Source organism: Lethenteron reissneri, chromosome 14, assembly GCF_015708825.2.
Source record: "Lethenteron reissneri isolate LAM-NWPU_2019-01 chromosome 14, ASM1570882v1, whole genome shotgun sequence".
Classification (NCBI taxonomy): domain Eukaryota; kingdom Metazoa; phylum Chordata; class Hyperoartia; order Petromyzontiformes; family Petromyzontidae; genus Lethenteron; species Lethenteron reissneri.
In genome coordinates this window covers 2,860,322-3,004,500 of record NC_083792.1, presented here as the reverse complement: position 1 = coordinate 3,004,500, position 144,179 = coordinate 2,860,322, and the positions used below count along the sequence as shown (strand labels likewise).

General features: G+C 46.3%; 4 protein-coding genes across 6 annotated transcripts; 2 read left to right on the top strand and 2 right to left on the bottom strand.

Moving 5' to 3' along the window:
- Window positions 1–25,806: 25,806 nt before the first annotated feature.
- LOC133342252 (prostaglandin E2 receptor EP2 subtype-like) lies at window positions 25,807–40,636 on the bottom strand. The gene is made up of 2 exons (XM_061551289.1): window positions 39,036–40,636; window positions 25,807–29,577 (listed from the first exon to the last, which is right to left on the bottom strand). Exons 1-2 carry the CDS (start codon window positions 39,894–39,896, stop codon window positions 28,861–28,863), a joined length of 1,578 nt encoding a protein of 525 aa, XP_061407273.1. The 5' UTR covers window positions 39,897–40,636; the 3' UTR covers window positions 25,807–28,860.
- A 12,460-nt stretch (window positions 40,637–53,096) lies between these two features.
- LOC133342250 (myc box-dependent-interacting protein 1-like) lies at window positions 53,097–85,008 on the top strand. 2 transcript variants are annotated; one of them, XM_061551286.1, is made up of 17 exons: window positions 53,097–53,224; window positions 55,226–55,306; window positions 61,931–61,985; window positions 65,142–65,236; window positions 65,999–66,094; window positions 66,828–66,935; window positions 67,214–67,306; window positions 68,534–68,619; window positions 70,109–70,184; window positions 71,477–71,559; window positions 73,210–73,324; window positions 75,075–75,200; window positions 76,003–76,116; window positions 76,826–76,849; window positions 78,681–78,800; window positions 82,520–82,621; window positions 84,288–85,008. In XM_061551286.1, the coding sequence occupies exons 1-17, from the start codon at window positions 53,147–53,149 to the stop codon at window positions 84,393–84,395; spliced, it is 1,560 nt and encodes a 519-aa protein (XP_061407270.1). In that variant the 5' UTR covers window positions 53,097–53,146; the 3' UTR covers window positions 84,396–85,008. The 2 variants fall into 2 exon arrangements, with proteins under 2 accessions (XP_061407270.1, XP_061407269.1); XM_061551285.1 differs by having other exon boundaries at window positions 78,678–78,800.
- Window positions 85,009–96,829: 11,821 nt separating this feature from the next.
- Window positions 96,830–128,348, top strand: LOC133342251 (zinc transporter ZIP13-like). 2 transcript variants are annotated; one of them, XM_061551288.1, is made up of 10 exons: window positions 96,830–96,959; window positions 107,845–108,641; window positions 110,972–111,079; window positions 112,305–112,396; window positions 116,688–116,837; window positions 120,144–120,233; window positions 121,632–121,682; window positions 123,688–123,820; window positions 124,137–124,236; window positions 125,502–128,348. In XM_061551288.1, the coding sequence occupies exons 2-10, from the start codon at window positions 108,020–108,022 to the stop codon at window positions 125,575–125,577; spliced, it is 1,422 nt and encodes a 473-aa protein (XP_061407272.1). In that variant the 5' UTR covers window positions 96,830–96,959; window positions 107,845–108,019; the 3' UTR covers window positions 125,578–128,348. The 2 variants fall into 2 exon arrangements, with proteins under 2 accessions (XP_061407272.1, XP_061407271.1); XM_061551287.1 differs by lacking the exon at window positions 96,830–96,959 and adding an exon at window positions 102,183–102,332.
- A 3,769-nt stretch (window positions 128,349–132,117) lies between these two features.
- LOC133342249 (tripartite motif-containing protein 14-like) lies at window positions 132,118–142,067 on the bottom strand. The gene is made up of 3 exons (XM_061551284.1): window positions 141,779–142,067; window positions 136,267–136,551; window positions 132,118–135,064 (listed from the first exon to the last, which is right to left on the bottom strand). The coding sequence occupies exons 2-3, from the start codon at window positions 136,532–136,534 to the stop codon at window positions 134,535–134,537; spliced, it is 798 nt and encodes a 265-aa protein (XP_061407268.1). The 5' UTR covers window positions 136,535–136,551; window positions 141,779–142,067; the 3' UTR covers window positions 132,118–134,534.
- Window positions 142,068–144,179: the final 2,112 nt, after the last annotated feature.

Below are 144,179 nucleotides of genomic sequence, written 5' to 3'. Positions count from 1 at the left end.
TCAAAACCATCAAATCTGTGAAGACCAAGATATACCAATCACAACAGAAATATAGAGCGGACTGGAACACCACGAGTTTCAAACAACGCACTGTTTTGTGTGTTGTTTGAAATTTATCGGAGGAAATCGAAGCTATGGGAGGAAACCCCACGTCGAACAGGGGAACAACGTGCAAACGGGGCGCCACAGTGGCAATATGTTAAACTATCTCGCCTGCTGTACAGGAGGTCGTAGGTTCGATCCCGACCCTGAGGCCTGCATATTTGGAGTTTGCGCGTCTCTCTCATTCTCCCCGTGGTCGCGTGGATTTGTCTCAGGGTCCTCCGTTTTTTCCTTTCACATTTAAAATCAATGTGCTTTTTAGAGTATTTGGCTGCTATAAATGTCCACGCGGTAAGCCACTTTGTTGAGTTATCATTTGTGGCCAGATCGCTTCTGAAAAAGAGCTACAGCATAGCCCAGTGGGCCTTTCCTGGTCCACACAGAGAAGTGTTCAAGTCCAGAATCGAACCCAGGCCATTCTTGCTCTGAGGCGCCAGTGTTAACACTGCACCAGCACCCTCATCAGGACGTCTGTGCACACGTCCTGCGATGCGGTTGCATTGAGACGCTACATGCAGTACTGCATTGTACATCTGAATAGCATTGTGAGTGCGTGGGAGTGCGGAATTGTTGGTACCATGGTGGTTCACGCACTGCGCTATGAACCCAGACACCCGAGTTCGATTCTCGACCATAGCTCACATTAGTAGCGAGTGGTGTCTGTACATGTTTTGGGCTCTCCCGTAGGTCAACTCAGCCCTATATGAGTGCCTAAATACATCAGTTTGTGTACATCAGCCCTGGGGAGATGAGTACGGCTGGGCGTGGGGCTGTCCACACCACTGCCACCTCCCCAATCATGCGCCACGCCAGCCCGAAATCCGCGCTCTACAGCCACTTGTCGAGCAGCACTTCACCCGTGAGGTCGCACTCATTACACACAAAGTGCTTGCCACAAAATGAACCACAAAACCTTGCTGGTCTCGTCAAGGAAGATCAACCACCATCACGCGAACTGCGGTCATCCTCGCGGCAGCGAATTCTGGCTGGCCATCAAACAAAGACGGTCTCACCGCATCGCGCGCTTTCGGATGTGCTTCTGCCACAGCCTGGAACGCTCTTGCTTCCGATATTAGCAAGCCACGGGAGCTATCCACTCTGAAATAATCTGGAGTGACAAAATCATTTCTTTAAAAGTGCTTTTTGTGTTTAGTTTGTTGTCCTTATAACGGTCTGTAAGGTTAACTGGGAGATCAAGATTTTGCCTTTGGGACCGTCCATAAATGACGTCACGTGATATTGGACAATTTTTGACCCCCCCCCCCCCCTTCGTCACACGGCGTCACAAAAAGTCAGACCCCCCCTCAAATATGACGTCACAAAGCTCTGCCCCCCCCCCCCAAAAAAAATAAAACATTCTTCAAATCGCTTTAAACTATTGTCATTGTAGTGCGTATTTAATGTGGCGCTGCACTCTGATCTTGTAGGAGAAAACATTTATTAAAAAGCCTATTTTATTAAGTAGAACGTGTTGACTATATTTATTTAAAGTTGCGCATTTTGATGTGACGTCACATTTCTCAAACGCATCGTTACAAATGTCTGACCCCCCCCCTCCCAGGTGCGTGACGTCATTTATGGACGTTCCCTTTGTCTGTCAGCGATGAGACATAATTAATGCAAGGACCTGCGCCTTGACTCCTTGCTGTATTTAGCGCGGCTCCTTGGACATATCTGCGGGAGGGAGGCTCTCTGTCTGCTCTCTCTGGCTGTGTCCTTTGGGGGGGGGGGCTGTGTCTTGATTGGCATTGCCCCACCGCGCGGCTTTACTGATCTCCACCTTAATTAGAGAGCAATTAGTTACCGAGGCGAGCACGAGGGACCCGTGGCCAAAGAGCCAAGAACCCCGCCGGGTATTGGTGAACGGCGAACTTCCACGGGGGATCGTCTCGAAATAAAACTCCTTGAAAAATAAATAAAAAAGTATCAAAACTCACCTAAAGGTGCAGCCCTGCGATTTCCTACACGTGCCGCTGCTGCTGGACGTAGCGGCGCCTCCGCTAGAGGGAGTTCTATAAAGAGCACCCCCCCCCCCCCCCCCGCTGGGGGTTATTTTGGTCTACTCTTCCACGCGTGTAGGAAGAGGTGTTGAGGACCCACACTTTACTACCCCAGGTGAGGGGGGGGGCGTGATTTATAAAACCTGCGCCGTTGTGTCAACTGCCGCGTCGGGAGATCGAATCGGCGACCCCCTGGATTTCCAGTCCTCTGCGACGCACCATTCATCGCACCGCAGAAGCTTTAAAAAAAAAAACAACGTTCATCGTGGAGTCCGGCATGAATCTCTGTGTTGCGTTTGTTATGGTGGAGCCGATGTTACGTTACATGGATATTTTAGCTCGCTCCTTGTATTTCGAACGGGCATTTCGGATATCTATCAAACGAATGCTACTGCGGAGGTGTTTGCGGTTGTGCAGCATGGCTCTCCGGTGACGACGTACCCCAGTTAGTTAGGGATACTGCTCAGTGACGGACTCGGACTAAGAATCAGCCTGGGCATTTGTCAACACATTGGTCCGAAATTCGGGCGATGGGCAATTATTGTTTCTCACGACGTTTCGGCCACAACGCAAGCAGCCGTCCTCAGGTGGAGAGCAAGTCTGTCGAGTAGACAGAGTCTGAATGACAAACTCCAGGCTTGGAGCGACTATTTGAGCTGGGATGGAGGGGGGAAGGGCGCCTTGACAAAATAATTTGCATCTCAAGAGGAATTAAGCATATTTATGGTAAATGCTAAATTTCTCTTGAGATGCAGATTATTTTGTCAAGGCGCCTTTCCCCCCTCCATCCCAGCTTAAACAGTTGCTCCAAGCCTGGAGTGTGTCATTCAGACTCTGTCTACTCGACAGACCTGCTCTCCACCTGAGGACGGCTGCTTGCGTTGTGGCCGAAACGTCGTGAGAATTATTTTATTATGTTTTATTTTTATTATTTTATTATTTCCATTCTACGTGACTTTACCAAAAGAACCAAGAAGATGAATCCCTGCAGTCACGAAAGCTTTAAATCGAAATAAAATTATTGTTTCATTTAATTAAATTGGTTGTGCGATGACAAACCGTGTACTGGTCGCTAGATGTTGCGATGTAGCGACGTACGAGCGAGATGTTGCCGTGCAACCCTCATCGCCCCATTTGGGGCTGGGTCCAAAAAAACGAATGGGGGTCGGCGAGGAAGAATCTTTGGGCTGCCGAATATGGGGACTTAATGGCAACTGAGAGCGTAAATAAGCAATGTAGCGTACAAATTAGAGGCAATAAAATATTGGGGGAAATGAATTTTTTCTTTACCTGATCACATTTGCAATTTACCCATACAGATCAGCAGCCCACCGGCCCTCATGATGGACCGGCCCTGGTGGTGGACCGGCCCTCGGAATGGACCGTTCCTCAGAATGGACCAGCCCTCGTGATGGACCGGCCCTCATGATGGACCGGTCCTGGTGGTGGACCGGCCCTCGGAATGGACCGTTCCTCAGAATGGACCAGCCCTCGTGATGGACCGGCCCTCATGATGGACCGGCCCTGGTGGTGGACCGGCCCTCGAAATGGACCGTTCCTCGGAATGGACCAGCCCTCGTGATGGACCGGCCCTGGTGGTGGACCAGCCCTCTGGATAGACCAGCCCTCGGGATGGACCGGCCCTCGGGATGGACCGGCCCACTCGGCATTTTCCCCATGCACTGCTACCCTATGGCCAGCCCTGGGCCTGATGACTGCTGCTGCATTGCCAGTGGGGTGCAATCACAATTGACACACACAAACCTCGTAACATTCGTCAGCAACACTCTGACCTTCAAAGAAAACTCAATATAAAATGGTCCTTCTTAGCACACAAATTATGCACTATGCAGAAGAGCCATTGCCCGTAATGTCGCCTACCACATTTGAGTTTCTTTTGAGGTCACAGTGTTGTTGATGAAGGTGTTGAGTTTTCTCGTCAAGAGGCAATGTTTCACGCATCTCAATGCACCTGTAATTGTCATCTCCTGCTTAAGTAAAGGACACATTTTATTTATATGTTCCAGTGTTAGTGTGTGTCACAGTGTTAGGTTGTACCCTAAAAAACAACCCCCTACCTCCTTGTTGGTGCCGGACGGCAACGCTGTGCTGAGCAGTGCCGTGGGGGGAAAGCCAATTTAGATTGGCCACTCCCCTCATGGCGTTTGTAACCACCACAGCGGCCAAATGGGGGCTCTGGACAGGTGCGAGGGCCTGGTAACCCCTCCACCTTCAATAAATTACCACTAAACCACGATTTAAAACTTTAATTAAGCTTGTGCAGGAGGCCCCAGGGTGACAAGAGTCTATGACGTCTCTTGGCCAAACCCCATTTGGGAGAGCCAGGAGACTAAATCCTTTCCCTCGGGGCTCCTCCAAAAACAATAAAAAGCCACTTCGGATGGCCACGTGGAATATTCGAGCGCTCACTCCAGAGGAGATGCTGCCACTCCTCTGTCGGGAGCTGGATCAGTACCACCTGGATCTCTGTGGTATTCAGGAGGTCTGGTGGACCGGCTTTGGCTCCTGCCACCATGAGGGGTGGACAGTCCTCTACTCGGGGCAGGAGACTGCCAAACAACAGGGAGTGGCTCTTCTTCTGAACAAAATAATGAAAGAGGACGTGGGAGTGTGGCGGTGATGTGTGGGAAGCTGTAAGCCCCAGGCTACTTTTGGCTCGCCTTCCCATCAACCAGAGGCGAGGAGTGCTGGTCGTGGTTACTTATGCCCCCACCGCAGACAAACATCTGCGGAGAGATGCAGGCAAGGCCGATGAATCAAATGCCTTCTATGACCTCCTGTCGCAGCTGCTAGCTAAAGTGGCCTCTTGGGATAGAGTAATCATGTTGGGTGACTTTAACGCCCGAGTTGGTCATGATGCCAGCACCTTGTCTGGAGTGATTGGAATATATGGGCCAGATCGGCTCAATTAGAACGGTAGGAGGCTGCTAGATTTTTGTGCAGCCCATGGGATTGTAATTATCAACACGCTGTTCCGGCATTGGCGCATCCACACAACATCATGGATGCATGCCGGGTCCAAGCAATAACATCTGCTGGACTACATAGTGACGGAACAGCAGATGCAGGCCCATGTCCTTGACACCAGGACCTACCGTGGAGCTGATCTGCCAACTGACCATCGACTTGTCATCTGTAAGATGCGCCTGCCATTCTTCCACTCCAGTGGTGGGTGTACACCCAGGACCCAATTCAAACCCATAGTGGCAAGGTCTCATCTAGCTGATGAAAGTTGCAAGCAAGAATTTCATCATCGCTTGCAGCTGGGGTTGGCATCGTCCCCCACTCCTCCTGATGTCGAGGGGAAATGGGCGAAGCTTAGGGCTATGTCTCATGCAGCTGCAATGGCTGCTTTGGGTACACAGTCCAGACCTCCTTCAGAGACCCTGGCTGACAGAGGAGGTGTTCAGGCTGGCTGAGAAAAAGCGACAAACCCACTCTCATCGTCTACAGCATCCCACTGTCAGAGAATGAGGAGGCTCACCGCAGCCTTTGCTCGGAGGTTTGGAGAGCCGTGAGGCGCTGCAAGGATGTTTGGTGGTCGCGGGTTGCTGAGGAGATGGAGTCTGCCTAATGGCCCGCGATCACAAATCGCTCTTTAATTCCATCAAAAAAGTAACCTGCAGCGCCACACCTATTACCATCATTAGGGGAAAGAATGGTGATCCAATCTCCGACCCCCAGGAACAGGTTTGCAGATTTGCTAAGCATTTCTGTGAGGCCCTGGGGGAGGAGAAATCCCTCAGCCTGGAAAACATCGTGGGACAACGTGGGGATGACCCTGCTGAGGTTGCAGTGCCTCAAATATCGGAAGAAGTCATCCCCTGTGAGTGGCTGGCTGAGGTGCCATCTGTTGAAGAAGTACTGAAGGCGATCCAGAACCTGAGACCAGTAAAGGCACCAGGCAGAGATGATATCCCAATATAAATGCTGAGGGAGGGTGGCGTGTGTGCACAAACTGCCCTATATTATATCATAACAACAGTCTGGACCACTGGACGGGTTCCACAGCTTTGGAAGGGTGACCACTCAAACTGTAACAACTAGAGAGGCATCTCACTCCTCAGTATGCAGGGAAAGGTCCTGACAAGGATTATTCAACATTGCCTTTCCAGGCACACTGAGGAGAGGCTTGTGGAGCACCAATATGGTTTCAGGAAAGGGCGGTCCTGTACAGCAGAGGTGTAGGGGATTCCAACAAGACCGACATCTCTGCTTTATTGACCTGATCAAAGCCTATGATACCATCAGTAGGCCTGGGCTCTGGGTTGTTCTTCGTGTTTTCGGAGTCCCTGACCCACTGCTCATGATCATGAAGGACCTTCATGATGGTGAGCGGGCCCGAGTAAAACTACGTGGCTGGGAGTTGGAGCCATTCCCTGTTCACTTTGGGGTGCGACAGGGATGTCCTCTGGCTCCCATATTATTTAACATCTATTTCGACCACGCAGTTCGTGAAGCCTTCAATAGCTGTACCGGAGGAATTTCCATCTGGTACAGATACAATGGGAGGCTGATCGATGCCCGGGTGCGGTCAAGGGATGGCTTCCTAATGCTCAACCACGTTATATATGCCGATGATCTGGTAATTGCTGCTCACTCAGAGGAGGAGTTGGAGGCACTGCTGCTGAACCTGGAGCTTGCCACCAACATTTAAGCTGGCCTGCCTACGATCCATCTTGGGTTTAACCAGGCTGGATTGTGTGAGGAGCTCATATATCCTTGAAAGATCTAGACAAAGCACAATCGGTGAGCTCCTTCGGCAGGCAAGGCTGCGTTGGCTGGGCCATGTAGCCCGCATGCCCAACCATCGCATGCCTAAACAGCTTTTGTTCGGCCAGATCGAGGGGAATAAACGGGCGCGGCCCAGGCTAGAGATGAGATGGAGTGATGTGGTACAGGAGGCGGTGTCAAAATCGGCCTCTGTGGAGGAGTCTCGTGAAGGACAGCTACCAGGCAGTTGGAGGCAGTCGCCCAGCAACAACAGGAGGGGGGAGGAGCGACGCTCTCAACGAGCAGAGCGCCGGGTGGCTAAAGCACAGCAAGTTGGCACAATAGGGTGCACAGGTGGTGCATCAGCCAGTCATCTCGGTCATCTCAGTCAGTCGACCCGCGGCACCTGGGTCTGCCCCGTGACCTCCTGCCAGCGGGCGTTCGACACTCCACGTGGCCTCAACGTACACATAGCCTGGCACAAGCGTCGTAGTAACGTCACCGCCACTTCGTGGCGAATGCAGTCGGTGTTGTTGTTGTGTAAAAGTTAGCACGTTGCACTGCGACCCGAGTTCATGGCCAACATCAGTGACGATTATTTGAACCCGTCTTGGGCCTCCCCTAAGTTCACTCAGTCTAAAGTGAGTACCTTGTGCGGCGTGCAAACGTCGCCACGAGGTAGACAAAGGCGGCCGGGCGTGGTGTTGGCCACCCACCCCCTCGTGTGCCACAGTGCTTGCTAGCTTTCATCTGCACTTGCCCCAACAGTATGTTAAGGCTATACGGGGGGTCTTTGTCTTTGTATGTTCCAGTGCCAGTGTATGAACTGCTGTAGCAAGCACGTCGTGCCGAACAGAACGCGGTGAGACCTCCGAACGAATCAAGCGAGCCAACAAACTCACCTTCAAGCCAGTCACACGCTTTATTATTTATATACGGAAGTTTGCAATTTTGTTTGTTTTATTGAAACGTGATGCGAGTGATTCCTGCGCAGTAACCCTTGAAGGTATGTAATGAAAAAGGAAAAAAAGCATTGGACTTGTATTTAATATTTCAGAGATGTTATCTGCAGAAAGAGTTTGACATTTCACGCTATGGTGACTCGGGTCTAGAGCAGTGGTTCTTAACCTTTAGTGCAGCCTGCATCGCTTCAGGTTCTCAAACGTAAAAAAAAATGTATAATGTTCATAAATACCGAAGTCTGATTGAACAAAGTAGTTGTACTTACGTGTCCGTGCTTAATTTGTGTTTTAGATTATTTCCCTTTAAAAAAAAAATGTGGCCATGTCTCACCCCCCCCCCCCCCCGAATGGGCATCTAGCACCCACAGGGGGTGCGTGTACCCCAGGTTAAGAACCACGGCTCGAGAGCGTAATAGGCCCTGTCAGTACAGATTGTGGTGATTATACCGCTGTCGCTGCGCTGACATCGGCACACAAAAACCAACAACCAAAACACTTAATACTGCTGCGCGGCCTTAAAAGGGAATATATAATAATAGGCAACGTTTCAGGCAATTGCCCTTCTTCACGGCATAAGAACGGCCATTGCCCCAAATGCCTCGTATCATATATACTGTGGCTTTGAAAGGAAAAACATGTAATCGCTAACTTTTTTAGCAATTGCCCTCTTTGTGCTATGAAGAAGCACCGATGGTCGAAACGTCACCTGTGATTACATTGCTTTTTCTTCCCTTCCCATTACAGGCCGCACAGTCTTCTTGGTTCTTCTCTAGTGAGAATTATTTTATTATGTTTTATTTTTATTGTTTTATTTTTATTATTTTATTTTTCCCCTTCTACGTGACTTTACCGAAAGAACCAAGAAGATGAATCCCTGCAGTCACGAAAGCTTTAAATCGAAATTTAGGCTGCACAGTGTTATTGACGAACGTGTCGAGTTTCCTGTCAATCCACGGCGGGAGGGTGGCCTTCTCCCTGCCGTGCCGACCACGTGATGGACCGGGACTAAAAATCAGTCCAGGCATTTTGTAAACACACCGGGCCCAAATTGGGTGTAAGGAGTAGCTGGATGTTGCAACGTGACGACGTGTCAGCGCAAGATGTTGCCGTGCCATCCTCATTGGTCCATTGGGGGCCTCGGTCCAAAATACAAATGGGCCGGTGAGGAAGAATCTTTGGGCTTGCCGAATATGGGAACTAAGGGCGTAAATAAGCAATGAACGTACACATTGGAGGTAATTACATATTTTATTTAAAATATATTTTAAATAAAATATTTTAGTTAAAATATATATTTAAAATTTTTACTCTGACCACATTTGCAATTTCGCCACACAGAACAGCCCACCAGCCTTCGGAATGGACCGGCCCACTGAACATTTGTCCCCGTGGACTGCTGCCCTGTTGCCAGTCCCGAGCCTGGAGTCGACCGTGCCTCGCCGCGCCGTTCAGTGTGGGTTGGTGAAGGCGGGGAAGAGGGAAACTGAAGTCGGCTGTCCGGGTCCAAAGCGCAGCCATCCAATGACCGCGCCACCGCTCTCTGCGCCAGAGGTTAGTGTCTGTTCATGCCTCTACGACAGCCCACACTAATCAGTTTGACATAAGCAAGACATGCTTAAAATTATACAACATAAACCATGCACATGGTACTCGCATATATTTAGGTCTGTAATCATAAAACAACGTAGGCGTATGAAGAGATGGCCAGTGTGCTCAACTCACAAGCGAGTACTAGTTTGGGGTCGAAGCAGCCGTCTGAGGTCAATAACATAAGGGACAATTTTGTGGTAAGTCTACAATGGGTTTATGGAAAGCCTGGCCTCCGCCATAGAAATTAGGAATTTCCACCGCTGACTAAATGAAATTTAGACAACCAACGATGACTTCCCACAAATTGGTACTGATTTTATTGACCCCCTTCCCCAAAAAGATGATCGGATGAGTCGATCTCCAACCGGAACATGAACCTGCAAGCTTCTGGTTGTCAGTCGAGATCCCTAATCATGGCGCCACCCAAAAAATAACCGCAACACAAGCCCACGTGTAAGACACGAGAGAGGTACAAAGGGCAGTGCCCTAGCGTGGTTGACAAGGGTCCTGGTGCGTGTCTCTGTGCAATTCCACCCCGGCGCAGTCGCACCGCCTGCACACTCGCCACTGACAATGAAAAAAGGAATTATCATCGCAGCAGTAATGGCCCCGTGAACTCGGTGCACAGCCTACACACTTGGCGTTGCTGTCCAGAGGGCGCCAGTCCTATTTTATCTCCCGGCGCGGCAGTTGAAACGATGGCCATGTTTCTTAAACCCCACAGCTTCCGCCTGTGTCCACCCAGCGGCATAAATGGGTTCAAATCATTTGACCGGCAGGTTGCGTGTGGTGGGGCTAAGGTGTGGGTAATCCCACTTCCTAGTGTGGAAGAGTAGGCAAAAATCCACAAGAGATCGCTCGGGAGCTCTCTCGCTGCAAGCAATTATCGGGCTGCATCTTTACCCGCTCAGTAATTGATCCACGGGTAAGAGACAGTGGTCTGAGTACTACGTGGGCCGTCAGGAACACGAGAACACATTTGGCGCAATAATTGCCCCGTTAATTAGGATACAATTAGCGTGGTGGAAAAAAACTATAAACGACCGAGACGTTTTTTTCGGGGCAGGCAAGGGGCGGGCGTGGGGGGGGGGGTTCTCAAGACTCCTGGGGCCGTGCGGAGGAGTGGGAGGGAGCCCTGCCGGGCATCGGGGACGCTACGGGGGATTTCAACTGGAAACTGTCGTCACGTGGAGCAATCTCGTACAAATCGAGCGCTGTGGCCAGGAAAACTTTGATGAAAACAGCACCCCTGAGAAATCAGGCGCCGCGCAGCGAACAAGTCAACGCCGTGGGAGTCGCCCCCCCCCCCTCTCTCTCTCTGCGGAGTTACGAGCAAAGTTCCCGATTTCAGCCGGAACAGTCCAGATCGCGGTTTTGCAATATTGTATTTTTTGCCACACGCCACATCGTTATTTTGTCTTCGTGGCACTGCGGTGGTGTGCATTGGGTACACCGACAACCACAATAATAATAATAATACTCGTGTGCAACAGCAGAGTGTTATGATAGGTAGGGGGGACCTTGCATTGCGTTTCCGTAAAAAAAATATCGAGAGAGAAACTATAGGCCCTAGTCAAATGTGAACGCCGCAATGTCACTTAATCTTACATTCCAGAACCATACTCGACGGTAGGAAACAGAACTTGGGTCAGTCATCGTCATCGTCGTGATCATCATGAGCCACGGTCAATGCACTGCTGGATGCCTATGTCTGGATTAGTGGATCGTGACAGGGTCGCCAAGGATCGCGTGGGGCACAAGGAACGCGATGCTGAACACGCGCCGGCTTTCCCACGCTCGCAGCGTAGCGGCCTGATTGGCCAGAAACGTGACTCACAGTGGAGAAAATGTTCCCCTTACTCGTTCTCAGCAGCCACTCACTGATGGTGCCGCTATGAGGGTAACATTCACCCGGCGTGCGTCGCTTGGAACACTGCGGCCGAAGGCATTGGACAGGAGAAGGCGGCCGTCACGCGTTGTGATTTTCTATACCTGAGCTGCACTTTTCCACAACGTCAGCTGGAACATATTTGGTCAAAACAAAGTCCCATTTTTTACATCAACTATGTGGAAAAGTGCACCGTTTTGTGGGAAGTTAAAAGTGGTTATTCTATGGAAAGACTGGCCTCGGCCATGGAAATGTGGACTTGTTCGCCACTCACTACAGACCCACCAAGGGAGATGTAGGATGTAGACAACCACCGATGACTTCCCACAAAGTGGTACTGATTTTATTCACCCCCCCCGCAAAGGATGATAGGATGAGTCGACCCCGAAAGGAGATTTGAACCTGCGACCTTCTAGATGTCAGTTGAGCACCTCCAATCATTGCGTCACCCAACCAAATAGGATAGAATGTGGCCCACGAGCAGTAACTGGTAACTTTAAGGATAAAGAATCAGGATGTGCACGTACACTAGAGTGGCGCTCGCTTAAATGCCCCGGCATCTCAGGGTACCTTACACCCCGTGCCAACTTCAGGTTTTCTCTCTCTCTCTTTACCCCCCCATCCCCCCCCCCCGTGCAAGGCGACTCAGCAGCGGCCTGCAAGTGGGCGTTTAGTTCGCCAGCAGTGAAGGGGGGGGGGATGCCAGATTGCTACCGGTTATTCTAGTTCACTCATTTGTGAGTAATGTTTTCGTTAAAAGTGGGAAAATTTGGACCGCCGACGTCAGCACCACACGTGACCGACTACTTTATCGAGCAACGTCGCGCGGCTCTTGAATGCCCTGCCGCGTTTGCGCATTAACCATGGCGGCCTCTGGCCTTGAACCGCGAACCTCTGAAACAAGTGGCAATGTCAAGACCCGCTCTCGGCCGCGTTCTATTCTATTTAGAGTTTATTTAAACGCCCCTTTGCAGGACACGGCATCGACAAAACTGGACCGAGGACTGAAAAGTGACAGTCAAAAATGACAAAGATCCCCCGTATAGCCTCAACAGGCTGTTGGGGCAAGTGCTGTTAGCGAGCACCCATGAAAGTCGGTACGGCACACGAGGGGGTGGGTGGCCAGTACCACGCCTGGCAACCTCTTTCTCCCCAGCGGCGGTGTTTACACATCTGCACCAGGTACTCATTTGAGGCTGAGTCGACCTCGGGGAGGCCCAGGTTCAGATAATCGTCACTGGTCTTGGTCGTGAGCGTGAATGAACTTTGGTAGACGGGTTCGTAGCGCAGCGCGCTAACCCCAACCCCCCCACCACAGACACGCACACGTGTTGTTGTCGATTGTTCAATATCTGAGCTGCCTACTACTACCACCCGCAGCTGGCAAACATTTGTCACAAAAATTTAACTTTTGGGTATCGAACATGAAAAGTCGCTATGGCTACGGTGATTGCTGTTTTCACCGACACAGATGGACACGCGCGCGGGTCCGCATGAGTGGTCGTGCACACGCGGTAGTGCAGCGGTTTTCTGTAGTGCAGCGGTTAGCGCGCTACGCTACGAACCCGGCCACCCGAGTTCGATTTCAGCTCACGGACATCGACCGGTGACGATTATCTGAACCGGTCCTGGGCATCCCATAGGTCAACTCAGCCTCAAATGAGTACCTGGTTGTGCGGTGCTTAAACATCGGAGCATCGGGCGTGGTGCTGGCCACCCACCGTGCCGGCCTTCATAGGTGCCACTCGCGAACTGCACTTGCCCCGCAAGGCTATACGGGGGGGGGGGAATTTTGTCTTTGTGCACATGCGTTGAGCACCGCAGGCACGACGCTGTTTTTTGCATTCGTCCGACTCACGCGCAGCGTCACGAGGACACTGCGCGTTGCCGCCGTGGCTTTTGCGTTGCTCGATCATTGTCCATTGAGCGCGCGCCGTCATCATCGCCTTCAATGGTGTCGTTTGTTGTTGGCCGCGTGGCGTTTTGGGCTCCCCTCCCACCTTTTTTTTGCTCAGCAACCGTGATTTAAAATAATGATTATTAAAAAAAAAAATTCACCGTGATTTTAAATATTAACCGCGATTTTAAATCACGTCTATCCACTGCGAGATGAAGACCTCCCCAAGTGGTCGACATCCCGTACTGAAGTCTCATGATGTCACCATTCCGCTCACGAAGCGATATTGTCGCTCCGTCTCTGGGGTGGTTGTCCTCTCCGGAGCGCTTCCTCTCTTGGCTCCCGCTCGGTTGACACCAGCCTCATCCATCATACGCCTTCCGTCCGTGATGTTGTCCTGCCCAAGGCCACTTACTTTCCTTCACGGCCTTCACGATGTCCCTCATTTCCGTTCGTTCCACCGATGCGCGTGCTCTCCTCCCATCGCCACGGCGTCGTATTTGTGCACTATTCAGCTTTTAAAAATATTTTATTTGTCAATGTCCATGAGCCTAACCCGTAAGCCACAGCAGGTAATATTCACTGATCAAGCGCATCCTGTGATATTCAATATGTTTCATGCAGCACAGATATCGAAATCACACGATCTTAAAAGAAACACACGTGCAGGGATAAAGACAAAGATCCTACCTATAGCCTTAAACTTTTGCTGCAAGTGTTGTTAGCGAGCAGCTGTATTTACACTTGCATGCAGGACCACACAGAGGTTCACACACACTTCCGCACCTCCGATTAGCACGGTAGGCTACGTACGGTGCGAAAGAAGTTCAACATACATGCTTACACACATGGACGCAAATGCAAATATGCCCGTCTATACACATAGACAATCGGGTGTAAACATTTCTAATTATCGACAGAATTACGGCTTAGAGGAAGGCTGCAAGACAAGATGCATCATGTCTAAGATGTCAAAGACTGCATGTACTGTTGATCTTCTTTCACACCGTACACACGCCTACCGTGCTAATTTAAAGTTGCTGTTGTCCTTATCCACTGCTGGATGAGGGTCACCCCAAGCCGTACGGGTCATGGGTTTTTGAAACCACACTTTGATGAATGCAGGGCCCTTTATAGAAGGCTTGACATGTTGGGACTGCCCCCCTCCCCACTTGGGAAGTTTATCGATCTGCCTCTGGTGGTGGATCTCCCATTTCATTCCTTGCAGCAGGGCCCATGGCTGCTGGCGCTACGGTTAGGGTGCAATGGGGGCAGGCGGTGGGGCATTTGTGAAGCCGATGAGTCAGAATTCCTGCATGTTTTGCGATTGTTCCCCTATAAAATATGCGCCGTCTGCCACGGTTGGCTTGACACGCGATTTGGGATTCTGTCGCTGCCACGGTCTTACTGGTTCGCACGCTGGACTTGCAACCCAGGGGTCGACTCGGTTCGATTTGGGGCGAGTTTCTTAAATCTGTACCGGCGTAAGTAGCGCAGGAGACGTCGACGGAGGCAACACGTATTTATTAACAATTGCTACTAGACAGCACGTAGCGCACCCTAACACTGGAAGGGTAGCGGCCCCTTCACCCGGTTCTATCCGAGGCAGTGTCCCTCGGCTAACGTTTCCCCGCTAGCTCCTACACCCCTCTAACCCAGACCATCCTAGTGGAGGCTAACTGACCTGGCCCAGCTTCGGCTCAGGTCCGACCCTCAGCCACACGAGCCTGGCCCTCACAAGGACACAGACCTCGCTGCTCTGAGGTCGCCCCTGGCTTGCCCTGCTCGGCTCTTACAAGAGCAGCGAGACAGGGCAGTCCCAGGGCTAGCTAGCTGGTACTCTTAGTAGGTGAGTGAGTGGGTGAGTGAGTGGTGAGTGACTGAGTGAGTGAGTGGTGAGTGACTGAGTGAGTGAGTGAGTGACTGACTGAGTGAGTGACTGAGTGAGTGACTGAGTGAGCTAGCTGGTCTTCAGTCTTCACTGGCTCTTCTGCTCCAACGACTCCCTCGAGCCGCGCACCGCCTTATATACCCAACTGCCCCCCCCCCCCCGAGGGGCGGGGCTGTATGCGGACGTTGATGTAGACACCCCACGTACGGACGTTGATGTAGACACCCCAACGTAACGGCTTGCTACACCCCGGTACGTAATACCTCTACAAATCCACACCCCACGCGCGTGGTGGGGCAAAGTGTAGGTATCCCCACCTCTTAGAAGACACCTGACCAGGGTGCCACAGCTTTGCTAAAGCACCCCCTTGGAGAACTTTCTCGAGCGCCGTGCACATTGCAGGGATTGCCCCTTCACGCCCCCCCCCCCCCCCCCCACCGTTGCTAGAACCTTGTTGGATCCGAGAGGCTGTGGATCATAGCGTGCACAACGCGAACTCTCTGTTTCTCCTACACGTAGCCATCGTGTTGCGTGGGTCAAAGTAATGACTCTGGGGGGGGGGGAGGGGGGGCTGTGGGGGGCACTGTCAAATGTTACAGAGCCAGGCACCTGAGCGCCCCTCTGGCTCATGGTTTTAGAAACGTGCATTGAAATTATTTAGATGATTTTGCTGCTTATACATGTCCCACGTGATAAGTCGCTTTTTTGTATGCTATCATTTGTGGACAGGTCGCATTTGAAAGATAAGTTAATACCTCAGTGGGCTTTAGCTGGTAAGATACAAAAACATTCATTCTAGATTTGAAGCTTTCGTGACTGCAAGGATTCATATTCTTAGGTTTTGTCGGTAAAGTCACGAAGGTAAAACATTAAAATTAATAAAAGTAAAATAAAATAAAAATCACGACGTTTCGGAGGCAACACAAGCTTCCGTCTTCAGGTGGAACCGTCACAGCCACGACAGCTGTATCAAGTAAATGAGAGATTGCAGGAGCTACCAACCATTATATAAACGGAGTGGTAGCTCCTGCAATCTCTCATTTACTTGATACAGCTGTCGTGGCTGTGACGGTTCCACCTGAAGACGGAAGCTTGTGTTGCCTCCGAAACGTCGTGATTTTTATTTTATTTTACTTTTATTAATTTCAATGTTTTACCTGCGTGACTTTACCAAAAAAAACTAAGAATATACAATAACATGCTGTTTATTTTATTTGTATGTTTGTCAGTGATTTGTTTACCTTTCCTATTCCTTTCACTCCTATCGTGTCTTCTGTATTGTTTGCTGTTATGACGTTTTGACCCGTCCCTACTGGACATCTGCGAAAAAGAGCTTTATAGCTCATCGGATTTTTCCTCCAGTATTAATATTATGAGTCTGATGGTCCCTGTTTGCAGTCGTTACCACCTGTCCTGGTTTTCCTCAGATCATCCTCTCTCTTTTTATTTATTTATTAAGGGGAAATCTACAAGTCTTCCCGGGACATTAAAAGTCCCAGTTTATTTAAGTTGTGTAACAATAATAAACGGCTCAATACGGCGCATTCACATGCAGCCCTCCCCTCTCCCGGTCTCGTGAGATTTTAGTTTTCCCATGAAAAGTCCGAAAAAAAAACGTTTTTGTCCCCATCAGAGGTGGCAACTACTAGGCCCTGGCGCGCAGTTGCACCGCCTGCACACTCGATGGCTCCTCCACTGATTGCATTGCCCGGGTCTGTTCTATCTTTGCAAGTGGGTGAGGCAGCTTCCCTTCAAAGACACACCCAGCGCTCGAATTCAGCACCAAATCCCCTTCCACCCACGAAGCCCTCTGATCCCAACCCTCCGCTGTCAGTGACGCCGACTTTCCTTCCGCCGTGCCCCAGGCTGAGCCCTCAACCCCGTGGCTGTTTTCGTTCCACGTGCCGCCCTCAAGAGGGTGGTCGGGACGACTTTTTTTCGTCAGACACAGGAGAAGGAAATCGAGTGGGGCTTATACCCGCGGGACGGCGGCTGTAAATGGTGGTTAAAGTTGCGAACGGAATTTTGTCTGGGTCGCTTTCATAAAAAATATATATAATCTCGGATTTTTGCTTGTGGAGTACGAAGATAGGGTGATTTACTTGTGCACTGTTACGGAAACCAACTCTTTCAAAGACAAAGATCCCCCGTACAGCCTTCACAGACTACTGGGGCAAGTGCTGTTAGCTTATGTGGAGCTATGCACTTTTAAATCCGATTGAAAACTCATTCTTTAAAACTGCTTTTTTTCTGTTTGGTTTGTTGTCCTTCCCCGCAACATCCCATTAGCACGGTTGGCTACGTACGGTGCGAAAGAGGTTCAACATACATACATGTTGACATACATGTTGAACTTATTTCGCACCGTACATAGCCGACCGTGTTAATCGGCGGTAAGGGAGCACCTGTGAATTATTATTTGGTTCTTTCGGTTAAGTCACGTCTAAAGATAAAATAATAAATTAAATAATAGCATAAGATAGCACCTATGAAGGCTGGCACAGAACACTATGGGGTGGGTGGCCAGCACCACGGCCGGCCGCCTTTGTCTCCTCGGTGTGAATGTTTGCACACCCTACCAGGTACTCATTTGAGGCTGAATCGACCTAGGGGAGGCCCAGGACCGGTCCAGATAATCGTCACTGGTGTTGGCCGTGAGCGGGGATCAAACTCTGGTCGCCGGGTTCATATCGCAGCGCGCTAACCGCTGCGCCACCGCTCCTCCTGACACGCACACACACGTACAAACACACACACACGTACAAATACACACACACGTACAAATACACACACACACGTACAAATACACACACACACGTACAAACACACACACACGTACAAATACACACACACGTACAAATACACACACACACGTACAAACACACACACACGTACAAACACACACACACACGTACAAATACACACACACGTACAAATACACACACACACGTACAAACACACACACACGTACAAACACACACACACACGTACAAATACACACACACGTACAAATACACACACATACAAATACACACACACACGTACAAACACACACACACGTACAAACACACACACACGTACAAACACACACACGTACAAACACACACACGTACAAACACACACACGTACAAACACACACACATACAAACACACACACACGTACAAACACACACACGTACAAACACACACACATACAAACACACACACACGTACAAACACACACACATACAAACACACACACGTACACAGGTTCTAGCCACCGCCCTTAGAAAGCCGGTAGGACCCCAGGAGTTCCATTGTCTCGCGGTCGTCCCACCTCGGTGAGAACGCTTCTCTGTATAAACCCTGGAGCTGTAATTGTTCAGAGGCCCCCAGAGTGCCCTGCCTGATTTCATATCATGGTAAAGGTGCAGCCCTGAAATTGCTTGTTCACCCCCCTGGTGGTTGGAAAGTCTCCACTGGCGGGTACTCTAAAGATTCTCTCCTATCTTACAGTTACATGCTTATCCCTCACATTAACATCACTAGCCCCGGCCACTTCTTTATGACCCTTGAGCTACACCCATTTCAAACTTTTTAAAACAGTCTGCCTCAGCAGCAGACCATGCTTTCCCACCTGATGATGGACGCTTGTGTTGCGCCCGAAACGTCGTGATTTATTTAATTCATACTTACGTAACGTTACCGAAAGAACCAAAGAGTATGGATTCCTACAGTCACGAAAACTTCAAATCTAGATTCACGTGACAACTTTATTTATTTGGCTCTGTCGGATGGCAGAGTGTAGAAATGAGGCAGTATGCCCACACGGTCTAACCGAACAGAAACTTATTATGAAGTGAGCATATTTATTGTATGCAGAGAGAGGCAGTCAGCCACAGGCAGAGGAGAAGAGGACGTTCTTGAGCCTGTACATGGAGGGGCGGGGAGCCGAGAGCACAGCTGTTTGGGGGAGTATGGATTCCTGCAGTCACGAAAGCTTCAAATCAAGATTGATCCAGAGGGTAAGTGTATCCTGCTTTTCCACCATGGCCAGATGTCGACGACACATGCGTGATCTGCCGGCCGATCTACGATCTGATTTGTACGTAGCTGCTAACAAGGCCGTAGCCATGGAGTCAACATTGGGGGGACTAGATCTTCCAGGGGGTCTGGAGGTCCCGCCCCAGGAAAAATATATCTAAATTTGAAAACGAGTTTCGTGCCATTTCCTGCCTAAAATATTTTAAAAATTCACTAACACATGAGATCGACTTTTTATTTATTTTTTACAATAATGTCTAAGAGTGTATTGTATTACATTGCTCTGTCTGTTTCTTTTTTACCTTTTCTTGTTTCATTGTATGTAATGGCAGAGATTAGGGATTAATAAAGTACAGCCATAACCACAATAATATTAACAGAAATCTCTTTTATAGCAATATATTGGGGGGGGGGGGACATTTTGAGCATATTTGAATATTGGGGGGGGGATGTTTCCCCCCAATATATATTATAATTACGGTCCTTGGCTGCTGCTCCAAAACTTTTGGAACCAACTGGTCTCTTCTCTAGGGATCGCCACTCTGCCATCTCTGTACTTGTTTAATACAGACGTTATTGAAGTCGAAATAATACAAATGCGAGCGTGCGTAATTGTTTTGTAAGATCACTTGGTTTTAATTAGTTTATTTATATGTTTTTATATTGAATGTCTTGTTTATTAACTATTGCTGTCGTGTCTGTCTGCTAGCCGAGTCGCCCTTAAACATGAGCCGTGTAGCTCAGTGGATAATTTACTCCGATTATAAACATCTGATCTGACCTGTTTGAGTACTTTTCTCAAGCGGCAAACTCACTCTTCTTCAGTTCGACAGAAACGTTTATTTGCACATGAAATTCTGAATTCACTTGATCGCGAGTCATATATCAACTCATCGCTGTAACTCCACTCACGCAAAATAAAAACATATCGAGTGACCCACTGCTCCAACGAGCATGGGACGGTGCTGACCTCGGGTTAGGACCCCGAAGCTGTTGGTGGAAATATCCCACGGCCATGGTGGTGCCACGCACTGCACGGGACCGGGGATTCGTTGCACGTGACTATGCTGGGGTCAGTGACCCTGAAGGTATTTCTGCACCGATCACAACACATCCAGTATCCCTCCAGCTGTGGCTCTGGCTAAAAGTCCAGTGACACCGACTCCAGTCTACCAGCGACCCAGACAATATTTGGTGAGAAATAAAGCCGCTTCAAAATGACCCTTGATGATGTTCTACATACATAGTAATCAATTAAGTAACCTGGAAGGAATGATGTGCCAAGTCGATGTGTGTACTGTATGTATAGTGAACTTATTTTGCACCGTGCGAAGCCAACCGTGCTGCATGGGAATACAAATCGCAGCCCACTGCTCGTGAGCCAAGGTGCTGTCGTCACGATGCCACTCGGCCACCTCCAACGAAGAGAGACGCTCAAATACGAGCGAAGTTTTCGCGGAAACCCCAACGTTTACGCATCCGCCTTAAGGTGTCTAAACTAAACTACAAACTAGGCTCTAAAGCAAGCCGTCTCGGGTGTGGACCAATCAACTTCAAGGGCAGTGCATATTATTATCATTATCAGAGTTGCTTCTTTTTGTTTGCTTTTTTGACTACTTGTGTTGTGGTTATTGCAAACATGATGCCTTGAATAAAGGTATCAGTTTTGTACCAGTTTAAAAGATTAAAAACCTACTACTAAACTACAAACTATTTTTATTATTTTACCAGTTAAGGCCCACTGAGCTATGTAGCTCTTTTTCAGAAGCGACCTGGCCACAAGTGATAGCTCAACGAGGTGGCTTACCGTGTGAGCATTTAAATCGGCCACATACTCTAAACGCTCGTTTCTAAATATCGAGTGAAGAAGCGGAGGACCCGGAGAAAAATCCACGCGACCACGGGGAGAGAGACACGCAAACTCCAAAATATACAGCAGACATCAGGGTCGAAATCGAACCCACAATCTCCTGCATACCAGACGAGGTAGTTAACATATAGCCAACCGCAGCTAGAAACCACTCGCTGAGTTCAACCTACGCTTGGTAAATGCCACGGAACGGATCATTTTAATTCTAAATATTTTTTTACCAACACAATTTTCCACCCCTGAGGTCCCTTCAAGTGACGTCTGGTCGACACATTAGGGGGCAGCGCTTTCCCATCCACCCTGCCGAGCAGAGTAACGTCTGTCGGATGAGAATAAAACAAATAATATCATTCTCAGCTGCGATTTTGCAGGATCAACCTTAATGTGATTAAGTGCAGGATCAACCTTAATGTGATAGCTTTATGCTTTATCTGTGTGCAGTCATTGGGCGAATCGGCTGAGACCATCAACTCGCTACACTTGAGAAGCCGGTTTCCTCACAGACGGCTGCCTGGATGAAACCCCAGGATCTCAGTGGCCCCAGCTAAGCTCTCTGACCTCTGAGCCAGCCATACACCTCCAAAGACAATATTTTTGCACAAGAACATGCTAGAAACTGGCCTGAACGGAAATACCTTGATTTTTTTACGATAATTAAAAAACGTATATAAAACAAAGAGCAACATTCTCTTTACAGCCTTAACAGACTTTTGGGGCAAGTTTTGTTAGCGAGCACCAACAAAGGTCAGCACGGTACACGAGGAGGTGGGTAGCCAGTACCACGGCCAACTGCATTTGTCTCCTCAGTGGTAATGTTTGACACCACCGGACCAGGTACTCTTTAGAGGCCCAGGACTGGTCCAAATATTCGTGACTGGTTTTAGCCGTGAGCGGGAATCAAACTCGGGTCGCCGGGTTCGCAGCGCTGCGCGCTAACCGCCGCTACACTACCACTCCCCACACACATTTAAATAAATATAAACACTTTGTGACGAGCACTTGCCAACTTCTTCGCCAAAGTAGATTTCTGATCACAGCCTGGGCTTATTTCCTGTGTGAAAACGCAGTTTGCACTTTGCTGTGCAGATGTGGAGGCTGAGGGGAAGTGAGCGGTCAGTAGGAGGAGAAGGATATGGGATCGCAGGGAGTATATGTGTGGGAGCGAGCGGAGAGCGAGCAAGGGATGTGACGTTTCACAGCTTTAGCTCATTACATTTTAACTGCTGCACAGTGTTTTTGCCTGGCCAAGGGATAATCGGTCTGTAACGGTTCCGTGATGCGTCACCTTATGGTTCATCCATCAATGTGTCGTTTCGAATGTTCCTCCAGGTGTTGCGTGATCCATCACCCCTCGCCATATGGGGTCCCAAATAAATTCACCAATTGACGACCTTCTTTTGCTATTGTCGTGTAAGCCTATGGCATCTGCCACGGAGTGGTGATGTAAACAGATGTGCGTCAACAATGATAACCTTCTGACGTTCGCTATTTAACTGCAGGGCATATCATTGGTGTCGTCTGAAGCGCATTCCCTTCCTTTGGCTGCCACCGTTAGCCTCCAGTCGCTTTCCGTGCTTCCTTCCACCGACGAGTCCTGCCCAAGCTCACTCCAGAATCAGCATATTTATTGACGCTGGAGGAATCTGAAGAGCTATAAAGATATTTTTTCACAGATGTCCAGTCGGGGCGGGTAAGAACGTTACGACAACAAACAGTGCACAACACGACAGAAGTGCAAAGTACAACGAAGGTAAACAAACCACCCAAACACACGCAAACAAAACTAAACTATTCCCATCCTAGCAGACAAAGCCCCACTGAGGTGTTAACTTCATCTTTCAAAAGCGACGTTGCTCAACGGTCGATGTGACGTCTCCGATTTGTGTTTGCTCGCCGAACCGCGTCTTTCTCTTCTCGTCTCTCAGTGCGATTCCGAGCGTGCACCTCCTGCACGCTTCGTCGGGCACTTTCAAAGCTCTCGCTCCAGTCTCTTCGTCGAGCAGATCGGCGCCTGCGGTGCGGCAGGCGCAGATCTGGGTCGTTGCCGAGAGCGACAGAGGTGGGAAACGGCCAGGGAAAGGCCTCGTCCAACAGCACATACATCACGGCTCGACGTGATCGCGCATTCTTTGATCGTCTGATTACGACGGTGGGTGCAACAATCCAGTGTTATTCATCAATTGCAATGGCTCTATACAATGAGGCAGATACGCCAGGTTAGCGGTGGCTACGCACGTGGCCTGTAATCCAGCACTGTGGAGGCACCTCACGGGTGTTTGTGAAGCTCCCATCACGTGGGTGTCTATGAAGTGCCCTACCCTGGCTCGCCAGAAGGCAGGGCAGCAAAAATGCTGACTCCGCCTGTTTCATACTCCTTGGTTCTTTCGGGAAAGTCACGTAGGTGAAAATAATAATAAAATAAAATAGTGAAAACAACTAAATTAAATGACGTTTCGGGCGCAACACAAGCGTCCTTCATCAGGTGGGGACCACCACAGCGAAATCAGTTGCTGAGGTATGCCGAAGAGATGGCTTTGACCAAAGAGTATGGATCCTTGCAGTCACGAAAATTTCTAATCTAGAATCCACCTGTTTCGTCTGTATAGCATTGAGTGTTGCCCCCTCGCGCACATGGGTTTCCTCCGGGCGCTCCAGTTTTCTCCACATGTGAATACTCGTTGATTGGTCGATATCACCTTAATGTCTAGAGGAGCACAGAGCTTGGGGCGGGGGTGGTGGGGGCGGGATTTGTTGCCAGCTCATGGCCTGGCTGCTGCTGCCCTTCCCGCTTGTCTGTGATTCCGTCTTGCGCCTCTGAGTCGTCCTCTCTCTCTTCGAGAGCGAGCGAGTTGTTACAATGTGATGCTGGCACAGATGCTGGCAGACATCAGTGCGTCTGTGTGAGGCAAGGATTTGGCATCGAGGGCAATTTCAAAATATTTTCACCGCTTCTCTAAAACGACTTCAGCACAGGCGGTGGCATTTTAATATTTGGAGACGATCCACAGCGAACCTTACAAATCTGTCCGTCGCTCCCGCCGCAACGCGGCACAGCAGCGTCACACAAAGCGATCACAGGGTCCACGGAAGCAGAACATTATTGGTACATTACTGAGTTGGGTAAAACCACATGGCAACATCGCCCCCTTACTGTCAAACTACTGAAAGATCTTCTGGCCTCAATCTTAATTTTGGAGCTTTCGTGACTGCAGGAATTATTCTTTGGTTTTTTCGGTAAAGTCACGTATAAAAATAAAATAATAAATTAAATAATAGCATACGACGTTTCGATTGCAACACAAGCAATCATCATCAGGTATAATGAAATAGCGACATAGAATATAACCAGAAAACTATAGACAGACATATAAGCAGACAGATATCACCAAGATACATAGAGAGAGCAACCCAGGTACAGAGAGAGGTGATCGTCTCTGTGGGGTGGCCTTACCCCCTCCCTCTCTCTGCCTCCGCCCCCCTCTGTCTATTTAAGGCCACCCCACAGAGACGATCACCTCTCTCTGTACCTGGGTTGCTCTCTCTATGTATCTTGGTGATATCTGTCTGCTTATATGTCTGTCTATAGTTTTCTGGTTATATTCTATGTCGCTATTTCATTATACCTGATGATGATTGCTTGTGTTGCAATCGAAACGTCGTATGCTATTATTTAATTTATTATTTTATTTTTATACGTGACTTTACCGAAAAAACCAAAGAATAATTCCTGCAGTCACGAAAGCTCCAAAATTAAGATTGAACCACTTCTACGGGGAAGTTCCAAGTTTACCTTTTTCTCTCTCTCTGGGTTTCTTGTTCTCTCTCTCTGCCTGTATATTTAGTGTAATTTTCTCTGTCTACACTCGTTTTGTATCGTTCTTAGGTTCTGCTCTGTCTGTGTGTCTCCGTTCCTCTTTTTTTATGTTTTGTCTTTCTTTGGAATTTTCACACTTAAATTCTAACTTAGCAATCTTTGAAATACGTAATCGACCAGGCAATGCGTTAATTGTGTGTTGACCGACTCTCTGTGTCGTTTTACATAACATTTCGATACTTTGCTAGGTTATTTAATTTAGTGTGTTCTGTCTCCCTCTAAGCCTGCTTACCTTACTCCCCTCCCTTCGTACTCATTGACATGTAAATGTTTTCCCTACCCCCTCCCTCTCTCTGCCTCCGCCCCCCTCTGTCTATTTAAGGCCACCCCACAGAGACGATCACCTCTCTCTGTACCTGGGTTGCTCTCTCTATGTATCTTGGTGATATCTGTCTGCTTATATGTCTGTCTATAGTTTTCTGGTTATATTCTATGTCGCTATTGCATTATACCTGATGATGATTGCTTGTGTTGCAATCTAAACGTCGTATGCTATTATTTAATTTATTATTTTATTTTTATACGTGACTTTACCGAAAAAACCAAAGAATGAATCTTCTGGCCTCTGAACTCAGCACCTTCGTGATAGCTGGGCGCTATGTGGCATGAATACTAAAAGTACTAAATGATTGATAATTATTTAACACTCTTCGAGGCCTCATTTTAGATAGATGCGAATTTCATCGACATCACACTAATTCCTAGGGGCCCCCTTAGCCCCCTAGAATTTAGTAGGAAGGTTGAGAATATGCGGTGGTTGTTTGTATAGCTCTGCAAAACACTTGGAATGAACACGACAAAGCTGTAGCTTACAAAAGCTTACGACAGCACCACCAAAGTATGTAAAGTTTTTTTTAAACCAAAAATAACATTTAATTTGAAAATTCAAGGAAACACACGACTCTGGGTGTGTTATTTAACTTTGTTTATTTGTACACAGATAACAAATACTGGAATGCTGCTGCATTGGTGTAATGGTTAGCAGGAGCACAGAACTCACAAACCAGAGGTCGCCGGTTGCTTCTCCCGGCGCGGCAGTTAAAAGACGGTGAAAGCTCCTCAAAACTATCGGGCCTCTGCCCATCCGACAATACAAATGGATCCCACGGCAGTTACACGATTGATCAGCACAAATGCAGTTCAGTAAACTGTGGGTCCTCCCACGTCTTCCGAGACATCTGGTCAGTGTCTAACCACAGGCCAAATATCCACTCCACTGCTGAAAAATGCACGATTTGAGAAACTATTCAATTTGCTTGCAAAACAGAGCGAATTTTCCGTGTATTCATAACTCACGTTCCACTCCGCTGTAAGCGTTACATAATACGTAGATTTATAAATGGTATTTTCCATTTTAATGATACACTTAGAGGAATAAAACACTTACCCTTAGGAATGTCTTTGTGGCTTCATGGACATTATTCAAGTGTTGGCCGACCTTCCGATGGTACCAGTACCAACGTTGCGCCAAATCACCAAGGCTATGTTATTCATACAATTTTTAAAAAAAATGAACCTGGCCCCTGATATCTGTTAAATGCTATTTGTTTTTTTATTATTATGTTTTGTCTTCTTTCCAATCAGTGTCTAATACTCGCTCCGACACGTGGTTCAGACACGCGGTCATTAACGACGACGGCAACAACAACAACAACAAAAAGAGCTAAAACGGTAAAGAGTTTCGATGACATTGAGAGAAAGTCAGCGGGCTTGGGCAGGACACGTCGCGAGAGGAGGCGATGGTCGATGCTCAAGCGTGGTGGCGGAGTGGTGGCAGCCAGCCAACGGAACGCGTCCGAGAGGACGTCCACAGACGGAGGCGATGAAATCTGCTCACGTGATGCAGCCGCTGCGTGGATCGCGGCCTTCTGCCAGACGTGGCTCCATCACGGTTGACGATGATTGCGATGATGCGCGTACGTATGCTGCACTTCTTTCGCGCCGTACGTAGCCAACCCTGCTAATGGGAGGTGCGACTTGTTTCAAGGGACGCGATATTAAGCCCAAAGGTGGACTTCCACACGCGGGGTTAAATGAAGGTCACACCCATCTCAGGCACTCGTGATTTTAGAGAGGTGGAATTTCGGAAGCGTCCGTTTCTTATCAGTCTCTGCGCCAAGCTAATAAAACCACCACATGGTCTCAAGTGGGGCCGTTGTTTTGAAGTCGAAATGCCTCGTGTGTGCATCAGCAGAGCGCGCACGTTCGTCACCATTTATGAAGTCATAAAAAAATACGCGGGTTTTATTCTGGGCATTTTGAAGGCTTTCAATGGAATCCTGATTTGAAGCTTTCGTGACTGCGGGAATCGATACTTTTTGGTTCTTTCGGTAAAGTCACGTAAATAGAAAAAAATATATAATACATCATGCGTGGAAACCCTCCCTGTAGAAGCGGTGCAATCTTTATTAGAAGCTTTCGTGACTGCAGGAATCCATAGGGAAGGGTTTCCACACGTGATATATTATTTTAGTATTTTATTTAACTTTTCTACCTACGTGACCTTACCGAATGAACCATAGAGTATGCTTTTAATGGCGAATAAGCTTTTATCATGTCTTCCAAAAAGACCAGCAAGACATTTAAGAGCGCACCCAGTAAAACATGCGCTGCCGCGTCTGGCAATGCAATCACCGTCTAAGGGTGTTTTTTTCTTTGACCGCTGCTCGGGGGGTAAATATCGCCTTGTTCACGAATGCACTCGCCACAGTTTTGTTATTTAAGAGCGCTGATGTAACGTCTGGCAACCCGTGTAGTTCCAACCCCGTTTTAATAGGCCAGTGGTGCGGGGTGTACAAAGCCCAGTTGAGGGGGGGGGGGGGCACACGACATGGTCAACGACGAAGCAAACGCTAAAACGCTGCACGGAGCGAGGAACGATGCGAGATCGTGCATTCTGATGTGGCTCTCACCTCCCTTCCCCCATGTGCACAAGAATAAATATTGCACCAACACGACTAGACTGCAGTATAGGAACTTAGACGGGGGGGGGGGGGCACTTCGAGCCTTCCACCCTCTCCATCTCCCCCCACCACTCTGCTGGGCTTTGTATGATAAGCAGTGTGGGTGGTTTCTGAAGAGCGTTTATTTGGACGTTATCCTTAAACCGAGGGGCAAAGAGTATTCGGGATCCGACCGTCTAAGGCGACGCGTTTCTTTCGAGGCCGCAATGTGGCGAGACGTTATCTCCCTCGCCTCGTACGCAGGAGCTCGTGGGTTCGATCACAACCTTGTTGACGCCTGTCGCATAGTTGGCGTTTGCGTGTTCTCTTTCCCCATGGTCACGTGGCACTTTCTGCTGGTCTACCAGAGTTGCCCCCCCGCCCCTTCCCTCCACGTTGAGAAACATGCGTTCAGATTATTTGGCTGCTGCTATAAACTGCCACGTATGATGATGATGATGATAATATGAGCCATTTTGATGAGATATTACATGTGGTCGGGTTGCCTTTATAAAAGAGCTAAAGGCTCAGTGGGCTTTAGCTGGTAAATAAGAAACTAGTATCGTAATAGTCTTATGGAAATAGCAAAATTCTAAGTGTAACTATACACTCCAATGGTAATATAATGTTCAGTGGGACAAGATTTGTACGTTTAGCAATTCAAAAGAAGCAACAGTTTGGCACGTAGTTTAACTTCCTCATTTAACTATGCTGTAGCAACACATGTTATCATGTATTTCCTGACATAAAGGATTTTACGCTCATACACAACATCGTGAATTGCAGTCACGTTTCACCATTAATCAAAATTGTTCCGCACACATGCCGAATAAACCAGCCCGCGATTACAGCTGCTGATGCCTTCACCAACGCAAGCAACGCGGACATCTGTACAGGCGACCTTTGAAGTGGATTAAAAACCGTCACGATGCGATACTCGTTTGCGAGTTTCACCAAATAAGTTTTCCAAAACACACACCGCGTAGGAAGTTTTTTTCCAGTGTCAATTTAAACGTTTCCAGTCAGGACGCCGGGAAGGGTGCGCACTGGTCGCGGGTTCACGACCGTGAGCCACGTTCCCATGCCCTCACGGCAGGGACATCTGCACGTCCGCGACGTCCCCTTCGCAGGCTTCCCCAGCCGCCAGGACGGCAGCGCCGACCGTCGATTTCGGCAGCCCGCTCGGGCCACCCGCGGCGTCCGTGCACACGCAATCGCCGAAGAGACCCGAGTCCGCCCGCCAAGGTTGAGGTTGGCGGTCCAACGTTGGGCCGTCCGCTGCGCTTGTACACGCGCAAGCGCCAGGACAGGGATCCACGTGCCAAGGCTGGCTGCTCAACGCGGGCTCGCCCGCGATACGTGTGCACTCGCAATCGTGGGAAACTGTGTTCACCTGCCGAGTTCGCGGGTCACACGGGTCGCTCGTGTACACGTGAGCGCCTGGACCAGGGTCGGCCTGCCAGGGCTGCCCGTTTGACGCGTCGCCCGCACAATTGCTCGCGCACGAATCCGACCGCCAGGGCTGAAAGTGGCAGCTCGACTCAGGGTCATGGGCAGCGCCGGGCGGCAGTGACGACGGCGGCTCGGAGTGGAGGTGAAGGCTGGCGGAGGCCACGTTGCGCTTGTGCCGCGGCAGCACGAGGCAGTAGCAGAGCAAAGAGCGCAGGCGCTCGAACACCGACCGGCGGAAGATGATAAAGATCCATGGGTCGAGGATGGGGTTGAATGAGGCGAAGCGTAGGCCGGTCAGGTCCCTCCCAAAGTTGTTGTTGCCTGGGTCGATCGCATTGATGAACGCGCTCACCTGGCACACAGAGAGGTTTGGTTATAACGCATGCAACAACCTTGCACCCTCCCCCCCCCGCCCTCCCGATTTGATGAATTGTAGTGTAAGGGTTGCGATGAACGTGACGCCTCTAGCGATTGCACGGTTGACATGTAGCTATCCGAACTGTTTTCGCGTCGTATGGAAACAAGTTGTTCGGTATGATGGCCAATGTTTTGTTCCGCGTCCTGGAAGCTTCTTCGGGAATTTATTTGAGCAGAACTGAGTTGAGCAGATGAAGCGAACCGCTCAATGCAGCTCCCGAAGAAGCCCCCAGCATATGGCGCAAAACGTCGGACACCATGTCGAACAACACGCAGTACGACCTGAAAACACATCAGCGATCTCGACAGCACAACTGTGAAAACCTACGCGTTTGGGTATACGCGACCCATTTACATACAATACAGCATATATCGATTCTTCTGCGAGTATGAGAATATATTTTAATGAATGCATCATTACATGTTTGTGGTATCGTGTTTGGAATGATGTCGCTTATTTGTTCCATGAGGCTGAATACTTTTTTTCTGGAGGGTCCTGCGTGTGCCCTTGTGGATCGTTGCGCTAATTCTTTAATGAGTGTCTTGCATGTTGGAAGAAACCGGAGGACATAAAGAATATCCATGCATACAGGGGAATAACCCTCACGTAACCATACAGATAGTTAATCAATGAATATGATATTATGATCATCATCATCCTTATCAGCTATGCACAATCCATTGCTGTGGATAATGAATTCCCCAAGTCATCACCATCCCTCACGAGAAGTTAACTACATCGCCTGGTGTGCAGAAAGCGGAGGGTTCGATCACCGACCCTGACGCCTGCATATTTAGAGTTTGCGTGTCTCTCTCTTCCTGCTGTTACATGAATTTTTCTACGAGTCTTCCAGAATCAACGTGTGTTTAGAGCGTTTAGCTGCTGTACATTTCAAACATGATACGCCACTTCTTTGAACTATCACTTGTGGCCAGCTCGCACCTGAAGAAGAGCTATAGAGCTCATTGGGTCTTACCTGGTACAATAAATAGTTCGTGATTTGAAGCTTTTGTGACTGCAGGAATTACTCTTTGGTTCTTTCGGTAAAGTCACGTAGAAAGAAAAATTAAATTAAATAATAGAACACGACGTTTCGATTGCAACACAAGCAATCGTCATCAGGTAAGAATGAATGAGAAAACAAACCTAGTAAACTTAGAAATGTAATGCAATACAACACAGAGAGTCAGCTAATACAACAGTCAACACCCTACCTGGTTGATTACTAATTTTGAGGCTGAGTCGACCAACGGGAGGCCCCAGAACGGTTCAGATAATTGTCACCGAAAGTGGCCAGTGAGCGGGAATCGAACCCGGGTCGCCTGGTTCGCAGCGCAGCGCGGTGCGCCAACCGCCACACGACCTCTCCCCGTAACGGGCACATATTCACCGACGCCACAGAAGAATGGGCCGGTTTCAATTCACTCCGTCAAACAATGGCTCTCCATCGAGCCCTATCAGCACATCGTGCGGCAGGCGAGGCCGTATCAATCTAAAGTCTAAACCAATGGACAGTTGATAATAGCCCCCCTCGTGCGACGACGACGACGACCGCGGTCACGGATGCAAATCACTCAACGCGTTATTCAGCTGCAGTTGGCGCCACAACCGTAAGCCTGCCATAGATCTCTCTCAATCACTTACGAAAGCTATAACGCTGATACGGTTACACGAGTGCAACAACGAAATTAACTACGTCGCCGCATAACAGCTCCTTGCCATTCAATAGTCTGAAAATCGTGTGAGAAAGAATGTAGTGGACAGCAGATATTTTTTTTACTTCATAAATATTTTGTCAGAAAATTTGGAGGGGAAAAACCGGAGGACCGGGAGAAAAATCCATGCGACCACAGGGAGAGACACGCAAACTCCAAATATACAGCAGGCATCAGGTTCGAAATCGAATCCACGACCTCCTGTATACCAGATGAGGTCATTAACATCTCGCCATCGCGAAATGTTAATTACCTCATCTGCTAATTAACATCGTGTTGGAATCCACGACAATAATAACAACTATTATTATTTACAACTTGTTATTGACCCACTGCTGGATGAAGGCCTCCCTACGCTGTTTCAGTCATGGGGGTTGTTTTCATCACACTTCACCGCATTGGTCAGTGCGGGTTGGTGAAGTTTGGTGGCTGGGGTGGGGGCATCCAGGACCAGTTTCGATGTCACTCACCACTGATGTTAGGCGTGGCCAGGAATTAAACTCATGTGCCCTGATGAATAGCAACAGTGCGCTCTCCCCTGCTCCACCCTACCAGTGTACAATTCGTGTGGAGTTACAGAGAACTGAAAAAGTGCTGAGCATGATCATTCGAGCCTGAAGGCAGTTGTGCACTGTGCACTATATATAGGTGGTGGGAAGTGCATGGAGATTTTATCAGGCATCTGTGAGAATGTTTGACGGCTACACCACTTGGTCAACATTACTGTGGATGCGTTTCATGCGTGAGCCTTTTGACAATACAGTATGTGCGTACAACATTGTTGAAAGGCTATAGAAATGCGTTGACGGTTGATAAACGTTGACAATTTTGTGAGACGATGCTTTTTCAACGGGGTTGTAATGGGCCACAGGCTGTTTGTTTAAACAAATGCCACCGATGCAAGCGGTTGGCGAACCTGTCCTCTGGTTTTCCCAGGATCGTCCTCTTTTTGAGGGAGCTGTCCTAGCATATCTGCAAGTCTTCCCGCAACAAAAAAAGTCATGGGTTTCGTCAGTTACAAGCAGTTCTCCCATCTTCCGGTATTGTAAGATTATTATACTCTTTGGTTATTTCGGTAAAGTCACGTAGGTATATATAAAAAAAGGGTTTTTTTTCCGGTAAAGTCACGTAGGTATAATTTTAATTTTTTATATACCTACGTGACTTTACCGAAAGAACCAAAGAGTATGGATTCCTGCAGTCACGAAAGCTTCAAATCAAGATTGTAAGATTATTCTTTCCATGATATATCTCGGCTTTTTTAAATCTCAGAGGTGGCTACCCCTGTTGCAACCCGGCTTTGAACCCAGGATCTTGATGGTGCCACCTCAGTACTCTGACGTGGCATTAGTCTCCTGAAATAATTTAAATACATGCTATTGGTAAATATTGCTCTGTTGAGCTATAAACGGCGTAAATGCGAACAAAGATGGTTACCGCATCGCACGCTTTCAGATGCGCGTTTTCTTCCGTCTGGAACGCTCTTCATTCCGATATTAGGAAGCCACTAAAGCAATGCACTTTTAAATATAGGATTGAAAACGCATTGCTTTAGAACTGATTTGCGTGTTCGGTTTGTTCTCCTTCCCCCGCACCTACAATTTTCATGGTTGGCCATGTACGGTGCGAAAAAAAGTTCAACATACCGACATATTGTTACATAAAACAATGTTGTTGTCGCCCGATTGCTCTGTTTAACTGTGGCTGGAACACAGAGACCATAACGTTGCCTGTGGCCCTGAACATTTTCAACTTTTAATCGAAACTGCCTTCATGCACAAAGTGATTGCGTGGCCGTCAAAGTGATCCGGCCCAATATGGCTGAATGTTTTATACAAATGGAGATATTTTACAAGAAATATTTATCAAAGCTAAATAACACACATTAGTTATTTTTGACGTTTTTTTCCGTTTATTTCGCCTAATTTATCTAACATTTCTGAATATTTGTTTTGTTTGTTTGTTTTACTCATAGGCCACGCAGGCTCCTTTTCTTGCCTAGATCGGCCTGCCAGGGCTTGCCGGGCCAAGCCACTCAGGCGAAAGGGCACGGTAGGGGTCAGGCCATCCAACGTCCACTTTATTCATGATCGTGTGCGCTCTCGTTGAGTTGACTATCTCATGATGTGCAATTGTGTTGGAGAGGCAACAGAGTTGCTTCAACATAGGATGCTTCATAATATTTGAATAATGCAAACAAAGTTATACTGTGGATAGTTTTTTTTGGTTAGGTGGCATAAATATAAATGTGTTGTTAAACCCGCCGCCACCCGACACAGCCAATTAGTAAGGTTTGTCGCGTACACTACCATCATCAGGTGCCATCCAAATTTGTGGAGAAAACAGGAGCATTTCTCCACAAATCTGGCTGTCGCCTGACGATGCCTATTGTAACTACTGGCAAAACGTCGTACTCAAATTTTAAATGGTGTGGGTTTACTCTCCAACACACCAGTGTGCTGCACTAGTAACGAATTGGCATGTTTCGTTTACGCGACAAACCTTACTAATTGGCTGTGTCAAGTGGCGGCGGGTTTAACGACAGATATTTACGCGATCTCACCAAAAAAAATATCTCTATTATGGACAATATTGGTTGCGAAAGTCTAAGTGTTAAACATACTGTGGAGAGTTGCATCGTTTAACTTTAACTCAATTCCCATTACCCCGAGGACGTAGATGTTATTTATATAAAATGCATCTTCAGCAGTTGATTTCCTTCCTTGTTAATCCACTGAGACAGCACAATATGATTGTCAGTTTGAGTCTATAAAGCACTCTAATGCCATACTGTCATGTCTATATGATGTACTGTAATGTTTGTATAGATTATTGTTGTTCTAAAATTAGACATGATACAATTCAATGGGCTGTTGGTGTACTTTACTGTACAGGCCAATTTAAGTTTCCCCAGCATGCCAACATTATCAACACAGCCCTCATCAACTTCCCCATTCCCTGCAGCACACTCAAAAGCCCCAAATGCCCCAGTATCCTGTCCTGCCTGCCCCGAGTGGCATGCCCACCCTCCCCCATCCTGCCATCAGCAAGGCCCGTGCTGGAACCAACGTGAAGGCCTGTTCCTCCTGTCCTGTTACCAGCTGCTAAGGCCTCCTCCCTCCTGTTGTACAGCCTCTCTTAACAAATAGGTGTACAGCGGGATAAACGCACGTGCTAAACATTCTCCCAACGTCCTATCGTGGATCAGAGAAGAAATTCCTGCATTTCCGGACATTAAGCAACTTCCATCAAATGCGGAATACGCTTGACATGCAATGTAATGTAGCCCCCAGAGCCTCCGGACAGCTGAATTGCACATGAATGTTTTCAGCAAACTATATGTATAATGGAGGGGAGGGGTGGTGGTGTAGCTATTGAGCTTGCAGGAGATGCAACTGCGCCAGGGCCCACCGGCTGGAGGGGCCCAAGTGTCGGAACATGTAGTGGAAGGGAAATTGCTTACACTAAGGCCCATGCCAACCACGCTAGGCCACAAAACAATGGGGCAGTGGATTTTTCTCGGGGTCCTGCGGTTTTCCCCTCCACATTTCGAAACATGCGTTTCGAGTATTTGGCTGCTATACATTTCTACATGATAAGCTACTGCGTTGAGCTATCATTTGTGGCCAGGTCAATTCTGAAAAAGAGCTACGTAACTCGGTGGGTTTTACCTGGTAAAATAAAAGTTAAAATAGTTTCCTTGCATTTGATCTATTAATACATTACTCATAGTCCACCACAACAGCGCATAATATAGTTCATACTTGGGGTGTGTTCAATAGGAAAAGCTCGCTGCCGTGGCGCGCTACGAAATTGAATTATAATTTTTATTGAGCAGTGTGTTCGGATGTCGAGAGCCATCGCATCAGCGCTGTGACGTCACGACTCACTCGCTCTGCCAATGAACGCGCGCGCATGGCACGTGTTGTGTGTCCACGAAACCGAGAGTTCGCAGGGTGAGGTAGGGCGGCACCTCCGATTGGTTGGATTTTGACACGCTCGCCAAACGCTCAGGCTGAGGCAGCTCTCTCAGACCTTTCGCTTCGTGTCGCGATGCGCGCTGGGCTGCTCACAAGGTCATCGTTCAAAAGGAAAGCAGCTCCAAAGTAACTCTGGAGGCGCTCTCGACCATTGGACGCACCACCGATGTTGCAAAACGTCCGATTGCTGAGCCTGCTTATGCAATTAAACGCTCTCTGATGCATGGAAACCATGTATTGCTGCAAATCACACATTCTCTAATTGTCCCGCACCACCGATTGGAACGGTTGGCTACGTTTCAGTGCGAAATAAGTTCAACATACATACAGTTCAACACACGTATATGCCAATACAGAAATAACAATGCCCCTTAAATATCCTGGAAAGGATGACGAAGTCTCAATGCTTTTCTCGGGAGGGTCCTGCATTTGGAGGTTTGGCGAATTCTATGAATGAGTGTTTCACACCGTGACGGCTTGCAGGTCACAAATGACGTCTGAAAGTGTCATCATATCTTGTATAATGAAACCGTGGAGAATGTTCAACACTTTTACTGTTCAAACGATTTTTGTAGTTTACCAGGTAAGGCCCACTGAGCTATATAGCTCTTTTTCAGAAGCGATTTGGCCACAAATGAAAGCTCAACGAAGTGGCTTATCATGTGGAAATGTATAGCAGCCAAATACTCTAAACCACATGTTTCGAAATGTGGAGGGGAAATCCGGAGGACCCGGAGAAAAATCCATGCGACCACGGGGAGAACATGCAAACTCTAAATATAGAGCAGGCGTCAGGGTCGAGATCGAACCCACGAACTCCTGCATACCAGACGAGGCAGATAACATCTCGCCACAGAGGCACCCTTGCTTCGTCTACCGCACCTATCTCCTCAGCAAACGGAATAGCAAATTGCTTCTGGCTGAATCTTCTTCTGAGCTCTATTTGACCGACGCAATTATCTTCTCAACGACAGGGGAGATCCTATTGGCGAAGAGCGTGAGTGAACATTTCCGAAGCTGCAAACCTTCTTGATCATCATTACTATCATTGTCATCTTCTTCAATCAGCAACAAGCCACTGCTGGATGAAAGCCTCCCTAGGTCATTACTATCTTTCACGGTGTGTCTTGCAATGTAATGATCCATCTAGCACCGTCATGTAAACTAATTTCATAGATCCATCTCCACAGCGGACTTACTCGGATGCACGAATTATCTCATTTAGTTGCCACTCCGTCGTTAGTCTCGACCATCAGCCATCACCTCTTAGCGACACGTCGTGCCAAAGCCCACTTGCTGTCTTCTTAACAGTCAATATGATGTCTCTAACATGCTGAAGGTCTCCAATCCTTGTGTTCCCCTGTCTCTTAATGTAATGCTAAGCGTACATCTCTCCACGCTTCTCTGTGCACTTTAAAGTTTTTGATCCGTACCCTCAGTTGCTATGTTGATCCGTACATAATATGAGGTAATCCACATTCATGAAATTCCTTTTTTTCTTTCAATACCTCCGAGGTTAACGCATGCGCAAAAGCATCAGAGAAAAACAAGCATATATGCACGTGTTTGTTATTCTTGTTTGCATTACAGTCTTAAGTCCTCTGCAGATAACGCAGAGGATACGTTCCACACATCTCAATTGTCCATTTCCCATAACTATCTGAGGGATGCAGCCGGTATTGCCGACCCTAGTCTCCAACATAACTCACTGAGCAAAGTTTGCTGATAGGGGGGGGGGCCCAACTCAATTACCCGCTATCGCCTCTCCAGACTCCCCAGCGGATTTAGTAGAAGCAGAATTCGACTCAAGCGCAAACGCCACTGCCAGCAAAGAGGGTCTTTGTGTAACAGGATCAGTCTCTCCAATCTTCAAAGCGCAGCCGGAGCAGCCTGAGCCCCCAAACGATTTCTCGCACGGGTCCACAGAGAGAGAGAGACAGGGAGAGTAATAAATTGTGACTCTCAAAGGAATCCTTCAAGAAAGGAACAATCAGTAATAAATAAAAAGACGCTATTCGTGCATACTCATGGATTGTGTAACGCTTTCTCGAATGCCTTCTTTGTATTTGGTGATCGGCGAGGAAGTCGATAGCTACTCGGGGCGTGCAGCATCCGTTTGCAGCATGCACAGTTTGAGTCTCCAAGATTTGGGCACTGTGCTAATCGGAAGTGCGGGGGAAGGACTTTGTGGAAAATCAATCAACAGCTCTCACTGACCCCAGATTAAAGCCGCTAAAACAACTTAAAATCCCGTTAGGCAGAATCCACCCAGCACATCACCCCTGAAGGACTGTGTTGATGGGAAGTCAACGGTGATCATTTCTAGAATAAGAAAAAACGTTGATTCACGAAACCCCTTCAATACCTGGAGAGTAAACCCATAACATTTACAATTGGAGTACGACGTTTCTCCAGTAATTACAACTAGCAACATCAGGGGGCAGCCAGATTTGTGGAGAAAAGAGGAGCAGAAAGTAGGAGCCCGATAAACTATTTCGGGTTTACTCTCTGACACACCAGTGTGCTGTACTAGTAACGAATTGGCATGTTTTGTTTACGTTACGATGTAACCAAAAAACCTCTATTATGGATTCTTCAATAACATTCCGCTAGATTACCTTATGTTATTTCCAAAGACGGTTAGTGCATCGCACGCTTTCACATGCGCTTCTGTGGCTATCTGGAACGCTCTTTCATCCGATATTAGGAAGCCACTGGTGCTGTGCACGTTTAAATCATCTAGATTGAAAACTAATTTATTTAGAAGTGCTCTTTGTATTGAGTTTGTTCTCTCTCCGTGGCGGTCGCGTGGATTGTTCTCCGGGTTTCTCCGTTTTTTTCTCCTCCACATTTATAAATATGCGTTTAGATTATTTGGCTACTCTCAATTTTCACATTGATGGTGATATAATGTACTTCAATGAGCTATTATGTGTGGTCAGTACATCTCGAAAAAAAAGCTAATATCACAGTGGGCTTTACTTGGCAAATACAAGTTTAGTTAACATCAATAGCGGTCATCCTACGCATACTGTTTAAATATACAGTACAAGATGGTCCAAGAGTCAAGACATAAAATGATGAAATTTATTTTAACAAATCACATCGGGTTATTTAATTTATTTTACCAAATGTTCAAACTTCAATGCACATTCATGCATGCAATGAATAATTTAGAAATTAATTTTGAACTATTTTTTGGTTTGTTTAGGATTAAAGGAGTAATCTTTGAACATTCAGAAATACGTTTTGTCTCAATTCTTTCGGGGTTCCTGGGTCGAGTTATGTAAATGACGGATTTGAGGTGGCCTCACACAGGAAAAAACATATTCGTAATGATAACAGATAACATATTAACTTAATGAAGAAACAATTAAAATGTTTTAATATCAGTGTAAACATACATGAAATAGTCATGTATCCTGACTTTTTGGCCACCCTATACTGTGTGTATATACCCAGCGGCCACGGCCGTCCATAGGGGGGTGCAGGCCAAATCACACTGTGGGTCACTGGACGCTTTCAAACTAAACCGTAAGTGTATTACATCTGACACCGTGACGCCGAAGCGCGTGCCCTCCCCCCCCAAGCGCGGGGCCCAGGGCGGCCGCCCAGATTTGCCATATACCCTAGGGGGACAGGCTCGTCTGCCAAGAGCAACCCCCCGCCCCCCACACGTGCACCGCCGCGCGATTACCGTGAGGGGCAGCGAGCAGATGAGGAAGATGAGCGTCATGACCACGAGCAGCACGAGGTTGTCCACCTCGACCCCGCGCGCGTGCTTCATCCGGCGGTGCAGGGACAACTTGCGGCGCAGGGACAACGTGCGGGGCTGCTGCTGCTGCTGCTTATGCTGCTGCTGCTTATGCTGCTGCTGCTGTTGCTGACAGCCCCGGCAAGCTGCGGGGGGTGCCGACAGCAGCAGCCGCCGTCGCATGGCGCGCAGGGACAGCATGACGGACGCGTTGCATGCGAGCACGGCCACGATGAGTGCCGAGAGGAAGAGCGCGTAGAGCACGGAGTAGCCCGGCTCGTGGCGCATCTCCACGTAGCACCACGTGCACGGCTTGTACATGCGCGAGCGGCCAAAGCGCATCACGGGCATGAGCGCGGCGAGCAGACTGAGCAGGTAGATGCCGGCCAGCACCCCGAATGCTCCGGCTCGCCGCACGAGCCTCCTGTACGCGTACGGGTGGCTCAGCGAGAGGCAGCGCTCGAACGCCATGGCGAATAGGATGCCCATCGTGGCCGCGCCGAAGAAGAGCATGCAGCAGGTGAAGTAGAGGCACAGGGAGTCGCCGCCCAGCTCACGCAGGGTGCTGTTGCGGCTGTAGGCGGTGAGCACGACTGGGCTTGAGAGCAGGGTGCTGAACAGGTCGGTGGCGGTGAGCGCGCACACGAGGGTGAAGAAGACGCTGCGCTTGCTATCGGGTCGCGAGCACCAGAGGATGGAGGCGGCGGCGACGTTTCCGACCACGCCGACGCAGAACATGAGCGCGGCGGGGGTGGCCGAACTGCCGGCGGGGATGCTCGCGCATTGCTCCTGCGACTCGTTCATCGGGAGATGTTGCTCCAGCAGGACGGAAGGGTCTTGTCTCGGCGGGTTCCAAGGACTTGCTCCGATAGGTTGTAGGGTTTGTCCAGCAGATGAAGAAAGTTAGCCGGTAGATGAAGAAGTTAGCCGGCAAAACTAAGGTCTGGCAAGTGTGTAACTTGTTCAAGAAATAAAACAATTTAACTGAACAAAAAATAAGTTTGCCCAAGGGGGAGATACCTGGTTCAGCATATGATGTACCCACGAGATCAACAGCTACATTTCTCGAATAGAGGACACAGTGATGATTCTTTGCAGGAGACGCAGCGATGATCTCGAAGGGAACGGACGTCTCCGGGAGACAAAGGCGTGCGATGATCCCCGCAGAGACGAGTGGAGTGCAGGCCGACAGTTGAGTGGGACAGACAGTGGAGTTGAGTGGGAGAATATACGAGAGCCGAGTGCAGAGTTTAGTGCTGAGTATAGACTTGAGTTGAGTGCGGAGTTGAGTGTAGCGAAATTAGTTAAATATAGTGTCGTGTAGAGTTCAATTAATTATACAGCAAAGCGCATCGCAGAGTGTAGAGCGATGTGTGTGCTTGGTACGTGTTGGTATTGTTGTTGTGATTGTTGTTTTCTCACAGGGCGACCGCGGTTCACAACATTGGAGTCTAGTGCCTGCTAGGCACGCGTTACAACACCGCGCTGGACATTGCGACACCCCGAATCGGACGCACGTGGTCGCGACAGCCGTTCTTGCCCACGCCGAGTTGACCACACCAGCCGGGCCTCCCAGTGACGCCCTGCACCCTCATCCCCTCCCCTCCCTTCTTGCCCTGCACCCTCTCCCTCTCCTTCACCGTGGGGGTGCCGCGGGCAGTAGTGTGGTCGCAAGAAGGGGAGGGGGTGAGCCATTCACAACGCCTCCCCTCCCCTATATCGCTTCGTCACCCCCCTTATCTTAAGAGAGGGAGCGTCTTTGCCTTTAATATCTGGACAGTTCAGCAGCATTGATTCAAGCAAGCCTGGCCGCGCTGATGAGACACTGAATTTCGAAGTTGGTCCACGGGTTTGCTTGTGCTGATTGTATCAATGCTGCTGAAAGTATGCACTCGCGAAAGGCAGTGGAGCCGATTGGGCTCTGTAAGAACTACATTCATGAAAAAAAGTTACGTGGACAGATATACGAAAGAGAGAGAGAGACAAAGTCTTCTTATGTATTTTGGTATTTACATTCTGTTTGAATTTATGCCATGGCTCCGTGAAGGGAAAAAATATAAGTGTTTACGTGTTAACATCATGGTGAATGTAGCGTGAACGGATTACATAAGAATTAATTATCAGCCCTATGTCAAATCACGTCTTCCTCTTTCTGTTTCTCAATGCAAATCGCAATCATCCGTGTCTTTGAGCGCTTACATTTTTTTATTAACTTAATCCACTGTTTGACGAACGTCTCACCACGTCGTACCGTTCAAGGGGGTTTGTGACCATACTTCACCGCGCTGGTCAGTGCGGGTTGTTGGCGAGGATGGAGTTGGGGAGGGGGTGGGTTGAGAATACTCACCACTGAAAGTTATGCGTGGCCCCGAACCGAACTCGCCTTGTTTATAGTGCAGTGCACGGACCATTGCTCCACTGCCCAAATGCTATGTGGCGTAGGGGCTGCTTGGCAAGGGCCCTCGTGTAAGGAATGAAATGGAGCCCCCGGTCCAATTTCCCATCCTCTTCGTAGCCCGGCGCCTCTGGGCTCCTCTGACCAGTTAAAACCCCCACGTTTACGCGACCGCCTTCAGGTTTCTAAACTAAACTAGGTTTTACTAGTATTAAATACTCCCAAATACAACTGTCGGCAGTGGCAGAACACGCGTGCCAAAAAGGACACTTAATTGATTTTGATAATGTTGAAGTTCTATACAAAACTAGTTCGTACATACTCTTAGGTTTTTTCGGTAAAGTCACGTAGGTATTTTTTTAATAATAAAAGAAAATAATAATAAATGAAAATAACTAAATTAAATCACGTTTTGGAAGCAACACAAGCCTCCGTCATCAGTTAGTAAAATTACTGGAGCAATTACACCTGATGACGGAGGCTTGTGTTGCTTCCGAAACGTCGTAATTTAATTTAGTTATTTCATTTATTATTATTTTTAAAAAATACCTACGTGACTTTACCTACAAAACCTAAGAGTATGAATCCTTGCAGTCACGAAAGCTTCAAATCTAGTTCGTGCATACCAAGACTAATCAGAGAATCTATCGAAATTGAGAGAAATACAAATTATTTTAACCATTCAGATAGGAACACACTTGTAGTGCTGCTTGGAAGCGAATCATCAAACAATATATTGATTAAATGCATGCCTATACGTCAATGGGGATTACCTGTTCGCAGACAATAACAGATACTGCTATTTTAGTGCACACAAACGACAACAGGTACAGAAACAATGTGTAGGCATCATGTTAGAGGCCGAACGAAATTCGGTTTCGGCGCCGAAACTTGGCAAATGTCCTCTTTGGGTTTACTTTCGGTTTCGGCCGAAAGTAATTTTTTTTTACTTTCGGTCTAGTTTCGGTTTCGGCCGAAACTAGAAATTCAGATTCGGTCGGCCTCTACATAATGTGCGTGCATAATGTAAGGTGATTACCATATACAAAACCCAAACCCGGAATGGTTACCCATTGTAATTCATATGCATTCATTAATCTCCACCCCCCCCCACCCTTCGCACGTGAATGGCTCACAAGTGACATCATCATAAGTATCCCTCTATTTAAGGAACGAAACAGGAGGATTTTTCAAAAAAATCTGGCTGTCCGCCTGATGATGCTAGTTGTAATTACTGGCGAAACGTCGTACTCAGATTGTAAATGTGGCTTAGCTCTCCAACACACCGGTGTGCTGTACTAGTAACGAATTGGCACGTTCTGTTTACGCGACCTACCTTACTAATTGGCTGTGTCGGGTGGTGGAAGGTTTAATGACACATTTATATTCACCGGATCTAACCAAAAACAAACTTGTATTATACAGTTTTTAGTTTACTGGGTAAGGCTCACTGAGCTGGAGAGTGACCTGGCCACAAATGATAGCTAGTGGCTTATCATGTGGAAACTTACTGCGTATTGATTCTAAATGTGGAGGGGAAAACCGGGGGACCCGGAAAAAAATCTACGTGACTACGGGGAGAACACGCAAACTTCAAATATACAGCAGGCGTCAGGGCGGGATTAAACTCACAACCTCCTGCATACCAGGCGAGGTAGTTAACATCTCGCCACCGTGGCACCCACTGTTACCACTCCCCTCCATTGTAAACACAAAGTCAGGACACGTTATTTTAATACTGGCATTAAAACAATTATTTAAGTTAATACAGTATGTTATATTATGATTATTAATATAACATTTTCTTTTTCCTTTTCAGATGAAAATTTTAAATGGAAAAAGATTTGACTAAGAGACGTCATTGATGAGTTCATTGACCAGCGTGGTGAATATTCTTGGTTCTTTCGATAAAGTCACATAGAAGGGAAATAATAAAATAATTAACATAAAACATTACAAAATAAAATTCTCACGACGTTTCGGCCACAACGCAAGCAGCCGTCCTCAGGTGAAGAACAGAGCTGTCGGAAAGACAGCGTCCTAAGTTAAATCGAAATTCAGCGTGGTGAAGTATGGTTCAACAGCCCCCGTTACTGACATGGCGGGGTGAGGCCTTCAATAAGCAGTGTGAACAAATAAGCTCTACACATTCGTCAATAACACTTGTATTAAAAGCAAAAATACATATCATAGGCTACCTTTTGGGCAACTGCCCTTCATATTTACGTGCTATAAGGAAGGGTCATCGCCCGAAGCGTTGCCTCTTATATATTTCATATTTTGAGTCCACAGTGTTTATTGACAAATGTGTTGAGATTTGTGAAATGTGCTTGTGCACTACTGCCCATGCAGCATCATCAAATGATTCTTAATCGAGCAGTGGATTGACAACGCTTGTGGATTACCGTTAATTTGTCAGAAGAGGACAGAAAGTTGTTTTTATTGTAAATGCAGTATTTGGGAATAAACACGCGCAACTTGCTTTGAATCAAATTCGTGGCCTTTATGATGACGTGTGCGCCATCTGGTGTCAATTAATAGCTATTACATGATACGCGATTTAAATAAACCACGTAGAAGGAGTTGAACACGATCTATTTTTCAAAAGTTTGCGATTAATTATCCACCCCAAGAAGATAAAAACGCGTTGCAATGTTGTGTTCATAGCGCAATAATAATAATGAAAAGGTTGACTACACGAGTCGATTACGTGTAATTTAGCCGACTCTCTGTGTTGTATTGCATTATATTTCTAAGTTTACTAGGTTTAATTTTCGATTTAAAGCTTTCGTGACTGCAGGGATTCATCTTCTTGGTTCTTTCGGTAAAGTCACGTATAAGGGAAATAATATGTTTTATTTCTATTATTTTATTATTTCCCTTCTACGTGACTTCACCGAAAGAACCAAGAAGATTGACTAGGTTTGTTTTCTCATTCATTCTTACCTGATGACGATTGTTTGTGTTGCAATCGAAACGTCGTATTCTATTATTCAATTTATTTTCTTTCTACGTGAATTCACCGAAAGAACCAAAGACTAATTCCTGCAGTCACGAAAGCTTCAAATCAACCCTATCAACCACTTTACCGACATGGCACACACACTCTGGAGCTTGATCGATCTTCACGGCGGTCCACTGAACATAACCAAAATCCCAACTTTGCGTGCGCGATCCGAGGGGGTTGTGAGGGCCGGCGGTGGGGGCTGACGGCTGTCTGCTGCCGAATTACGCAACTATAATGGAGAGGGTGGGAGGTGAGGTGGTGGGGAGTGGATCGGCCACTGAACGGCACAGAGGAGAGTTCATCGGTCCCAGTTTGCGAATAGTTGGGGTTCTTTCCTTTCCTATAATTCCAAAAATACTGTCGCACACCTGCTAAGACTTTGCTGTGGCACACCGGTTGCAAAGCACTGATTTAGACCAAGCTTTTCTCACTATTTTTAGGAATGAATGTCACCTTTCAGTTGCTGTGAGTGAATTTGCATTTAAATGCAATAATCAGACAGTGCACGCCACAGTATGGTATACTTGTCAGTAAAGCTTTTAGAAACACGTTACATTATTGGACAACACGGTATATTATTTAATGTGCACCTTTGCGACTGTTAAGACGCATCGCTCGAGTGTCTAATTGATGGTTAGTGAGAATAACAGCTGAGTGGTAGCCAAAGAAGAGAATTTGCTCAAAAGTATGGGTCCTCAATGTGTGAGGAAGGTGGTGGGCGTAGGCTGTGGTGTGGTTAACGTGCAGGAGAAATGTCAAATGTGCGCGGAAGACGTCAATCTTTTGTCGCCATGTTGCGGAAAAACCTGGAGGCACACGCAAAAAAATACCAGGTAATCATACAACTGTAATGACAGGGTGACACCTGCCGGCCTGTAAGGGCCATTACGGTTATAGCTGCATTACACAATGCCTTATTATGAAGGGGCGTATCTGGGGTAAAGGTTAAGGGCGGTGTCAGTCGAGAAGCTCCGGGAACCATCCCGAAGGGTCTAGGACAGCGGCCCCCAACCTTTTTGGCACCAGGGACAGGTTTCGTGGAAGACAATTTTTTCACGGACCGGGGGGGGGGGGGGGGGTCATCATTGGGTCTTTCCCCCTTTTCAAAGAAGCTCTCCAGCGACGTTTGTTTTTTACTCATTTTGGCTAGGGGTCAGCTTGTGGGCTTACCAGACAAGTTCGCAGTGCGGGAAAGAGGCGTAGACCGAAGTGGTAAATAAAACAATGGGCGAGCCACGCGCGGACTCACTGCTCTCACCTCCTGCTGTGCGGCCCGGTTGGGGACCCCTGGTCTAGTAGGTTCTAGAAAGGGGGAGTGGCCAGAGGTGGAGCTTGGCCACGCCAGGCAGATATAAGGAGCACTGAACCAGAGCTTCGGGGCTGTATGTGTGGGGTCTGGGTCAGGGGCGGTTTCTTCATTAGGGCGATTGGGCGACGCACCACCAATGTCATTTAACCACAGAGTTACGCTAGCCGTCACTGTGCCTCTGGATATAGTCCAATCAGCGTCATGTCACGTTCTGTGGAGTACCGCCTCTTTTTGGGCGATTTCACTCCGGCTGAGAATCGCCCAGAGTGTTCCCATAGACTTACATTCTAAGATGTTTTTTTTTCGAACGGCGGGCGCTCCAATGCATTCTCTATGGGTTCCGGGAGGGCTCGCACTAACGTGCTTACGTCATCATACGTAAGCACGTTTCAGTCAACAATATTATTTGTCGCCACCTAGTGGAATCTTTAATAAAAGAAACTGAGTGGATTGTAATAATAGGGAGCATAGAAACAAACAAGATGTATTGTAAGAGTCACTTTATTTTTCATTAATATTAAAGAAGTGAAGTTGCATTTACATGCTTAATCTGTTAATTTATCCATTGCATGGGTGGACCTTATCCTTATCAATCATCCAGACATTTGCCCCACCCTGAGAGATTTTGCAGGAGCCGCCACTGGTCTGGGTCCTGGTTGCGTCGCTGCCGTCGTCATATCTTCGTCTTCGACCACGTGGCTGCTGTTCTGCAAGAGCAGCTCCGTCGCCGCCGCTACGCTCGTCAACCAGCCAGTGTCGCGCAGGGCGGAGATGGGCTATGTGTTAAGAACAGCCTGGGTGTAGCCGCGTTACAAAGTGTATCGCTCTTAATAAATAAGAAGCCTTCTACTCGACGTGTGTTGGAAGTCACTCACTACACAACGTTGGGCCAACGTTGGCATGAGGTTGAAAGTGTTAGACCAATGTTGGCCCAAGGTTGGATGTTCCCTGTGTAAGCTGGACACGGGCCATTTATTGCGTGCTCTCGATGGGTCTTGATTGGTCTTCTGTGGTGGCGAGATGTTAACTCCCTGGCCTGGTATGCAGGAGGTCTCATGGGTTCGATCCTGACCCTGACGCCAATATATTTGGAGCTGCATGTTCTCCCTGTAACCGCGTGGATTATTCTCCAGTTTTCCGTCTACATTTAGAATCAACGTGCGTTTAGAGTAATATAATATTAAAAAATATATATTATGGCTGCGATAAATTTGCACACGATAAGCCACTTAGTTGAGCTATCATTTGCGGTCAGGTCGGTTCTGAGAAGAGCTATATAGCTCAGTGGACCTTACCTGGTAAAATAAAAAAAATAGTTTAGCTTAGTAGTTGATTGTGGTCCGCCATTCCAAAAGAGTTGAGGAACACTTCATGAAGAAAAAGTAAATAAAGACAAATATCTGTTTCCTGTCCAAACACCGTTGACGGGTGTGTGTGTGTATTTACAGCACTGTAGAGAGGTTTAAAGTTAAAATTCCGCAGACTAGACGTACAGTTCCCTGCACTAGTCGTGTGCCTCAAAAGACATTCCGACGTGGGCCCGATGTTGGCACAACGTTGTAAACTTCGCGGGATGTTTTTTCGGTAAAAAATGTTATTAATCATTCGTTTTACGATATATCCTGGAAATTAGCGTAAGTTTGTGTTGAGTGTTGACATGCAACAACAGGGTGCTATTGTTGAAAAAGTATAATAATTATATCCTGTAGTCTTTGATCACAAACATTGCTTTTTATCTTATCTGGGATTTTATATAGCGCTTTGATAAAAGCGCTTTACAAGAACTACAAATTGTACATTAGTTTTTGAGTGTTGGGGAGGGGAAGGGTTGGCAAGGGAGGGTGATGATAGGGAGGGAGAGGGCCGAGGTTATGAAAGGGATGGGGGAGGATCGTTACAGTTTTAAGGGGGATGATAGAAAGTAGAAGCGGGATACGTTTTTAAAAATATTGACATCACTCTTTCTTGTAAATAGCATTGCACAACATCGATAACACATTTATGTTTTCGTTCTGAACTTTTGGTGTATAAATTACTAGGTTATTATCTCCCTATAGTCCCATCGCTAGACTCGAATGTCACCGCCTCGTTTGCGTGGCAGTGTTGATGCGGCGAATACAACATAATAAGATCGTCAACATCACAAGCCATGATCAATCCACGAAGGCACTCAAAGCTGTCGCCAATCTGTCCCAGGAACTCAATACGGATCTGCGTAATCATGAATATCCTCAGAGCTATACGGAGTGGTAACGGCACGCCTCTGATCTATGCTTGTGTTTGAGTGAGGCCACGTCCTAGAAGCGTTGTGCCAAAACTCGTGCCAATGAACGTCACTCAACAGTTACTAACAATACAACTAACTATTCATAATCTAATGCAGGGGTCGGGAACCTTTTTGACTGGGAGAGCCATAAAAGCCAAATATTTCTAAATATATTTCATTGAGAGCCATATAGTATTTTTTACGTATAATAAATTAAATGTCTTACTTTTAATGCGACTTCTGGTCACGGGACCCGTGACCCGAGAAATTTTATCTTCAAAACTAATTTCTGTTTACTTTAAAATGACACAGTATTATTAAGCAATATCACAAGTATTTTAAAATCAGTTTCAAACTGATTTTATTTTTATTTTATTATTATTATTTTTTTCAACTCAAAATTGTCTGGGAGCCATATGCCGTCACCGGAAGAGCCATATATGGCTCGCGAGCCATAGGTTCCCGACCGCTGATCTAATGTAAAGAGTATTATTTGGTGATGTTACGTTTGGCGGCGATGTACAAACACAATTAACAAAAAACTCAACACATTTGTCAATAACAATGTGGCCTGAAAGAAAATAAATGCTTACTGTATATAATTTTTATTTAAGGCCACATTATTATGAACGAATTTGTTGCGTTTTTCCAACTAAAAAAAGTTTCATCGGTAAACATTTAAAACATTAATTTCCTATCAGCGCCCCATGGTGTAAACTATAAAGTGTAGTCTCCAATTGGTATCCACTCTATCTCCCTGGCCTCTCTATGTGCTATGATGAAGGCCATTTCCGAAAACGTGGCCGATTATGTTTTTTTACTTTTTATAGCCACAATGTTATTGACGGATGTGTTGAGCTTGTTTTATTGTAAAATAATCACGTGGCATTACCAAAAAAAACAAATATATGGGTCATTATTATTGGCTACGAAAACGACGTTTTAAGCTCAGCCCTGCTGGAGTGCTGGCTCACCACTTTCTCTTTAATCGGGAGCGCGACCTTGAAGAGGATATCATTAGGGAGGAGTGGGGGGGGCATGGTTGTTGCCATGGAGACACCGTGGGGGGCAGGGGTCTCGCGCCGCTCCTCGCCACGTAACCTCGGAATGTTAAAGGGGGGGCCTCACGTTCTCCTGCGGTGTCGGGTGGCATAAAGCGGTGGGGGGGGGGGGGTCTCCATCACGTGGTCCTAGGAGTGGTGGGGGGGGTCCCTTCTTGTCACGTGCTCCGAGGGGTTGATGGGGAAAGAACGGGTGGGGGGGGGGCGCCACGTTTCAGTTTCATTTATTAGATATAGCCCTGTGAGCCATGCGGCTCTTGACTCGGGTGCAACCGCAACAAACAAAAACACGAACCAAGAACATCTTAAAGTGACGACGCACAAACAGAAAAATCCAGGAAAAAACAGCAACATCTTCCAGAAAAAGCACCGCATTTCAACGCTGTGTGCAAAAATCCCAGTGGGATGCAAGTCAAACAATAACAACCATAAGACAATTTATATTAAAGTTATCAGGCGAACTCTGTACTTCAACAAACATGGCTAAACCAAACGTTTTCGAAATTACCAAAATAAAGCGATAAAAGCAATGTAAGTGATCACAGGAACTGTGATTCAAATTTAACAATAAACGATATACATAACATGCACGACCAAACTTTGCAGCCATAGCTGGCAGCATGAGTCACTCCATAACAGCAGGAGTATCAGTAGGAGTATCAAAAATTTTCAATGCAAATTTAAAGATCAGCACACTATAATACAAACTCAAGATCATACTTTGCAGCGGTCATCTGGAGCAATACATTTGATTTCAGGCCACTCTGAATAGCAGTGGCAGCTTGGGGTGTACAGCTCCTCTAGAGCAGTTTTGAGTGAAGATCTAACAGGTAAGAGATCCAAGTTGCAGTTTATTGGCGATAGCATTACAGCCCCTGGGGGCATCAATAGCAAAGGCCCTTCCTCCAGTATTTGTACGGCAATAAAGAATGTGAAGCCACGTGACCCCGAAGTGGGGAGTTTTGGGAAGGGGGGGGGGGTCCTTAGCACGTCACGTGACCTCTGGGGCAAGTAGGGGGTGGGGGGGGCTCTTCTAATCACGTGCTCCCCGTGGGTGTGGGGGGGGTATGAGCGAGGGGGTGGGGGCTGGGGTATTTGCGTGGCACGTAAACCCCGGGGGTTCGTCATGGGGGGGGGGGGGAGAGATCTATGTCACGTGGTCCCCAGGGTGTGGAAGTGAGGGGAGGGGGGGAGTTTGATTGGGGGAGTGAGGGGAGGGGTAGTGGGGGATGGGGTATGTGTGGGGGGTGTGAGGGGGAGTGAGGGGAGGGTGCATGGGTGGGGGGTGTGAGGGGGGGTGAGGGGAGGGTGCATGGGTGGGGGGTGTGAGGGGGGGTGAGGGGAGGGTGCATGGGTGGGGGGTGTGAGGGGGGGTGAGGGGAGGGTGCATGGGTGGGGGGTGTGAGGGGGGGTGAGGGGAGGGTGCATGGGTGGGGGGTGTGAGGGGGAGTGAGGGGAGGGTGCATGGGTGGGGGGTGTGAGGGGGGGTGAGGGGAGGGTGCATGGGTGGGGGGTGTGAGGGGGGGTGAGGGGAGGGTGCATGGGTGGGGGGTGTGAGGGGGGGGTGAGGGGAGGGTGCATGGGTGGGGGGTGTGAGGGGGGTGAGGGGGGGAGGGTGCATGGGTGGGGGGTGTGAGGGGGAGTGAGGGGGATGGGTGCATGGGTGGGGGGTGTGAGGGGGTAGTGAGGGGAGGGTGCATGGGTGGGGGGTGTGAGGGGGTGTGAGGGGAGGGTGCATGGGTGGGGGTGTGAGGGGGGGATGAGGGGAGGTGCATGGGTGGGGGGTGTGAGGGGGGGGGTGAGGGGGGGTGCATGGGTGGGGGGTGTGAGGGGTGGGGTTGGGGGGGAGGGTGCATGGGTGGGGGGGGGTGAGGGGGAGTGGGGGGAGGGTGCATGGGTGGGGGGGGTGTGAGGGGGGTGAGGGAGGGTGCATGGGTGGGGGGTGTGAGGGAGAGTGAGGGGAGGGTGCATGGGTGGGGGGTGTGAGGGGGGGTGAGGGGAGGGTACATGGGTGGGGGGTGTGAGGGGGGGTGAGGGGATGGGTGCATGGGTGGGGGCGGGGTTGTGAGGGAGGGTGCATGGGTGGGGGGTGTGAGGGGGGGGGTGAGGGGAGGGTGCATGGAGTTGGGGGGCTGTGAGGGGGGGGTGAGGGGCAGGGTTGAGGGGGGGGTGAGGGGGGGTGCATGGGTGGGGGGGTGTGAGGGGGGGGGGGGGGTGGGGTGGGGAGGGTGCATGGGTGGGGGGTGTGAGGGGGAGTGGGGGGAGGGTGCATGGGTGGGGGGTGTGAGGGGGGGTGAGGGGAGGGTGCATGGGTGGGGGGTGTGAGGGGGAGTGAGGGGAGGGTGCATGGGTGGGGGGTGTGAGGGGGTGTGAGGGGAGGGTGCATGGGTGGGGGGTGTGAGGGGGGATGAGGGGAGGGTGCATGGGTGGGGGGTGTGAGGGGGGGGTGAGGGGGGTGATGGGTGGGGGGTGTGAGGGGGGGGTGGGGGGAGGGTGCATGGGTGGGGGGTGTGAGGGGGAGTGGGGGGAGGGTGCATGGGTGGGGGGTGTGAGGGGGGGTGAGGGGAGGGTGCATGGGTGGGGGGTGTGAGGGAGAGTGAGGGGAGGGTGCATGGGTGGGGGGTGTGAGGGGGGTGAGGGGAGGGTGCATGGGTGGGGGGTGTGAGGGGGGGTGAGGGGAGGGTGCATGGGTGGGGGGTGTGAGGGAGAGTGAGGGGAGGGTGCATGGGTGGGGGGTGTGAGGGGGAGTGGGGGGAGGGTGCATGGGTGGGGGGTGTGAGGGGGGGTGAGGGGAGGGTGCATGGGTGGGGGGTGTGAGGGGGAGTGAGGGGAGGGTGCATGGGTGGGGGGTGTGAGGGGGGGTGAGGGGAGGGTGCATGGGTGGGGGGTGTGAGGGGGAGTGAGGGGAGGGTGCATGGGTGGGGGGTGTGAGGGGGGATGAGGGGAGGGTGCATGGGTGGGGGGTGTGAGGGGGGGTGAGGGGGGTGCATGGGTGGGGGGTGTGAGGGGGGGGTGGGGGGAGGGTGCATGGGTGGGGGGTGTGAGGGGGAGTGGGGGGAGGGTGCATGGGTGGGGGGTGTGAGGGGGGGTGAGGGGAGGGTGCATGGGTGGGGGGTGTGAGGGGGAGTGAGGGGAGGGTGCATGGGTGGGGGGTGTGAGGGGGTGTGAGGGGAGGGTGCATGGGTGGGGGGTGTGAGGGGGGATGAGGGGAGGGTGCATGGGTGGGGGGTGTGAGGGGGGGGTGAGGGGGGTGCATGGGTGGGGGGTGTGAGGGGGGGGTGGGGGGAGGGTGCATGGGTGGGGGGTGTGAGGGGAGTGGGGGGAGGGTGCATGGGTGGGGGGTGTGAGGGGGGGTGAGGGGAGGGTGCATGGGTGGGGGGTGTGAGGGAGAGTGAGGGGAGGGTGCATGGGTGGGGGGTGTGAGGGGGGGTGAGGGGAGGGTGCATGGGTGGGGGGTGTGAGGGGGGTTGAGGGGAGGGTGCATGGGTGGGGGGTGTGAGGGAGAGTGAGGGGAGGGTGCATGGGTGGGGGGTGTGAGGGGGAGTGGGGGGAGGGTGCATGGGTGGGGGGTGTGAGGGGGGGTGAGGGGAGGGTGCATGGGTGGGGGGTGTGAGGGAGAGTGAGGGGAGGGTGCATGGGTGGGGGGTGTGAGGGGGGGTGAGGGGAGGGTGCATGGGTGGGGGGTGTGAGGGGGAGTGAGGGGAGGGTGCATGGGTGGGGGGTGTGAGGGGGGGTGAGGGGAGGGTGCATGGGTGGGGGGTGTGAGGGGGGGTGAGGGGAGGGTGCATGGGTGGGGGGTGTGAGGGGGTGTGAGGGGGGGTGCATGGGTGGGGGGTGTGAGGGGGTGTGAGGGGGGGGTGCATGGGTGGGGGGTGTGAGGGGGTGTGAGGGGGGGGTGCATGGGTGGGGGGTGGGACGGGGAGTGAGGGGGGAGGGTGCATGGGTAGAGGGGGGGGGGCTCATCACGTGACCAGTCTCTCTCCCCGCGTCATCATCATTATCCTCGTCTCCTCGCCATGGCGGACCCGGGCAAGACGGGCTCGGGCATGTTCAGCAAGCACGCCAAGAAGCGGATCACGCGCGCCCAGGAGAAGGTGAGAGACGAGACGGGGCCCCCCGGGCGGGCCGCACGCCGCCTGCAGTGTCAGCGAGGGGCGGGCCTTCCTCGCTATAGCCGCCTCTCCGTTCGTTCGCGTGATGTCGTGCATGTTTGCAATGTATTTCCCCTCCCGTTAACTCGCATTGCCGTGGTGACGAACGCCGTCACCGAAGGGAATCTCCGTAGTTTTTACGTGAGGAGGCTTCATTCGGTGTGTAGATCCTCCTGCCCGCTAGCCCAGGGGGAGGGTTGCGTGTAGCCTGCGAGCCGTTGCCATGGCCGCAGTTAGCAATGCGTGACCCCCAGAGGTCAGCAGAGGTCAGCAAAGGTCACTTGGGGTCAGGGTCGGGGTCAGTGATGGCACCAGCGGAATTGTGTTGTGTAGTTGGGTAAATTCAGGGGCTGGGCTGCTTAAGATGTAATGATCCACATTGCGAGGATAACCCCGTTTACACGAAGAGCAAATGTCGCACTGTTACGATTAGCGATTTTGAATATATCGATATTTCGTGTAAATGTATTGCAACGTATGTAATACATATATAAAAATCAGTACAGCTTAAAAGAAAAGCCTTTATTCAATAACGCTGCCTGAAGGAAAAAGATTGGTACATTTCTGACCGCTCTTTGTGCTGTGAAGAAGGGCCATTGCCTGAAACGTCGCTTATTATGTAGCTTTTCTTTTGTAGCCCACTTATTGACGAATGCGTTGAGATATTTTGTTTGTTATTTATGCTTGTGCATCACTGGCAATGCAGCAGCAGAATCACCAAAGAATGTATAAAAGTATAGAATAAAGGTAAAATAAATGCACAGAACCCTAATAATAGGTTAAATTATGAAATATAATAGGACACATTTGTAAGAATGTAATAATAGGTTAAATGGGTAGCCGTAGAATATTGTTATTCTATCAACTTGCTCCAGTTTACAATGGAACGTCTGTCTTATCACACGGACATGACCCACTCATACCCACCATCTCCGTTATCTTACATGTACACCGACTACACAAATGTGTTTGCATGTTTGTTGTCGTGCTTATTTACGTATTTCTCCGGTTGTGCCCTTGGAGTGTGGCCGTTCATATCTTCGTTTAATAAAATATTCCTTTGGTTAGCAAAATAATAATCGCTGAGACCACCAAATTCACAAGCCACATCTAAAACGCACATTCCAGTGCTGCAGCAGCAACTACTACGGAGTGTGGACACAATTCCAAAATAGATCAGCATTGGTTTGGATTAACACGTAGGCTTTCGCGACCAATATCATCCATAATACAGGGTTTGTTGTTGTTGTTGGGTTAGATCGCGTTAATATATAAAATGTGTCGTTAAACCTGCCACCACCCGACAAAATCTGGCTATCCGCCTGATGATACTAGTTGTCATTACTGGCGAAATGTCGTACTCCGATTGTAAATGCTGTGGATTTGCTCTCCGACACACCGGTGTGCTGCACTAGTAACGAATTAGCATGTTCTGTTTACGTGACACACCTTACTAATAGGCTGTGTCGGGTGGTGGCTGGTTTAACGACGCATTTATATTTACGCAATCTAATAAAAACAACCTGTGTTATGGAGATCGACATTGCTCTGCACCTATCCAAAAGGATCACAATGCAGTTCTCCAGGCACTGCGAATGTTTTTTTTCCATAATGCACAAAATCTTGAATGAATTTTCCACATTTCTGGTATGTGTCTTATTTGAAACTTATGGCTGCCCAGCCTCCACTATTATTCTGTTGCGATGAAATGTGCTCATAATTTACAGATTTCACTATTGCTCCGCACGCTATTAAATTTACATCTTCGGCAGTGCGATTTAAATATTTGTACATTTTTTAAGGGACTTCGAAACAAACCCCCTTCATTATGTCGGCCACAGTATATCCACTGACAATCCGAGGATGCGGTATTTGCTATTTATTGGCATAAAAAATGTGAATATTCTCTTATGTGCAAATAATACAATTCTGTACTTCTCGCAGGTTCTACAAAAGCTGGGTAAAGCTGATGAAACAGTAGACCAGCAGTTTGAAGAACAAGTTCAGAAATTCAACAAACAGTATGTACGTACTGCATGCAGCCCAGGCGCACGATTGATGATACCAGAAGGTTGATATCCTTAGGGGGATTAAATATGTACACGGGGGTCTGTTTCATCTCCAGATTAATGTTTCTAGACTGCTATGAATTTCTGAGTGTTATTCACGGAGGACGCTTGCCTGTAAGAGCATTTATATAATAGGGCGCACCCTCTTGATGAGACTCGGATAAGTCAACGCTGCTTGAGAGTTTTACTTACAAACACTGCTGAAAGACATGGGACCAAAAGGCGAATTGGTTGATGAATTTCATGTTATTATTTTAACTGGTCGGTGTGGTTAGTAGGCCTATTTTAATACATGCACCACATTCAGGGACACATTTTTTTTATATATATTTTTTACAATGAGCACTGCCCACGCTCTTGCGTGGGATGCACTGCCTGGGTAAGAGGGGGGGAGGCTTGACGTCATTGCGACTCACGAACCCCGCTTACGTCATCACGCAGATGTTCGCAGTGACACCACCACCATGCACTCGCCCACCCGTGCTCCAGGCAGCCAGCCAGCAAAACCTTTTTTTCAAATATTATTTGATTTCTGGATGAAGGCCTCCTCACACCTTATCCGTCGTGGGGGTTATTTGACAGTACAGTAAAACCTTGGATTGCGAGCATAATTCGTACCGGAAACGTGTTTGTAATCCAAAGCACTCGTATATCAAAGCACTCGTATATCAGTTGTGATCACGTGACGCTCGGCAGACAAAGTGAATACACGTACTACTCGTGTTGCAAGACCTCGCTCGTTTATCAAATTAATATTTATTTTAAAATGTTGCTCGTCTTGCAAAACAGTCGCAGACCAAGTTACTCGCAATCCAAGGTTTTACTGTACTTCACCACGTTGGTTACTGCAGGTTTGTGGAGTGTGGGTATTCAGGAGAATGTTCAGATATCACTCAGTCTTGACCAGAAATTACAAGTTGCCGGGATCTTGGCGCAGTGCATTTTCAAACTGTTGGTAACAACTATGGGGACCTCATTTGCCAGTAAAAATATGATAATCGGTTCTTTACCCTTCTATCTGGCAACAAAACTGACACCTTTTTGCAAGGAGTCATGTTTGCATAGACCGCAATACCTGCAGTCAATAATACAAACAAAAGAACATAACTCTGATAATGTGCACTGTCCTTGAAGTTGATTGGTCCACACCCGAGACAGCTTTCCTTCGAGCCTAGTCTCATATGGGTTGGACCAGATGACGCCAAAAGGCGCACAACTCAAGGACAATGCACCATCAGAGTATGAGAGCTCGGGGCAAGCATCTACACTATGGGGACCTCATTTGCCAGTAAAAATATGATAATCGGTTCTTTACCCTTCTATCTGGCAACAAAACTGACACCTTTTTGCAAGGAGTCATGTTTGCATAGACCGCAATACCTGCAGTCAATAATACAAACAAAAGAACATAACTCTGATAATGTGCACTGTCCTTGAAGTTGATTGGTCCACACCCGAGACAGCTTTCCTTCGAGCCTAGTCTCATATGGGTTGGACCAGATGACGCCAAAAGGCGCACAACTCAAGGACAATGCACCATCAGAGTATGAGAGCTCGGGGCAAGCATCTACACTATGGGGACCTCATTTGCCAGTAAAAATATGATAATCGGTTCTTTACCCTTCTATCTGGCAACAAAACTGACACCTTTTTGCAAGGAGTCATGTTTGCATAGACCGCAATACCTGCAGTCAATAATACAAACAAAAGAACATAACTCTGATAATGTGCACTGTCCTTGAAGTTGATTGGTCCACACCCGAGACAGCTTTCCTTCGAGCCTAGTCTCATATGGGTTGGACCAGATGACGCCAAAAGGCGCACAACTCAAGGACAATGCACCATCAGAGTATGAGAGCTCGGGGCAAGCATCTACACTATGGGGACCTCATTTGCCAGTAAAAATATGATAATCGGTTCTTTACCCTTCTATCTGGCAACAAAACTGACACCTTTTTGCAAGGAGTCATGTTTGCATAGACCGCAATACCTGCAGTCAATAATACAAACAAAAGAACATAACTCTGATAATGTGCACTGTCCTTGAAGTTGATTGGTCCACACCCGAGACAGCTTTCCTTCGAGCCTAGTCTCATATGGGTTGGACCAGATGACGCCAAAAGGCGCACAACTCAAGGACAATGCACCATCAGAGTATGAGAGCTCGGGGCAAGCATCTACACTATGGGGACCTCATTTGCCAGTAAAAATATGATAATCGGTTCTTTACCCTTCTATCTGGCAACAAAACTGACACCTTTTTGCAAGGAGTCATGTTTGCATAGACCGCAATACCTGCAGTCAATAATACAAACAAAAGAACATAACTCTGATAATGTGCACTGTCCTTGAAGTTGATTGGTCCACACCCGAGACAGCTTTCCTTCGAGCCTAGTCTCATATGGGTTGGACCAGATGACGCCAAAAGGCGCACAACTCAAGGACAATGCACCATCAGAGTATGAGAGCTCGGGGCAAGCATCTACACTATGGGGACCTCATTTGCCAGTAAAAATATGATAATCGGTTCTTTACCCTTCTATCTGGCAACAAAACTGACACCTTTTTGCAAGGAGTTGGTAACAAATTAGTAAATGTACCTACTTTTAGACCAATTATTTCACATCATATACAAGTTGCTCTTTGAGTAATTATTCACCAGATAGTTGATGTTTTATCATGATTATCCCTGAATATGTTCTAAGTGCTGACTAATATGATGCTGCACTGGCAGATTAGCTTGGCCAGTAAGGGCTACAGCAGCAGCATCAGCACATTTGTTGTTGTGACATCATGCCTGTCACCCTGACAATGAATCAAACATTGATTTTAGAGCTTTCGAAAGCATCACTAATAACTCTAGTCTTCCATCATTAAAAAGCCGAGCCAATTCATCATCTGCCTCCATAGCCATTCTCCAATAACTTGGCCTATTATAGGTGAGCAGAAGTGACTGTGCAGCTCGTAGGGCAAATGTCTGTGTAAGAGCGCTGAGGCAGCAGAATCTAAAATTGTGGGTTCGCGTCCTGGTCAGCTGCCAAATATTGATTCACGTTCTCAAGTGCGAGTGAGTTAACAATAATGGGGAATCGTGAAATCACCTTACGCATTGTTGCATTTACTTACGTATAGCTTGGCCCAGCAGTAAGAGTGGTGGTGTCCGTCTGTAATTGAGAGTTGTGGAGGCAAAGGCTATATCAACGATGTATCATACAGATTGGTGAAACTCAGAAACTTGCCGATGTGCAAGTTGGCCAGGAGGTGGCAGTGGAGCAAGTGGGCTCAGGAACCTGCCTGTGCATGGAGCTCTGAGTGTTATCCCTTTGCATGCGGGGTGCATTTTTCTCCGGGTACTCTCATCGTTATCCCACATGCAAAATATTAAAATAATTTATCAAACATCCCAATGCAGGACCCTCTTGAAAAAGCATTGAGTCTCAGAGACGCTTTCCTGATTAAATTATATAACAATTATAATATTCAGTTTGTATATAGCAATGTTATTTATGCAACTATTTCACACAAAGGAGATGCATATATAAAGATACTAGCTGTACTACCCGGCTTCGCCCGGGACTTGTATCCACCACGGCCGGCCGCCTTTGTCTCCCCAGTGGCGATGTTAATACGCCACACCAGTTACTCGTTTGAGGCTGAGTCGACCTATGGGAGGTTCAAATAATCTTGACCGGTGGTGGCCATGAGCGGGAATCGAACTCGGTTCGCCGGGTTGGTAGCGCAGCGTAGCGTTAACCACTACACCCACCGCTCCTCACACACACAGACGCACAGACACACACACAGACACACACACAGACACACGCAGACACACACAGACAGATACAGACAGACACACAGACACACAGACAGCACGCTAACCACTACACTACCGCTCCCCACACACCACACACGCACACACACAGACACACACACAGACACACACACACAGACAGACACACACACACAGACACACAGACAGCACGCTAACCACTACACTACCGCTCCCCACACACCACACACACACACAGACACACACACAGACACACACACAGACACACACACACAGACACACACACACAGACACACACACACAGACACACACACAGGCAGCACGCTAAGCACTACACTACCGTTCCCCCTACACACCACACACGCACACACACACACACAGACACACACACAGACACACACACACAGACACAAACACACAGACACACACACACAGACACACACACACAGACACACACACACAGACACACACACACAGACACACACACACAGACACACACACACAGACACACACACACAGATACACAGACACACACACAGGCAGCACGCTAAGCACTACACTACCGTTCCCCCTACACACCACACACGCACACACACAGACACACACACAGACACACACACACAGACACAGGCAGCACGCTAAGCACTACACTACCGTTCCCCCTACACAACACAGGCACACACACAGACACACACACAGACACACACACACAGACACACACACAGAGACACACAGACACACAGACAGCACGCTAACCACTACACTACCGCTCCCCACATACCACACACGCACACACACAGACACACACACAGACACACAGACACAGACACACACAGACACAGACAGCACGCTAACCACTACACTACCGTTCCCCCTACACAACACACGCGCGCGCGTCCATAGGTACACATACACGCGCTTGCTGCAGACACACACGACTGTGAGGGTGCTAACGGCAGTAAACGACTGAAATAATAAAGCGGAAATGCTGCGCGAGGAACGCCTTAGACCTGCAACACATTTGTGTAATGCGAGCGTAAACACACAAACACATACAAAGACATACACACACATACATACACACACATACAAACACATACACACACATACATACACAGAGACATACACATACACACAAACACACACATACACACACACAATACACACACACACATACACAATACACACACACATACATGCATACACACAGACAGACACATAACACACATACATACACACACATACATACACAGAAACACATACACACATACATACAAACACACATACATACACACAAACACATACACACACGTACATACACACATACAGACACGCAGACATACACATAAACACATAAAAAAAACGACATACATACACACACACATACAAACACACAAACACATACACACAACAACAACAACAACCGCCATTCGCCACTAAGTGGCGGTGACGTCACCACGATGCTTGTGCCAGGCCAAGTGCACCTTGAGGCCACGTGAAGTGTCGAAAGCCCGCTGGCAGGAGGTCACGGGGCAGACCCAGGTGCCACTGGTCGACTGACCGAGATGACCGAGATGAGACACACAGACATACACATAAACACATACACACATAGACATGACCCGGCTTCGCCCGGGACTTGGATCCACCACGCCCGGCCGCCTTTGTCTCCCCAGTGCCGATGTGAAAACGGCACAGACACACACACACAGACGTAAAACTTTTATGAATTTACCTTAGATTCACGTGGTGGGTGTCGAGGCCTAGCACCGTGCAGAGCCTCCTGCCTCGCCTGATTTTCCCACCCGGCTGACGCTGGGTACGGGTGCCGGTCCCCCCCCCCCCCCCCCCCACCTAGCGCTCGAACAATACAGAGTAATGGCTATTATTTAATTGAATACGGAGCTTATGAAAGTGGCGAAGGCGTGGCTAGCCGTTGGCAGGGGCAACCGCCGTCCAATGAAACTGCAGCCCTTGGCGAAGGCGTCGCTAGCCGTTGCCAGGTCCAATGAAAGCGGCGAAGGCGTGGCTAGCCGTTTCCAGGGGCAACCGCTGTCCAATGAAAGTGCGTATGGGCCGAAATACACACACACACACACAGACAGACAGACATGAACGATTTTATATATATAGATGTTCAGCCAATTAATGAGTGGTTGTACATGTTGGAGGAAACTGTAGCACCCAGAGAAAACCCACACAGGCGAGGGTAAAACACTCGATCCCATACAGACCGAACAGGCGGAGACAAAATTTGCTGTACTAGCTTTTTTTCTGGTGAGACAGGGTTACGGCACCTCGACGGCAATGGGAAGGGAGATTCACAACATTTGTGCGGTCCACCAACCCTCCTTGATGCTTCCACAGTGCTGGATTACACACGTGTGTAGTCAACGCTGCCAGGCTATAAATGACCTCATTAGTTATAAACGCGGTTTATCGGTTAAACCTTGATTTGAAAGGTTCATAATGTGGCCTTACTATGAAAAATTGCAGTCAGGCTTTCCTGGACAAATGACTTGACGGTACAATTACATTTACCCATGTACTTGAAAATTGGTGTTTTGTTTACAGATATATGAGTGGTGCTTTGGAAAGATAATTTTCATGTTGTATTGGTTCATTTGGAAACATGAATAATGCTGATAAATATCGAACACTTTTTGTATTATTATTGTCAAATATGTATTCATCTTTCGTGCAATGAGATATATTTTGTTGTCTTCACATGTGATTGCTGAATATGGAATTTAATCTGTGTTATTCAAACGTCGGTTTTGCTCGTTATAGAATGAAGGAAGCCAGCTGCAAAAGGAACTACGGGGCTACCTCGATGCTGTAAAAGGTAAAAATAAATTATATTATAGGGAAAGTCCTTAAAACAAAACCAATATTGGTGGGGGTGGGGGGATATCATAGACCCTATTATCTGTAGGAGTATTATTTGACTTCTCCACAAACACAGTTGTGAATAATAATATGAAAGTACCAATGACCTCTACTTATCTCTCAAAAAAATCATGGATAATGGGCAGGGCATTTCACAATACAGCAAACCCTTCCCTCGCATGTTTAGCTATCACGTTTTTGCGGTTTCTCACCAAATTTATTCAGGTACAGTTCGCTGATAGCGCCTTGACCAGTCGTGGTTGACCGCGTGATTCCTACAATTCAACGTAACTGTGCTGCTCGCGATGTTGCTGCCGTCGCAAAACACGCGGTGCCATCTTGTCTCCATCGCTGGTCCCAGTTCATGTGTTCCCAGCCTCCAGTGAGGTCGTGGAATTTAGCCGCACGATCTTTCTTCATTTATCGTATGAGTTATATTTAACACTAGAAAATATTAATTATATTTTACGTAGAAATTACTTCCTGTTTCATGTTCGGGTTAATGTAAAGTAAGATAACAAAAGGAGGGGGTGGCGTTTTTTTCCGTATTGTTGTCCCATTTGCCTTTGAGTATACAGATTGTGGATTTGTTGATTGCAGCTATTGTCAAACCCCCGCGATGGGTAAGGGTTTGCTGTGTACGCTGGTTAAAATGTGGATAATTGCGGATAATAGAAAAATAGGTGCACGGATAAAAAGATCAACCCTCGATAATTTTGGTCCCATGGAAAATATAGCCACAAGTGAAAGGAGTTATTTATTATCACCTGAGCGGGTGGTGCTGTGATTAGAGCGATACATCATTTGTTTAACAAGCCTGATTGCTGATGAGACTGAGAAAGTCGAAACCAATCCAGAGTGTGCTTTCTTAAACAAATGCTGCTGGATACTATTGGTCTTGAAAGCCGATGTACTAAAATATTGTATTACATATGTGGAAAAACAGACCGGACTTCTGCTTATACTTATTTTCATCTACAATGAGAAGGTTGTGAGTTCAAATTTTGAGTTGGGGATCTATTCAGCCTAACATCAATCCAGGTCAACACAATAAGTACCCCAATGAGTCGTAATATTTTGTGAGAAAATAACATACCCGATATTTTAACACGCATTATGTTTGGAAAGTCTTTTCTAATTAAACGTGGTTAATTTAAGCATCCGTTAAGTTAAACGACATTGAAGTTGTAGGTCATTTTGATTTGCTAGGAGATGGGTTTTGCTTAACAAACAGGATATTAACAATTGACGACCACAGACTGCCATAAGTCTTCGCTATAGCGTATGTGTCGCGACATTTATTGTCGTGTGTTAACATTTTATTCCGAGGTTATGTACAACTCCCATGACCCAGTGGAATTATATTTAACATGACAGTAAAGGCGACAGTTTTTTTCCAACTCTGCTTTTAAAATAGCATCAAGACCTTAATTCAGCTTACAGCTTAAGTAGATCAAACTGTAAAGTGGAGGAGCGCTAGTCACTACACTATCTCTTAATTTCTTCAAGACGCTCTGATATTTAAATTGAGAGGAATAGACAAATCCTCATGCTTGCATTTGCTACGAACACCAGCTCTTCTGTTTGGCCCTTAAATCTCCAATGGCATAGGTCAACACACCAGACTGTCACCATCAATCATCGTGACGCAGTTTGTCATCTCTGACATAAGCCCCGCTAATTAATCAGCCCAAGTGTATTCCAAAGCTAGTGTTGTTCTTTGCACGATACTTATGTTGGTAAGCAGCATTGCACATTCATGATGAAGGGTGAAGCTCACAGGGTCAAGAGCACGAGGCCATCACGGCTAGTGTTGTTCCTTGCACGATACTTAGGTTGGTACGCAGCATTGCACATTCATGATGAAGGGTGAAGCTCACAGGGTCAAGAGCACGAGGCCATCACGGCTAGTGTTGTTCCTTGCACGATACTTAGGTTGGTACGCAGCATTGCACATTCATGATGAAGGGTGAAGCTCACAAGGGTCAAGGTCACGAGGTCATCATGGCTAGTGTTATTGATGTGACCATACCTCACCATCCCTTCATTCCCTCTGCTAGATTACCATGTAGATGCTCACCCCGAGCCCTCATTACTTTGATAGTGCATTGTCTTTGAGCTGTATGCCTTTTGGCGTCCTCTGGTCTAGCAGCAATTGAGACGAGGCTCAAAAGAAAGCCGTCTCTGGTGTGGACCAATCAGTTTCAAGGACAATGCATTTATTATCAGACTGTGTTTTTTGTTTGCATTTTGACCACAAGTATCGTGGTTAATGCACACATGATTCCTTGTTAAAAGGTTTTAGTTTTGTTGCCAGAAAAAGGGGACAAACCCAATTACTCCCATAGCTATCCCACAATGTTTTAACGTAAGTAATTTGGTATAACTTTCTGTATTTAGAGTTATCTAGATTCATTATAATGCTCACTTAAAATTGCGTAATCACAATAAATGTAGTATGGAATACTAACACAGGTTTTTGTGTTGTTTTGCTGTACAGCTGTCTGATGTTTAGTGGGGTTGTACAGCACATTGTCCAGCGTGATGTCCGATGTTTCGCTTCACATACTGGGAGCCTCTTCACGAATAGTTCCTGAAGAGCAAGAAAACACATGGAGCTGTTTTTATTCCTAGAGAGCCTCCCAGAACGTGGAACAAGCAGGGGGACATGTCAAACAGAACGCAGTGCTCCCCTAACACACGTCGGACTTGCCTTTAATCTAATATTTATGTAGCGCCTTTATTTGAAGCGCTTTACAAGGGTTATGAGTGGTACAATGAGGGTAGCTAACGGTGGTATGGTAAATAGGGGTGGGTATGGGGAGGGAGGTTAGTGGGTACAGGAATTACGAGGATACCTAGGGATGGAGGGAAGGATGGGCCAATGAGAAGAGGTTGTTCTTGAGGGAGGAGCGGAAACTAGACGGGGAGGGTGCTTGCCTGATGTGGAGGGGAAGTTTGTTCCGGTGAAAGGGGGCAAGTAGGGAAAAGGAGCAGAAACGGTATTGTGCACAATGAGAGGGTGCAACGGTTAGGAGTATGAGAGATTGTTATCCGTCTTAACAGTTGTACAGACTTGGGTTGACTCTCACCGTAACTTTATTTGCTTTAGAAATGCACGACTCGTCTAAGAAAATGAATGAAGCTCTCCTCGATATGTACGAGCCTGATTGGTATGGAAAAGAAGATGTCAAAGACATTTCACAGGTAAGCATTAATCATACACTTGATAGAATTGCCACCAGAAGAAATTATAATGGGAAAAATTACAGCCGTGTCTAACTGTCACAGCGTCTCCCTGCTCAAACAACCAATTATGTGCTAAAAATATTCAAATATGTAAATTACAATGAAAACCCATTATAAGGGAATAATAATGCAGGCTGGAAACCATACGTTTCAAACAACACGCAGAAATGTGGAAAAACCATCAGCATTTCACGAAGAAGTGCATTTTCATCCTCTTGCGATGGGTGGCCGAAAACAAAGAGAATCACAATGCACTTCTTAATGAAATGCTGGTTGTTTTATTTTATGCACAAAGTTTTTGTGCTCTTTATACATTTCCGTGTTTCTTTTGAAAAATATCTGCTGCTCAAGCAAAGCAGTAAATGCTCGGTAAATTCATCTGGTGAAGGTAACTCTACATTCTCATGCTAGAGGCCAGTCTTTTCCACAGGATGACCACTGTTATAATACAATGATATTTGGATTAATGTCGCGCATAAATGCAAATGCATCTCAAGATGCTGTTAATAAAACAGTCGGCATATTTAAAGAGCATCTTAAACTTCCCAAAAGGTGGTGTGTATTTTATTGACCTTATGAGTTGATCCCCAAACAGGATTTGAACTCGCAGTCTTTCAATTGTGAGACCAGCACGCTCACGTGGAGACATTTCGAAATGAGCTTCACACAGTTGAAGAGAATGGGACCGTGATTGTGCCTGTCCATGCCTGTGTGATGCAGAACGGCGATGAGCTCTGGGGTGACTTCCACGAGAAGCTGGTAGACAATTCTCTCCTGACCCTTGACACGTACCTCGGCCAGTTCCCCGATATCAAGGTAAAGAGAGATAATGACTGCAGCACATGTTGTACCCTGGTGTTTATTGCACAAATGTGGGAACGACCATTAACTCATGTATTGATCTTCACAAAGACAAAGATCCCCCCCTTATTGCCTTAGACTGATGGGGCAAGTACTGTTAGCGAGTATCTATGAAGGCTGGCACGGCACACAAAGGGGTGGGTGGCCAGCATCACACCTGGCTGCCTTTGTTTCTCCAGTGTGTGCATGTATGTATGTTGAAGTTCTTTCGCACTGTACGTAGCCAAACATGTTAATCGGCGGTGGGCGCTGGCGATGTGTACACATCGCACCCAGGTACTCATTTGAGGTTGAGTTGACCTTGCTCAAACGCGTCGTACTGCCACCACCAGTGTCATCGTCCTGTCACGAACAGCAACAACAACAACAGCATTTCATGCAAGAGACTGCAGTTGTACTGCATGTGATGCCTTTTACCAAATCGCCTGGAATGTGGCCCATGTTCTCAGATCTCTGAGCTAAGCAGCGTTGAGCCTAGATGGTGTTCGTATGGGTGGCTAGTGCAGACTTGGTTAGCGCAGACTTTATTTCTTGCAAAAATTATGTATTTGGTGTTTGAACATCTGAACACCTGTTTTTTCCAGAAAGGGTCAAACCTATTCTTATTTTTCATACTTTGATCCTGGCAAAAAGGTCCCATGATATGTATTACATCGTGTGACTGATGCTCCTCTCTGTCCCACGACAGTCTCGCATTGCCAAACGTGGGCGCAAGCTGGTGGATTATGACAGCGCGAGGCACCATCTGGAGTCACTACAGAACGCAAAGAAGAGGGACGATATCAAAGTGGCCAAGGTATCTGGTTACAAACATCATCGTTAACGGCTTCACAACACTTTCACAGTGAGTGAAGCGCTCACCTGCCTTGTTCTGCCCCTTATCAGCGTGAACACGGCTTCAAAGTTAGTCAAGTGTGATTTTTTGTACAGTAAATAAGGTTGTTAATAGCGAATATAGGCAAATGTGGACAGTGGGTGAAAAGCGTATTTGTGGCTACATTTCCAGAGGTTACTCTTTTCTCTCTGCTTGTGTTATTGTCACTTTCCCATGCTGTTGTCGTTTCTATCCAACAGCCGGTGTTGCTGCTTGAAAAAGCTGCACCTCAGTGGTGCCAGGGGAAGATCCAGGCCCATATCATTGCCCAGACAAACCTTCTCAAGAACCAGGTAACACATTGGTTCACCTGTCCACAACTCTCGTCATCGGTTCACCTGTGTACAACTCGCATAATTTTCCTGTTGATCTCATGGTGGCGTGGTGTATATAATGTCCCATGAGCATGACTGTCGAGCGTGTTAGTAGTTTAGTAACTCCACCGGAGCCTCCGGGCAGGAGGGGGCAAGCGCCGGGCTATGAAGAAGTAGGAAATTGGACAGGGGGCCCTATTTCATTACTTGCAACAGGGCCCATGCCAACCACTCCACACCGCTGTTACATGTAATGTTATATTAATATGGTACTCCAGTTGCTTTAACATAACACTTAGGAGTTTGACCTCCGGAATTGTTATTCTGCAATGTGGATCTTGTCCTGATGATGTTGTATACACAGTTTAAAGTTAAACGTTGTTATCTAAACTAGATAAATTTGGTTGTGACAATTATACTCCAACTCACCGTTGAGTGAACTAAAGAAATACTAATCGTTAAACGCTTGTACATCACATGCCTATGTTGGGTGGTGGAGGGTCTTATTGACACAAATTTGATCAGATCATTATGTAGTGGCATAACCCAAAAAATATACTATGAACCAGTTGCTTTAGTTAGATTGTTGAATTACATTGTGGTAAATATTTTTTGTTCTACATAAAGATTATTGAAATGTCCAATTACTTTAAGTGCTCTGCACATTGTCGTGATATTTTAGAGAGACCCTACCCACAAAACGGATAAAGTACCTGGGCTGTGTGTTCAGGGCTGCCTAATAAGACGTGATGCTTCATGAGTGAGATAAAAATACTTTAAAGTTATTTTAATTAGTGCTTTAGTGGCAGCATTGCAGTGGTGTGTTAAATAAGCACATATGTATGCACAGCACTTTACCAATTAGCTGCTGGATGAGGGCCTCCACACGTTTTGTGCATCATGGGAATTATTTGATCATACTTCAAGCTTTTCTTAACTTGTTTTAGATCGCATCTTTCATCTTAATTATATCTTGAAACACGGCAACAGAAACAATGTTGGGAGATTGAGAGGTCATCTATTTCTGCGCTTCAGAGTCACGGTCATTTATATCTATGAAATATTGTGTGCGGTATTAGTTGCATGATTAATTTTATTAAATGAGATGGGATTCCGCAGATCCGAGTGTTGCATTGGGTGGTGGTGTCGCTGATGTAAACTGTCTTGATGCCATCAGCTGAGATTCAGTGTGAATGCCTGGTGTAGGCAGAAGAGGACTACATGAAAGCACAGAAGGTGTTTGAGGAGATCAACGTTGACCTGCACGAGGAGCTGCCTGTCATTTTGGACAGGTGTGTACGTCTGACCCACAAGCAACCGAATCCGGTCTTGGAACATAGTACAACAAAACAACCTTGGGAGATGGAGCGATAGGCCATCTCTCTATTTATAGAGTTCCTTTATAGTACTGGTTGTTAGAGGCTGGAGTAATAATAGTGTAATAATAAAACATATTTCACAGACATAAACGACCGTGGCTCTTGATATGCGGAGCCAAGCTGATTTGTCTCGCGAAAGTGTCTTTTAAAACTCGGTGTAGATCGAATGCTGCGAATGTGCAGTGGAGTGGCGGCTCTGTTCCAGCCAGCGGGGGCTGCCACGGAGACACCACGCCTGAAATGTCTGTGTGGGTGCCACGGTAACGGGACGTGATCTTCCTCACCTGGTATACAGAAGGTTGTGGGTTCGATCCCGACCCTGACGTCTGTATATTTGGAGTTTGCATGTTCTCCCCGTGGTTGCGTGGATTTTTCTCCGGGTTCTCCAGTTTTTCCTTCCACATTTAAAAACATGCATTTAGAGTATTTGGCTGCTACAAATTTCAACGTGATAAGCGACTTCGTTGAGCTATAATTTGTGGCCAGGTCACTTCTGAAAATGAGCTATAAAGCTCAGTGGGCCTCACCTGGTAAAATAAAAATGGTTTCGTTTAGTTTTAATGTCGTTACTTTGCAGTTTAGGGAGCTGCTCTATTTACATTTCCTCCATTCTGTACAATATAAATACTTCGTAAACTTATCAAAATCTCCACACTGATTGGTAATCTCTGAAACAAGTTCCTTATTTTTATATGCATTTAGTGCTTTTATATACAGTTGCTCATTTTTTTAAAGTAATTGAAACCTCACTATTAGCAAAGTTAAACCTCTTTTAAATTCACCCAGATCTTTGAATAAACTTACGTAAAATGTAGAGAGAGAGAATGTATGTGTGTATGTATGTTGAACTTCTTTCACACTGTACATAGCCACCCGTGCTAATCTGAGGTGCGGGGGGAAAGACAACAAATTTAGACAAAAAACTGTTTTAAAGAAATTCGTTTTCAGATTATATTTAAAAGTGCATAGCTCCAGTGGCTTCCTAATATCAGAAGGAAGAGCGTTCCAGACAGCCACAGAAGCGCATGCAAAAGCACGCGATGCAGTTAACCATCTCTGTGCGAGTTTGCGTGATGGTTTATGCTCCTTGATGAGATCAGCAAGGTATTGTGGTTCAGCAAAAATGTTCTAGCTGTGATTTTCCCACCTGATGATGATTGCTTGTGTTGCGATCGAAACGTCGTAATTTAATTTTATTTTATACCTATGTGACTTTACCGAAAGAACCAAAGGGTATTGTGGTTCATTTGTGGCAAGCACTTTGTGTAATGAGTGTGACCTTATGCATGCAAAGCAACTGCTATAAAAGGTGCCCTTTGTAATTTTCATCACTGCACTTGCCTCATCATTATTGATGTTCATAAACACTCACAGCAAAATGTCAACCCCACCCCCTCTGCAGTCGAGTTGGATTTTACGTGAGCACCTTCAAGAACATCGCCGGCCTGGAAGAAAACTTTCACAAGGAGATTGGACAGGTAGTGAGTTCTCTCCTTGCTCGTGTGTTTAGAACTGTAGTTCAGTAGCTTCACATTTAGCAATTATATATATAGCCATACAAATCAATCTATTTATTTAAACATTTAACAAAAACATTTAAAACAATCTTTATAATGTTATTCTCATCATGTCCCATAGTCTTGGTTCTTTCGGTAAAGTCACGTAGAAGGGAAATAATAAAAATAAAACAATAAAATTCTCACGACGTTTCGATTGCAACACAAGCAATCATCAGGTGTGAAAACCACAGCAAGAAAATTTTCTTGCTGTGGTTTTGACAGAAAATGTTCTTGCTGTGGTTTTCACACCTGATGATGATTGCTTGTGTTGCAATCGAAACGTGATAATTTGATTGTTTTATTTGTATTATTTCCCTTCTATGTGACTTTACCGAAAGAACCAAGAATATGAATCCCTGCAGTCACGAAAGCTTTAAATCGAAATGTCCCCATAGTGTTAAGTGCAGTCACTCTGCCTCTCTGACCTTTTTATGTCCTATGAAGAAGGGCCATTGCCCGAAACGTCACCGATTTTATATCTTTTACTTTTCAGGCCACAGTGTTATTGGTGATTGTGTTGAGTTCCTTTATTTATCCAGCCGAGAGAGCCCCTTGATAGCGGTGCCGTTTTACTAAAGTATAGAAAGGTGTGCACAAAATAAAATATTTCGTTCGGAAAACGTGTAAAATACATTATTTATGCATGTTGAACTTCTTTTGCACCCTACGTAGCCAACCGTGCTAATTGGAGGTACGTAGCCAAATGCAAATTCTTGTGGTACAGTGCAGAGTGCAATATCGCTAACTAAACGTATGTAAATGTATTCACGGGGTGTAAAAATAAGCAGTGACAATTACACTTAAATAACAAAAAAGCTTCACAAGTATTGATTTATGAATAAAATTTAAAACTGCGAATGTTGTAAGCCCACAAAGAACTCTTGCCATGAAAATCCTTAACTTATAATTAACTGCCATAATTGCTTAAATATGCATACCAATACATTTTTTTTAATGTTGCAAGTAATTAGGAGGGGAGATTTTGAATACAGATTAATGTTTTAGAGGCATTTATCTGCATTCATTTTGTGTGACATCGCGACATCAGCTTGTGCAGTTGAAAGGCAACCTGGCACCTCTTGAGCTGCGCCCAGCTGGCCTCAGCATGGGCCCTGGCGCAGCTTGGTTATGCAGTGGAAAAGGAGCATTTTATTTGGTGCCTGTCCGTACAATGACGTCCCTGCATGTGCTCTCTGCTGTTCTCTGCTCAGCTGAGCCATGAGATGGAAGAGGTGATGATAAAGCTGGGCGACCAGCACTCCGTCAAGTCTTCCGACATACAGAGCGCTCGCAGGTGTGTGCCAGCGTTTTGGCGATGATCGAAGCAAAGGCTGTCACGGTGGCGAGATATTAACTACTTCACCTGGTATACAAGGGGTCGTGGGTTTGATCCCGACCCTGACGCCTGTATATTTGGAGTTTGCATGTTCTCCCCGTGGTAGCGTGAATATTTATCCGGGTCCCCTGGTTTTTCCTTCAACATTTTGGCAGCTATTAATTTCCACATGATAAGCCACTTGTTTGAGCTATCATTTGTGCCCAGGTCGCTTCTCAAAAAAGAGCTATATAGCTCAGTGGGCCTTACCTGGTAAAATAAAAATAGATGTTAAATAGTTTAAGCTCGAAACCCCCTTTTATTTGGCTGGAAGTTCTCACGACCCGATCAGTTGTGGTGACTGGTGTCATGCTACAGATCTTGTAACCTTGAGAATTGAGAGATGTGTGTGTGTGTACGCATAAGTAATGCATTGTAATACTATCTGACAATTTATTATTATCTCACATACTTAATAATTAATGTATAGCTCTTTCGCAATCCACTGCTGGATGAAGGCCTCCCTGTGCCTTATCGTTCATTGGATTTGTTTTACCACATTTCGCCACGTTCCCATCAGTGTGGGTTGTTGAAGGGAGTGGTGAGAGTGGGGGAGGCAGGACCAGTTTAGATACCATTCTCCGCTGACGTTAGCCCTGGCCGGCAATATCAAAACTCGAGTTGCCGGGTACGTAGCGCACTGCATTGTCCACTGTGTCACTGCTACATCTTTTATGCATGTCCTTTATTCTACTGGTAAAAAGGCCGGGGGCCCATTGAGGTACAAGTCTCTGTTGCATGGGAGAGAGTTGGGGAGGGTGCATAACACTATAATGCTAACGTGTTTGAGGCTATATCTGCATTATAAATACCATGGAAGATTTTCATTCCTATCTTTTTCAAAATACAGTGTAGTTTTTTATGATAATCTATATTGAACTTAATTTAAAAAATATATGTCATTTTATGTTGTGATTATGATTCCATAGCTATTTTTTTTATTTTTCTTATCTGTTGTTTAATATTGATTTATTTTACTGCGACTTGTTGCATTTTTCGGAGAAGCAGTGTTGTTTTTGTTGATGAAACCCGAAAATTAACTGAACGGAACTTGGTATACAGTGTCTTTGACAATTAAACCGACATGTTCCTTGTTTTACAAGTGACCACCATGATGGAGAAATGCTGATATAAAAAAACGTGTCTTTGTATTGCATTGCCTACATTGCTGAGTTTTCTTACCCTTTCACCCACAGTCTCCTTGTATAATACAGTATGCCATTATTATTCGCGAGTGATATGCTCCGAAGCTGCTTGTGAATAGCAAATTTCGTGGTTAATGATATTGGCCTACGAAAACCTAACTTTTTAATTAATTACCTTAACTAAATAATAAGCTTTCTCTCTCATCACTGTATCTCTCATCACTTTCTCGCATCACATTCTCTATCTCATCACTGTCTTTCTCTCTCTCGATGCAGTAGTGTAGAGTTCCAGATGCGATTTGCGGATAGCAAGTTCATGAAGAATGAGGGAATACTTTAATTAGTTATTTTATTTTTGTAAAGCGTTTTGAGATGCGATTGCATTTTGACGCTGTTGTGAATTGCAATTGTTTAATCATACTAGTGAGCCATCTCCAAGCATCGTGGAGCCACACGGGAACGACTCCCCCTCGCTGGTGTCCGACGATGCGGGACTGAGACCCGATCACACTGCGTCCCCGCTGAAGTCGCCTATGCAGGTACCATGGGCCCGTTCTCGCACGGACACAGAACGCTGGACTAACAGGCAGAATTCACGCTGAGCGAGATGATGCAAAACTCAAATTGGAGAGACCACCTTGGGTCAGATGAACAATATTCTTATTATTCGTATTGCTGATGTACATGGAGAGCATCAACTATAATTATTCATAATCAACGTTTTTGGGTTTAGATCGCGTTATTTATAAATGTATCGTAACCCTCCACCACCCGACATGGCCAATCAGTAAAAAAGTGTCACGTTGACAAAAGACAAATAGTTCACTGTTTTAGCCCACCGGTGTGTTGAAGCGTGAAACCACAACATTTACAATTTTTGAGTACGACGTTTCGCTGGTTATTGCATCCAGCATCATCAGGCAATTTGCCAGAATGGTGAGGCTCTGCTCTGGCTCCCGGTCTTAAATAGAGCAGCAGCAGGGTGATGTCATCATTAACTCATCAACTCATCAGGTGCAACGATTTGAGGTGGAGGGGGGGGTTATTGTAATTATATACTAGATTAGTAAAAACTATAATTATACATTTTGGTGGTTGAGCTAGATAATTGCACCAGGAGTAGCGGAATGCATTGCTGTGATGATGCCTCCTTTGTATTTGTGAATTGGGCATTCAGTTGTTATATGTTTCTTGGTCTGTTCCGGGTGACCACAGTCGCACACTGTCAGAGTTTTCATGTTTCCATTTGTGCATCAAGTACCTGCATCCTCCCATGGTTTGTGCGAATGCGGTTTAGGGTTGTGGCCGATGATCTGCGTGGAATATTAAAGCTAGGGATCTTCTGCGTTGGATCTTTTGCGAGTTGTTTGTTTGTGACTTCTTGTAAACTCAGTTTGGCTTTCAAAGCATCATCAGGGTTGAAGTTGCATTGTTGAAGGTTGAGCAATGAATGGGGCAAGCTCAAGTGGCAGTGCTACCGCTGCCTCCAGAACCCAACAAGCATTGGGTCTCACGAATACACTGCACGAGACCGTGTCATCGACATGGAGGGGTAGGGGAGGGTGCTATTGGTGGATCCTATTATCTCTGCCTCTCCTGCAAAAATTACTTCTGATATCCTTTATTTGGGTAAACACGGATAATAGGATGAATTGCCCATCACTTCTGGGTCAGTCCTCTTAACCACAAAAAAATCTGATAATATAATGAATTTTATTTTGTGTTTGAACATCTTAACACCTGTTTTATTGCCAGAAAGGGTAAAACCTATTAAAAATTGTAATAACTTGTGCAATGCTTTGATGTTGTCTGTCAGCCAATTCGCCCTTTAAAAAAAGCTTTTCAGCTCTATGGGCTTTACTCGGGGAAGTTAACTTCTGATTCTGTATGCCTTTATATAGCATCAGAATGAGAATTTGTATTTATACTGGAGGAATTTGATGAACTATGGAGCTCTTTTTCACTTATGTCCCGTCTGTGCAGACCTTTGATTGTAACCCCTCGGTATGCTTGATGGGTGCTCTTGAGGTAATCTACCGCTCCCACAAATAATACTTAAAAATGAATTGGTCATAGATTCCCATGCAGGACCCTCCTGAAAAAATACCCTTGAGACTGAGGTTTTCCTGGATGAAAACATTACATTTCTATTCAACGCTATTCACCAGGGTTAATGAATTCAACCTTGTTGAAAAGGTCTATAATGTATCATCTATAAATGTTGTTTCATTTTCACTGCCTGCCTAAAATATGAAATGTATTTCTCTTTCAAATGTTTTGCTTGCGCAGGGGCGTAAGGGCCCCCCATTGCCCCCACCCCCGAGGCCCACGCCCAGCAAGGAGATGACGCAGGAGGCCATTGTGAACCTTTTCGATGACAACTTCATGTCCTCTGCTGCCCCCACTAATGCAACGGTAAGCGTGTATCATTCCTATGTGTTGGCGAACATGGGTGCTTGTAACTTGAGCTGGGCGGTGGTGGCTACGCACGTCGCCTGTAATCCAGCACTGTGGAGGCGAGGGTCGGTGGATTGTGCACAACTCCCTTAGGTGCCTTACCATGGCTCACCAGGAGAAGGCGGTACAGCAAAGTGCGGACTAGAGTAGAGTTAATTATATAAATGTGTGGAAATAGAAATAGAAAAGGGAAGAGAGAAGATGAAGAATTGGAAATATGTGGAAAAGGAATGGGAAAAAGGGATCAAACGGTCAGGAGAGATGAGGGTCGGGAGGGAGAGGCTACATCAGGACCTTCACGCGGCTGCACGGAGCAGCATCTGTTTTCACAGGGGGCGCTGGGGAGAGGAGGGATTCAGAATGGGGGTGACCACACACAAGTCATGTGAATTACGGGAGACGAGCTGATTTAGACACTTTTTTAATGTATCGATATAACTGAAGTGGTTAGAGTGTGACTCGCAGTCCAAAGGTTGTGAGTTTGAATGAATCCCACTTGGGGATCGATTCAGTCCATCAAACCTGTGGCCTCCATAAAATGAGAACCAATGTGGATAGTCAGCAATGGCCATCCTGTTCAAGAACCAAAGCCCTGTCACAGCATCTTGAAGTTTCACTCCTGGCCTAAATATCAGTCTCTAAAGTGAGTTGTGATCACTGGTGTGGTCTCCTTCTCAGGGACATCCAGAAAATATATCCATTGTGGAGTGTGCTTGTTCCCCCTTTGTAAATAACCATTTCAATGCCCTCTTATTTCTAGCTGGGAGTTCCGTTAACCAAGAGTGAAGATACCGGAAGCTTGCTGGATCTCGACTTTGATCATTTTACGGCCACAGATTCATCCGCTGTCGCCATGGCTCCTTCCATGAATCAGGTTTGTCTCACTGCACTCATTTTAAGTCGGTCTCCCTGCCCAAACAAGCATGGAGGTATTGCATGGAGGTCTGTTGCCTGCCTTGAAGTAATGGTGCAAAATTCCACATCCATATGGCAGGGGCTAGTTTCTACATGTGATGACCACTGTTGACTTACCACAAAGTGGTATTAAGGATGTAAAATATTTTTGAATCAGCATTTCCAGCTTCACGCTAATAATAATAAACCCAATTTATAACGTCCACATATTTTACAAATTGGACGATATATTCGATCGAGAACGCAGAGGCGCAGAACCAGAGAGCCTTGAGCTACTGCTTGAATGTGGATGGTGCTTGGATTCTGAGTGTGTAGAGTGGGAGATCGTTCCAGATGGCAGGTGTCTGAAATGTTTTGAATGTTCCCAATTGTCGTTCTAAGTGGCGGGTGTTTGAAATGTTTATAATGTTACCAATTGTCCACTTGTCAGCCAGCAATTCTCATTTGCCAACAATCATCCCAATTCTGTGCCAAATGTTATTTATTCTCAATCTATCGATACATATGTTATCTGGTTTTGTTATTCTATTTTGTTTTTACATTAATAATTGGAATATATGTGATACTGAATTCAATTACTTATATAAGTTTAATGCTCGCTATAACGTTGTCTACATTCACTTTTTTTAGATATTTTGCTGACCTGTCATCTCTCCTAATGCTGTCAGACATTGTTGGATTTGAGTTGGGAGGTAAGTTGGCAGCTTCAGATGAAAATATTATTGAAACGGAGTAAGACTGCTCGATGATAATGATGACAACATGTAAAAATACAGCCCTTCGTCAATTTACTCTAAAAAAAAACAATTCAGAGGCGTGAGGAACCACAGACAAGTGGGAAGGCAGCCATGCGTTGAGCCGGTGCCAACAATTTCCCAAGCTATGCAATCCTCTACATATCAAGGCAAGATCGGCCAATCAATTATTCATTTACATGTGAGAGGAATCTGGAGCACCCAAAGAAAACCCATGCATGTGTGCGGGAAATACCATCTCATACAAACGGAACCGGTGAAGTCTACATTTTGCTGTACCACCTGCTCTTGGCAAACCAGAGTATAAGCACCTCGATGCCCAGGGACCCTCGTCACCGCAGTTCTGGACTACGGGCGTTGCACCACCACCGTCCGGCAAAGGGGGGTTCTTTGACCATAATTCACCATGCTGGTCAGTGTGGTTGGTTAAGGTGGTTGGAGTGCCAGGACTGGTTTAGGCGTCACCACTGATGTTAGGTGAATCAAATGCAGTTAGCTGGATTCATTGAGGAGTGGTATTACCACTCCTATCCACTGCACCAACACTTCCACATCCACTCTTTGATAACTTGCCGAAAACTACACTCAACCCCATTGTAAAAACAGTAATTCTTATATAATCAGTCCCTCCAGAAAAACGCGGAGTTTTTTGGTGATTGTTGCGGGCAAAAATCGTTGATTATGCGGCACGTTTTCTTAAAAATTGCGATGGAATATGCGGGATATTTATGCAATTTTATGCGATTAAATTGCGGGAACTTGCAAAAATTGCGGGAACTTGCAAAAATTGCGGTTTGATGAAAAAGAGAAAAAAAAGTGATTCCCCCAACACCCTATTCACTAGGCTACTACTTTAATGTAAAGAGTCATTTCTTATTACTTCCTATGATAAGCAAGCATACTACATCACAGAAAGTGCTGGGAATATTTAAGTTCTCATCTTGTTTTATTTCAGACCTTAACAAACAGATGGCTCAAACTTACAAAACATTGAGTCGAACAAGTTCTGTAGCTTTACAAAATGAATATGCTACAACTTCTGTAAAAATGAATAAATAAAATATTAAAAAATAAAATGTGTGCTTCCTGTTTTACAGAGGTAGCTATACAAAACAGACATCTTCTGTTAAAATAAGTGTTTTCAGTGCACAGTAACGTAAGCAATACAGTAACAGTACAGTCTTACAGTAATGTAAATTTACATACTACTAACAAAAAAGTGCAATCTTACAACTGTAATGAGTGACGTCACTTCATAACGTTCCCATGGCAACAGGGGAAATGGCTGCGCTTGTGTGAAGTAAACGCAACATTTTTCAACTTTCTGCTAAGATATATGTGACTTTTTGCAACGAAAATGCGGGGATTATGAAATCATGCAAGCCCGCATATTTTGCGCGCGGAAATCTGCAATTTATGCGGCGAAAGTGCGGCGTATTTGAAAAAACGCGCCCCCGCATAAATATGCGGACTTTGGCTGATTTTGCGTGGAAACTTGCGATCGCATTATCGCGTTTTTCTGGAGGGACTGTATAATGGTCAGATAACTCTACAGTTTATACACCATGTGCAATCGACACAAAATGATTCCTGGATGCCACAATCGTATTTCTATTAAAGGAAGATGCAACCAGAAAGCAAATTTATCTGGAACTGGTTCACCACTGTTAGCGTTTCCTCGCTGCTGTGCCAGGTTTTTACACTGCTACCAATGCAGGCCTCTTAAGCATGACCGTTAACCATGATCTTGCCTTCACGCATTCAGCAGCCTGTGGAGAAGAGTGCCCCTGAGGTCCATGCCCCCGAGGTCCCTGCACAGAGCCCCCCAGCCGCGAGCCTCGCAGGTGCCGCCCAGAGCAGCGACGTGCCCCCAGGCATTCTGTACAAGGTGAGGGCTTTGTCTGCCGGGTTGGAGCGTGAAAGTTACAAACGACAGCTTGGAAGTACAGTCATACCTCGGTATACGACCGCTTTGGAATACGTCGAATTTGGTGTATGTCGTGTTTTGGCGAGAAAAAAATGTCTTGGGATACGACGTCTTGCTTGGGATACGACGCGCTTGCTAGAACTTGTATGGGTCGGGAGGAGTCACCGCGTACCCGCGTATACCCCGTTCACGAATCCTCCCCTTCCTCACCACCATCCTCGTAGGCTATCAACTTTTATTTCAATTTATTTTAATGTATTTATGCATTTATTTTAATCTATGTATGCATTTTAGTAATAAGTAGTGTCTAAATTATTTTATACAACCCCATTAATGTATAATAAGCCATATAAAATATAATTTCTTATACTCTGGAATGGATTATTTCCTTTCCCTTTATTTCTTTTGGAAAAAATTCGTTTGGTGGACGTCATTTTCGGTGTAAGTCCTACCTTCTGGAACGAATAAACGACTTATACCGAGGTACCACTATACAAGGTCTCCCTTACTTTATGCAGTAGATGCTGTCCAAAAAGAGGGGGGGGGGGCGCACAGCGAAACCACGCGAAGAGACGGCTGCCTGCCGAGCAGCGCATGCAGTGCTGTATGCACACAATGTTGTCCCACGTGCGACCACATCGCTGCATACGAGTGAATTCAAACCCCGTATCGCGAATTTTAGGTAGAAATAGGTTAGCCGCATATTGCACAATCTGAAACCAGATAAAGCAAGGGACATCTTTATATAGATAGGTGACCGTCAATCATTAGTCGTAAACTGCCCATTGAGATTAGACATCTTTTTTTCATAGTCAATATGGGCTTAATATGTAAAGCAAAACAGCAAACACATTCAAATGTGAGTACCAAATATGCAGAAAACACCGTTTTAACATTTACAATGGAATTAGTGTAAAATACTTATAATTAATCACAGCCCTTTTGTCAAATAACGTATTGATGAAGGTCTCCTTGCGCTGGAGTTAGGGTTAGTAGGAGCAGAGTGGGGGAGGCTCTGACCATATCACTCGGCGCTGATGTTAGCCATGGCTGTGATAAGACTGGGTGCAATGCATGAACCAATGCGCCACTGCTCACCTACTATAGATAGTGAATGTGTTACTCCTCACGATACTGCAGATAGGGAGTAAGCCCACTACGCTACAAACCCAGTGATCCGAGTTTGAATCCCACCTCACGGCCAACACCAGTGGCGATTATCTGAACCGGTCTAGGGCCTCCCCTAGGTTGACTCAGCCTCAGATGAATTGCATGGTGTGTGAACATCGCAACTCAGGATACAAAGGCGGTCGGGCGTGCTACTGGCCACCCACGCCCTCGTGTGCTGTGCCAGCCTTCATAGGTCCTACTTGCTAACAGCATATCCCCCAAGAGTCTGTTAAGGTCATACGGGGGGGGGGGGGGACCTTTGTCTTGGATAGATGGCGAGCTGATCCAGAACCACTGACTTGAGACCCTGGGTTTGAATGTAGGCAACCATCCATGATTAATCTGGGTTCTCAACTTAACAAATGTATGTTCTCAGCCTAGTTACCAGTTAATGCTCCAACACTCAATATTCAAACAAAAGGTTTACTTGCACACAGATTATTCCTGAAATTTGAGAGGTCACATTTTCATTACGATAGACACTTGGTGAACACTCTGGAGCCGTTCTCTGATGCAAGGTTGTGCACTGTTTACTGTGAGCGTTACACGCGAAAATCTGTCGTCCAGTAAAAATGATGCCGATCACACAATTGAACTATAATTTGGAAGAAATTAAGTGATTTAAGGAATCCTCCTGATGTCACGGTTTATGCAGGGTATTTATGTATAACGAGCAGGAACCCGTGAAACTTCTGCCACAAAGGGATAGCGGATATGTTCGTTTTACCTTTAGTTTTTAATGTTTACGACATTTTAATATTTCAGCAGCTCAATTCATTTTGAAATTATTATTTAACATTTAATTTAAATTTTGTTTTCGTATTTTTTTTGCAATTAGTGTTTTCCACTCTTGCATCTATTGATGTCTTAACCCCCCCCTCTCCTCACCACTCCTGCATCTTCTTAGGTTTCTTAGGGTTTTTCCCCCTCCCGATGAGTTGTACTAACATTCTGATGAGCTCCCCCCCCCCTCTCCTCCCCCCTTCAACTTGCTTATAAGGGATTACATCTTGAATCATTGCCTCACTTGATGCAGCTAATTCGGCTGTGACGGTCCCACCTGATGACGGAGACTTGTGTTGCCTCCGAAACGTCGTGATTTTTTGTTTTATTTTATTTTATTTTCATTAATTTTGATATTTTACCTATGTGACTTTACCGAAAAAACCTAAGAATATGATTCCTTGCAGTCACGAAAGCTTAAAATCTACACTCCTGCATCTCTGGATGTGATCACTCCCTGTCCTGCACCTCACCCGTGTCACGTGACATCATCAACCCCTCTCCCCACCACCCCCGTGTTTTGTGACGTCACTCCCTCTCCTCAGCAACTCGCCACAATCTCTAGTGATGTCACCCCCCCTCTCCTCACCACCTTCAACATATTGTGACGGTATCATATCTGTCAACCCCTTATCAGTGCTTACCTTATTACAGACTAATTCAGACCTTATTGGTCACCCCGTGCCCTTATACATTTCAACGTCGTCCTACAAAGTCCCATCACAAGGGAAGAAACACAAACATAGTTTTTGTTGTTGCCCGTATTGAAACGGCTGTATGCCGTGTGAACTTGAAAACTCAAATTCCCTGTACAAGAATACGGGTAAAGCATATGGGTTGACAGGTATGTCATCACCCCCCCTCTTCCCGACCTCACTCCAAACTGGAGTGACGTCTGTACTCCTCTCCCCAACACCGCAGTGTCTCTGAGGTTATCAGCCCCTCCACTCCAGCCCAATCATCAACCCCTCCTCTTCGCCTCACCAGGGTGGCATGATGTCAAACCACTCCCACCTTGCCACCCAGCCAAACTTATGTTCTTCTTTCCATGTATGTCCCGGAGCATTACAGACAGACAAACACGCATATTAATGTATAGAGATAATGATAAGTTTTACTTGTAATACACGCGCAGTAATTATTCACTCTTGAAGAGATAGAGTACAATTTAGAGGTTCAAGGAACCACAGATAGGAAGGCAGCCACACTGTGATTTCCCAAGCTCTGCAGTTTCTTTATATTAAGGTATTAGCCACTTGATGAGTCTTCTTGGTTCTCTCGGTAAAGTCACGTAGAAGGGAAATATTAAAATAATAAAAATAAACATAATTGTGAGAATTTTATTTTATTATGTTTTATTTTTATTATTTTATTATTTCCCTTCTACGTGACTTTACCGAAAGAACCAAGAAGATGAATCCCTGCAGTCACGAAAGCTTTAAATCGATACTTAATGAGTGTTTCCATGTGGGAGGAAACCGGAGCACTGGAGTAATCCATACATGAAAGGGGGCAACACTCTATCCCATACAGACAAAATAGGTGGAGTCCAGGTTTTTGGTCTACAGCATTCTCGTGGCAAGCCAGGTTATGGCTCTTCGATGCGCACGGGAAGGGAATTTGACAACATCTGTGTGATCCACAAACCCACGCTGCCTCAGAAGTGCTGAATTTTCGGAAGAGATTAACATGCTTGTGGTGGCATCCCGTTCTCTCCGTGTTCCTAGGTGCAGGCCCAGCACAACTACACGGCTCTGGATTCGGACGAATTGGGCCTCCAGCTTGGAGATGTGGTGTTCGTACTGCCCCCCGACAGTGGTGACGAGCAGGTAGAAAACCTTTATGTCTGGATACTGGCGTTAAACAGCTTAAAGACGATCGCTACGTTGCACGCTTTCAGATGCGATTATGTGGCCGTCTGGAACGCTCTTCCGATATTAAGAAGCCACTAGAGCTATGCACTTTTAAATCTATATTGAAAACTCATTTATTTATAACTGCTTTTTTATTTAGTTTGTTGTCCTTCCACCTCCGATTAGGATGGTTGGCTACGTACGATGCGAAAAAAGTTCAACATACATACATAAAGTGGTTTTATCCGCGCAAGTTTAAGGAAGGTTCAGCCTAGAGATATCATATATCTCAAAGTACCGATCATATAGATCTAATATTGTGGATACATACCTTGGCTTTTTGCTTCCTGGGGTGTCCAACATGAGTTTTAAGTTTCATAAATGAGCAGTCATAAAAAGTGAATCAACTGCTGGACGAGGGCCTCCCCACACTACTCATCACGGAGGATTATCAGACCACACTTCACCATGCTGGTCAGTGTGGGTTGGTGAAGGTGGGGAACATATAAGCTGGAGTATAATACAGTACAACAATTGGTTTATCTGCACCCCGCCCTCCACGATCACACACAAAGTGGTACCCCAGACGAATGAAGGGATGTGTTTGAACCCAAACGGATATTTGGACACGTGATTTTTAGATGGTGAGTGAAGCTCACGGGCACCATCTAAACAGTTAAATGAGGCATCTATTCAAATGTTTGTCAGTATTCTGTCACAGGGTAAAAAGCCCTCCGATATGTTTGTGTTTTGGTACTGCCCCAGTTGGTGTTAAAATGCCTATGAGATAAAGGGGAATGAGGCAAGTGAGCCATAGCTGATATTTGATTTAAGGACCACGATAAATCCATGTACTCTGTATCTTCATCAAGTGGATATTTTAGTGCTTGACGTGCATCCCCGTATAGATGGTATAAACTTAGTATATGTTATTTTGGTGAGTTGTTTCAGTTTCATTTCAGTTTCATTTATGAGGTATAACCCTGTGAGCCATGCGGCTCTTGACTCGGGTGCAACCGCAACAAAACAAAAACATGAACGAGAAACATCTTAAAGTGACCACACGCAACAGAAAACTCCTGGGGAAAAAACAGCAAAGTTGTGAGCAGTACAATAAATAAGCAAGGGTTTGTATCAGCGACAAAGAAAAATAAAATTACATCAAGGTCCATCAGCCAAAAAACATTTTTGGGCCAGTGTTTTATAACAGCATGTTGTGTCAGCAAAATAACCTTGGACCAGTTTCAAATGTGAGTCTCATCTGCTGGGTATGGTGTGTATCACGAATGCTGCTATCTTGACCTAATGTTACAGGCACCGTGACCTCCATGAATAACATGGGGCCCATTTATTTCAATACAGCAACATCAGCGAACCCAGAAGATAACCCCTTTGCTGCTAGAGTGTTATTTTATGAACCCTTGAAATTGGCTGCTTACACAAAGTCTCCTGCTTGCGTTGTGGCCGAAACGTCGTGAGAATTGTATTTTATTATGTTTTATTTGTATTATTTTATTATTTCCCTTTTACGTGACTTTACTGAAAGAACCAAGAAGATGAATCCCTGCAGTCACGGAAGCTTGGAAAACGAAATTTGTCATTTGGTCCACAACCCCACCTGCATGTGTGTTTGCACTTGCAGGATTCCGGCTGGCTTCTGGGCATCAAGGAAGCTGACTGGATCACTCACAAAGATCTTGATGGACACAAGGGTGTGTTTCCAGAAAACTTCACCGTGCGCGTAGACTAAGCGCCACTCCAAGAGACTCGCGCACTAGTAATGATGAGTAATACAGATACGAAAGTAAACTAGCCAGACATCTGTTTAAACCCTTCAATGAAAAGGCGTTTAACTGGTTGAACAGTTTTCCTTCCGTATCAATGAATTCCCAGTGGTGTTTCAGACTGATTTGAAATGTACTCGCTGGAAAAAAGTCTGTGCTTTTCTTTGATTGAACAAAATGCGACGAGATACATTGATTTGGGTGGTCTGTTGATCGATAATTTGAATGTTATTTCATTTTGCCAATTAAACAGTTGTCTTCGCCTGTTCATGTATTCATTTAAACAATTAGCTTATTAAAAGAAAGTCATCTCATGGTAGCTTAGTGACTAATTAGGATGCAGTGTTTAAAAACACGTCACTCGCTTGTGACATCTGTAAAACCAGAGGTGTGTACCAACTTACCACCCGGCGATTCGATATTTTCTTCCGATTTGGGAGTCGCAATTCGATTGAAGAATGTATTCCCTTGTTTGTACCGTCTCGTTCGTTATCCTGTGTATGTTCGATCTTGTTCGTTCAATGAGCCTAACGTTCATTCGTATACAATTTAGCAGCTTATGGCGCCATCCATTTAGTACGTGCGCATGGAGGGGGGAGGGGGGGAGGGGTTAACCCAAATCCGTACGCTTGCGGATGGGGGGGTCTACTGACAATGTACGTACGCATAGGAAAGGCGGGGGGGTGAAGCCTCGATAATTTGTCTTCAAATGAGGTAGAGGGGGAGGGGTCAAGTTTTCACAGATTTTTGCATACGTACTAAATGGATGGCCCCTATTTTAGTAGATTAATCGTTTGCTTAATCTAAAAGGCCACTTGGCTTTTTTTCCCTTCGCTGTTTAACTCGCACCACTTAGAGCAGGATGACTTACTGTTTGATTGACATTTCTGGCGTTTAACTTTAAATCATTTCAAGTTCACGATGGAAAAAAACCCATTAGCAGCATTGTGTGACTCATTGTTAATGTATCTGAATCACACAGACGATCGGTAATAAACATCCATTTGATTTGTGATAAACCGACTGTCATTTGAGAAGGAGAGTTGTGATCGAGCAACTTGATAAATTTGAAACAACACTATATAACCACCGTCAACACCGTTCATGAAATCTCAATAATAAGAATGAGAAGTCTGCCTTCTCAGACGAGCAATGTGGCAGTGCTCACCTTAACTGCCAGTCCTAAACCAGTTGTGGAAATTCCATATACAGTACCTTTGGTGGAGGCCATTATCTCAATTAAACAAGCATTGTAGACCTGGTAGCTGTCCTAATTTTCGCCACCCTGAAAGAATGATGGGCCCGAATTTGATTTGCAATCTTCCAATTCTGAGCGAGGCGTTCCAACCACAGCGCCACCTCGCCAGAAAGCAATGAGAATAGGGCTGGTGCATCTCCTCCATTTAGCTGTGAAACTAACACGAGCGTAGCACCGATTACAGGCTCCCAGTCTTTGGGGTGGCCTTGCATCATTGTGACTTCTATAACTTTGTAGCTCTTCGATGCGCTTACCGGTTGTACCGCTAGTTGTTCGGAACTAATGTTTGATTCCACATGCTGAGAACTTCTCCAGGAACTGAATTGAGCTGGCAGAACGAGCTCCCAGCGTGTGGAGTGAAACGTCGGACGCCAAACCAAAATGTCACAATCCGAAAACAAGTCTGAGAGCCAAGCAGCACAACCGTGAACACCTTCGCTCATGAGCATAATTGGCCATTTGAAAATGTTTGTATTTGAAAATAGCTACTGTGTGGTAAACCAAAAAACCAGCACATTCGTCAATAACAGTGGCCTTCAAAGAAAAATGTGTAATACGTGATGTTTCAGATAATAGCCCTTCTTCAAAACACATGTCGCCTATTATGTTATTTTCTTTTAAGGCCACGGTGTGATTGATGAACGAGTTGAGTTTTTTTTGTTAATTGTCCTTGTGCACCACTGCCAAAGACTGCATCACCACATAATTTGTGTATCTGTGTAATAAGATCAACTCACATTGTTTGGTAATGATTGATTTCAGGACGACAGCAGGCCACCCCATGCTTTACCTTGTGACGTCCCATGTGCAAATTGTTTCAGAAGCTTCGCTTTTAAATTGACAAATACAAGTGCAATAGTATTCTTACCTAATGCATGTGGTTAAGACTTCTGTTCTTATCTGGTAGTGTAACAACAATGTACTAGGTGAACTTTATTTATAACAGCGCTTATCTCGACACTGCTAATGTTATCGCAAGGGCTTCTGATTTTGACACCACAGTTTCCGTAACTTCATGTGGGACATGTCAGCATCCTTGAATGTAACCTGTTAATGTATTGTCATTGATGAATCCACTTGATGTTTGTGGAAATGGGCAAAAAAGCAGACACCAGCCTCGTGGTCCTACGTTTACTCAAACTAGATATATTTTCCTTGGGTTCACCGCTCTAATGAGTAACCAATGCTGCTCCATTGGGGTTGTCAACACTGGATTAACTAGTAATGCATTAGCTCCTCCAGTTGTGATTGTAGATTTAAAGCAGCGGTTGCACATTGTGGTTTAAATTTCAAATTGTGCATGCCAATGATGAGGATTGCAGAAGGCAAATTATCTGGATAGGGGGTGTATTGTCAGTGAGAAAGTGAAGGCTTGCTGAAGGGATTATGTTGGGAAGTAAATGCCAAGCGGTAGAGAAATGTAAAGCGCTGCTTGACGAATTAAAGATGGAGCCCGTTATGCCAAAATCTGTATGTTTAACTTCTTTCGCACCGTACGTAGTCAACCGTGCTAATTGGAGGTGTGGGGGGAAGGACAACAAACTCAACACAAAACAGTGAAGAGGAAATCGCAAGATCAGAGAAGGCTGAGGAAATTTGAAACAAGAATCTGCCCTTGGGCAGATAACTCGACGACAGATAGACATAACACCGCGTGTCACAATGCCAGCTCTCGCTGCCCGACGTGGGTACGCGTTTGCCATGCGATACCAACCACCGTGTGCGTGGAGTGCACAGTGGCTTCATTCGCAGTACGGGATATAAAAATGATAGGTGATATAAAAAAAAGTTGGGCGTGGCGAAGGCGAGTTGAGAAAAGTTGATGTGGAATATCGCACTTGCATTGTTGACCCGCGAAAGCAATAAGCAACCCCTGTTAAGCATGTGTATTGTACCGGGAAATGTTACATGCCCAAACGTCTGCTGATAGTACAATATAGTGAAGTTCGCGTTGACTTTATGTGCCGAATGTAGCATTGTTTCTCGTTCCTGTTATTAAATGTGTGCATGTACCAGTGACCCGATGACGTTTTCTTTCTACCTACGTTAGAAGTAAAGCAATACCAACTCACAGAAACACTCAACACGGTCGTCTATACCACTGCATGTGGCCTTAAAATAAAAAAATAAAAATGTGTGCTGTAAAGGGACATTGCCCGCATCGTCACCTATTTTGTATATTTTTATTTTAAGGCCATGGTATTTACAAATATGTTGAGTTTTGTCAATTTGTTAACGTTTGTTCAACTACAAACAGCAAATGAAACTAATCTTCTAAAAACTAAACTTTTCTTTTACTAGGTAAGGCCCACTGAACTATACAGCTTTTTACAGAAGTGACCTGGCCACAAATGATAACTCAACGAAGTCACTAATCACGTGGAAGTTTATAGCAGCCGATTACTCTGAATGCATGCTTCTAAATGTGAACGGAAAACACGAAGGAACCAGAGAAAATTCCACGCGACCACGGGGACAACATGAAAACTCCAAACATACAACAGGCGTCATGGTCGGGATCAAACCAACGTCCTGTATCAGGGCCGTCCATAAATGACGTCACGCACCTTATGTGGGGGGGGGGGGGGGTGTTGAGAAATGTGACGTCACATCAAAATGCGCAACTTTAAATAAAATAAGTATAACCCGTAAAAACTAAGTTTTTCACTATAAATCCTTTATATGCGTGGCGGCTAGAGTCCTCTCGTCCTCTGGCTTGAGATGGCTGCCACCTATGGGTCAGATGATTGTCTGCCAGTATTAAGCAATTGGTAATTAAATATTTAATTTATTTTCCCTAAAAAGTGTAAAATTTTGGGAAAAAATTTCACGAACATTAATTGTCTCGCACAACGAGTCTGTGTGCAAAATGTCAGCTCGATTGGATCACGGGAAGTGGGTTAAAAAACGACCGAAAGATTTGCACGGTCGTAAGCAAGCAAGCAAGCGAACTTAATATAAAGGATCTAATAAGACAACACGTTCTACTTAGTTAAATAGACTTTTTAATAAAGGTTTTCTCCTACAACATCAGAGTGCAGCACCACATTAAATACGCACTACAGTGACAATAGTTTAAACCGATTGAAGCATGTTTTATTTTCAAAATGGAAATATGGTTTTGGGGGGGTGGGGGCAGAGCTTTGTGACGTCATATTTGAGGGGGGTCTGACTGTTTACGGCGTGTGACGAGGTGGGGTCAAAAATCGTTCAAAATTGCGTGACGTCATTTATGGACGGCCCCATACCAGGCGAGGTAGTTAACATGTTAAATCCCCCCACACCGCCTCTGTCCACCCTGGGGTATATATGCGTACATCGCAGTTATAGTGAGGTACAGCGTGGGTATTCCCACCTCTTCCGAGGAAACGTTTGTCCATCGTCAGAGAGTCGGCCTCACTACCACCCGAGAGCCGTCATTCACTGCAAGGTCCGTGGGCCACTGGCGGCCCCTCGTGGCCTTTAGTGCGGCCCCTGACGTGCGGCCCCCGACAATACACAACAACACGTGACAACACCCCCCATCGTACTGTCAACCGCAATGGTTTCAAATATGTGACGGCCCTCAACACTGATGTCTTATGGGCGAAAGTGCCCCCCCCCCCCCCACCTGAAAATGAGTGAATGACACTGCTCTAAAGCTTTTTCTAGTGGAGGCCATTCCGTCAGCCTCGGCAAATAATTGCAGGGATGCATCTTCAAATATGTGACGGCCCTCAACATTGATGTCTTATGGGCGAAAGTGCCACTACCCCCCTCCCTGAAAATGAGTGAAGAACACTGCTCTAATGCTTTTTCTCGTCGAGGCCATTCCGTCAGCCTCGGCAAATAATTGCAGGGATGCATCTTCAAATATGTGACGACCCTCAACACTGATGTCTTATGGGCGAAAGTGCCACCACCCCCCCTCCCTGAAAATGAGTGAAGAACACTGCTCTAAAGCTTTTTCTAGTGGAGGCCATTCCGTCAGCCTCGGCAAGAAATTGCAGGGATGCATCTTCACCTTTTTTTTCTCTTCCAATATTCGTAATCAGCCACGGTCGATTCGCTGCTGGATGAAGGCTTTCGCACGCCGTCGCCATCTCTCTCGACCTCGCGTGCCTCAATCTGTCCGTGCGTGATGTGATCGACCATCGCTCCATCTCTGTGTCCGTCCTCTCGGACGGGTTCTCGTCTTTGGCTGCACATCCGACACCAGTTTCATCCAACTGATTATCACCCCATCTATCGTTATTCCAGCCCAAGTTCCACTCACTCTTACTGAGTCTTTATTGTAGGTTATGTCCTACATTCTCTGATCCACTTGTTCAGTGTAATTGCTAACATGCACTCCCCACGGCTCTTAGGGCGTGTTTAAACTCTGTGTTCCATTGGGTAGTATCGATTTTTCTCATGCCAGAGCTGCAACAATGAACTGATTGAAAACATTTGCAGGCACAGTTTCAGACGAGACACAAATATGCGTCAGAAGCACACAGACGTTTTGCGTTATGCAAAAACCATCAGCATTTTCTGAAGAAGCGCATTGTGATCATGGTGCCTTAGGTCAGCATCAAAATAAAATGTGAGCAAATGTGACCGGCAGTGATGCAGATAAATTGTGGACCGATTTCGGCATAATTCTATATTACTCATCGGCAAGAGTATAGAGTCACCGATGCTCACTGATAGAGAGTTTGTCTCGTCATCATTACGAACCATGGCCAGATAGCCCGTAGATAGAAAATAACAAAATTAAAATAAAAAATAATAAAATTAAACAAATTTAATAAAAAAAATAAAAATCTTGATTTGAAGCTTTCGTGCTTGCAGGAATCCATCGAAACGTCGTGATTTATTATTTTTTGTTTTATTAAATTTTTCTACCCACGTGACTTTACCGAAAGAAACTAAAAATCACGACGTTTCGATCGCAACACGAGCGGTCGTCATCAGGTGGAGAGAAAAAGCGGGTGGGGGGGGGGTAAGCCTCTAAATGCAACTGTTTATAGAGTTTTAGAAGTGGGCGAAGCCCAAGTGTCAGAACTAAGTGGTTTGGGCACAATAGTCTACGTCAGCAGTGGATAGAGCATCCTATAGAGATGGAGTCTAGGCCATGATAGAGCAAAAGCTATAGAGATGAAGCATAGGCCAGCAGCGGATCGCGCATGCAGTAGGCATGGTGGACTAGAGGTAGTCTAGCCCAGCAGTGGATAGAGCAGGGCTCCTCACCTTAGCTCTCACCCCAGCAGTTGCAGGCGGAATGAGTGGAGCAGGTTGTGTGAGGGGTTAAGAAGCTGGTGAGCATCGGAGAGTGTTAAAAATGGAAACATTACAGCAGTTACGACTTAAAACTGGTTGATAACGTCATTCCAGTGATTGCTGAGTTTGTACCCGTCATCTCGGTTGAAATTGTGCCTACGTTTGTATATATATTTAAAATTTTCCTATTTTTCCTTTTATTATTTTCTATCTACGTGACTTTTACCGAAAGAACCAACGAATATGAATTCCTGCAGTCACGAAAGTTTTAAGTCAAAATTTCATAATTTGTTTCCCACTTTCCTCTGTCTTGTGTCAATTTGCCCAAGTAGTGCCACATCTTTTTGGCACAAATCTCTTGTGTCGCCAAGATGGTCTCGGTTAGGTCTTCCTCTCTTTCCGGTTCTTTACATTTTTCCGAACAATACACTTTTAATACTGGTAGGAACCTCCTGGTTACACCAGCCCACAGGGGATTATTGTGTCCGTCCGTCCATCGTGCATCCAAAAATGGGAGGGTTGGGGCTGGGTGGAGAGTGGAAGGTGGGGAGGGGCTGGGTGGGGAGGGTGGGGAGGGGCTGGGTGGGGAGGGGAGGGTGGGAGAGGTGGGGCTGGGTGGGGAGGGGCTGGTCACCCCGTGGTGCCCTTATAAAACTCAACGTTTAACCTACTCACGCCGGCTTGTGCCCGCCCTCACAGTCGGGCATATTTGCGGAATACACCACGCCGCCGTTGACCCTGGCCATTGACCGAGCAACCCAACGTTCCTACCAGCTCCCTCCGCAGGAATGTGTTTTTCCTGCTGTCCATCCTGCATGTGTCCAAATAGTGTCAGTTTCCTTCTGTATCAGGTCATATTCTACGTGCAAACTTTTTTTATTCTAAGTTGGTCACTATTTTGATCAAGATTAGATGTGGCATTCTTCTGTAGCAATACATTTCGAGTGCCAATATTTTATCTCTGTCAATCTTTTTTTAATTTCCAAGCTTCGCAGACATACAAAGCTGTACTGAACACGCACGTTCTTAAGATGTTCAGTTTGGTCGTGTAGTCTGTCTCTGGGAAATATCTATGTGGAGTCCCCACATTCATACGATATGAACCCATTAGCTTGACGAATATCAACAACAATCACATCTGTAAATGACCAGAACCCCCCACCATCCCCACCCCATCATGTCCAGAATAAAAATGCAGGCTGGAAAATCGTCAGTTTTAAGCAGCACATATAAATAATATATTTCCATTCTCGTGTCCCTCCAGCAATTATATTACTTTACCCTACCTCCGTAATGGAAACATTCGATGTTAAGTGGTGTCCTTATGATTCATAGAATGTGTTACAGTTTATAAATCACTCGAAATGCGCCCTAACACGCCTCCTCTCGCTAGAACTCGCTAGAAACTTAGCAGGATTTGAGCATGGATAAGCGCCCAAATGGGTGACCGTCACGGACGAACGGGTTGTCATAGATGGATGCTAACACGACCTTAAAAATAAATACAATCGGTGACGTTTCGGGCAATGACCCTTCGTCACAGGCCAGAGAGGTAGAATTACTGTTGTTAAGGCCACAGTGATATTGACGAATGCGTTTTAGTTTGTTTTGGCATGGACGATTCTGCCAATGCCGCATCACCCGAGAAATCGTGTCCGTGAGAGGTCAGTGCAGCAAATCCTGATTCTTAACTTGTTTTCTTCCAAGGATGTTGAACTTCTTTCGCACGTAGCCAACCGTGCTAATCGGCGCTGCGTCTTTGCTCTCCGCCTTGGTCATCCTGCACTGGCCGGCGTGGTGAAGTATGGTCACAAAGACAAAGACCCCCCCCCCTTATAACCTTAACAGACAGTGCATAAAATCCGTGATCTGATTCCATCTGTGAAGGATGTCGTTCCTGACTTACAGTATCCTGGAGTCTACAAATTGAGTTGCATTTGTGGTGATTGCTACATTGGAGAAACGAAACGTCATGTTTCTGATCGTGTCCGCGAGCACAAATCAGATCTGAAACACGGCAGAACTGATTCTTCGGCCGTTGCCGATCATTGCTACAACTCGGTGGGCTCTCATGAAATTGTCTTTTCCAAGACCAAGATTCTCTGCAAACCTCCTGGCTACCATCAAAGGTTTGTACACGAAGCCATACAAATATACAAACACAGACATAATTTCAACCGTGATGATGATTACAAACTGAGTAATCATTGGAAAGATGTGATTAACCATGCAAAAAAGATTTAACTACACTTATTTGAACCATCTTATTTGACAGAAAACTATTGCAGGTTACTGATGGACAGCCAGTTGTTTCACCAGGTTTAGCTTTCTACCAGGTTTAGCTTTCTTCTTTTTCACACTTTTATTATGTAGGCTAGGCGTAGTCACAAACCGAACCTCTCCATAATAAAGGCTCAGTCTTTTGTTATGCAGTCTATTCATAGTCTCAAACCGCACCTTACCATAATAATATAGAGTGGGCCATCCCTGCCCCTTCCCCTCAACCATTATATATACGGAGTGGTATCTCCTGTAATCTCTCATTTACTTGATACAGCTGTCGGGCTGTGACGGTTCCACCTGAAGACGGAAGCTTGTGTTGCTTCCGAAACGTCGTGATTTTTATTTTATTTTACTTTTATTAATTTTAATGTTTTACCTACGTGACTTTACCGAAAAAACCTAAGAATATGAATACCTTAACAGACTGTAGGGGCAAGTGTTGTTAGCGAGCACCTATTAAGGCACACGCTGGGGTGGGTGGCCAGGACCACGCCCGGCCGTCTTTGTCTCCCCAGTGGCGATGTTTGCACACCGCACTAGGTAGTCATTTGAGGCTGAGCCGACCTGGGGGTTCAGGTAATCGTCACTGTGGTATTGGCCGTGAGCGCCACCGCTCGCCACATCCCTCCACGACCCGTAGAGGCGTGGGGAGGCCCCTCATCCAGCAGTGGATCGACGTGTACAGCAGTTAAATGAATTGCTCTTTAACACGTTAGGGGCCGTCCATAAATGACGTCACGCACCTATGGGGGGGGGTCAGACATTTGTGACGAGGGGGGGATTTTAGAAATGTGACGTCACATCAAAATGCGCAACTTTAAATAAATATATCTTTTTGGTTCTTTCGGTAAAGTCACGTAGAAGGGAAGTAATAAAATAATAAAAATAAAACATAATAAAATAATTTTCACGACGTTTCGGCCACAACGCAAGCAGCCGTCCTCAGGTGGAGAACAGGTCCGTCAAGTAGACAGAGTCTGAATGGCACGCCCCAGGCTTGGAGCGACTATTTATGCTGGGATGGAGGGGCGAAGAGCGTCTTGACAAAATAATGTATTACCTTAGAGTCGCGGCATCTCTTCAGAAAGGTGAGAGACTCGATTAGCTGAGCCTTCTTATCACGGAGCTTGTTGAAGGATCTCAAAGTTATGTGGAATCCTTCCCCGTAGAGGCGGTTAAATTTCGATTTAAAGCGCAGCGCCACATTAAATACGCACTACAATGACAATAGTTTAAGGCGATTTGAAGCATGTTTTATTTTCAGAATGGAAATGTGTATTTTTTTTTTGGGGGGGGGGGCAGAGCTTTGTGACGTCATATTTGAGGGGGGTCTGATTTTTTGTGTGACCGGGGGGGGGTCAAAAATCGTCCAAAATCGCGTGACGTCATTTATGGACGGCCCCTTATGTATTTACACCTCCAGCGAAAGACTTGAGTTGGGCTTTAACCCTCCTCAAAATTAATTGGTCGAGGAATAGATCAATAAGGTACATGAGGCTGCTGCGGATAAACAAATATTGAGCGAACTATTAATCATATTCACGAAGTTTGGGCCACGGTGGAATGTTTCGCGAGTGTTGTGTTGGCCAACTTAATATTATACTCTTAGGTTTTTTCGGTAAAGTCACGTAGGTAAAAAAAATAGAAATAATAGAAATAATTGTATTATTATTTCTATTACTTTTATTCTTTTTTATTTCTATTTGTTTACCTACGTGACTTTACCGAAAAAACCTAAGAGTATGAATCCTTGCAGTCACGAAAGCTTCAAATCTAGAATCAACTTAATATTCATGAGTTTTGAAGCGGCCAACTTAATATTCATGAGTAGCGGCCAACTTAATATTCACGAGTTTTGAAGCGGCCAACTTAATATTCATGATCTTAGGTTTTTTCGGTAAAGTCACGTAGGGAAAAAAGAAAAATAATAAATTATTAAAAATAATTTTAGCCCCACCCACCCCCCAACACCTTCCATTCATTGGCTACCACATTCAGATAAGCTCCTCCCCCCTCCCCCTTAAATTGTATTTAAGAGCTCGTCTCTTGGAATTTTGCCTCACTTGATACAGTAAATCTAGCTGTGACGGTCCCACCTGATGAAGGAGACTTGTGTTGCCTCCGAAACGTCGTGATTTATTATTTATTTATATTATTATTTCTATTATTTTTATTTTTTATTATTTTTATTTAATTTTTTTACCTACGTGATTTTACCGAAAAAAACCTAAGTGTATGAATCCTTGCAGTCACGAAAGCTTCAAATCTAGAATTCATATTCATGAGTTTTGAAGCGGCCAACTTAATATTCATGAGTTTTGAAGCGGCCAACTTAATATTCATGAGTTTTGAAGAGGCCTTCTAAATATTCATGAGTCTTGAAGCGGCTAACTTAATATTCATGAGTTTTGAAGCGGCCAACTTAATATTCATGAGTCTTGAAGCGGCCAACTTAATATTCATGAGTCTTGAAGCGGCCAACTTAATATTCATGACATTTGAAGCGGCCAACTTAATATTCATGACTTTTGAAGCGCCAACTTAATATTCATGAGTTTTGAAGTGGGCTACTAAATATTCATGAGTTTAGAAGCGGCCAACTTAATATTTATGAGTCTTGAAGCGGCCTACTAAATATTCATGAGTTTTGAAGTGGCAACTTAATATTCATGAGTTTTGAAGCGGCCAACTTAATATTCATGAGTTTTGAAGTGGGCTACTAAATATTCATGAGTTTTGAAGTGGCAACTTAATATTCATGAGTTTTGAAGCGGCCAACTTAATATTCATGAGTTTTGAAGTGGGCTACTAAATATTCATGAGTTTAGAAGCGGCGAACTAAATATTCATGAGTTTTGAAGCGGCCAACTTAATATTCATGAGTTTTGAAGTGGGCTACTAAATATTCATGAGTTTTGAAGTGGCAACTTAATATTCATGAGTTTTGAAGCGGCCAACTTAATATTCATGAGTTTTGAAGTGGCCTACTAAATATTCATGAGTTTTGAAGCGGCCAACTTAATATTCATGAGTTTTGAAGTGGCCTACTAAATATTCATGAGTCTTGAAGCGGCCAACTTAATATTCATGAGTCTTGAAGCGGCCTACTAAATATTCATGAGTTTTGAAGCGGCCAACTTAATATTCATGACTTTTGAAGCGCCAACTTAATATTCATGAGTTTTGAAGCGGCCTACTAAATATTCATGAGTCTTGAAGCGGCCAACTTAATATTCATGACTTTTGAAGCGCCAACTTAATATTCATGAGTTTTGAAGTGGCCTACTAAATATTCATGAGTCTTGAAGCGGCCAACTTAATATTCATGAGTCTTGAAGTGGCCTACTAAATATTCATGAGTTTTGAAGCGGCCAACTTAATATTCATGAGTCTTGAAGCGGCCTACTAAATATTCATGAGTTTTGAAGAGGCCAACTTAATATTCATGAGTCTTGAAGCGGCCAACTTAATATTCATGACTTTTGAAGCGCCAACTTAATATTCATGAGTTTTGAAGTGGCCTACTAAATATTCATGAGTCTTGAAGCGGCCAACTTAATATTCATGAGTCTTGAAGTGGCCTACTAAATATTCATGAGTTTTGAAGCGGCCAACTTAATATTCACGAGGGAGGGAGTCGCTCTGAGGATTTCGCCCGCTCGGTGATGCCAGCGAGCAAGTTCTGAAAGTTGACTGGGGAGTGAAGGACGGTGAAGTGTTATTAAAGAGCAGCAGCATCTACTCCAAGGTAGGCTTCGTGGTAAATCTCCCGCAAGTGTTCGCGCTTTAACAAATACAAAGCCAAGGTTTCGGCAGCCGAGATTTAAACTTTTTTTCTCCTAAAATCACGAACGTCTCTGTAACGTTACGTAGTAAACTTACGGATTAATGTATTGTTTTACATATATATGTATACGTACAAAATAAACCCGTTTAATTAGGTTTTTGTTTAAAAAAAGTTTAATTGATCAGCGTCTTGGTTGTGGCGCGGAGTTTGCGTGGTCGATGGACGCACTTGGCCGTCTGTTGACCGGCGGCCTAGCCGCAGGCTTCCCGCGAGAAATATCAGGCGAGACCGGTGATGGCCCAACTGTCCCCGGGCGCAGAGATAAGTCGTGGAAATTCCACATTACTATGGCAGAGGGAAGTCTGTTACACAGGACCACCACTGTTGGCTTACCGCAAAGTGGTGCTCGTTTTATTGACCATGGGGATGTTATCTTACAGAGTTTGTGGCTTGTTGGTAGAGAGATGCGTGTGTACGTATGTGTTGAACTTTTTTCGCACCGTACGTAGACGACCTGGCTAATGGGAGGTGCATTAATGCTTTTTTTTATATTTTTGGTGTAAATTACACGTTAGCACGTCGGGGCCAGTACGTCCGTCTGACGGTCACTGTTTACTTTCCACAATTTTCACGGAGGGAGTGATGATTGTGCCATGTCGCAGTGATGTGATTGTCAGTCCACTTGCCCTAATAACAACCACACACGGATTGGTGATGTATGGGATACAGAACTAATATTTTAACAGATTCCCCACGAACACGATAGGGGGTAAATCACAGCTAAAATAATTTATTCCGAAGCCTCTACGTCGCCCACCAATCTCAAACACGTATTTACGTTTATTCACAAACCCTTCTAAAGGCGCGTTAGACATCTGTGATGTTTCTGTAAACGGATCACTCTATATCAGAATCAGAATCGTCGGAATATACTGAAGGAATCCGATGAGCTATAAAGCTCTTTCACAGACGTGTACCAGCCATTACTCATTCCACTGCCTTCCCACGTCGCGTCCGTCGTGGGGTTTGTTTGACCATACTTCACCTCGCTGGTCAGTGCTGGTTCCTGATGGGGGGAACGATTTAGATATCACCGGTCACTAATATTAACTGTAGCCGGGGGGATAAAAATACGGCGTTTAGTTTAAATACCTAGCAAAAATAAATTACAAGAAAAACTACATCGACATTAAATACAAGCAAAATAGTACAACATGTTAATTTCAATCATTTTTCAAAGGCTAAATTGAGCAGTTGCGTCGTTTTTGTTCACGCATGTTAAAATAATTGTAACATATATGTAAGTATGGCGCTAGCGTTAATTTAACCACCATGCGAACCAATATCGCAGTCCACGGAATGTTTGAGATTCCCCCCCCCCCTTCTCGTTTAATAATTCGGCACAAGCTAAGGTAGGGTAAGAAAGAAATCAACTTGGGGAATTGTTCACGCACACCAGACACGGGAGCCTGAACCACCAGTTGTGCATAGGGAGCCTTTTCGTGGCACATTCATTCCTGGGCGGGGAGGGAGGGTGGGTGGGAGCTGCGTTTATAGCCGGGGTGGAGTGAGATGCCAGGGGGCCTGAGTTTGGGGGCTTGTGGTTTTTGGTGGCTTGGCCTGAGAAAGGAATAAAGGGGCCCACAGAGGGGTCCAGACAAGGGGGGCCTAAGTGACCCCAGCTTTAGGTGAAGGGGTCTCACTCTGAATTGGATAAAGAGGGTCTGTATGTTGAACTTATTTCGCAGCGTACGTAGCCAACCGCGCTTAGTGGAGGTGTGGTTCAGAAGGGAACCCTGGCTCACACACACACTGATGTTGAAATAAAGTGGTTTGTTTGTGTTTGCAGTAACTTGAGTCATTTTATAATTTTTGCTTGAGTGGGGTGGCACAGTGGGTAGGGTGGCACAGTGGGTAGGGTGATGCCCTGAATCTACCGAACTGAGTTAGATTCCAGGCCGTGGCTAACATTAGTGGTGAGTGATCGATAAATGGGTCTTGGTACCCCTCCCCTCAACCGTTTTAACAACGTGCATTGATGTGCGTGATGACGCATTGTGAAACAACCCCGTGATCGACATGGCATGGAGATGTAGTGACAAAATAACCTTCACAAGTAAAATATAACGTGGTCTCTTTGTTTTCAATTGAGAAAATAGGGTGACACATCTCAATTTGAGTATCTGAGCTGGTGTTGCAAATTTCACATTTCAGTGGTGGTCAGTTCTTAACATCTCCATCATTTGTTATTTAAAAAAATAGCTCGTCATGCTGTACATCTCAAGGCACCAAAGCAAAAAGGGTATTTGAGACAATTACTCAGCAAAAAAGTGGATGTAGACGAAGTGGAAAGGCAACAGGAGCAGACATTATATGTGATATTCCTATAATATTTGAATAGCCCCTCATAGGGTTTTAAATTTCAAGTTGGGTTCATCAGTGCACTGTTCTTTTGTTGGGTCACGTTCGTACCACGTGGCATCTAACCAGGTTGTGAGAAATTCCCTAATCAAGCAAGCTGCGCTTCACACATATCAGATGTCCTGTGCCCACCACACTTGCTACGTGACTTATTAAGAGTATTATCCATCCCGGGCCCACCCTGAGAATTTTATGTCACGCCACCTTCTGCGATTGCTACCTGAGTAGCATTATTATTTCGTTAACAGGAGGATTTAAGGACATTGTCGTTGTGAGTCATCACAGCTAGTACTGCTTATTCTGCCACAGCACCAAATTGCTTTCTTCTGTCACGTCACACATCTGCTGTTCACCTCTCACCCAACCCTTGAAGTCTGATCATAGAGCATCTCACCATCTGGCTTTAGGTCTTCACGACGGTCACTGACCTCTGGTTTCCACTCCAATGTCTGCCTTGGGAACATGTCATCCTCGATCCTGCGCAAACATCCCACCCATCACAACCTCTTCCTGATTATGTCTACAACGCTGTCCTGACAAGTTTTCCTCTAACTTTCAACTTACTTTCTCTCTACTGGCGTGACATTCCTCACATTCTGTACACAAGCCAAAAGCTCCTGTCTGTGTGTGTGCACGCCACAGTCCTGTCAGAAAATTCGGGAAAAAATCCTTAATAAGATCACAAGCACCCATGCTTCAGTTATTCCGTGTAAGAATGTAACACGATTTTGCGTATAGAGGGCTGACATTTCTCTCGACATTTAAATGTTAACCTTCATCACTTGGTTGCATAGACGTAGAACGCACGCACATTTTTAAAACTACATTTGCCAATTCATGAAATCATCCGCATTTCTGGTTATTGTGCAGTTTTTGCTCACGTGAAAAGGTCCATTAAATGTCCTCATTTGGCGTCCTTTCAACAGTACTGGCAGCAATAGCAGGAACATTGTGTGGTGCAGTGAAAGGCATTGGTAAATAAACAATAGTTAAGTGTGGAAATAGTGCAGCTGTTTTGATTAAAAATGTCACGAACAGAGTAGCTAGCTTTTCACACGTTTCCATTTGTAGCATTTATAGTCATAGAGACATTATACCACAGAGTTATTAGCAGTTGGAAGCAGATATTAATGTTGGTTTACTACCATTTTTTACCATTATTCTTATGTTGAAATTGTGTCATGTAATAAGAACAAAATCCATTTTGGGCTCTCAAAGTCACAGCTAGTAGTGGACAACTGTTTATGAAACAACGAGCTTTACGACCTGGCTTCGCCCGAGACTTGGATTCTTTCTTGATTTGAAGCTTTCGTGACTGCAGGAATGTATACTCTTTGTTGGTTCTTTCGGTAAAGACACGTACGCGGAGGGTGTGGGGGATGTGTGACGTCTGCAGGCACGCTGCGTAACGCTGCCGCATGCGGGTGACATCACAGATGTGACGTCAACGCTCACTTGGCGTGCAAAATATATGCACTATTGCGCCCCCCCCCCCCCCCCCCCCCCCAATACAAAAGTCTATTTTTATACGTTTTGCATTGTGTACAGTCTGGAAGCTACCCACATGCCAAATTTCAAGTTTATTGCATGTCGGAAGTATGCTAAACATTTCGAACAGACACACCTTTTCACAAATTTCCCTTTTATATATATAGATAGCCCTGGAAGTAAAATCAGTTTATTTCGGGTAATGCCTAAGACTCTTCTTTCGTACGGCTGATGTTGTAGATGCAGAGGAACAACTGTCATTTCACATTCAGCTGGTCAAGCCAGATAGCTGTGATAACTCCTTCGTATTTGTGGATCGGGTATTGCGTCATTCTATGTCGTATATGAGGTGGAAGATGGCAGCCTTCACGCGGAGAACTCTGTTAGAGAAATTACGACAAATTCTTTCAAATCGGCGACCGAACATCGAATATGGATCATTGATCTCCCGGTGTCCAGAGCAACAACAAGGCCCAAGATGAAGCCGTGGAACTACATTAGCCCTCTTTATCCACCATCGGGGCACACCTTTAAAATGCCCTCTACAGAGTGTTTGACACACCTCAATAAAACCAAAGACTTTTGTTAATGTTCATAACTTGAATAAACCAAATTTATTGAAAACACCTATTTTATAATTGTGGATTTTTTAAATACAATAATTGTTAACAATAAAACCAAACACTTTTGTTAATGTTCATAACTTGAATAAACCCTAATTTATTGAAAGCACCTATTTTATAATTGTGGATTTTTTATATACAATAATTGTTAACAATAAAACCAAACACTTTTGTTAATGTTCATAACTTGAATAAACCAAATTTATTGAAAACACCTATTTTATAATTGTGGATGTTTTAAATACAATAATTGTTAACAATGAAACCAAACACTTTTGTTAATGTTCATAACTTGAATAAACCCAAGTTTATTGAAAACACCTATTTGATAATTGTGGGAATTTTTATGCAATAATTGGTAACTGGGCTGAGACAATCGACAAGTTACGTTAATCTGCAGGCTGTTCTCTGGCATGCAGAGTTGCGCTGCTTTGAGAGAGATCCGAACCGTTACTTCATGTCATGAAATTATGCCGAAAGCACAATTTAAATACATTTAGATGAAAAGCTGTTTAATCGTAAGAAAAATATCAGATTCATCACAGGTGGCTGAACTGGGAGTCCAGCCCAGGTCCGAGGGGCGTGTTGGCTCAGTGCTTTGACAGTATTAGCACCCTGAGCCACCTGGCCACCTCCCCATCATCATCATCATCTGCGTGGCGCTTAGCTGGTTACTGCAGAACCAAACACACAGGCTCAAGCGAGCGCCCACTGATGATTTGGGCTCTGTTGTAAAGAGCAGTGTCTCGGCTGAAGCGAGCAAAGCGTGGAGGCTTCTGCAACGTCGTCAGTGACAGCCGAGGTATTTTACATGTCTGTTCTGTGTATTTTACTGAAAAGTCTGTCTGGAGAAAAGGTCAGCAGCATTTGAGTTGGCATGATCAGTCTGTATTTAAATAGATTACGAGGTTTTTCACGGGAATGATGGTGAGCAAAAATGAATTGGCGTTAAAAGTGAACGGAGCAAAGGCGTAAAAGCTTGAGTCATCGTCAGATTTGGTCCTGTAGATTCTGAACAACTTTTAAAATGCTATTTAATAGTCGACTCAACAGTCTTGTAGTCTTACGTGATATATTTCAAGTGTTCTTACACTATCGCTGTGTTTTGTAACAAAATGTGACATTTGCATTGGAATGCTTATTGAGAGGAGTGGCGGTATAACAACTGAGTTGTTGTGACTACGGAACTGGGCTCTTTGCCTCGCGTGCGACAAACGTTTGATCTATAAACAAAACCCATGTGTTATTAAATCCAACGGCTCGGCATTTTTAATGACTTGCATACACATGTCCAGATGGCTCAGTGGTCAGAGTGCTGGAATCACAATTCGAATGTATTTCAAAGTTGAAATCCCAGTTGTGAGGCCACTCAGCCCATCTTCCTTTATAGAGTCAATCAAATATCTACAGCAGTGAGAAGTCAACATTGGTCATCCTACGGAGAGACTGCCCCCCACCATAGAACAGTGGAAATTCCACCGCAAGTTTTAAGGCGACCAAATGGAGATGAGTTCCATGCCATTGCCCGATTGACCAGGCAGGTAGACACTTTGACTTGATATTTAATCTTCTTGGTTCTTTCGGTAAAGTCACATAGAAGGGAAATAATAAAATAATACAAATAAAACATAAAATAATGTTTTATTTTTATTATTTTATTATTTCCCTTCTACGTGACTTTACCAAAAGAACCGAGAAGATGAATCCCTGCAGTCACGAAAGCTTTAAATCGAAATTGATATTGAATCATTGTAAATGGGGGGGGGGGTCTGTCTTGTTGGATTAGTGTGTGGCTCCACCATCCTATAATACAGCTGGGGCTTGTAACCATGGTATGCGAGACGCCCGTACTGGATAGCTTGCCAAAAGCCAGGCATAGTCACTGAATGTTAAGTATGCAGTCAACCCAAACCAACGCTGCCTGCAGGAACACACCCATTTGTCTTGGTGGAATGACTATTATGCATGCATAGACTTGCATGCATGCATGCATGGAGGTGCAGCTTAAACCCAAGCATTTCGTGTTTTTGCTATTTTATTTTTAATCAGCGTGTCCTGTCTTGTCTGACGCATGGTTCACATGGTCAATAACAAAAAATATATATCTTTCGCACAAAAACTGTAAAGTCTGCAAAACCTGAAAAGATGTACGCTTGGAGTTACGTCGAGAGACAAAGAGATGAGCACGTGGAATAGAGAGAACGTGTGCAGTTTGATGACAACATTAGAACTATTAAGGAAAGTGAGTGGGATTGGGCAGGACAAGTCTCTAGAAGGGATGGTGGCTGATGATAAAGAATAAAGCGAGGGGAGCCTGTATATAATAGGTGACCTTTCAGGCAGTGGTGTGTAGACCTTCCCTCAATAGTGCACTCATTTAGATCAAAAAGCCGGCCTTATTTTTGATGTCCATATTTTTTAAAATCTATTCCAGGAGGGTTCCCTGTTTCACGCTGCAAAGAGCAGTGGCCACGTATGCTGTAACATCTGGACAACCTCCTCATCTTAAACGTCATTTGTTTCCAGAGTTATTTAAAACAAATATCCTCAAGACATCTATAAATGTAAATAATTGCAGTGGTCACCTGCCCACCATTCTTCCACCACGTGTATGATAGCACGGTTGGCTACGTACGGTGCGAAATAAGTTTGACACGCATACAAACGATCCAGCCTGTCGTGCATTGTTTTCATTTTCGTCACCAAGATCTATTTTTGTGGTTTGTCAACGTCAACTTCCTTTTTTCTGCTTTCATTCCTCCGTTTCTTGTTACAACTCCTTAATTTGTCTTTGCGTCTGTTCTCTGTTCTCTACTCTGCAAATTCTATTGTGTGGCAAAACATTTTAGTCTCACATTTCCATCCCTTATCTTTCTTTTTAAACATGCTATTGTGTTTCTGGTAGCTGGTTCTGGTTGCTTTTTGTCCTTTTCTGGCCCTCCGCCCTTTTTCAGTATGCTGTACACGACAATGTTTGTTGTTTTGTCAATTTAAAGGGGTGATTTTCAGCAGTGTATTGAAAAAGAGGTACAGTACGTATATGTACATCCAGTGGCCATCCATTCATATGAATCTCGTTCAAGGCAAGGGTAAATGTCTACCTCTTATTCCTGCAGCTAATTGTTTCCCAATCCGACTGGCAAGACCTTTTATAGTTTTCACGGTTTTTTGTTGCTGTTATTCTCATACCTACCCCTTGCAAATCTGTCGATAATCACCCTTAATCCTCCTTGCAGGTGCTTGTTGCGTGTAAATCCTTATTCCCCATCCTCTTCCGCGCCATACCCCTCCCCAACGATGCATCTGCAAATGATCTTTCCTCCTGTACGTTTTCTCGACTTGCATTTGAACATGGGTAGAATGGAAAGTCACGGTTGCATTGTGTTGGAAACCGAGCTCCCTTATTAAAATAATGCGGTTGTTGTCATCTGCAACGTCAGTTGAGGTGTCTGCGTGTCCCGTGGGGCCTAATACACATTCGATTAAACTTGCTTCTCACACTGGCTGTTTAACAAAATGGAATATCAGTTTAACACGTAGGCTTTCGCGACCAATGTTATTCATAATCAACGTTTTTGGGTTTAGATCGCGTCATTTATAAATGTGTCGTAACCCTCCACCACCCGACACGGCCAATCAGTAAAAAAAGTGTCACGTTGACAATGGAATATATCAACACACAGTATTTGTATTGATTTGCTCATGCGGCACTCGATATTTGTATGATTTCATTGGCATGTGACAGGCGCGCCCTGCGGGGCATTTAAAAGTTCTGGCTCGAGCGTGGGTAAATAATAAGCCTTTTGAAGGAAGTTAAGAAGTAGGTTCTGTGGTGTCACCTTCGGGGGCCATTCTTCTCTGACACAACGTTGTCCGCTGCTTGCCGCAAAAAGTTTCAAACGGATATTTTCTTCATATTCTAACCTGACACTCCTAGCGCAATTGAAATGTAACCAGGAGAAATAATAGAACAATACTCTATAGTCTTGGTTCTTTCGGTAAAGTCACGTAGAAGGGAAATAATAAAAATAAAACAATAAAATTCTCACGACGTTTCGATTGCAACACAAGAATATGAATCACTGCAGTCACGAAAGCTTTACATCGAAACAATAATCTAGCATAATGGAATGCATTGGTGTACTGTACATAGGAAATGTAAACTTATCCAGCTGGCCAGCCAGTCTATGAAACCGCGAGGAAGATTGGATTTGTGTACTAAAGGGCACCACGTGCTATTTTTTTCCATCTGTGGTAAAGAGTTCTGTGGTGGTGGTTGGAAGGGAGGGTGATAAAGAATGCAGGCGAGATGAGAATGGGCACCTCCACCCTCTCGGCCATGTGTGATCATCGAGTTCAGGGCATTGTGCCCAGCCTCAGCTATGATTAAAGCAGTGGTTTTTAAAAACATTTTTAATCACCAATTCGAATGGCAGCATTGTAAAATGTAGTAATGATATCCGCCACTATTAAAAATGCAAACTCTTTCAGACCAAAGTCCAAAATTCACGTTATTAAGTACAGTACGCTGATCACATGACCTTTTATATGGAAGAGTTAAAAAATGTGGGAGACTTACAATGAATGTTTCTAAAACATATTTCTTTTGTTGAAACATCTGCTTAATACTGGAAATGAATGTGTGAAGGTCCACTAGTAGTATCGTCAAAACATTGCATCAATCTCTCTTCCATAGTTTCATGTATATTTTACCATTATTTGTGTATTTATCGGTTTTTTTTATAATTTGCTATCATTTGGCACGTGTTCACTTTTGTAAAAAAATATCCCATATCTTAGGTAATGGCTTGTTGACTGCAGCGTTATCGTCATGAACATTACAACAAGCTGAGATGCCGTTAACGCAAACGATACACGCAACACGCTGTCGTTTAAACATTCATCATTCCTGCCTATCAATCCACATCCGCCCCCTCCCAATCTTACCCCTCCCCTAAAAACCCCTCAACAATCCCCATCTCACCTCTCCCTGCACCCCCACCTGAATAATAAAATAATATGTAGACAGTTCAGATTGTGAATTGAGCTGTATTCATTAATGTCCACCCCACTTGGTGATGCCTACTTAAGGCCAGGACGAATGTAGAACATTTTAGGCTCCTGGATGACTGTGCTGTAATCTCTTTTGTTCGATGCAAATGTCTCGCACGTTGGGCGACTGATGATATTCCCCCCTCCCCCCCAGCTCTGTACGTCCATCTAGAAGTGAGATCGGTACAAAAATGTCATTGGTGACATCTGAACAATTACCTCCACAACAACCAGCAGAGATTAACATTCTTGACTTGACGTCACCCAGAAAAACTGGCCATTGGGACAATTTTCCATACGTCTATTGGTGCGGTATTTTCAAACCCCCATTTGTACTTTCCATCCATATGTTTTTTGTTGCTTTTTTATGCAGCTGCATGTGAGTTTTTTCAGGTTGCGTCTGCCCTGGTGCAGTGCAATTTTCAGTGACAAATAACCAAGTTGCTCTATGATGAGACCCTTTTGCCTGAAGAAGAAGGAACTTCTTCTTTAGGAAGCAACTGCTTCTTCAAGAATAATGAACTTATTCATCAAGAAAAATGGCTCGTAAAGGAACTTTGCGCGAGTTAAACTGTTTTGTGGTTTTTTTTTCTCAATTATTCTACAGTTGTGCCCTCAAAAGTTAAGTCATTAGACGAAGACATTTTTGTATGCACCTCTCACAGTGAGCAATAAAACGTCACCTAGTTTAAGAGAGCGGTAAATCACAGAGTATCACTGTGAGTCCCTTTAGTCAGCCGATTGTCCACGTTGGGTAGCACGCAGGTTTTTTTCGCCCTGTTAAGACCGTTTGTGAAATGTAAAGCTTCAACTTTCAACAACAAATTAAATGACAAACATAATACAATGCAATGTTTTTTTTGAGCACTCATTTAGGACTTGGATGAGACCAACAACAACAACTGTCAACTTCACAACATTTTTGTTTTATTATGGATGGCTGAAACCTAGATTTGAATCTGGGATCTCAGCAACGCCGGCTCAGTGCTGTGATGCTTTATTAGACCCCTCATCCCATCTGGCCTCCTTCCGTGCACTTGTCCGTGAATCTGTTAATTCCCCACAGTCAACGTTCCACGTTGTTGTGTGACACATGAGGTAGTTGGTATGGTAACGCTGCACTTTGGAAACAAATTATGAAAATGAAATGTAAAGTGTTTACAATTCACGGTGCTAGTGGCAGTGTGCAACATAATTGTGATTGGTGAATGTAGGCTTTGTCAGAGTATGGCTGCAATTTAAAATCTATATTTTTTTTACAGATGTTTTGACACATGGAAGCAGAGGTGTCTACAACAGAAGCTGAAGAATGGCACTCAATAAGCAATCTCACTTAATGAATAATTATGCCAACATTTAACAACTTGCAACTTTCACTACTACGTCGAAATTAGGCCACAGGCATTTATCAGTAAAATATTTTAAATCAAATCAAAGATGGCGCCAATTCACTGGGTCTGGTGTCACTTGGTTCTTCTCGCGCTGCTCTTCACGGCAGCAGAAGGCAACATCCACCGGGCGAACGCGAGACGCCTCTCCCGCAGAGAGCCCTCGGCCGCCAGCTCCCCCCACTCCCTGCCTCCTCCCGACAGCTCTGACGCGTCACTCCCCTCCGCTAGCCAAGTTCCCCAGCCCTCCTCAAGCCTCTCGCCCGGCTCGGTTAAGGCGCCCGCCCGTACGTCGTCCGACGGAATTTCCGGAGGCCACAAAGACTCTGGCTACTCCTGTCCGAGCCACGATGCCGCCCACCAAGCTTGCGAACGTGACGATTCCAGTCAGGCGTACCACAAGCGGGGTTTCTCGGGCGCTGCTCCCGGATACCAGGGGGGCCGCGACGAGACGAGATCTAGGTCGCACGTGGCTCCCGTCGGCGGCGATGGCGATGACGATGACGATGGCGAGCCACCGTCGTCCCCCGCTTGGTGGCTGGGTCTGGACTGGGATGGGCGGCTCGGAGCGTGGGTGCTCGGGTTGGGCGGGGCCTGCCTCGTGGGCCTCAGCGGAGTGCTGCCGATCCTGATCATCCCCGAGAACACCGGCGCCCACCTGCAATCTCCCGGTCAGCCACGGAGTAGTCGAGAAGAATTTTAATGAGAAAAATACATTGACACGTTATATATAAAATTTTTGATTTACAATGCGTAACAGCATTTGTCACGATTTCATTGTACAGCCATTTGGGTCAATCTGCTGTTGCGAGTAGTCAGTGCGGGTTGGTGAAAGCAAAGGAAGCCAATAACTGTTTTAAATGTCACTCTACGCTCACATTAGCAATGCTCTGGAATCAAACTCCGTTTCCAGACTCATAGCGTGGTGCACAAAGCACTGTGCCACTTCCTGTCACTGATTGATATATCGTTAGATAATAGGGTAGTAAGTATCTGCCCGGGTGATGCGGTGGTGAAAACAGCCCACTGTCGAAAGGTTGCTCGTTCAAATCCTGGTTTGAGTTCAACGTGGCCCATTATTTTTCCAAGTCAATAAAATGAGCACCAACTTATAGGCAGTAAACTCTGGTTCTCCTGTAGGTAGAGTGGCCTCTGCTATGGGAATGTGGAATTTCCGCCACCTATTCATGGGTACCAGTGGAGATGTCCTTCAGAACATTTGCTCGTTTGACCGAAGAGACACTTCAACCCCATGTCTATGAATTACACTTGTGAGAATGTGGTTCATTGCTAATATGAGTTTGGCAAAAGTTTTGCTGAAACACTTTGGCAGCATTCCCACCACCACAGTTCACACATTGGGCTAGTCGCCTCAGCCCAGATTCACACATCCACATTGCTGGGCCAAGCCAGATACAACTGGGTCTTGTAGTGGGTCCAGTGGCTTTCTTTACTAAGAGAGCCACATAATTTTTAGCAGAGAACGGACGTGTGTGGTCTTTGGCGTCTTTCCCTTAGGTAAAATTACGGGATGTGTTTATGTTAAAGTAATAAGCATAAAAATTCAAAATATGGAAAAAATATGGAAAAACCATTTAGAAAATGAAATATGAGCTATTTTATTCAGTGACAGAGAGAAGAAATGGGTGGGGGGGATGGAGGGGAAGGGTTGAGTCCACAGAGGCGTGCTTCTCTTGAAGCATTCGTACAATAAACGAGCTTTGCCGGACTGTTCCTGGAATTGACTGGCACACCTTGGGAATGATTTTGTACTGGTCATGGAAACATGGCATCATTTGTTTTTCTTTGGAACACTTGGATCTGGACCATCGGTTGAGGTTTGAATAAATGGGATTTTGGTTATGTAAACACATTCCTGGGCCTTTAATCCCAAGGTGTCTTGAGGCAAGTTTGAAGTTTCATTCGTGACAATAGTTGCAGCAAGCCTGCATGGGTGGGGCTTATGCGAAAAACTGAACTGTACCACCATTGGAACTTCATTTGCCAGTAGCAAAATATGATAATTGTTTTTTTACCCTTTTATCTGGCAACAAAACTGACACCTTTTTTACAAGGAGTCATGTTTGCATTGACCACAATAGCTGCAGTCAGAATGCAAACAAAAAACATAACTCTGATAATGTATGCACTGTCCTTGAAGTTGATTGGTCCACACCCGAGATAGCTTTCCTTAGAGCCTAGTCTCACATGGTGTTGGACCAGATGACGCCAAAAGGCGCACAACTCAAAGACAATGCACCATCAGAGTATGAGAGCTCGGGGTAAGCATTTATACCATTGGAACCTCATTTGCCAGTAGCAAAATATGATAATTGGTTTTTTACCCTTTTATCTGGCAACAAAACTGACACATTTTTTACAAGGAGTCATGTTTGCATTGACCACAATAGCTGCAGTCTGAACTGAACTGTAACTGTGGTGCAAGACAAGACGATGATGCACATTGTTGATGGCTGTTACCATGAACCAAGCTTATCAGTGGTCTATAGACGACACCGCTGCACTCTCCGAATGATGAAGCTGCTGCCTGGATAGATGCAAATACACACACTAAAGAAATAAAATGAGTGAAAATTACATCATGAAAAGTTTCAGTAACGTGGTTTTTGGAAGCACTCTCTATCGGTGACTGGAGTATGATGCCCTTTTATGACATCAATGTTATCACGTGAAATGCATTGTGGGAGACTGTACTCCAACTCCATTGTGCCATGCAGTGCATTGTGGGAGGTGGCCATATTAAACAGATGGAGGGTGGCGAATGTCGGGGAACTTTCAACTCATAACGACTGCATTTGAGCCAGACTTTGGTTTGACGGAGATTCAGGAGGTAAATCATTGTTATTTCAACTACAATTTTAATTTAGTTCATTCATTGTTTTGGTAACGAATTAACGTCTCATAAATTAGTTCACTGGGTTTCATCTTTGTTGATGAAGATTGACGTTGTGAACCTCGTGCGTGTGTGTTCTCTCTCTAGAGGGCGGGCGGCGGCTGAGGTTCCTTCTGAGCTTTGCGGTTGGCGGGCTTCTTGGAGATGTGTTTCTGCACCTGCTGCCTGAGACCTGGCAACATGGCTGCACCCAAGGCAAGTCCCAGACACCACTGCAGGCCTCTGCATGCTCCCGACATTGCGTCTGTGTGCGTGCATGATTTTATGTATGTGTGTGTGGTAGTGTAGCAGTTAGCACGCTGCGCTATGAACCCGGCGACCCAAGTTCGATTCTCGCTCGCAGCCAACACCAGTGACACGTATCTGAACTGGTCCTGGGCCTCCACTAGGTCAACTCAGCCTCATATAAATACCTGGTGCGGTGTGTAAAAGCATCACCACTGGTGAGACAAAGGCGTGGTGTTGGCTACCCCACCCCTCATGTGCCGTGCCGGCCTTCATAGGTGCTCACTAACAGCACTTGCTCCTACAGTCTGTTCAGGCTATATTGGGGGGTCTTTTACTTTGTTTGAATGTGTGTGTGGATGTGTGCTTCGAAATGTTTGCGTGTTAAAAGTGGCCATAAACTCAAAATGACATTGCAATGGGGAGGAAGAGCAAATAGTTTTTGGGCTGAGCACACGAGCCACTCAAAAGTTAGCCCACTTTGCATAACCCTAACTAGTAGAAAAGCCACGAGTATTAGCCCTACTTCTTAACCCTAGCCAACTCGCCAGCCATCCTCTTGTAATAGCTCTACCCCTGACCCTAACCTCGTCAGGTCCTTCTGTAGCATTCAAGTCACTTTTGAGTCTCGGTGTTCATAATGCTCTATGATCCCAATGATTTGAGTTTGATTCCTGGCCAAAGATAACATCAATGGCAAGTGGTATCTGAACCTGTGCTGAACCTTGCCTGCTTGACTCAGCCCTGCTTAACAGCAGCCCTGTGAGGAAACAAAGGTGGCCAAGAATTGTGCCGGCCAGACCACTTCTTAAATGTGTCGTGTCCGTTTAAGTAGATGCTCACTAACAGTATTTGCATAGACAATCTGTTCGGCTAAACAGAGGAATCTGTGTCTTTGTCTGCGTGGGGAATGGTCGCGCAGTGGTTAGCACGCTGTGCTACGAACCCGGCGACTTGAGTTCGATTCCCACTGACAGCCATCATCAGTGATGATTATCTGAACCGGTGCAGGGTCTCCCCTAGGCCAACTCGGCCTTAAATGAGTACCCGGTGCGATGTGTAAACATCAGCACTGGGGAGAGCCGGGCGTGGTGCGCCGGCATTCTTAGGTGCTAGAAGGCTATAACGGGAGATCTTTATCTTTGTTTTGTGTGTGTGTTTGCTTTGTGTGCCCACATGTGCATTGTGTGCGTAGGTGCGGGGCTGTGGGTCACAGTGGGGCTGCTCACTTTCCTGGTGTTGGAGAAGGTGTTTCCTGACGTCAATGAAGATGAACCGCCCACCACGGTACAACAACAACATCCGCCATCCGCCACTGCGTGGCGGTGACGTCACCACAGTACACGCACGGTTTATCCTCAAAATAACGTGGCCACGTGGTATCTCGACCCGCGTGCAGGACGTCCCCGTGGTGTACTCGGCCTAACGTGCATGCGCAAACATCAGCACTGTGAAGATGCAAAGGGGGCCGGGCATTGTGCGCTGGTGCTCTGGCCCAGACCACCCCCAAGGGAGTTTTGAGAGAATGACTCAACAAAATTTTTAAATATAAGAATCGTAAGATCCTGAGAACGCGCAAAGCAATGCTGCCTGGGCCAGACTATTCCAGTTTAGTACTGTTCAGTAAGAGTTACTAGTTCCCGTACAGTAACCAAGTCCCTCATAGCACCGATTTCCCACTTTACCTCGAGATCAAGCAACCTCAAGATCAAGCAATACTTTGTTTAATTACTGTGCACCTTAATACCATATACTCTTTCAGCTTTAATATTGCACACTATTGTGTCATGAGTTGTTAACGGGCTAACATGCATGGGGGGGGTGGGGGGGGGGGGGACGGCGGTGAGCTTTGTCAGCATGTCATTTTAGTTGATTATTTCATTTGTTGTCACATGCCCAGTCAGCACGACTAGACCTTTGTATCATAACGCGCCTTCCGTAGGGGAACCAGAAATGCAGAAGGGATTTTTCGGCTAAATGAGCCGTCCTCGTTATGAATTCAGCATTCTGCTCAAATTCTCTTCATGTTCTGCAAACAAACAGCTGATGCAACTTTTCCTGACTCTCAATACTTTATTGAGCAATCTTAAGTGCTCTAATCAGCACCTTTGAACATAGTCATCAACAACAAACAAGTTGCTGTTATATCAACATATATATGCTACCTGTCTTGTTATCGAAGCTGCAAAGAGGGCATGCAGTTAATAAACCCAAGAATAACCCACAGTGTTATATTTTGGTTAAACCGTGTGCGTTAATTCTGTAGTGTGACGTCAGTACATTTGTACGACCACGCGGAGACGGGATTTACTATAAGGGCTGTTGCCGTTTATTAACACTGTTTCACACAATACTGTAACTCACACCAGAGGTAGGTGTTCTCTATTCTTGGTCCGTACCCTGGACGCCCAAACTCTGTATTGTCCTACCCTCGGCTATTCCTTGGGGCTCTCTCACTTGTCTGACCAGAACGGGCGTTCATCCAACACCGCCCGGCGACGAGGAGGGAGAGCCCTCTTCCAGCCGATTCTTGCCCTGGCTCCCCACAACGACCCCGCATTTGTCACGGGGTCCCCCTTAAGTACCCCTTTGGCGGCTCCTCCCCCTAGCTCGGGACCCGCCTTGGTTCCCGAAGGTACCCCCTTACAGCCCCCGTGACATGACGTCATCCTCGGCTGTCAATTCGCTCGCACCTCCCTCTGTTCGCTTCTTCATGGTTGCTCACACTACTCCTCTACATCACCCCCCCCCCCCCATAAACAAAAAATTCAGCCGTCCCGGCTGTTAACTATACCGAAACCAACCCGCATCGGGGTCGACAGCAAACAGCCAGAGACCCGTCAACAGGAACAATTGGAACAACAACATAACAACATCAACAATAACAATGTGAATGGAGGTGTGAAGGCAGGGCCTTCTGCGGGGAACAACAAGGGAGTGTAAGGCAGAACGGCAAGTGCAAGAAGGCCTTCATCACTCAGCGCAAGGTGCCGACCACACGTTGGCGATGGTTGGCGTTCGACGATAACGGGTCCAAAGGGAGGTGCTCAGCAGAAAAGAGCGCCTCTGGACCGCGTATGTGCTGCTGGTCCGCTCCCCCCGGGCAGCGTCTGTTGATGTCGGCTTCACCACCGACGGGGCATTAGGCGGCGCCTCGGGAGCTACTCGGAGGGGTTCTGTGGGTGGACAGACAGACGGCTTGCACTGCATAGCATCCCGGCCATGGCGGCCCGGCTCGTCGGATGCATCAGGCACCAGTCGCTCCGGAATTTGGGATGAATCTACAGGACAAGGCAACACATATCTTTTTGATCTAGACTGATGAACAATCCAGTGCGCACGCACTGTGGCCGGCAGACCTCCACGACCTCAACTGGGCCCTGCTTTTCCCCCCTTCTTCCACGGAAGCCCGGAACCCTGATGTTTCTGTGAGCGCTCGTGAGCCACTTGTCGGCTAGCCGAATTGTCCGCAGCCGCTTCCCGTTCTTCACGCAGCCTGTCGAGCGTGACCTTCATTGAAGCGGACACCACGGATCCCTCTTTAGACGGGCCCAGGCCCATCTGCACGTGCATCGGAGGTTCGGGCTCCCTTCCATACATCAGATTAAAGGGTGAAAACCCCGTTGAGGAGTGAGGGGCCAACCTGTACGCGGCAAGGGCACCCGGAATAAACAGGTCCCAGTCAGCCTGAGATGCGCTCACCCAGTGGCACAGCATGGATGTGAGGGTACAATTTAACCGCTCCACCATCCCGTCGGTTTGAGGGTGATAGGGCGAGGTCCGGATTTTGTTTGTGCCGAGGAGGTCACCGCCTGCCATACAAGTAGGACCTATACACCTGGATGAAAAACACGATGGCAAGCAGCTCCCTACGGGTCACACAGTAACGTTGTTCCGCGGGGGACAACACGCGACTGCCATACGCCACGACCCTTTCAGCGCCATCAACCACCTGGGCAAGTACAGCCCCTATGCCCGTGTCGCTGGCATCGGTGTCAAGCACAGAGTGCAGGCAGAAGTCGGGATACCCCAGGGGGGGCGCATCCGCCAGGGACACTCGAAGCGCGACGAACGCTGCCTCCTCCTCTTTACCCCAATGAAACGTTTGGCCTTTAGCGGACAACGTGTAGAGTGGTTTCGCGATAGTCGCAAAATTCCGCACAAAGCGACGGTAATATGAGGCAAAGGCAATGAAACTGCGAACCTCTGCGACAGATGTGAGGGTTGGCCACGCACGGACGAATGACCCGATGGCGCAGCAAATGGCACTTTTGGGGTTTAAATTCCAGACCAGCAGCACGCACTTTGACGAAGACCGACTCAAGACGTTGCAAGTGTTCGTCAAACGTGCGGCTGAAAACGATGGCATCGTCCAAATATATTAAACAAGATTCCCACTGTAGTCCCGCCAAGACCATCTCCAGGAGGGAGAGCCCTCTTCCAGCCGATTCTTACTGATTACTCGGGGCCCTGCTCCCAGCTATCCCTTGGCTCTCCCACTCGTCTGCACGGGACGGGGGTTCATCCAACACCGCCCGGTGACGAGGAGGGAGAGCCCTCTTCCAGCCGATTCTTGCCCTGGCTCCCCGCAACGACCCCTTGCAGCCCTCGGCTGTCAACTCGCTCACCCCTCTCTATGTTCGCTCCCTCATGGTTGCTCACAATATTCCTCTACACATTTATTCCACATAATTGTAATACACAACAGCATGTGTCGATTTACACTCAAAACACGCTATGAATCCACCGGCACACGTGCACCCTTCCACACTGGCAAGTTACGTACACATTTACTGACCTTACAGGTGTGGTGATTACACACATAACAAACATGCACTCAGCCAACGTGTGTACATATATGCATGCATACACACGTACCTCATTCAGGCATTATGCACATGCAGTACAACAAAGACAAAATACCCCGTATAACCTTTGACAGATGCATGGGGAAACTGCTATTGGCAAGACTGGCACAGGACATGAGGTGTGTGTGTGGAAAACACCACGCCCGGCTGTCGGGCGCGGTATCTTCCCAGTCCTAATGTTTACACACCACACCAGGCACTCATTTAAGGTACTAATTTAAGGCTGAGGCGACCTAGGGGAGGAGCAGGAATGGTTCAAATATTCTCCACTGTTATTAGTCGTGAGCAAGAAATTAACTCGGGTGGCTGGGTTCGAAGTGCAGTGTGCTAACCACTGCACCACCGCTCCTCTATGCATATACACATTACCATACACATTATTTATTTTAATAGGCAAGGTGCACAAGCACCTATAAATTACACACATGATCCATGTACACATGTATTATACAGGACGCAGCACATACACAGTTTACACACGTAATTTGAGTTGTGCATACACGTATGTTATACAGGCATGCTGCAAACACCTACACGTACACACCATATATTGACACGTATTGACTGTATACTTACCAGCACAAAGTGCAGTTCGATTGTCGCGCACAGTGAACACTCGCATGCATTGCCATGTGCGATGGTGATAAATCGCAAGCAGTGACCTTGGTGCTTAAGAAATTAAGTGTTTCATTATTTTTTCCCTTTGTCAGAATGGCGTCGCTTCAAAAGGGAATGGCGTCGATTCAAGAGAAGGGAACGGCACCATCGGGAATGGATCGGCGATCTCCAATGGCCAAAGCAAGAGTGCCAGTAAAAGGGAGCTGTCACCCACCGGCAAGGCGACATCTGAGCACATCAAGGTGACGATGTTTGTTTGTGTAGATCAGGGATTGTGAACATATGGCCCGGCCCATTATTTCTCACTACGAAACGGCCTTTAAACGACATTTATCCGCTACTTCAAGCATCTTAGCCACACTAATCGGGTTGCTTAGAGGGAAATATGTCCGACCTGGCAACAACACTGTGTTTTTTACTTTTTGTACTCAAATAATTTCTGTGGCTTCAAGGGCCTCTCTATACTTGGTCAACACCCGCGTTATTTTTCACGTTATGGTATTTAAGAGTTGTAGTCAGTCCTGATTATGGAAAAGGTTTCCCATGCCTGGTGTAGATTTATTTACGGGGCGCCACGGTGGCGAGATGTCTGTATATTTGGAGTTTGCATGTCCTCCCCATAGTCACGTGGATTTTTCTCCGGGTCCTCTTTGTTTTTCCCTCCACATTTAGAATCAACATGCGTTGAGAATATCTGGTGATCTACATTTCCACGTGATAAGCCACTTTGTCGAGCTATCATTTGTGGCCAGGTCGCTTCTGAAAAGAATCCATTTAGCTCAGTGGGCCTTACCTGGTAAAACAAAAATCGTGGTTTTGGATTTAATTCACGTGTTATTTTTTTTCCTTCATGTGTCTTTTAGAAACCGCATATTTCAAAGCCAAGGTGTCACTCGCTCAAATGAGCAATGGGTGATGCTCATGTCCATTGGTTTCCTCGAGCCATTGATGAAAAGTTCATATTCCCATGGCAGTGGTCTGTTTACCCACAGTGGTACTCACTTTAAGTGCCCAAGAAGGATGATATAATTCACGGTTATGATGATATTCGATCGCAGCAAGGCGGCGTGTTTATTAATATTGATTTTTTTTACCAGATTCATTGCAAAGTGCCTCACTATTTTTGTTGTCCTTTAATAAGTAAACAAATGCACATATTTACACGCTCAGTCAATGAAAATGTTTACGAATTCTAAAATGTTTTTTTTTTGTTGGGGGTTGAATCCATATCGGTGAGGACATTACAAGCATGTACATTTGAAGCAAATGTTTTAACAGCGTTAAGAGGTGGTCAGAGTCTACAGTTACAAATCTAAGCCAGGAAATGTGGAAGGACTCCACAGAAAGGATAGGAATTGCAGCTGGAAAAGTTACTGATGAAACGTTGAAGTGTAGGTGCAGGAAAGCATGGGTGTCAAATCGTAATTGAGATGTCCTTTTTTTACGGTATATCTCATGTATCTATATATGTAGGTTGAACTTATTCTCGCACCGTACGTAGCCAACCGTGCTTATCGAAGGTGCAGGTGAAGGACGACTAACTGAACACAAAAAGCAGTTGTAACGTAATGTCATGTAAATTGGCAATTGTACATGTCCAGCCGTTTTGTCCCTCCATTGCTGGAGGAGGCCCTCCTGACGCTGTGCGGGTTGTTGCGTACTTCACACTGCATCAGTCCATGACACCTATCTTTATGCATGGTGCTCGCCCTCACAAGCACTATGCAGCACCATCCAGGCCCAAAATCCTGCTTGGCTTCTGAGATCTGAAGAGATTGGGCAACATTCTGGTTGATCTGGTCATAGACGTCATGAAGGTGTTTTTTTTTTAAACCAGGGAGAGACTTTACAGTCACTCTTGATGGCTTTTATTCACTTGTTATTCCTTCCATCTGTTTGCACACTGCTTTACGGAGGTTGTGTGTGGATGCCAAAGGTGGTGGTTAAACAGTAACTTGTATATGTTTTGGCAGGTATGACCTTGTCCATGAATCCGTGTGTGTCTTAGAGTTCTTCTTGCTTCTCTAGCTAGGTTTATAAACCGCAAAAAAAAACTATTTGGAAAATTTAATGTCACATTTTACTTATCAAAAAGTCTGCTCAACATCTCAGCCAATAGGCTGAGATGTTGAGTCACATTTTACTTACCAAAATCATGAGCAAACACAAGATCCAGGTTCGATTCAACACAGTACATACAATTTGTGATCTGATCCTATCTGTGAAGGATGTGATCCCTGACATGCAATACCCCGGTCTCTACAAACTAAGCTGTGTCTGCGGCAGTAGTTACATTGGGGAAACAAAGCGACATGTTTTGGACCGTGTTCGTGAACATAAAGCAGATCTGAAACACGGTAGGACCAATTCCTCGGCCGTGGCTGATCATTGTTTTAACGCCGTGGGCTCACACGAAATAGATGTTTCCAAGACGAAGGTACTCTGCAAACCTACTGGCTATCAGCAAAGATTCGTTCATGAAGCCCTCCAGATATATAAACACAATTTCAACCTAGAAGATGGGTGCAAACTGAGCAATCGCTGGAAGGACGTTATTAACCAGTTTAAGTCATAACTGGCTGTGATGTTTCCATCCTACCTGCCGATGTTAGCAGTTATTTTCGACTCTCTGAGTTACATTACCAGGTTAAATGTCTTTACATTAACAGGCTAAATGTCTCACTAACACAGCCACCGTTGCTCGTTTTCCTCGATGTGGCGGTGATTTTCGTGTTGTTCTTTTTTTTTACATTGACATGCTAATCTCTAACAATGCAATGGCCACTTCCACAGCTTGTAATTATCTGAATTTTAAATGAACCACTTTTGCTTACTGTCTTGGTTCCTTTACTATGTTGCTTAGGTATGCTGCCGTGGTGTAAAGGTTAGCACACTGGACTAGCAATCTCGAGGTTGCCAGTTCCATTCGATCTCAGTGGGAAAGTTGAAACAACGGTGCAACTTTCGTATATGGTCCACCACTTCTGTCCACCCAGCAGTTTTAATGGTTACACCACAGTCAGTCGATCGGCAGGTCGCGTATCTTGGGCTAAAGTGCGAGTACTCCCACCTATTCAAAGACGTCTGTCCAGCATGGAAGAATAAGCCAAACACCCTCCTCTACTTACAAACGAGTTAGGTTCCAGAGGTCTGTTCATAAGTCGATTTTTTCATAAGTCCAACTTTACTCCTGTCGATTCCAAATATGTTATACGGCATGTACACTTAACATGGGAAATGGCTTTAAAAGTTGTATAATCGCCTGTAGATGTGGATACCACTGGTTATTCATTTTCTGCAGATGTAGATGCCACTACCGCCATCTATTGCGTGGTGGTTGAACTTACGACTCTCGGTCCCAACAGGCAACTGGACATACAGACAGGTTTGTTCGTATCTCTGAAACTTTGCAAGTCGAATGTTCGTAAGACTCGTCCCTGTATATAAGGGCTGCCGAGAGCTTTCTCTAGCGGAGCCCTTCCAGCAGCAGTCGCGTGAGCACGCAGTTGAAGGGCTGCAGCTTTACCTTTTCACTGTCTGGGTTACAGATTAGCGGTTACCTGAATCTCTTTGCGAACTGCGTGGACAACTTCACACACGGCCTGGCGGTAGCAGGGAGCTTCCTGGTGAGCCACAAGGTAAGAATCTCATGTCCCCTGCAGCACAATGTTTGAAACTCTAGGGACAGTGTATGACCAGTCCACTCGCACTTCTTGGATTTGCACAACACTGCACTCGTGCTCAATCTAAGTCTCTCCCAGATTAACTGAGCAATGCAGTGGTCCTCTTCTCCTTTGACCCTAAGCATGCACAGCCGTTTGGTCAATCAACTGACAGATGAGGGCCTCACCACACTGAGTAGGTCAACGGGGTTATTGGACCATACTTCACATTGATTGGTGCGAGTTGGTGATGACGCCGATAACATAGTATAGTACAGTGCCACAGTGGATTTGCTGCATTACCTTCTGCTGACAACGTAGCCTTGCAGCAGCAGCAGCTAGCAAGATGTTGTGTGCATGGTGGTCGTCCATCCGAGCACTATTCGGGATTAACCCTGCTTCAGCTTACAATATCTGAAGAGATAGGGCACATTCTGAGGGATTTGGTCATAGGTGGACTGAGGCAAGTGTTGGAAATTCCACATTCTTATTGTGGGGTCTGGTTTAACCATAGAATGATCACTGTTGACTTGCCAGAAAGTGGTGCTCATTTTACTTCCCCAGAGAAAGTATAGGCGAAGTTGACCCCCAACCATTCTGATTATGAATCAAGTGCAATGAGAACTAGGACTTTTCAGTCAGACTATTTGAGTGTTCACGTAACGCTAACCCAGGAACGCTCAGACAAGAAGCATGACGATAATTCGCTACCTTCATCATTCATGCTGTCGTCTTACGAAAGAAAATCTATTCATTCAGAATAATTACGAAAAAATATATATATTGTAGGGCAACGTTTGCCTAAAATATCAGACTGTTTATATATATATATCTCCGTTAATTATGAAGTTGCGAAAAAAATGTTTAACTGCTACCGGTGCAGACTCTTAAAACATGTTTTCATTTGACTATTAACATGAATGAAGTGAAAAGAGCTTTTAGCTGCTGTGGCTTTGCCCACAGAGGCCCTCTGTGTGTGCCGCACATGCCTGCCTGCGCAACCCTGTCTTCTTAACCACTGTTGCCGACCATGGTCAATCCGCTGCTGGATGAAGGCCTCCCCCAAGGCGGTTGTCATCTCTCGCTGTCTTGCAATGCAACAATTTGTCCAGCTGCTGCACATGAGTTCATCTCATTAACTCCATCTTCGCGATGGATGTACTCTTGGGCATGTTTTTTTTTTTGGCTGCAACTTCATCGTTGGTCTCTCTGTGTAGATTCTAATGTATCTCACCAACAAATAAAATTCCACACGGATGTCTTGACCAGGTCCCAAGACACCTGCAATGCCAGTCAATGTGGCACAGCAGCCTTGTCACCAATATGACACGTGTGGTGAATGTGTTGGTATTTACGTTGTGGTTGTCTCTCCAGGTTGGATATCTTACGACGCTTGCAATTCTTCTGCACGAGATCCCGCACGAGGTAAGTCATCTAATAGTGAGCGTTTATATTTTTAAAATTGGCTTTAAATACAAATGAGTTTATGCATTTAAACGTTCTGGTCATCGAAGGGTTTAGTCTGTCATTCAATATCTACTAAGACGGTGGTGGCCAACACTAGCGGAGCCAGTGAGGGGGGTGGGGTGACACGTGCCCCCCCAATGATCTGATCGAAATCCCTAATTTCGATCGGATCATTGGGATTTATTAGTAATAAATCGGCATTTTGCGACCCCCACTGCCACTGTGTAGCATATTATTACATGCCAGAGACTCTGTGAGATGATAGGACAATGGTCTGAGTCCATAATTGGCAATAAGTAATGGCAAATCAGTTATAAGTGACTCACAGAATTCTGCGCAGTTGCGTACACAGTACACGACTTCCCTGAAGGCAAACACCTTCAGCGAGTGTGATGCTGATCACACACGATTCAAATTCGACCCTCGATTGATGGCTGTGCCATCGCCGCACACGCGTCGAATAAAAAGCAAGGGACAAGTCCTTACTTATTAACAACTCCTATCATTTTTCATTGCTGGAGGGGTTGCCCCCCCGACCTGAATATCCTGGCTCCGCCATTGGTGACCAACAAGTGACTCGCCATCCACAGATGCATCGCAAAATATTCTTTGTCTATCTCAGGATTTTATTTTTTAAACGCTAATATAAGCAGACGCCAATTTTTGTTATGGCTTAACGGCAAATAATCCCTAAGAATTCGTTAACAACGTAACTTCTGTTTAACACGGGCTCTCATAACGTCTACCAATAGGTGGCGCTATGACCGTATCCAATGAGCACGGTTTGCTACGTACGGTGCGAAAGAGTTCAACATACACACGTGCGCGTACTTTATGTCCATATATAATACAGGGTTCAATCGGGTAATGGTTGGTCGTAGCTTTTTTGGTGGATTGCGGAACCTGTTGAGATTCACCAGGATGGACCACCGTGCTTCGTGGTCCATCCATGGCGTAGAGTGCAGTTTCCAAAACGTCACCTATGATATATATTTGCTTTTAAGGCCACAGTGTTTATCACGAATGTGTTCAAATTGTATTGTTAATTGTGCTTGTGCACTAGTGCACTAGTGCACAAGCACAATGATTCTCTCCCCCACCCACTCCTCACCTCGCAACTCAATACATTCTTACCATTCAGGGTCTAAGTTCAATGCAAGAGGCAATTATTGCATTTTTTCCATGGTGGCAAAAGAGCCTCTGCTGTTCATTGTGGACTGACCGAGCATCTCGGTTGACCCATGCAGCCTCCATGAGTGACGGTGGAAGCTCATCTGCTGTCGTTGTGGAGCCTCTAGTGGCCGCAGCGGTTAGGTTGAGACAGTTCCACGCGTACCAATCAAATATGAGGTAAATCTCCTCATCTATATGGCGCTGTAGTGGCGAGATGTTAACTACCTCGCGTGGTATACAGGAGGTCGTGGGTTCGAGCCCAACACCTAACACCTGTGTGTTCTCCCCGTTGTCGCTTGGATTTTTCTCCAGGTTCTCTGGTTTTAACCTCCACATTTAGAAACAATGCGTTTAGAGTATTTTGGTCCTATAAATTTCCACATGACAAGCCACTTCATTGGTCTATCATTTGTGGCCAGGTCGCTTCTGAAAAAGAGCTGTTTAGCAAGTGGGCCTGACCTGGTAAAATAAAAGTTTATAGTTTTAGATTAGAAACTTCTGATGTCTGTGAAATATCCTGTCAAGAAAATATGTACACCTTTTTTGGCAACCAAGATTGGTTGTCCTGTGAAATGCATCTCCTACATCATGGCGATGTGGATTTTTCTACGTCCAATGGATTTTCACCACTGGCTGAAGGACATTAATTGATATGATCGCCATCCTATTTTCCGTTTACAGGCATGGGATATTTTGTCTGACGTGTATGTTGACAGGGCATGCAACCGACGGGAAACAACTTGATCCATGTTGTTGTAACTGTGTTTATGGCGACTGTATGTCTGTGAAGGTCGGAGACTTCGCCATTCTACTGAGGGCCGGGTTTGACCGATGGCAGGCGGCCAAGCTGCAGCTCATCACCGCTTTCGGGGGCATCTGTGGAGCCGTGTTCACACTCACCGCCCAGTCCGCACAGGGAGCAGGTCGGTTGTGCGTGTGTGGGTTTGTCTTTGTAACATGGGGCGAGTCGTGGTTGTCTTATTGTGGCTACTTCCCTCCGCGCACTCTCCTACCAATCCCCGCTTACCTCGCTCTACTCCCCTCCGTGCACACCCCTACCTCTCCCCTATAATCTCATTCTTCTGTCTCTCCCCTTTACATTTTGCAACAGCTGTGGGATTTAGCAAAACGAAAAGATTGCAATATGTGGTGACCTCTTGCCGTTGACCTTCGAGGTCACCATGCACCCGTCGCCCTGTTGCACTGACAGCGAGTGGCATTCCCATGTCGCCTGCACAGGAGACAGCACCGCCTGGATCCTCCCGTTCACAGCGGGCGGCTTCCTCTACATCGCCCTCGTCGGGGTCATGCCGGAGTTGCTGCAGGAAAAAAACCCGTGGTGCGTGCACTGATGCCACCCACGCACACCGTGATGCACACACCTTGACACACTGCCTGTCCATCCATAGGAAGAGCACAAAGGTACCCCTGATAGACTTCAACAGAATTTTGGGGCAAGTGTTGTTAGCGAGGACCTTGTAAGGCCGGCACAGCACACCAGGGGGGGTGGGAGGCCAGCACCACACGTGCCCCGCCGCCTTTGTCTCTCCAATGCTCATGTTTACACACTGTACCAGGTATTCATTTGAGGCTGAGTCGACCTTGATATCTTTTTTTCTTTCTATCACCTTGTTCCGTTTGTAAATTTAATTAGCTGACGTTTACTAGCCTTACATTTGCTCGCCTTACATTTACTTGCAAATTCCATCCCTAGCCCCGACCAGGGTTGCGATTTCCGCATGGAAAATGCGGAAGGAGGGTTCAAATTTTCCCGCATTTTTGCTAAAGTCAACCGCAAACGGTGGAAAGACTACTCCTATGACCGCGCGCTTTTAACAACACGTTAATGCGTTATATTGGAAAGGATACATCATGTACATGTGCTCGTAATCACGGCTCCGCATTTGAATAAAGTATGTGGTTCTTGTGCGGAAATGCGGAAATCATATATTCATTCCAATCAGTAACTCAAAGCCCTACGTGATGCTGGGCCTTGCATGTATCCTTTCCAATAGAACGCATTAACGTGTTGTTAAAAGCGCGCGGTCATAGGAGTAGTCTTTCCACCGTTTGCGGTTGACTTTAGCAAAAATGCGGGAAAATTTGAACCCTCCTTCCGCATTTTCCATGCGGAAATCGCAACCCTGGCCCCGACCACTTACCCTTGGGTTGTACCCACCACAAACCTATATAACCTCTGGTTGCAGTAGCTCTCTCGCTACATTTCCTCCTGCCTCAGCAGTCCACCTGCTGTATTGTTTCACCTGAAGATGATGGCTTGTGTTTTGCTATTGAAACGTCGTGATCCATTAGCTATTTCTCTATCTACGTGACTTTACCAAAAGCACCAAAGAGTAATAGACAGTCTCTTGGTAAACTGGTCCCTGCCATTAGAATGTGGAATTTACACCACTTGCCCCGGGCCACAAGTAGAGATGAGCACCATTCCAATGCTCACTTGAGCAAGGGGAGACGCTTCGACTTTTTTGAGTTTGTGTTGGGAATTTACCATCCTCGCGACATTCACTTCTGCTGTTCTACCTCCCCATGCATCACCACCTCCAACGGTCTCCCCTGCCCCCCACCCCATTCGATGCTCCGCAGGGACTCCCTGTGGCAGCTGCTGTTCATCCTGTGTGGCATCGGCGTCATGGCGATCGTGACCATCGTCGCGGACTGACCACTGAGGGTCTCGCGACTACCCGGGCAGCCTCCCGCGAGTGATGGCGGAAGCTCGCCTGCTCTCCGACTCTGAGCACGGACATTGTACACCTCCCCCCACCCCCCCATGGCGGTGGTGGGCGTTGTGATGGGAGACTCGTGAAGTTGGGAAGCAGATGTTCACTCTGCGCTTTCTCCCACCCCTCCCTTCTACCGCGTAAGCCCAGGCAAATCGAACCAGGCTCAGATGCCGATTTTCACGCAATGAACCGAGGGGTTTTGTTAGCGTCCGATTCAAAGCATGGTGTGCGCGCAACTCCCACGGGCTGTAAAGGTCATCTGGCTGTAAATGCGTGTGTTTTTTGATCAAATGTGATGTTGATTTTTTAGTGGTGAACATGGTTGTTATAATCGGTATATATGAATACACACACACACATCGGCACTTTACACCAGTGGTATTTTTAAACAGTTGATAGTTTTATGTTGATATTGTGGTGCCAAGTGTGTGCTCTTCATGGATCAACAAAAATACAACCATCTCATCATGCATAACTTGTATTTGACCAAGAGTAGCTCATTAGCATTATGTATAACTTGCTGAAAGTTTATCATTCATTGCCTATTTATTATGATGTCCCACATTTTAAGAATGCTCATCGTGTCGATGAGTTGTGGTAGCGTTGACATTTTAAATCAGCCGGGTAGTGCTGTGGTAGAGTAATTTGACTCGCAATCAAATTTATTACGAGTTAAATTCCCTAGTTGTGGGTCGACTCAACCAATCATCCTGATGGGTTTGATAAAAATAGGTACCACTTTGTGGGAAGGCAGTCGGTAGTAGTCATCCTTTGGAGAGACATAGCAACCGCCTTTACAAAGCAACATTTCCACCACTGGCTCAGTTCTGGTAGTTGAAATAAGCACCACCTTACTCCCTTTTGAGCAGGGGGAGTGCCTTTAACTTGCAATAACTACAAGATTTCTAATGTGAAGTGATTGGGTAGAGATACCACTTCCATTACGGCATCGTGGGTAGAAAGTTCCCGTGGTGGCAAAACTGCCCTGGTGGGACCCAGTACCAAACATCCCACAAGCTGTGTGCCCTCCGCTTTGTGGCCTTACTGGATTACAGTGATGCCCAAAGAGACCGCAACATTATTTATATTGATGTACAGCAAAATATCTATTTTATAAGAGATTTTTTGTAAACACCGAGTTATATGGTGTACAGTAGTTTATTAATTGTGCACGCTTTGTGTAGAGGATGCACGCAATATCCAGTACATTTAAAATGCTGTAACATAAACCTGGTGTGCATTATAGTCAGAGTAGAAGACACCTTAGGTGTCGCGATATTCCCGTTGTGCTTTAATAAAGCACAAACATTTCCAACTGGGTTTATTTTTTATATTTTTCTTGTTTTCCTGAACTCTTTATTAAGTGTTTTGCTTTTAAGACCAATAACCTTGGCCCTATATTGCGAATACATCTTTAGCGTATGTTCTGTGCATGTTTACCTATTATGCAGGATTAATTATGTGTTTTAATTGTTTGGTAATATTTGGCAATGCAAAAACAGTTTTATATCTGTTATGTTTTAGTTGACCGAATGATGCTTGTTTCCAGATTTGACGGTGGGCGGCCCCAGGAATGTAGAGTAGCACACCGACCGAGGCTCCCCCAGCCCCTTCACAAGCCATGTCATACTTGGGGGCGGCCCACTCCCAACCCCCTGGGGGAGCTAATATACGTCACGATTTCCTTGCGGCTCTGTTCTGCAGACGTTAGCCCCACCCACTTCAATAATCTGTTCGTGACCATATTAAAGGGATTCACAGATTGTTGGATTGCAAATTATTGCGGTTTCTGCTGTAATTTAACTATCGTTTGTTTGCACCTGAATATATGAGCAGATCATTAAGTCGGTTATCATGTTCCCACACTTAACTGAGAATAAGGCATTGCGGTATCACCACTGCCGGTCCCGAGCCAGTGGTATAAATCCCCACATTCCTGCGTACAGGACAAATTCGTTCAAGAGACGACCACATAATTTCTCACCCAAGTGGTACTCATTTCATCGATCGTCAAGGGATGAAGGGCCAAGTCGACCCCTGTCTTGATTTTTAACTCACGACCTTCGAATTGTTCATCTTTAACCACAGCGGCACACGTGCCCTTTTGCATTTATTTCCTCCCATTCCCTGCCACTTACAGTCCAAACCTCTGGGTGCTTCGAGTTTTCCTTCTGCTGCAAAGCTTTCTGCGGTTTTGCTTGCTTTATAGCTCTCCGACTTGTTTGGAATGATGTCCGACATGTCGCTCCACGTGCTGGGATCTTCTTCAGGAACTGAATTTTCTGACATTTTCCTGTTTGCTGGGAGCTCATGCCATAACCATGGCGGTCTAAGCACATACCATCAGAGAGCCATATTTTGCATCTGCCAAACAGCTGTACGCAAGTATACGACTGCTTAGTTATTAAGGCGGTGCAATGTAACGTGTTGTTAAAAGGAAACTGTTTTGTGGGTTGACCATCTTAAACCCGGTTCTACTTATCACTGCGACTACCTTCTGATGAAATTCTGCTTGATTTGGGTGAAAACAAAGTTCATTCACGTAATAACTGCATGTCGATGAAGTTTACAATTTTGGCTTGTAAAAAAAAGTCACCTTTATTTTTAAAATAAATAAAATTGCTTATAATAAAAGGAATGCTGTCATTGTAATGTGTGCTGTGCGTTATTTTAAAACTGATGTGATGCCGATCGGTCACTTCGGCTATATATAGTGCAATCTAATGTACTAAAGCTCTTGTGTATGGACAGCCTTGTAATAAAATAAAGAACGCCATGGCAAACAAGACCAGGGTACCGAGTACATGCCTGTCAACCCCTTATCAGTGCCTACTTTATTACAGTCCAATTCAGACATTATTGGTTAACCCGGGGCCTTATAAATCTCAACGTTCATCCGACAAAGTCCCATCACAAGGGATAAACAGAAACGGCTGTATGCCGTATGGAGCTGAAAACTCAATTTCCCTGTACAATAATACAGGTAACCCGTATGGGTTGACAGGTATGCGAGTACCAGACCGACGCAATTCTATAGATTTCGTAGCCAAAGATTCGTTGCATTTCCAATTCTGTAAGGGAAGTTACGCATGGGGATTGTGTAAATGTCCGGCTGATTCTACAGTCTGTTCGGTCCCCCATCTGAGAGGGGGACCACCAGGGCATCCTTCCAATCCTGCAGAACCCGTCCAGTGGTCCAGACTGTTATGATGTCATGTAGGACAGTCTGCACACCAACGCCACCCTCCCCTCAGCAATTCGTGTGGGAGAGCATCTCTGCCCGGTGCTTTTCCTTATCTCAGACGCTGGATCGCCTTCCGTATTTCCTCAACAGATAGAAATTCAGCCAGCCACTCACAGGGGGTGACTACTTCTTCCAATATGTGAGGCACCACAACCTCAGCAGGGTCATCCTCACTTTGCCCCATTATGTTTTCTGGGCTGAGGGATTCCCCTCCCCCCAAGAACTCACAGAAATGCTCAGAAAAATCTGCAAACCTGTTCCACACGTATCAACACACCAAAAACACGCGTGTACAATCACATGCAAATACTCTCCTCCACAAAGATGCAGTCACAAATAGACAACGACAAATATCCCCCACATGGCCTTTTAAACAACATACTGTTAGCGAGCACCTATTATAATTATCAGAGGCGGGCCGTCAGGACCAGCAAGGCCTTCTCTGCTGCCCTAGAGATTGTCAGAATCAGAAAATTATACGTTTATAATTTAATATATTTTCATTAATGCTATATGTATTTTACAAAGTTCGTTCCCATCAGTCTATTAATGTAATTTCATTGCTACTCTCTCCCTCAGTTGTGCTGCTTCCAGTGCCGCAAATAAATTCGAGCTTTTATTCAATCAGATTTTCCACCTGTGCTGTCTCCACCTCTCCCGGGTGAAAAATGTACCCCGAGGCCTTCAGGATGTCGAGTGAATCCCCTCTGCTGTTGAAGCAAATGGGGACGATGTTGTTGTCATATTCTTTAACCAATCAGATGTCGAGTTTGCCGTGTTGGGCATGTTCTTTGACACGCCGGAGCCTTCTAGCTGGCCTCGCCGCCACTATTAGCATTTCTCGTGTGGCGTAATCGGAGGGCCACTTAGCTAACTGAAGTAAAACTAACTAGCACGTAATGCAGCATCATCTTAAGATTTATTTAAACTTTTTTTCATGGCGTTTAGATTTTTAGATGTAGTGCTTTAGATTTTTTTTTCTGTGGGGAAGCCTGTTGAATCCTTGTGTTGTGTTTTACGGAATTTTTGCTTGCATGGTGGTCGTATGAGTAAATGTGACTGTTGTGAGTTTGTTCTTGTTTCTTTGGTAATGACATTGATTTGGGCTATGCGATGTCGATTTGTGATGCAGCATCCTGTCATGCTGCATAATAGTGGTACATCCTTGATGGTTTCAGTCACCATGTATTCATGACCTCTGCAATTAGTGTATTGTAACTCTCATAGGTGTTGAGCCTCGTGTTAAATCACTTTAGTCCACTCGATAAAAGTTACTGTGAATATGGGGTGGTTACATCGAATGACAATATTCTATAGCCGTGTGTCATGGTGAGGTTATTCAAAGGCGGTTTAATTGCGGGAGGATAGCACTGAAGGCGAAGGCCGAGGTGTAAAATACACGGCCTGCCACTGCCTATTATGGCCGACAAAGCACACAACAGATACATATGTAATGGATTCGATTAAGGCACATACTCAACTTGGAGGCAACATTATTTATTAACAATGTAACAAACAACTTGAACACTATATTTAAGGTGGTGACCACCGTTCCTGATCTCACTAACACTCGAGGGAATACTACATAACGTGACCAGGGCAGGTTAACAGGCTGCCTGGTCACGGACGAAGATTGGAGACTCGAGGACCGCTGATGGCGTCTTCATCCCGGATTTGAACAGCCACGCGCTCTGTTCACACCCCGCTTATAACCGCCGTGGCGTGGCTGGCCCCGCCCTCGGCCACGCCCCCCTTCGCGATCCTTCGAGAAGGTCCGGGCCCCTTACCACGTGACCACCAAGCTCCCCCCTGGGGCCCCTGGCCCCGCCCTCGGCCACGCCCCCCTTCGCGATCCTTCGAGAAGGTCCGGGCCCCTTACCACGTGACCACCAAGCTCCCCCCTGGGGCCCCTGGCCCCGCCCTCGGCCACGCCCCCCTTCGCGATCCTTCGAGAAGGTCCGGGCCCCTTACCACGTGACCACCAAGCTCCCCCCTGGGGCCCCTGGCCACGCCCCCATTCGCGATCCTTCGGGAAGGTCCGGGCCCCTTACCACGTGACCACCAAGCTCCCCCCTGGGGCCCCTGGCCCCGCCCTCGGCCACGCCCCCCTTCGCGATCCTTCGGGAAGGTCCGGGCCCCTTACCACGTGACCACCAAGCTCCCCCCTGGGGCCCCTGGCCCCGCCCTCGGCCACGCCCCCCTTCGCGATCCTTCGGGAAGGTTCGGGCCCCTTACCACGTGACCACCAAGCTCCCCCCTGGGGCCCCGAGCCCCCCTTCGTCCGGTCACGTGTCCTGTCGGGTTCACGCGGAGTGTCACGGCCTGACGTGACCTCAGTGACACCCCGCCTACAGTACCGGTACAGACCCAACACGGTAGTGACGTCATGTCACTACGCTCGTACAGACCCGACACAGTAGTGACGTCATATGTCACTAGACATACACACGAACGCACATAGAGACATTACCACACAAAAGGGGCCGTCCATAAATGACGTCACGCGATTTTGGCCGATTTTTGACCACCCCTCCCCCCCTCGTCACACGGCGTCACAAAAAGTCAGACCCCCCTCGAATATGACGTCACAAAGCTCTGTCCCGCCCCCCCAAAAAACTATATTTCCATTTTTAAAATAAAACATGCTTCAAATCGCTTTAAACTATTGTCATTGTAGTGCGTATTTAATGTGGCGCTGCACTCTGATATTGTAGGAGAAAACATTTATCAAAAAGTCTATTTAATTAAGTAGAACGTGTTGTCTATATTTATTTAAAGTTGCGCATTTTGATGTGACGTCACATTTCTCAACCCCCCCCCCTCCATCGTCACACATCGTCACAAATGTCTGACCCCCCCCCTAGGTGCGTGACGTCATTTATGGACGGCCCTTGAGACACACACAAACATCACTGTGTATTAATGCTGGCTAAGTGCCAAAATTAAATTCGTTCTATATTGATTCGTATTTAATATAGACAAATCTAAAACTGGAATAAACAAGGTAAAAATAAATTAGTGTTTTGCATCAGGCATGGATGGTAGTAAAACAGTTCAGGGAAGAAACTGAATATACAAATATACAAAGAGAGCCAGCCCCCCATAAAACTCAATCCGGCCCAGCAACGAGACCACATTGCAAAGACAACTCAGTGAGACGGAGCTATGAAACAATAAAAAAAGTTTATTTTACAACCGATTCACGAAGTCTTGGGTTTTCTGTTCAAAACTGCAAAGTCCACATAACGACACATACGAGTGGGATCACAACCGCCGCAACGAATATTTAATCTATATTATATTTATAGAGCGGCTTCACTCAAGACGCTTGACAAAACGGTAACATAATGGAATGATTTAGATGGCAGGAGCGTAAAAAGATTGAGGAATGAGTGAGAGCGATAGAGGGGTACTTAGGGGTCACGAAAGGGTCGTGAATGGACGTGAAGGCGTGGAGGGGCGAGTGGAGGGAAAAGGAAGAAATTTTTTCAATAGAGAAGAGCGGAATGAGGTTAATGAGGGCGGCTGTTTAATGTACAAGAGAAATGCATTCCAATGGAGCAGTGCAATGAGGGAGAAGGACCGAACACGGGATTGGGCACAGGGGAAAAGGTGGGACAGAGAGAGGCAGAGAAAATTGGGAATGAAGAGTACGAATGGAGGGGACATGGAAGGGGATGAGTGGAAAGATGAGGTCGGGCAAGGCCATGGAGATGTATTTAAAGACGACCGTCAGGTATTTAAAACGAGAGCGGTGTTGTAAACGGGAAGCCAGTGGAGTTGAAGGAGAGGCGAAACGCGAGAAATAAAAGTGAGATATGAATAAATTGTAACACGAACCGCAGCAATTTTAGCCATGCGGCTCACGCAGCCACTGATAAGTTGAACGCCATCGAACATAAACACATTTCCCAACGCGAATCACCACGATCCCGATCTTAACATCGGACTATGACCACCTATCTCACAATAAAACAAATAAGTTGGTGACGCTGTGTAATGGCAGTGGTTCAGAAGCACAAATAAAAAAAACTTTAGTCATTAGCTGCTTTAAAAGGAAACATAATAGGGGACGGTTCGGGCAACGGCCCTTCTTCATAGTGCAATCACTTATCTGCTACGAAAGGCAGTGTTCTATTTAATCTCACATTAGTAACATCAGACGAAGAGCAGCTCCCTCCTCCCGCCCCACCCCTTGATGCACCGTGAGTGGAGGAGCCATACTTCAATCTATACCAGTCCCGTCTAGTACATTGAGACAGGTAAAATATCATCCGTGCAATTAATCGCACATCACTCCACACCTGCATTCACTTGCACCAGGGCCGATGTCAGTCACACTACGCCAAATAGTCCCCCGTATAGCCTTAGCAGACTGTAGGGGCAAGTGCTGTTAGCGAGTAGCACCTACGGCACACGAGCGGGTAGGTGGCCAGCACCACGCCGGCCGCCTTTGTACTCATTTGAGGCTGAGTCGACCTAGGGGAGGCCCAGGACCAGTCTAGAAAATCATTACTGGTGTTGGCCATGAGCGCGAATCAACCCCTTATCAGTGCCTACCTTATTAGACCAATGCAGACCTTATTGGTCACCCCGTGACATTATAAAGCTCAACGTCGACATGCCAACGTTGGGCATGTGGTCGGAACTTGGACCAACGTTCTGTGTTTACTGGGTCTGTGTGTGCTGTGTGGGCTCTATGGCTGTATGCTGTGTGTGCGTGCAGTGTGTGCGTGCGCACACTCAGGCAGTGTTTGCGGCTGTGTGTGGACTATGTTTATTTGTTTTTTGTCACTTGTATTGTCTTAAGAGTGCCTATTTGTTGCGGAGGCCATCTGTTTGCTGTGTATGCATGTACGCTATGCCTATGTAATATTGATATTTTTACACCAAGTTGTCTTTATTTCGGGATCACCTTCTTTAGATGTTTGTGCATTATGATGATGGCGATTAGTTTTACTGTATAATCTCCCACAGATGGCCGCACAATTAAGTTAGCCATTTACTTTTTCATCCACTTAATGGAAAGCTTTCCCTCAACAAAAGTCTATTTACTGGACAAACACATTTTGTGGAAAATCTTTTTTTTTTACCAGGACACCATTCATTTATAACCCACATTTCGTGGTAATCCCAGCCACCTGTGTTAACAAAATAAACCTGATAGTCCACATTCCATTCATATATTCATAGATCACCGGCGCCAGTTTAATTTAAACTCTCCATAGCCCACCTAAGATATTTAAATTCTCAGCTGATGTTACCACGCCCACTTATTGACACCAACGCTGGGCAGTCAATAAGCACGAAGAGGATGTCGTAACAAGTGCGACGACTTTGGCTGACCGTTTCACAAGCGTAAATTGTCGTGATCGAGTGTCTCATGGGTCAAAACACTGCGCCAGCACCGCCGTGATCATGGGTTCGAATCTTGAGTTTTAGTTGCCCATAATTACACAGAGTTCTGCATCATAAAGAGAAAGATGCACATTTCAAAGAATAAGTCGCTGTGCATCTTATAGTCTTGACACCAAGCACAACTTTGGGGTTACGTCTTACTTTCCGGAGGGTCTTATCACCTTGGGAATATGGTAGTATCGGAAAGTGAATGCGATGCACAACTCACAGTGGCCACTCTGGAAGTGCTCCCTGCTACGCGACGATCGTGATCGAACCTTGGCCAACCATGAACGCGGCGTGCACGCTGCCCGCAGAGTGGTCGATGCGGAACATGTACAGCACACTCTCGGTATTACCGTCGTAAAAATTTAACAAGCCCTGGTCCACGTCCACAAGCACCCCGATCTTGTCCTTCTCCAGCTGCGAAATGTTCAGCGGGGTCTCAATGCCATCGTGCGCCATGAAATAACCATTGGGCCTCCGGCACAAACACCACGATGCTCTGTTCTGGCCCAGCCAGGTCTCACATTGCGAGCCCCTTCGCGATATGATGGCGTACGCGATGCCCACGCGGAAAATCTCTGCCTGCTTCACGCACACCTCCCAGTAGTGGCGGCCCGATGAGAAGTTCTCGGAGCACAGAGCGACCTTCCACTCGGCGAAGCGTTCGCTGTGATCAGGGTAGCCCTGGTGCAGCTCGGTGGCCGTCAACGTCCTCCCGTCCGCGTTGCATTCTAGCCACGGGTTCACCGAGTTGCGGTTGATGGTCGGCGAGCAGAAGACTGAAGAGAGAAAAAAACATTAAAATTTAGCTAAAATTCTGCCTGTTCCTTAAGGGTCACAGCCGCAATAGGAGCATTCACTACATCTGTTTGAAGAAGGTGCAGATGAAGGATATTGGCCAAACGTGTTTTCGGGTCATTGCCTGGCATGACATTCAATGCACACTATTTGGCCTGTGGCCGCATCTGCGGCACTCATGGTTTGCTAGCTGGTGCATGTGTAGTGTCAACAATTCGGAGACAGAGTTTATAGGAGGCACCTTCTTTATTAAATGCAACGTCCACGGTCTCGTCCACACACTCTCCACAGTAGCTTAGCCTAGTCTGTACACAACACTAGCCGTTTGACACTGACGGCACTGACTGAAATACCCAACTACTATCTTTCATAGCGCAATATCTAGCGGAGATGGCAGCGACGACAGTGACGAGACAACAGCAACGACGAGACAAGTCCACTCTCAGAACCGGCAGCCTCGAGCTCCCGCTCTCGGCTCCTGTTATGCTACTGCGCCTCCCTTCTTGAACCCACTAGCAGGTTCCAAGGGCCTCCAGATGGGGTCCTCCATGACCCTTGCCCCAGTTCCTCTGCTCTGCCAACAACCCCTCACTGGCGTGTGCACTGTCTGTCCACCACAGTTGCCACTGCTGTCCACCAGCCGGCGCTATTACATTACACATGTAATTGATTTTATGTGTTTATGACCTCAAATCAACCTCTGTAGGCCCTATCCCGCCTTAGGAACCTGTCCTTCCTGTTTAGGCTCTGTCTCTTTCCTCTTTATGCCCTGCCCCACAACTCTTTATACCCCACCTGATCTGATTAAACCTTGGTCTACTCTTTCTCTTTCAGCTCCATGCCTTTCCTTTCAGGGCCCACCCCTTCTTATGTAGGCCTGCCTCTTTGTGCTTACTCCTGTTAACCTGTTGATGTTAATGTACATTACATACTACAACACGAACTTTACGTGCATTTACGGTCACTAATCCATGGTGACTTACAAAGGGAGGTAATGAACGGTGAAACCACCCCATAGACTGACAATGGCGTGTAGAAGCCTTCATGCAGTATTGGAGTAACAAAAAGTTGTACTTATCACTTTATTACAATACCACGTCACACGGTGACTGATGCATAGGCGGATATGTGAACATCTCTAGGAAAATCACAGTTACACCCAGGACTCGAGCCCATCGCTTACAGAGTGGCGGCCACGTGAGCAGCTGCGGATACTCGTCTTTGACGTCATTGAGCACCTCCAAAAGCTTGTGCGCCCGACCCGTGTCGATGAAGAAGTCCAGCATGTAGCCAGCCCTCTCGCCGCGATTCTGGATGTCATTCGCCGAGTGGTAGAAGTCACGTGGGATAATCTCCTTGCTGTCGAGCGCATCCAGCAGGAAGCTCGGATTACGCGACAGCCAGACTTTCAGCTTCGGCTTCTGTCTGCGGATCAGAGCTTGGGTGGCCATCACTCGTCGGGAGGGACCTGTGTGTAAACAGGGATACAGGTGAAGGTGCAGCCGTGAAATGACTTGGTTACGCCACTGCATTACCATAGGGCAGTGCGGACAAATGCCTGGTGGGCCGGTCCATTCTAAGAGCTTGTGGGCCGGTCTGTGTAAGGAAATTGCAAATGTGATCAGAGTAAAAACACATTTTAACTCTATTGTGTACGCTTCATTGCTTATTTACGCTTTCAGTTTCAATGAAGTTCCCATATTCGGCATCCCCAAAGATTCTTCCTCACCAGCCCATTTGTTTTTTTGGACCCAGCCCCAAATAGGTCCAATGAGATCTCACGGCAAAATCATGCGAACACGTCGTCATATTGCAAACCTAGCTACTCTAAGGCCCGAATTTTGGGCGGTGTTTTTACAAATGCTTGGGCTGATTTATAGTCCCAGTCGGCCACTGCAGACAGCTCAGTGGGGCTTACCTGGTAAAATAAAGTGTTTTTGTTGACCCACCAATAGAGTTCGCAGAGACATTCAGGTAACCGCTAATCCGTAACTACGAAGGCCGTCAATTTAAATTTGCATGATTGCAGGCAGGTCATGTGTGGTAGGGTAAAGCGTGGGTACTCTCAGCTCTTCCAAGATATTTGGTCAGCGTGGAAGAGCAATCAAGATACCCTCTCGAAGCAGATGTAAATTAGTATTTTTTTCTAGACACAATGTGGTATTTGATGATCATCTATAAACATTTTTTAAAGATAATTTGAATATTCTTTGGGTCTTTCGGTAAAGTCACGTAGATAGGTTCAAATTAATACAAATAAAAGAAACAAAAATTATTAACTCCAACCTATCTACGTGACTTTACCGAAAGACCCAAAGAATATGAATTCCTGCAGTCACGAAAGCTTGAAGTCAAGAGATAATTTGTATATTGCGATTACGATTTTCTCGCAAATTTTTTTATTTCTCTTATTGCTTATTATTTATTTATTTTACTGCGACTTTCAGAGAAGCGACGGTGTTGTTCCTGTTGTTTAAACCCAATTTAAGAGCTTCTTGGCTCACAGGTTATTTCAAAATAAACTGAACTGACCTATCGGTATAGAGGCACTTTTACCAGCAGTGTCAATAATTAATTGCAGTGCTGCATCTTTACCGCTTGCCTTTACCTCTGCGCCTACGACTGAATGTAAAAACAGCCTCTACCCGTCTCGTTTGGAAATGGCAAGTGGCCTCAGCGGAAACAAGTTTGGTTGGTGACAGCTTATATTGCGCTGAAATCTGACCCTTTGGAAAGTGCTATTCATTTTTAAAATGTTGTCAATTTACATTGGACTCGTTTTCCGAGTTATGTCGCAATTTCGGTGATCATGGGTTCACTATCATTTTCTAATTCACGCACTGTTACTGCATTGTATCTCCCCCCCCCCCACCAATTAAATTGCTATTACATCATAGGTGTTAAAGAGGTTTAAACCAGTGAGACTCCTACTAAAAAGTATTGGGGGAAACCCAAAAAACGGAGAAAGTAATTCCAAAAAACTGGGCACAGAGAGATTTTAACTCTGACGCAGGAACTAAGGTCGAGTCCACGTGTGGAGCAAAAAAGAGGGGAAATTTTCGTAGAAAGCACGTAGCTAATGTTCTGCATCCGCTTAGACAAAATGTGTTTTATTTGTGTGTGTTGACGATGAGCTCTGCGATTGTGGAGCTCTTGCGCTCAGTGGCCCTTGTTAAATCAAGGATTAGACCGCTTTCAATCATTTAGCCGTCTTATTTTATTCACCAGTTATTTAGCAGTTTTATTTACATGTCCTTTTTATTCATTTTTATGATGAGTGTTTTTACATTTGTCTTTGCTCGTGCTTTGTTTTACCCTAATTTGTGTAAAGGGGCCTTGTACCTTTGTTGTATAAAAGGCACTTCATAAATACAGATTATTATTTATAAAAACCTTAGATATTTGTTACTTCCCTGCTGTTTTTTATTACAGGCTGTGTGTAAAGATAAGGCACTGACTGTAAGGAACTGTAAGCAGCTGCCAGTACATTGCAATGAATAGGACATCATATATTATTTACACCTGGTAAACACCCACGAAACGTGAGAAGCCATTGCACGGTCGTGAGACAATCGACATTGTGAAAACCGTGAATCTTAAGGGTGACAAACCTTGAGACTTTACGTGCATGCAGTTGTGCTCAAGACAAAGCCCAGAATCCGCCCAGGGAATTCCACAAAGGAGTGTTGATAGCGAATGGCCGGCAGAATGGGATATCACAGAATTTCTTATGAGATCCCGTAAAGTAACCCTTTGTTACCCAACACGCTGCTACATTTTAATGAAGGCTGTATGTCATTTGGGGGCAGAGATGGGGACTGAAGGATGTGGAGCTGATTGGACTTGCCGATGACTGGTACCAGCAGTGTCAATATCGGCCTCTGTGGAGGAGGTTCGTGAAGGACACTCCAGCAACAACGGAGGGCAGATGAGCGATGCTCACAACAAGCAGAGCGCCGGGTGGGGAGCACAGTTGGTGCATCTGACAATCATCTCAGTCAACCCATGGCACCTGGGTCTGTTTCATGACCTCCTGCCAGTGGGCCTTCGACACTGCACGTGGCCTCAAAGTGAACGGAGCATAGCACAAGCAGCGTAGTGAGGTCACCGCCACTTAGTGGTTGTTGTTGGTGGTGGTAGCGTAGTGGTTAGCACACTCCACTCTGAATGCGGTGACCCGAGTTTGATTCATGGCCATGACTGACATCAGTGACGCAGTGACATTTGAACGATTTCTGAGCTGCCCCTTAACTGACTGACCGGCGTGGTGAAGCATTGTCAAGCAACCCCCATTACCGACAGTGAAAATAGCGGTCATGAATAATGATGGGCAGTCAAGAGGAGTGAATGTGCCCCCGAGACGAGAGATACATCCACCGTAGAGATAGAGCGATGAAAGCAGCTCTTGTGGATTATTATACAACGCAGGACCGACACGACATGGGAAATCATTTATCCAGCAGTAGCTGGAGATGATAACAGAAACGTAAAAACACATCTTCACATGGTTTAAAACACTATAATTGCATAAGATTAAAACCATAGCAGTCTCTAATTTGACAACATAAACTATGGCCCTAATCAGCGTCGAGTGTGGAAATTGGTGAGGGTAGCCCGGCCCTCACAAATCCAAAATAAATCCCATGCGCTTGAGGTGGAACAAAGATGCTTGTTATGTTAACTACTGTCCTCCAACGGTCTTTGAGATAACTCTATTTACTTAGCTTGATTTCAGAGACGTCATTGCCCTGTGGTCCAGATAATTCTGCAACAGGGGCCATAAAATTAAAGAGTTATAGCATGGTGTGAACTTCAAGTAAACACGGAGCGGTGGAGGGCACATTTAAAAGTTTCACTTAAAGAGGAACCAAACACATCGATTGAGGAACGTTATTTGGCCGTTAAAGAAACGTAGGTTTAGGCAGGGGACTACATCAGATTGAAACATGCCAACGTTGGCATGTTTTTTTCTAAGGAACCCGAGACGGCCGTCTAATGCAATGGATATGAAGCCATCGCATCAGCTCATACGCATGTTGGACAGATAGATAATTATAAAAAATAAGAATGTGTTTTACCCTTTCTGGCAATACAACAGGTTTTAAAATGTTCTGGCAATACAACAGGTTTTAAGATGTTCAAGACAATGCATATATCATTATCAGAGCATGTCTATTTGCATGTTCACCACAGGTACGCGTGGCTAATGCAGACTTGATTCCTTTGAAAAGGTGTTTGAACATTTGTTGTATTGCCAGAAAGGTTAAAACCTATTCTTATTTTTCATACTTTGATACTGGCAAATAGTTTCCATGACATCGATTATATTATCGTTCCATTGTAGCTAGGACCGTGAGAGACAATGACGACTTTGGGGAGAACTTCATCCAGCAGTGGATCGGCCGTGGCCGCTGTTGCTGCTGATGATGAACCCACCAGACGAATGCATTTCCTCATTTGGGGAGTTTCATTTTCTTGTCTTGTGTTGTGACCCAACTGGTTTACCTGGGAGTGTGTGCGTGTGTGAATGGGTTAGCGCACGCACTGCGCCTCCAGGTACACAAACAAGAATGACATTCGGCTATGGTGGAAGCTCTTTTCCTTCGGAAGCCACTGGAGCTACGCATTTTTAAATCTAAAACGAAAACTCATTTCTTTAGAACAGTTTTTTTGTGTGTGATTAGTTTAGTTGTCTTTACCCCGCACCACCGATTAGCACGCTTGGCTACGTACGGTGCGAAAGAAGTTCAACATACATAAGACTCTACGTCTCTGGTCGATCTATTAACGTGACATGAAGGGTCATTGCTCGAAACGTCGCCTATCATATATTGTTTTCCTTTCATGGCCACGGTATTATGGACGAAATTTGTTGAATGGTTTTGTTTGTGTATCCAGCACGTGGGTTGTACACTTATGACAGCTACCACGCTGTGTTTGTGTCTATAACATTATTTGCATGCTTCCCATGACCAGCGTGGTGAAGTATGGTCAAAATAAACCCAACGACCCACGCAGCTTGCATGCGACAAGCGGACTTGACAAAGTTATGGACATTATTGATCATTGTAAATATCGCCTACAAATAGCGCTTTCAAACGGTCGAAGACACGACGGATCCCATAATCATCTTCGCGTGCTTTAAAAAGAAATTACTCGAGTGCCTGTAAACTCACGGTAATGACCCCACGGGGTCAATGACCCCACGGGGTCAATGACCCCCAATGACCTCACGAGGGTCAATGACCCCCAATGACCTCACGGGGGTCAATGCCCCCCAATGACCCCACGGGATCCATGCCCCCCAATGACCCCACGGGATCCATGCCCCCCAATGACCCCACGGGGTCCATGACCCCCAATGACCTCACGGGGTCCATGACCCCCAATGACCCCACGGGATCCATGACCCCCAATGACCCCACGGGGTCCATGACCCCCAATGACCCCACGGGGTCAATGCCCCCATGGGGATGGTGGATAAAGCTTCCACCGCTACGAGGGGAGCAGCAAGACGAGTAGGATGAGGAGGAGAGGCCACGGCAGGGAACGCGCCGTCCGCGTCGTGTGCGACGAGCGCTGTGGGTGGACGATGACGGCGCGTGGTGTCGTGACGACGAGCACATTGGAGGAGCGCGAGAGGGACGACGACGCAGCGGATGGAGCGCGGCTGACGATGCAAAGGCGACACTCACCTTTGAAGCAGCCCCTGAGAGGCTTGCACACGTTGAGATATAAATAATAACGACGACGACGATCGCTATTTTAATTCCAAGGAAATAAAGGACGACGGCGATGATGCAACACAACGCAGCACCGCAGCTGCTGAGAATGAAGTTTTAGTTGGGCAGCTCGGGCCATGCGCTCGTGGTGGTGGTGGTTGTGGTGATGATGATGATGGAGATGATCATTATTAGAACGCATGTAACGACGACGATGACGACGATGACGGGACTCGCGAGCCCCACGGGTTCCCGCTGTACCCACCCCCGTGCAGCGGTCAGGAAGTTTTGGCGCGAGAACGCGGGCGGAGAACAACGACACCACCAGGCGGCACTTGCAGGCGGCAGCGAGTTGACCTCGGCACCTGCAGCTCGCGCTGCTGCTGCAATTGCTCATGCTGCTGTTGCTCATGCTGCTGCTACAGCTCATGATGCTGCTGCTGCTCATGCTGCTGCTGCTCATGCTGCTGCAGCTGCTGCTCATGCTGCTGCTGCTGCAGCTCATGATGCTGCAGCTGCTGCTGCTCATGCTGCTGTTGCTGCTGCTCATGATGCTGTTGCTCATGCTGCTGCTACAGCTCATGATGCAGCTGCTGCTGCTGCTCATGCTGCTGTTGCTCATGCTCATGATGCTGCAGCTGCTGCTCATGATGCTGCAGCTGCTCATGCTGCTGCTGCTGCAGCTCATGATGCTGCAGCTGCTGCTGCTCATGCTGCTGTTGCTGCTGCTCATGATGCTGTTGCTCATGCTGCTGCTACAGCTCATGATGCTGCAGCTGCTGCTGCTCATGCTGCTGTTGCTGCTGCTCATGATGCTGTTGCTCATGCTGCTGCTACAGCTCATGATGCAGCTGCTGCTGCTGCTCATGCTGCTGCTGCTCATGCTGCTGCAGCTGCTGCTCATGATGCTGCTGCTGCTCATGCTGCTGCTGCTGCAGCTCATGATGCTGCAGCTGCTGCTGCTCATGCTGCTGCTGCTCATGCTGCTGCAGCTGCTGCTCATGATGCTGCTGCTCATGCTGCTGCTGCTACAGCTCATGATGCAGCTGCTGCTGCTGCTCATGCTGCTGCTGCTCATGCTGCTGCAGCTGCTGCTCATGATGCTGCTGCTGCTCATGCTGCTGCTGCTGCAGCTCATGATGCTGCAGCTGCTGCTGCTCATGCTGCTGTTGCTGCTGCTCATGATGCTGTTGCTCATGCTGCTGCTACAGCTCATGATGCAGCTGCTGCTGCTGCTCATGCTGCTGCTGCTCATGCTGCTGCAGCTGCTGCTCATGATGCTGCTGCTGCTCATGCTGCTGCTGCTGCAGCTCATGATGCTGCAGCTGCTGCTGCTCATGCTGCTGTTGCTGCTGCTCATGATGCTGTTGCTCATGCTGCTGCTACAGCTCATGATGCAGCTGCTGCTCATGCTGCTGTTGCTCATGCTCATGATGCTGCAGCTGCTGCTCATGATGCTGCAGCTGCTCATGCTGCTGCTGCTGCAGCTCATGATGCTGCAGCTGCTGCTGCTCATGCTGCTGTTGCTGCTGCTCATGATGCTGTTGCTCATGCTGCTGCTACAGCTCATGATGCAGCTGCTGCTGCTGCTCATGCTGCTGTTGCTCATGCTCATGATGCTGCAGCTGCTGCTCATGATGCTGCAGCTGCTCATGCTGCTGCTGCTCATGCTGCTGCAGCTGCTGCTGCTGCAACTGCTCATGCTGCTGCTGCAGATCATGATGCTGCAGCTGCTCATGCTGCTGCTCATGCTGCTGCAACTGCTGCAACTGCTCATGCTGCTGCTGCAGCTCATGATGCTGCAGCTGCTGCTGCTGCTGCAACTGCTCCTGCTGCTGCTGCTCATGCTGCTGCTGCAACTGCTCATGCTGCTGCTGCAACTGCTCATGCTGCTGAAAGCTGCTGCTGCTCATGCTGCTACTGCTGCTGCTGCAGCTCATTATGCTGCTGCTCATGCTCCTGCAGCTGCTGCTGCTCATGCTGCTGCTGCAGCTGCTGCAGCTCATGATGCTGCTGCTCATGCTCCTGCAGCTGCTGCTGCTCATTCTGCTGCTGCGACTGTTACTGCTTCTCATGCTGCTGCTGTTAACTGCTGTTGTTACTGCTGCTGATGCTGCTGTTACTGCTGCTGTTACTGCTGCTGCTGATGTTACTGCTGATGCTGCTGTTACTGCTGCTGCTGTTACTGCTGTTGTTACTGCTGGTGCTCCTGCTACTGCTGTTACTTCTACTGCTGTTGCTGCTCCTGCTTCTGCACCTACTGCTGTTGTTGTAACTGCTGTTGCTGATACTGTTGCTACTGATGGTGCTGCTACTTATATTGTTGCTGCTGTTGCGACTACTGCTTCTGTTGCTACTACTGGTACTGCTGCTG

Excerpts from the sequence above, each read along its gene's own strand:
- LOC133342252 (XM_061551289.1), bottom strand. The coding sequence starts at position 39,896 with ATGAACGAGTCGCAGGAGCAATGCGCGAGCATCCCCGCCGGCAGTTCG. Across the intron at positions 29,578-39,035 it reads TCTGCTCGCTGCCCCTCACG|GTGAGCGCGTTCATCAATGC; the intron begins GTAATCGCGCGG and ends TCTGTGTGCCAG.
- LOC133342250 (XM_061551285.1), top strand. The coding sequence starts at position 53,147 with ATGGCGGACCCGGGCAAGACGGGCTCGGGCATGTTCAGCAAGCACGCC. Across the intron at positions 76,117-76,825 it reads TGGCTCCTTCCATGAATCAG|ACATTGTTGGATTTGAGTTG; the intron begins GTTTGTCTCACT and ends TAATGCTGTCAG. Across the intron at positions 78,801-82,519 it reads CCCCAGGCATTCTGTACAAG|GTGCAGGCCCAGCACAACTA; the intron begins GTGAGGGCTTTG and ends CCGTGTTCCTAG.
- LOC133342251 (XM_061551288.1), top strand. The coding sequence starts at position 108,020 with ATGGCGCCAATTCACTGGGTCTGGTGTCACTTGGTTCTTCTCGCGCTG. Across the intron at positions 116,838-120,143 it reads CGACATCTGAGCACATCAAG|ATTAGCGGTTACCTGAATCT; the intron begins GTGACGATGTTT and ends TCTGGGTTACAG. Across the intron at positions 120,234-121,631 it reads GCTTCCTGGTGAGCCACAAG|GTTGGATATCTTACGACGCT; the intron begins GTAAGAATCTCA and ends TTGTCTCTCCAG.
- LOC133342249 (XM_061551284.1), bottom strand. The coding sequence starts at position 136,534 with ATGGCCACCCAAGCTCTGATCCGCAGACAGAAGCCGAAGCTGAAAGTC. Across the intron at positions 135,065-136,266 it reads GCTCACGTGGCCGCCACTCT|TCTTCTGCTCGCCGACCATC; the intron begins GTAAGCGATGGG and ends TTCTCTCTTCAG.